The following is a 144,179-nucleotide window of genomic DNA, read 5'->3' as shown; positions in this document are numbered from 1 at the left end:
AGTCTACGCCTTCCAGTGGGTTGTCACTGATGTCAGGCCTCACAGTGAAAGTCTGATTCAGGTATTCCATACAATCATGTGTGTCAGTGTCTGCACTAAATCCTCCTTCACCATCACTCTCATCCCCCACCCTTTGTGTCTGTCTAGGCACACCTGGTAAATAAGTTGCCGGATTTGGTGAGCTGCATCTCTTAATGGTGATGTTTACCGTTATTATCAGTGATAATTCCCATTTTGTAAACCGCGCAGATGAGACATGCCTGGTTTGGGCGGAGTTCAGTAAGGCTGACACTGCATGAGGTGTATGGATGGTCAAGTCGTGTCCTAACACTACATCCTCGCTTTTACTTACTAGCAAAGCTATCGCTGCAACACTTCGCAAGCATGTGGGGAGAGACCGCGCTACGGTGTCCAACTGTGCACTGTAGTAAGCTACCGGCCTGCTGGCATCACCATGTCTCTGGGTTAGGACTCCTGTCACGCACCCAACACTTTCAGTACCGTACAATTCAAAGGGTTTCCCATAATCTGGCATACCTAATGCAGGTGCCTGTGATAGGCACTGTTTGAGTCTCTCAAACGCTAGTTCAGACTCATCTGTGTGAGAGACCCGTTCCGGTTTGTTCGAAGAGACCATTTCTTGCAAAGGTAGTGCCACTATGGAGAACCCTGGAATCCAGTTCCGACAGTACTCACACATTCCAAGGAAAGTGTTGATCTGTTGCTGAGTTTGTGGCAGAGTCATGTCGCGAATCGCCTGTATTCTATCAGCAGTCAGGTGCCTAAGTCCTTGCATCAAGCAGTGTCCCAAGTATTTAACCCTGGTCTGGCACAACTGCAGCTTATCCTTTGAAACCTTGTGTCCTGTCTGGGAGAGGTGAAACAGAAGTTGTTTAGTGTGACCCGACGATCTCGTCCCCAGTACACAGAATGGATGCTTAGGTCACACGGGACCTGGCCACATAGGGGATTCCCGCTTACCGTCAGTAACCGCCTGTTACTGACTCCACCCACTGCGCTGTGGGCGGGTTTATGCTGTCACCACCAAACTCCTAACCTGCCTTGGTGTTTGGAACCACGGTTCTGTTCTGTATGTGCCGACACACTGCCTTACCACACCTGTGTGGCATTGACGAATCCCCACTAGTCCTCTACCGGTAGCTGGCGGAAGGCGGAACTTGGAGACATTGGTTCACCCGGGACAGCCGGTGAACGGGGCTAGGTTTTGCACAGCCCTGCAGGTCACAAGATGACGCGGTTGTCTTGAGGCAAATGGTATTTATTTGCAATAGTTCTAAAGAGAACTCTTCCCTATTGCTAGGGGAAACAGCATACAGCAAGATGTTCACAGCAGAAAGTAGACGGTATAATACACTCTGGGGGCACGCAGGCCTCCTTTTTATGTCAATTTTCCACACAGTACCACAGGGGGGTAAGCCCTCCCTGTCTTCTCCAACCAATCAGGTTATCGCACAAAATATAAATAAATTACATTTTACAAGGATATACAGTAAGTGCAAAAAAGTTATATCCTTTTTGCTGCCACACACAGACAAAGTTTTGTATAATTTAAACTCCAATTCCTACCACCTGGGAGTTTACACTTCACCATTGATACATTTAACTCATAGCTTCAAGTACGGTTTGTATTTGATTTACCAAACAAATATTCTTCCTTCCTGCATCTGCCATTCAGGGTTCGTATATCAATTAAATCAGCTACATGAAACAAACAGGTTCCAAGCCCATAGACTTTATCTATGGGATAAGGAGATCCCACGTGATTAGCATATTTCTCTAAGGTACTTACACATCAAAAGGTTTTGTCATTCACACCGCTCTGCTAGGACAGGGCCATTAGCATGCCACTTCCTATTTCCAGAGGATAAGAGATGCTTATTCAGACAGATATAGTAAGTGCATTTTTCCCTTTAAAATATAGGTGACCACATCTCAAATACAAATACATTTAAACATGCAATCCTGCAATTGTGCACAGAGCACTACATATGACATGTTAAAACACATCATTAAACATATTTTTTAAAAGTCTGCGCCCAGCGCCGTAAGTACATTTAACAGTGACGCCAAGCGCCTATTGTCCGCAAAATGGCGCCGGGCATGAGGGTTAACCCCTTCAGTGCCGCAGCCGCCATTACACGTGTGGCTGGTTAGTCTCTCCGATCACATTTAGTATCTGCCAAGGACGACTTGAGTGAGTCAGAGCACATCAACAAGTCATCAACGTACTGTATTAGCACTGACCCACTTTCAGGTTGAAAGGATTGCAAACAGTCATGTAAGGCCTGGGAGAAAATTCTCGGGCTGTCAATGAAACCTTGGGGTAGGCGAGTCCAGGTGTACTGTACTCCCCTGTATGTAAAGGCAAAGTGGTATTGGCTGTCAAGGTGAAGAGGGACAGAAAAGAAAGCAGAACAGAGATCAATGACAGTGAAGAATTTTGAGGTGGAGGGAATCTGCATGAGGATGACAGCTGGATTGGGCACTACGGGGAATTGGCTCTCAACTATCTTGTTTATCCCCCTTAGATCCTGCACTAGCCTGTAACCCCTCCCCCCACTCTTTTTCACAGGGAAGATGGGACTGTTGGCTGTGCTGGACATCCTGACTAGTTTTCCTTGCTTGGACAATGCAACGGCAGTAGCGTACCTCAACCATCAGGGAGGAACTCGCAGCCAAAAAGCAACGAAGGAGGTAAGTCACATACTAAAGTAGGCAGAACTCCATCTTCCAGCATTTTCCGCAGTGTTCATTCCAGGAGTCCTAAACTGGGAAGCGGACTTGCTCAGTCGACACACCATTCGAGCAAGCGAATGGTCTCTACACCCGGAAGTGTTTCAGACTCTAGTAAACTGGGGTTTGCCAGAGACATATCTCATGGCGTCCCGTCTGAACAACAAAGTTCTGGCATACGGGTCAAGAACAAAGGACCCCGGAGCGATCCTTGTAGACGTGCTGTCAGTGAAATGGGAATTTCATCTGGCATATCTGTTTCCTTCAATCTCCCTGCTACCCAGGGTGGTGAGGAAAATAAAACAAGCAAAGGGTGCGTGATTCTAATAGCTCCGGCTTGGCCAAGAAGGCATTGGTACATAGATCTGCAGAGGATGTCGATGGATGCTCCAATTCCGCTCCCTCAACGTCCAGATCTACTGATACAGGGTCCTTGTTATCACAGGCATCTGGATCGGCTGTCTTTGACGGCGTGGCTGTTGAAACCTCTATCCTGAAGTCAAGAGGTTTTTCAGAACAGATAATTCAAAGTATGCTCAGAGCAAGGAAACCTTCCTCAGCTCGCATTTATCACCGAATATGGAAAGCTTGTATTCATTGGTGCAGTGAAAGAAGTATGGATCCACAATCTTTCAGAGTATCCAGAATCTTAGATTTCCTTCAGGCAGGAATGGATAAGGGTTTGAAGGTGACTTCCTTGAGAGTTCAAGTATCAGCATTGACTGTATGGTTCCAAAAAAAATATTGGCACTTTACAGGATGTGCGTACTTTTTTCCAGGGAATGCTGCACATTCAACCACCCTTTTTTCCTCCTGCAGTACCTTGGGATTTTAGTCTGGTCCTCAAAGCCCTTCGGGGTGCTCCATTTGAACCACTTAATAAAGTGGATCTTAAATGGTTGACAGCTAAAGTACTCTTTCTACTGAGTGACTATGGCATCAGCTAGAAGAGTGTCAGATTTAGGAGCGCTGTCATGTAAGTCTCCTTTTCTGATTTTTTATCCAGATAAAGCAGTTCTCAGAACTAAGTCTGGATATCTTCCTAAGGTGGTCTCTAAGTTTCACCTTAACGAAGAAATTGTAGTCCCGGCTTTTCAGGTATAGGGACTTTCTGCGGGAGAAGCGTCGCTGGACGTAGTCCATGCATTAAGAATCTACGTGGATCGTACCAGTGCCATCAAAAAGACAGATTCTCTCTTCATTCTCTACGGATTTCACAAGAGGGGATGCTACTAAACAGACGCTGGCTGGCAAGATGGCTTCGAGTGACGATTTCAGAAGCATACTCTCATGCTGATCTCCCTGTTCCGGCTAATGTCTCTGCTCACTCTACACGTAAGGTAGGTCCCTCATGGGCAGCACAACATGGTGCTTCAGCAGAATAGATATGAAAGGCAGCCACATGGTCTTCCATTAACACATTCATTAGACATTATGCCTTGGATACTTTTGCCTCTCATGACGTAAGGTTCTCCTGTCTAATCAGGAGCGTCCCCACCACTAAAAATTGCTTTGGTAAGTCCCACTGTTATCCTGTGAACCCTGCCTGAGAAATATACGTTATGGTAAGAACTTACCGTTGATAACGGTATTTCTCCTATGTCCACAGGTTTCCACAGACGCACCTGATTTGAGAATCTTTATGCTCACTAACCTCTTCCCTCTTGTATGGAAGGGTGTGCATGTGTTTTCTTCTCGCCTGAATAGGGTTCTACATAATGCTCCTGCCTAAATGCTTTGGAATACAACTGATTTGCCTGAGCCAGTGGGCGGGGATATATGGGCGAGCCCATTGCATCCTGGGAGGCCAGAGAGCTTGTGATTGTTTGGTGCCAATCCGCTGTCGCGCCATCATATCCCAATGTTATCCTGTGGAAACCTGTGGACATAGGAGACATAGTCTTACCATAACGTATATTTCAAACCCACTGGAAACCGCTGAGGATTGACGGCAAGGTCTATTCACAAAAGGCATTATGTACTAAAGGTCATTTCTATACAGAGCCAACTGTAGATCCTGGTTGGAATGACTCAGAGAGGTATTGCGGTATTCCTTGGTGGGCTCCACTCCCTGAGGGCCCACTCCTTCTTCTAGTGGTTAGGTCCCAGATTTTGCACTGGAAGTATACCTGGTTACTCAACTTAAAGGTCAGTTTCCTGGTGGACCAGAATCAAGGAGGAACATGGGTGCTTTGTTCGAATCCATAGAAAATACACCAAGATTCACCCTCCTGCCAATCAAAATAACCTGTAATGACACAGCCCTGTCCCCCAGGGCCGTAACTAGGGTGGTGTGGATAGTGCTCAGCACATAGCACATCTGCCATGTGGCCAGAACCGGCTGTATCCACCCGTGATCCCCTTTGTGTGTGCGCCGCCGCCAGCTATGTCATACCTCCCAACTGCCCCGATTTTTGCGGGACAGTCCCATTTTTTGGGGACTGTCCCGCTGTCCCACCCGCGGGCCGCAGTGTCCCGCGGTGAGGGGGGCAGTTGGGAGTCTCTGTGTCTTGCTGCCCTGCTTAGCAGAGCAGCGGTGAATAGATGCTGTGCGCATGGGCACAGCGTCTATTCACTGGATTCAGAGGGAGAGGGGGCATGCTAGCGGCTCACAGAGCGCTGGGCATGCCCCCATAGTATCGAAAATGGGGGCGTGGCTCGTGATCGTGGGTTCTCCCACGAAGCCACGCCACCTTTTCTTAGGTAACGCCCCTTTTTTGGGAGCGCGAGCGTGTCCCTCTTTAGGGAACTGTCAAGTTGGGAGGTATGCTATGTGCCGCCCAACTGTGCAATGTTTAATAGTAACCAGGGGTGTGGCCTGGCTGGCACAGGGAGCAGACTTGCTTCAGTTTAGCTCCTGTGGCTTGACCACTATCGGGCACTAATACAGGGCTTCCACAACCCTCTTACCTTAGTGCTCTCTCTCAGCTTTCTGTACCCAGGACTGTTACTCCCTGCAGCCGGACGCTTCTTGCCTATATTCCCTGAAGCTGCAGCCTCTAGTTACTGGTTCATGCCACAGCAGGTGACTAGATTCAGGACTGCTTTGGTCTGCTATTTTTCCTAGCTGCCCCTCCTGCTTACCCTGAACCCCGTTTCCGGCTGGAGAGATGTACCATGTGGTCGCTGATGAAGACCTGGACCCGCGGACCTCCACCATTTTGGATAAGACACTGGAGGCTTCAGAAGGTCTCTGCACTGGCTGAAGCTGTGTTGCCGGCTTTGCACTCCTCCCCACAGAGCTGACCATGGTGATCCTGCCCCTGATGTGGCCGGGCTGATCCAGTTTGAACACCATCAATGCTCCCAATGAGTGTGTGTCATAGACCAGCAGCTGCACACATTGTGGTCTCTCACCTCTGCTGTCCACTGTTCCCTGGGCATTGTGCTGGTGTTTCCTTGCTGCATGTTACCTGCCCCTGGACAAGGGCCATTCTAGGACACAGCTTATATGAAGGGGATTTCTCCTACCTTGTCTATGCTGTGCTGCTTTACTGTTGCACAATGTGTATAAGTGGCCCTACTGTTGCACAATGTGTATAAGGGGCTCTGCTGTCTGGCATTATGTGTATAAGGGGCTCTGCTGTCTGGCATTATGTGTATTAGGGGCTCTGCTGTCTGGCATTATGTGTATAAGGGGCTCTGCTGTCTGGCATTATGTGTATAAGGGGCTCTGCTGTCTGGCATTATGTGTATAAGGGGCTCTGCTGTCTGGCATTATGTGTATAAGGGGCTCTGCTATCTGGCATTATGTGTATAAGGGGCTCTGCTGTCTGGCATTATGTGTATAAGGGGCTCTGCTGTCTGGCATTACGTGTATAAGGGGCTCTGCTGTCTGGCATTATGTGTATAAGGGGCTCTGCTGTCTGGCATTATGTGTATAAGGGGCTCTGCTATCTGGCATTATGTGTATAAGGGGACCACTGTGTGGAGTACTATTCTGTGGTCCTGCCCCTTTCCCACAAAGCCACACCCCTTTATCTTTGTCTATCACTGTTTTGAATTGGGGGGGGCACTAATTCTATTTCTGGTACAGGGCACCAACATGTGTAGTTACGGCACTGATGTGATAATGAACACATTTCTTGCTAATTATTGGAATGACATGTTGCTCTGCATTCATTTACTAATCTATAATAAGTCACCCCAGTGGTAAGAGCTTACATTGCTGATTTTTACATCTGCATATATTTCACCATTACTAAACCTAATGCATGTCTCATTGAGGCTGGTTAGTGCTGAGGTCTTGTATTACATTCACAGTGCAGTTATGATATATATATATATAGTAGGTGCTTCATCGCGCCCTACGGGCGCTCTTCACACCGTCGCAAGGGGTGATAAAGCTAAATATTTATCGTATATAAAACACTTTAAGAGGTCTAAGAACACTGTACGCTATCTACGTAAGAAGTACCGTAAGGGTACGCCAGTTGCGTAACGATCGCTCAACCGTAGTCGAGACGCTCAAGCGTCACGTTCGCTTACGGCCCAGAGATCACAGGCAGGCACGCTATTGGCTGCCGACTAACGTAATGATTCGCTATAGCGTAGCGGACGCTTGGGACCACGAGGAGATCTCCAGCGGTGCAGACGCTTATCGACGTTAAACCTTTATATCTATACCATTAACAACGAAATATACAGTAAACCTTAGTGTGGTGATAGAGTGTAAATGCAACCTGGTGTAACCTGATTAACTACAAAGCTGCTTGGGCGTCACCGACGCTCAGGGAATACTTAACACTATAAGAAATACACAGATACCTGGGCTTAGGGTCCAAAACCTATTATATGTATTATGACTATTATACTTGCAAAAGAATCACAGTACAAAGCATACACTACAATATAACATAGACTAACTAACCAGATAATTACACAGGAAATACCATACAATACAATACAATACAATCAAGGGAAAATAAGGGAAAAAGAGGAGAGAGAGATGGCTCATAATAACATCAAGACAATATGACTGCGGAGAAAACTTACGCACAAGGGGAAACGATCGCATGCGCCTCGATATCCAGCTCCCGATTATCAGCAATGAGAACCGTTGAAGAGAGTGACCTGGATATGGTCGGCCTGCCTATTTATGCCCCACACACAATGCAATTCAATGGTCCCTACAATCTTATTGTTCATTGGACACAGGAATTCGGCTTCGCATTATAACAAAAGGTTATAGGTTGATTCATACAGGTGGGCTGTGACTATTTCCAACAGCTCAGGTGGGAGGGAAACTGGATTTCCCGCCGCATGGGTAATAAAGTGCAAATAAAGTAAATGTTCATAAACTTCTTATGTCCATAACTATTCGCACGAGCGATTGATCTGCTTCAAACCAACACCGGAATATTTCTAATTAAATATTCTTCCGATGGATACTAAACACCACTGTATTACTCCTGTCTGACCCTTCGTATCAAACAAAGAGGGATTTCTCTGTTCATGAACATTCTATATTAACCAAACTTGCAGAATCTATCAAAGGGACCATGATCTACAAAATACATTATTACTGAAAATATGTTACGATTGAGTCGCACGCTACGATCGCATAAACTCTACCGTAAATACGCATACCATGCGCCTGCGGGTGCCCGCGACTGTGAGTATGCGCACGTACGGGAGAGCGTACGCATGCGCAGCACGGACCTGTGTGAGGTGCAAATATGGTAGTGTGCATAGAGATATTTTTCTGACTTTGACAGTCCACCCTTTGGCAGTCAACAATAACTGCCACTTCCTGAAAACATTTCAAAAAGAGAAAAATATATGTTAGGGGTTAATACATTTACATGGTTGGGTAAGGGAGGAGAGGAGATGGTAGGAAAAGGGTATGACCTAGTGAGATAGCAGAAGCATGTGTGTATGAATCCGTGCTTGGGGGTCATGTATCATCGTGCCGTACGTGTTTTAAATCAAGCTTCGAGGTATTGCGAAGTATACATTTGAATTCCTTCTTATCCCGCGGTACGGGTCTGTGGATGGGCTGTCAAACTTTACCGAGCTCTTTTTGGCTTTGGTTGTAACAAAATGGGGGAGCACATTTTAGTTGATGATACATGAATGGGGGAGATATGTGATTGCTGATATCTGTGCCTGTATTCCCTATCGACTATGTGTGTCATTACCTGAGGGTTGTAGAAATGAAGAAAAGACATAATTACGGTAAATGCGGTGGTATTCTATGTCAGGTAAATGTACATTCGTCGATTGAGGTCTTGTTTGGTGTCTGTTGAATGCAGTCTTCTTTGTGCTTTTGCCCATAAGGTGCGAGCAAAGCTGTCAATGTCCATAGATTTACAAAAGTGTTGGGCTAGCGTAATTTTTAAATTTCTAGGGAAACTGGGGATCCATGGCATAGTTCATCAAAAATCTGTGTATCAGGTTGTCAAACTTCTTCTTTAATCCCTCTGTTGTCTGTATATCGGCTCATCAAATTCCTCGTCCAAGTGGGTCTTGTTACCTTGGAGAAAACGGAAAAACAGGTGAAAGAAACGGACCGTAGAAATCGCATTTTCATCACATCATTGTTTCTACATTTGGGTCATGTATCAAGTCCAGGTTAATTACAGTTTCCTCACTCCTTAAACTCATTACCCTTGTACGATGTTTGCACTTCATTAAAGCCTGACCGCATCTAAATATCAATCCAATCGATATGACAACACCTAAGATACATAGGAGAAACTTCCCAACATCCATTATGACTCCTTGAGCCCATTCTCCTAAACCAGAAAACCAATTTCGCGGGTTCAACCATGACACCCAACCAGTCAGCTCATTACCTACAGCAGCAAGAGTGAGATTGTGTCTCCTGCGAAATTCCCACTTCAATTGGAGAATATCGTCCATCTTTTGGTCTATGACCTCGACCGGATCCTCGGTGCTATTTGTAATATATGTGCAACATTTCACGCCGTATTGTGTTGCCAGTGTGACACAATATCCGCCTGTCACTGCTGTGAGGTAATTGAGAACCATTCTATGCTGTACCAGTTCTGTTTTGTAAGCCTGAAGTTCTCTTCCAGTATACCTAAACGTGTCATCATACATTTCAGTGATATTATCTAACAAATTTGCGAGCGCCGATATGTATTTATAATTCAGCACTCCTCTAGCGGTGCGGGTGAAATCTAACGCGATTAAGAATTGAATCCCGGTGGATTCACTTATCAGATCAGAGGCCGGATGCTCTGTCTTCTCTATCAGGTGCCTTTTAACAACGTGCTCGTAAAGGGTGTGAGTATAAGGAGCTTGGGCACCACGGTGTATGTCTTTCATTTTGTCATGTGATACAGTCATTACTTCAGGCAGTACTTTTCCAATATAACACAATCCTTCAGAGTTTGGGGCAAGCCACTTGTACGCCTTTCTCCCGCATATGAAATATGCATCATCGGGGAGAACATATGGGACGGAGTAGGACATAACCATATTACACACCATCCATGTGAAATCTCCTAACCCTAATTCTTCCATCTGCTTAGTACACGTATCAGGTTGTACGATATGTGCACAGTATCCTGGTGATACCTCTCCAACTCTAGTAATCCTATTTCCTAAGGTATACCTATACCGGAAAGATTTTCCTCTACTGGCTATGTGGCGTACAAGCTCTGTATCTGGTGGCATTCTATCTGCTCTATGCGAAAAGGTCATGGTTTGGTTACTCCATGACACTTCCCAATTTCCCGGCTTTCGGGGATTGGAGATGTTGAAACATAATAGGGACCTATCCACATGGTATTGGTGGAGCTTCAAACTAGGAGGGCTGGAGATATTAAACCTCCGGTCCACCGGTCTCCCACCATTTAACTCAAGTACCTCCCCTAACGTTAAAGGAAATGGTACTAGCCCTGATTTTCTGTGACCTTGAGGTACTTGAGAGCATACCCAACAATCTGTTTTATTAAGCACACTACCCACTAAAGAGTGATAGTCACTCAAGGGATGCCGGTCCATATGGATATTAAAACTGGATTGGCATTTCTTAATACACCCATCCTCAATGACATTATCACAGAGCCTACAGATATAGTTTTCTTCAGCTGATAATCCTTAAAAGAAAAATGTTTACAAATAACATGGCTACTAGATCGTTTCCGGTACTCGCCTTTGCTTGGTGATTGGGTTGCTATTGGAAATTTACACCTCCATCTTTATCATCAGGACCTTTCTGGATCCTTTCACGACCTCACTGATACTCTCACCGGAACAGACTGCTCTGGTCAACATCATGGTCAACAGGAAAATCCAGATCACAGTCTCTTGGGGCAAGTCCATCTTACAGGAGGAGAAAAGAAGAAATTTGTAATGGGGGTACAGAAAATCAGTTTGAGGGGGAGAGAAACTTGTTACGATAATTAGTTCTCTCGTCTTGTTGTTCTTCTTGTTCTGCTGTCTTCTCAAAGGTGCTGTCTCTCAGTCTTCCAAACGAACATTCTGGTGATGCAATATTCCCTCCAAACCAGTGATCTTTCTGTAAGGAGCAAAAATCTTGCATTACCATTTGTCTAACTGATGGGTGACATACCATCTTTAAAACATGAAAGCATGAGTGAGAAGAGAGAGAAAACAACAACAGCAAAAAAAACAAAGAGAGAGAACAATTTATGTGCATGTGTATATTACTTAAATCAACAATAGCCATCAATAGGAAAAGAGAGAAAGAAAAAAAAAAAAAAAAAAAACATTTTTCAAACATTTCAAAACACTGTCAGATCATCAGGCTGTCATATCTACATGTCCAATGGTTTCCTTGCGCAGTCCCTCCCCCCAGCACTTCCATATTCCATTGTCTGTATCTGGCCAGAATACATTGGTGCGGATAGGTCATGCTGGGGTTTGGTAGACTTCTGCAAAGACCAAGTATGTATGCAATGTTTGAATCCTACCAATAATCGTCAGAGATGGGGAGAGAGAAAACGAAACATTTCACAGATACATTTACAACGTTTCACCCGGTCATTCCTGTGTTTTCAGGGAATGACCTCCCAATTTATTAACTATAACCTCAGGCTTACCATCAGTCCTAATGATCACCTTTCCTGACTGCACATTATGGGTGTGGGCCAAAATTTTTCCTATATGATCCCTGATTATAATTTTGTGTGTTATAACTTTGCTCATTTCTTGGTCTAGGGGGTCTGACTTTATGTGGGTTATTACAGTTGCTGGCATAATGCCCTTCTCTTCTACAATTATAACAAATCCTTGGTTTCCTCCAAGTGTCAATGACCTGAGGTCTTGGTTGATTTGATGCCTCCTCAAACGCTCGGATGCTCATCGCCATCAACCGTTCTCCCTGCGCTTCCCTGGTTCTTTGGATATTGCGGTCATGCTCGATAGCGGACTCTCTTAATGCAGCCACCGAGATGCCTCTCCAGTGAGGTATGGAGGTTTGTACCCTGATTTTTAGTGTGTCTTTTAAGCTGTCCATTAATACAGACACAGCTACCTCTCTGTGGTGTACGTTAGTGTCAATGTCATCTATACCCGTGTACCTAGCCATATCCTGCAGAGCCCGGTGAAAATACTCTGATGCGGATTCACCTTCTTTTTGTTTTATTGTAAAGATTTTATTCCATTTTACTACTGTGGGAAAATATTCTTTCAACTGTAGATTGATTCTTTTTACATTATCTTGGTTATACTCGTTTGTTAGTGGCACTTCCTCATCTAGCTTACAATCAGCGATAAATTTCAATGAATCAACATCGGGGGGTAAACATGCCCTCAAAACTGTCCTCCAATCTTTGTTATTTGGCTCTGCAGTATGTCCTAGCACTCTAATGTATCTTTGACAAGCAACTAAGTCTTTCCTGGGATCAGGAAATTCAGACAGAATTGTTCTTAATTCTGTTCGGGAAAAGGGGCAGTACATGGCGATGTTCCTGACGGGGGTGACTCCTGAAGAGTCAGTTTTCCCATTTGGTACTGCAATTACCCTGACAGGATTAAGTCCAGTAACGTCATTCTGAATTGATTCTACAATATGAGGTACATTTGTTTGTGCGTAATGTATAATACCATACGTACCTGTGGACACGACCTCACCTGACCCTCCATTAGGGGGTTTGATTACAGTCTTTACCGATTGGGTCGCGTCCACCTGGATGTCTTGTGTGATGGCTTCTGGAAGAGGTGCCGACATCGTTCTGGGCTCACTTTCTTGTTGGTGTTCCTGAGGAAAGTTTGACATGGGGTGCGACTTGCATGGGTTAATAGTTGTACATTCAACAGTATTACAATTATCTTTGTTACATTTATTACACTTATTCTTATCATCTATACTACAGTTGCTAAGAGCGTTTTTATTGTTCACCCTTGTGCTTTTCTCCGCAACCATAATCCCCTCCATTGCCATGTCTCTCCTCTCAAGATGAAAGTTAGGTATGTAAGTTACATTTCTCTGCATGTCACTTTCCTGTAGCCATATCTGCAAACAATCATCATTTTTAACTCGTTGTTTCCAGGATTTTATGAGACCGATCCTCCGCCTTAAATTATGCAACACCTCTTAGTCAAAACTACCTATCCCGGGAAATGGTGCCTTATCCCCTGCAGTCATTCGTGTCCATTCATCACAAAAGGTCTCAGTGTGGGGACCATATTTCCCCCACATTACTAACCGAGCAGACCCTCGGGGTCTGCAAGCCTCTGGAGTCTGAATCCTGACCTCCGACCGTCTCTGTATTGTGCACTTGGCTGCCATTGTGGACTTTTCTAACACAGAAAAACTTCCTAAAATGCACCAAACACAGAACTTCGTTGGAAATCCTTAAAGCTCTTCCACTGAACTTCTTCTGCTCCGGGTATCTCCGGTCCGCCTTCTAGCAGACACGTGTAGCCGTTGCAGGCCCTATCTTTAGAGATTTTCCTGAGAAAATTCCCTTCCTTTTTCTCTACACAAATCACGCTTGCATGTGCTCCCTACAACACGTATGAGGGCAAGATTTACGCATGGATATACGACCTCATATCACGTTGCGTTATTGGTCACACATACAACCGTGCGGTCCAATCGTACCACTTATAGACACTTGTTGCCCATAAATGGTAGGATCATTGGCCAGAGCGTAATACAACGAAAACTTTATCACACTCTGTTGCACGTTTTCACTTCAGGCCGTGCTCATAGATCACACAGATCACAAAGTCCACAAAGCGGGATTCAATACCGTTTTATCACATAGATCACAAAGTCCACAAAGCGGGATTCAATACACTCATACCGTTTTCAACCCACTATCATTCTTATAGTTTTCTGATCAGAAAAAAATCATTTCCCGTAGTCTGATAGCTCTCCCCAGAGGTGTTGCAGTAAAGTAAGGTATTTAAACTAAGTTTTGGAAAGCTGAAATCAATTTGTGCTATTTATCGCTTTGCGTTACTTATCGCCTGTTGTTTGAGTTACGTGGGCGTACCCAGACGCTCCGTTGCGTAATATACGCTGCGTGCGTCGGCCTTTGGATTGCGTACGCAAGTCTTTGTTAGAGACACGTGTACGCAAAGCAAAGATCCACCGTAACACAATTTATACTTTTATCAATGTAGATGATCCTTGATCATCTACCACACACCACACTGACTTCGCCTTATCTCCCAGGCAAAAACTGTGTGTTTGTCTACACTTTAACTATATTACCTTTACTCAAACTATTGAAATAGCGGCAAATCTCTCTCAGCACGTTTATCAACTATAAACTGGCAAACAGGAGAGTGACATACGAAAATACACAAATGAAAAGGAAATGCAGATATATATGTGTGCGTGCAAGACAGAAAAATAAACAGTTTTAAAAGACACTAGCGTTTTGCTCTTACCTCCGGTTCCCGGATTCCTTCAGCACCCTTTACCTAAGCGAAGCAGACGCTTATCCCGTCAGCACTACGAGGGATACAACCTCCCGCCCTTTGCTGATGGATAATGTCTGCTGATATTACCTAGTGCAGATATGTGAAGGACTGGACGGCCCCCAATTGATAAAGCTAAATATTTATCGTATATAAAACACTTTAAGAGGTCTAAGAACACTGTACGCTATCTACGTAAGAAGTACCGTAAGGGTACGCCAGTTGCGTAACGATCGCTCAACCGTAGTCGAGACGCTCAAGCGTCACGTTCGCTTACGGCCCAGAGATCACAGGCAGGCACGCTATTGGCTGCCGACTAACGTAATGATTCGCTATAGCGTAGCGGACGCTTGGGACCACGAGGAGATCTCCAGCGGTGCAGACGCTTATCGACGTTAAACCTTTATATCTATACCATTAACAACGAAATATACAGTAAACCTTAGTGTGGTGATAGAGTGTAAATGCAACCTGGTGTAACCTGATTAACTACAAAGCTGCTTGGGCGTCACCGACGCTCAGGGAATACTTAACACTATAAGAAATACACAGATACCTGGGCTTAGGGTCCAAAACCTATTATATGTATTATGACTATTATACTTGCAAAAGAATCACAGTACAAAGCATACACTACAATATAACATAGACTAACTAACCAGATAATTACACAGGAAATACCATACAATACAATACAATACAATCAAGGGAAAATAAGGGAAAAAGAGGAGAGAGAGATGGCTCATAATAACATCAAGACAATATGACTGCGGAGAAAACTTACGCACAAGGGGAAACGATCGCATGCGCCTCGATATCCAGCTCCCGATTATCAGCAATGAGAACCGTTGAAGAGAGTGACCTGGATATGGTCGGCCTGCCTATTTATGCCCCACACACAATGCAATTCAATGGTCCCTACAATCTTATTGTTCATTGGACACAGGAATTCGGCTTCGCATTATAACAAAAGGTTATAGGTTGATTCATACAGGTGGGCTGTGACTATTTCCAACAGCTCAGGTGGGAGGGAAACTGGATTTCCCGCCGCATGGGTAATAAAGTGCAAATAAAGTAAATGTTCATAAACTTCTTATGTCCATAACTATTCGCACGAGCGATTGATCTGCTTCAAACCAACACCGGAATATTTCTAATTAAATATTCTTCCGATGGATACTAAACACCACTGTATTACTCCTGTCTGACCCTTCGTATCAAACAAAGAGGGATTTCTCTGTTCATGAACATTCTATATTAACCAAACTTGCAGAATCTATCAAAGGGACCATGATCTACAAAATACATTATTACTGAAAATATGTTACGATTGAGTCGCACGCTACGATCGCATAAACTCTACCGTAAATACGCATACCATGCGCCTGCGGGTGCCCGCGACTGTGAGTATGCGCACGTACGGGAGAGCGTACGCATGCGCAGCACGGACCTGTGTGAGGTGCAAATATGGTAGTGTGCATAGAGATATTTTTCTGACTTTGACAGGGGCTACGCCCCCTTAACCCTTGCATGCCTTTCTCGGGTTCAATATTTGTATTATATGGAGTATTACCTGCATTCCTTTGTTAGTGGTTAAATATTGCACAATGAAAGGGCGTGCGTTGGTGAAGGAGGCGCAGCCCCTTGCGACGGCGTGAACAGCACCTGCAGGGCATGATGTACAGAATGTAGCGGGTGCGGGGGGGACTGCGGATGGGGGATGGTGTCTGTAGATGCTGCGGGTGGAGGAGGGGGCGGATGCGTGGGGGGGCCCGGATGGGGAAGGGTCGGGAGGTGCTACGGATGGGGGAGGGGCAGAGGAGTGGGGGCTGCAGATGAGGGAGGGGTCCAGAGGCACTGCAGGTGGGGGAGGGGCAGGGGTGCCTCGGGTGGGAGAGGGGCAGGTGCGGGGATGTTGCGGATGGGTGAAGGGTTCCAGAGGTGCTGTGGGATGGGAAGGGGCGGGGGTGGCGGGGGTGGGGTAGGGGGTCTGGAGGCACCATGGGTTGGGGAGGAGCAGGTACAGGTGGTGCGGCAGATGGGGAAGGGGGTCTCGAAGCGCTGCAGGTGGTGGAGGGGCAGGTGTAGGGGTGCCGTTGGTGGGGGAGGAGTGGGGGGGGAACCACGGATTGAGGAGGGTGTCTGCAGATGCTGTGGGTGGAGGGGGGGCAGGTGTGGGGGGAGACATATATGGGGGGTGGATGGTGGAGGGGGCCTGGAGGTGCTGTGGGTGGTGGAGGGGCGGGGGAGTGGGAGCCGTGGGTGGTGTAGGGGGTCTGGAGGCACTGCGTATGGGGGAGGGGTGGGGTGCCGCATGTGGTGGAGGGGAAGGTGCGGAGGTGTGGTGCATTGGGGAGGGGTCTGGAGGCGCTGCGGGGACTGTACCTGCCAAAAAGGTAGTTGGAGGGTATGCAGTAACAGGGCCAGGACAGGGGTGACATGGTCAGAACAGGGGTGACGGGGCCAGGACAGGGGTGACGGGGCCAGTACAGGGGTGATGGGGCCAGGACAGGGGCAACGGGGCCAGGACAGAAATGACAGGGACAGGATAGGGGTGACATGGCCAGGGTAGGGGCGGCAGGACCAGGACAGGGGTGACAGGGCCATTATAGGGTTGACAGGGCAAGCACAGGGGTGACAGGGCCAGGATAGGGGTAACAGGGCCAGCATAAGGGTGACAGGGCCAGGATAAGGGTGAAATGGCCAGGATAAGGGCCAGGATAAGGGTGAAATTGCCAGGATACGGGTGAAAGGGCCAGGATAAGGGTGACAGGGCAAGGCCAGGGGTGACAGGGACATGACAGAACACAGGGCACGGGAGAGATTGGTATTAGGGACAGGACAGTGGTGACAGACAGATGTGTCTTACCGGAGTCACTGCTGCTGGCTGCTGCTGTTCCACTCCAACCTGTTGGGATCTGCTGCTGGTGGAGACTTGGCATGGCTGACTCTCTCAGGCTGGAGTCCTGCTTCCTCTGCCCGTCCGCATCCCTCCCCCCTCCTCAGTCACACACCGCAGACCTCACACAGCTGCCAGGCACTGTGGTAAGGGGAGACTGGGAGTGACTGGTTAGTCTTCGGGAGATGCTGCGGCTGGAGGGAGGAGGGCGTCATAGCATGCACGTGGTGCGGACCTCGCGGCTGCTGGGCACTGTGGTAAGTGGAGACTGGGAGTGACTGGTTAGCCCCCAGGAGACGCTGCGGCTGGAGGGAGGAGGGGGTCGGAGCCTGCAAGCAGCTCGGACTTCTGCAGCGCTGCCCGCCGGCTACAGTGTGTGAAGGACCTGGGCGCACCTCACTGCGGGTGGCAGCGCTGCAGCTAGAGGTGGGGTTGCCGGGGCTGGAGATAACAGAGGCAGTATGGAACCTGCACAGCAGCAGGTGCCCCACAAAACTGCAGCTAAGAAACGTGGAGTGTGCTAGAAAGTGACGCTCCTCCGCGCCAGAGAGACCCTGCTGAGTATGCTGATGTGAAGGGGTCAAGCACACAGTGAGCCGGTGCCCGTCTGTCTGTACGGCATACCCCCTCACACACCCCCATACCTCCCAAATATCCCGATTTTCGCGGGACAGTCCCATTTTTTTGGGTCTGTCCCGCTGTCCCACCCGTGGCCCGCAATGTCCGGCGGTGGGGGGGGGGGGCAGTTGGGAAGCTCCTGAACTCGCTGTTCTGCTTAGCAGAGCAGCGGTGAATAGTGGAGACAGAGGGAGAGGGGGCATCAGGGGGTACGGATTAAGCGGGGGTTCCGGCAGCAGAGCCGGATTAAGCGGGGAGGGCCAGGGGGTATGTACCGTGGGCCCCACAGTTTTAGGGGCCCCCCCGGCTGGAGTAGCTCTGTCCCAGCTCAGAAGCTCCCCCGTCCTGCCAGCAACAGCAGCAGCATTGTCCTACAGCCAGCACACACTGCTGCGTATTGGCAGGTCTGTGGTGTTGCAGGGAGGCAGCAGTCTCCCTGATTTCTTCTGCCTGTGCGGGTGTGTAGGGGGGAGCGACCACCCCCTCTGGATTTAGCCCTAGCTGAGGGGCCAAAATCCCATGGGAAAAAAAATCTCCAGAATTTGCATAAGGGGGCGTGGCCACGCAGACGCGATTAGGCCACGCCCCCAAACCCACAGCAATGAGATAGGGCCCCCCTGTCTCAAGTGCCCTGGGCCCCCCGGACTCATAATCCGCCCCTGGGGGCATGCCAGCAGCTCACAGAGCGCTGGGCATGCTCCCTCACTGACGTAAACGGGGGCCCTCCGGTGAAGCCATGCCCATTCTCGTTGGCCACCCCCCCTTTTTGCCGCATGTGTGTCCCTCCTGCCTGAAGAAAGCTGGTAGGTATGCACCCCTGCCTGTGCCATGCCCATACCATCTGCTTCTGCTCCTAGTCTCCTATAGATTTGCCCAGATCTGTGACTCATTTGACTAACTCCGCCCAGTGTTGTGACTCCGCCCAGCATTAGCAAATGAGTCACAAAGTCACAGATCTGGGCTATTATATAGGAGATATATATATATATATATATATATACACATATACACAGTGGGACAAAAAAGTATTTGGACAGCCACCGATGGTGCAAGTTGACCCACTTAAAAAGATGAGAGAGGTCTGTAATTTCCATCATAGACTTAACCTGTGAGAGACAGAATCTGGAAATCACATTGTATGATTTTTAAACAATTTACTTGTATATTCTTGTGGAAAATAAATATTTGGACACCTACCAAGCAGCAAGACCTGTTACTTCTTCTTTAAGAAGCTCTTCTATCCTCCGCTCGTTACCTGTATTAATGGCACCTGTTTGAGCTGGTTATCTGTATAAAAGACACCTGTCCACACCCTCAAACAGTCAGACTGCTACCTCTCCACCATGGCCAAGACCAGAGAGCTGTCTAAGGACACCAGGGACACAATTGTAGAGCTGCACAAGGCTGGGATGAGATACTCAACAATAGGCAAGCAGCTTGGTGAGAAGAGATCAACCGTTGGCGCAATTATTAAAAAATGGAAGAAATACAAGATCACTGACAATCTCCCTCGACCTGGGGCTCCATACAAGATCCATCTCGTGGGATATCAATGATCTTGAGAACGGCGAGGAATTAGCCCAGAACTACACGTGTCAATGACCTCAAGAGAGCTGGAACCACAGTCACAAAGGTTACCATTAGTAACACACTAAGGCCCTCATTCCGAGTTGTTCACTCGCTAGCTGCTTTTAGCAGCATTGCACACGCTAAGCCGCCGCCTACTGGGAGTGAATCTTAGCATAGTAGAATTGCGAACGCAAGATTAGCAGAATTGCGATTAGAAATTTCTTAGCAGTTTCTGAGTAGCTCGAGACTTACTCTGCCACTGCGATCAGTTCAGTCAGTTTCGTTCCTGGTTTGACCTCACAAACACACCCAGCGTTCACCCAGACACTCCCCCGTTCCTCCAGACACTCCCGCGTTTTTACCAGAAACGGCTGCGTTTTTTCGCACACACCCATAAAACGGCCAGTTTCCGCCCAGAAACACCCACTTCCTGTCAATCACACTCCGATCACCAGAACGAAGAAATTTCTTCATAAAGCCGTGAGTAAAATACCAAACTTATTAGCAAATTTACTTGGCACAGACGCACTGCAAACATTGCGCATGTGCATTAGCGACTAATCGCTCCGTTGCGAGAAAAAAATAACGAGCGAACAACTCGGAATGAGGACCTATGTCGTCATGGATTGAAATCCTGCAGCACCCAAAAGGTCCCCCTGCTTAAGCCAGCACATGTCTAGGCCCATCTAAAGTTTGCCAGTGACCATCTGGATGATCCAGAGGAGGATTGGGAGAATGTAATGTGGTCAGATGAGAGCAAAATCAAACTTTTTGGTATAAACTCCACTCTCCGTGTTTGGAGGGAGAAGAATGATGAATGGCATCCCAAGAACACCATACCACCTGTGAAGCATGGGGGTGGAAACATCATGCTTTGGGGCTGCTTTTCTCCAAAGGGGACAGGACGACTGATCCGTATTAAGGAGACAATGAATGGGGCCATGTATCGTGAGATTTTGGGCAAAAACCTCCTTCCCTCAGTAAGAGCATTGAAGATGGAACGTGGCTGGGTCTTCCAGCATGACAATGACCCCAAACACACCGCCCGGGCAACTAAGGAGTGGCTCCTGGAGTGGCCTTGTCAGTCTCCAGACCTCAACCCAATAGAAAATCTGTGGAGGGAGTTGAAAGTCCTTGTTACCCGGCGACAGCCCCAAAACATGACAGATCTAGAGAAGATCTGAAAGAGTGGGCCAAAATACCTGCTACAGTGTGTGCAAACCTGGTCAAGAACTACAGGAAACGTGTGACCTCTGTAATTGCCAGCCGAGGTCATATTACAAAGTATCGAGTTCAACTTTCTGATTGTACAAATATTTATATTCCACAAGAATAAACAAATAAATAGTGTAACAATCATATAATGTGATTTCCAGATTCTGTCTCTCACAGGTGAAGTCTATGATGGAAATTACACACCTCTCTCATTTTTATACTTTTTTGCCCCACTGTATGTATATATATATAGATAGATAGATGATAGATAGATAGATATATAGATAGATAGAGACAGGATTACTTTATATATGCTCTATTATTCTTGTGCTTTATTATTCTTCATGTTACATTATACTGCATTCCCAGGACTATGGTGCTTGGCTTTTTCTACATTCTTCTGATAGAAGTTGGAACTTTAGCAGGAAGGTAGATACTGCAGGCTTAGACTTTAGTGAATAATCGTTGGTGTTCTAGCAGTGACTAGCCCGGAGGTGGGAATGGAAGAGAGTAACAACTTTATTGTACAGGAACTGTACATCACTGCTTTAGAACTGGAAGTGAATGAGGACTGGAACCAAGTGGTGACTAGACTGGTAACCAGATGATAACTGGAATGCTGGCTAGACTGGAACCAGAATAGCGACTGCAATGAAACCAGAATACTGTCCGGACTGGAACCGGAATGGAGACTGGAATGGAGGCGGATTACTGGCCAGACTGGAACAGGAATGGAGACTGGAATGGAGGTGGAATACTGGCCAGACTGGAACCGGAACGGAGACTGGAATGGAGGCGGAATACTGGCCAGAATGGAACCGGAACGGAGACTGGAATGGAGGCGGAATACTGGCTAGACTGGAACCGGAACAGAGACTGGAACGGAGACTGGAATACTGGCCAGACTGGAACCGGAACAGAGACTGGAATGGAGGCGGAATACTGGCCAGACTGGAACCGGAACGGAGAGTGGAATGGAGGCGGAATACTGGCCAGACTGGAACCGGAACGGAGACTGGAATGGAGGCGGAATACTGATATGGATAAGTGAATACAAAATGGAAGCTGGATGTCAGTTTGTCTATTGCTTTAAAAGAAACTGTTGTTTTAAATGTGATTTTTATATGTTTGCAGAAACTTTGATTTTCAGACAAAACAAGAAGTTAAAGCCAGCTGCGCAGTGTATCACAAGACTGCGGTTAGCTAGTGTTTTGCAAAATAAGGAATTGTGTTTTGCAGAATAAAGAGAATTTAAATTAGGTGAAAGGTAAAATGTATTTTGATATTAAACAGTCATAATCACAAGATGTTGAGCTAATTAATTGGAAATCCCCCATAAGGGGAGTATATGAATTAATAATATATTCTGATAAATGAATTGTGATTGGTTTATGTATATGATTGGTCTGCAAATTTGATTGGATCATGTAACGCTGTAACGACAAGTATATAAGATGAAATCAATGTGTCAGTGTGGAGTTCATGATATTCTTTTATCGTGAGCCCTGTGAATTTCACAATGCAATAAATCTACCAAAGAGACTTCATTGTTCTTCAATTATTTGAACGGCTATATCATTCTGGAGGTTCCACCGAGATACTATCCAACATTGACACACGAAGAAGGAAGGTGGACTGGTGCCGGGGTACCTGGATCAACTGTGGCCACAGGTAAGAGCTGTTATCTTACTTCTGCTCCATGTGTCCCTGCCTCGGTCCGCTGCCTTTGTGTGTTATTGTTGGTTTGTAACTCTTTGAAGTCTTTTTGGAGATTGTGAGTATGGAACCAAATTGAATTTAACTGCATTTTATTACCAGTTACAGTGATTTGTATAAAGTTTTAAGATTTAAATTTCTGTGATCATAGTTACAGATCACAATGGGATCTTTTGTCTGCCATATCTTGCTAAATTCAGAGTGAAGTCTGCGAGTGATTGTGAGTGAGATTGGCCGAGGCTTCACGCCGGCAGAGTCTGGACAGGGCCCAGGTAGGAGAGAGGCTCCGGTTAAACTCTCCTATACTGGATAGTATCAGGGATACTCACCCACTGTGAAAAGCACCTTGTACACAAAAAGGCCAAGCTTAGCAGAGTGTGGAACACGTGTGCCTGTTCAGAGCCGTGGCACCTGACGAGGTGGTGAGGTTTCCTAAGTGGAGTAATATCTCTATAAACAAGGGGAGCGTCCCTGTTTACCATTGTATTGGACATTGAGGCTGGACTTTAAAATAAAGATTAGCCATTACAATGGGTCAAGAGATGTCCACACCGAAGGGCTCTTCTATGTTAGAGATCCCGCACGGCAGTCCAGCAAGTGTGATGTATCAGAGATATGGAAGTGTGGCTGTGAAATTTCTCAGGAAATGGCATACAAAACAACCTGAAATACCTGTGATAGGAACTTTTGATATGCAGAAATGGACAGATTTGAGGGGTAAAATAAGAAAAAGGGAGGAGTGGAAAGCTTACACACTATGGCTGGAGGCATCTAATGTAACCCCGCCACCAGCCTATGTTGCACAAATGTCCTGTCATGTAAATAATGAAGGAACGTTACAATTACAACCAAGGCATGCTCCCCCACAGGTAGTGCAGGCAATGCCAGTAAAGACACTAGAACAAGAAAGCCCAGACCCACTAGAACACATACTCCCGGCAATGATGGCACTGGCTAATGCCCCAAGTGCCCCTCCAGTACAGGAGAAATAAAAGGTAATAAAGGCTCTAGTAAACCCCAAGACTGGGAAGCATGACACTTACTTGGTGGGGGAAGATGGGATTTGGGTAGGGCAGATGGATTTGTTTGATGGGGATAGCGACTCTGCTGGAATTTACGTTTATGACCCCCTCAGTCAGACATACATAGCTCAGTATAATAACATAGGTGGTGAAACTGTCACACACACTTTATACAAGAACAAACAGGGAAATTTAGTTCCTTATGAAGACAAATTACCAGTAATGGGAGCACATTTTGCAGACGTACACCCATCGAACATTTTGGCTTCTGGCACTCGTAGCACATCTACCCAGGGCAAACCACTTGCAACTATGCCTCTGAGAGTGGTAACTACAGATCGGGGTGCACAGTGGTCCATACATGTTCCTTGGTCAAAGGCTGAATTACACCAAATTTGCACAGAATTAGCAGATTATAGATCTAAGCCAGCAGAAGTCAAAACCAAACTCCAGCGCTTGTACAAAGTACATCAACTAACAAATAGTGACATGGCACAATTATTTACTGCTTTGCTCACAACTGAAGAATACAAGAAGATTGCAATGGACCTAGGGTGGGATAAAGAGGACTTTAAGCCTCCCGTAGACGTTGCTAGAGAGGACCTGGACAAAGAGTGGAAACATTTAATGACAGCTTTTACAGAGCAGTTTCCTTGCCAGCCCAATTGGGGAAAAATAATGATGATTAAACAAGGTCCTACAGAAACAGTTAGAGATTATTGGGGCAGATTTAAAACTGAGGTCCAAAATTATGGAGGCATTGAAGATATATTTAAGGAGCAAGTGCTTCAGCCCATGTTATCTGGAGCCTTCGTGGAAGGTCTTAAGCCTCAGGTAAAAACCCGCTTGACCATCAATGATCCTCTATGGCGCAAAAAGGGTCCAGAAGATCTGGTCACTCTTGCAATATACCATGAGGACAATTTGGTGGTCAAGAAATTGAACACAGAAACCAAGCTCATGAACCTACAGGTCAAAGCTGCACAAGCCACCTGTGACCTAGCTAATAGACCAATTGATTATAGCATGGGTGCCAGGCGATCATCAGACAGATCGCAGCTTACTTGTTACAATTGCCAGAGGAAAGGACACTTTGCAAGGGACTGCAGACGCCCTAAGAAACGAAGGCAGTCCCAGGCAAAGAAGGGCACCACAGAAAGTGATGAGGATTTACAATGACAGGATACCGCAGCCCCCGTGAAGACCATGACTGTAATATCTTGTAACTCTCAAGAACCTACTATTGATTTAAAAATTGGAGATTCTAAACATTCTTTCCTGATTGACACGGGTGCTGCACGATCCCTAATAGCGGACAAGGTCACTTTACCTACCACAAACAAAGTTGTACATGCAGTAGGGGTGGCAAACAAAGTAATCCCCTTAAGGGAAACACAAGATGTAAAAGTAACCGTTGGACCCTTAACAAGTGACCACTCCTTCTTGTTAGCAGCTGATGCCCCCTCAAATTTATTGGGGAGGGATTTACTGTGTAAATTGGGATGCACAGTATTTTGCACTCCACATGGGGTATACCTACAGGTACCAGATTCCAACAAGGACTTGGTCACCGATGCATTGCTCAGTGACCCTCCTTCAACAGAAAGGGTGGAACTGAATACCTTAGGTGTACTTCCCCCTGAAGTGTCTGAAATGTTATCAACAATTCCAGACCAGCTGTGGACCACGGGCTCCAACAATGTGGGGAAAATCCTAAATGCCCCACCAATAAGAGTCAAGCTCAAAGCAGGAGCAGTAATTCCCAGTAGACCACAATACCCCTTAAAGCCAGAAGCTGAACAGGGGGTGTTCCCAGTAATCCAAGAATTACTACAACAGGGGGTGTTGGTTAAAACCCAGAGCCAGGCCAATACGCCCATCTTCCCTGTGACAAAGAGTAATGGGCGTGGTTATCGCTTAGTTCAGGACTTGAGGGCAATTAATGCAATCATTGAACCCTTGCACCCAGTGGTACCAAACCCAGCTACCATATTAATGCAGATCCCTGCAGACAGCACTCATTTCTCAGTGGTTGATCTGTGTTCAGCATTTTTCTCCATACCAATACATCCAGACAGTCAATACCTTTTTGCATTTACCTATAGAGGTAACCAGTACACCTGGACAAGGATGGTGCAAGGCTACCTTAATAGCCCTACAATTTTTAGCAAGTCCCTTGCTGAAAACCTTTAAAAACTCATCCTACCAGGTGGATCTACATTAATTCAGTATGTAGACGATTTGTTACTTTGTTCCCCAGATTTTGAAACATCAATTAAAGACACAGCTGAGCTCTTAAGGTTCCTTGCAACAAATGGACACAAGGTGTCCAAAGACAAATTGCAACTATGTCAAACAAAGGTGTCATATATAGGCCACTGTCTATCTGAAGGCCTCAGACACCTGTCCCCAGATAGGATTGCAGCCATCCAAAACATAAGGCTGCCCATCAACAAAAGGAAGCTAAGGGGTTTCCTAGGAATGGTGGGTTACTGTAGAAACTGGGTAACTAACTACTCACAGCTAACTGCACCCTTGTATGAGCTGACCAAAGCTTCTGTACCAGAGCCCCTCATACATACAGAACAAACAACTATGTCATTTCAACAACTTAAAGATGACCTGACAGCGGCCCCTGCCCTGGGCCTGCCTAACTATAAACAAGTATTTTCTCTCTTTTGCCATGAACACCTAGGCCATGCCACAGGTGTCCTTACACAGTTTCATGGGGAAAAGCAAAGACCTGTTGCTTATTACAGTGCACAATTAGACCCAGTAGCACGTGGCCTACCTGTTTGCCTGCGAGCCATAGCAGCAGCTGCATTACTGGTAGACAAGTCAGCAGACATTGTATTGGGCTGTGATCTAAAAGTTTATGTTCCCCATGCCGTAGCAGCCCTGCTTACCTGTCAAAAGACAAGACATGTCACTGCAGCACGCCTGACAAAGTGGGAATTAGCCCTCATTATGCCCACAAACATCACCCTCATTAAGTGCAATATTTTAAACCCTGCAACACTTTTACCGGTAAATGAAACTGATGAGTTTCAGAGAGAGGAGTGGGGGGTAGTAGAACAACATGTCCCACATGATTGCTTAAAATATGTTGATGAGCAATCCACCCCTAGAGTGGACCTGGAGGAAACACCACTCCAGAATCCTGATCTGGTTTACTATGTTGATGGTAGCTGCCACAGACAAACAGAAACGGGTGCTACTCAATCAGGATATGCTGTGGTGGATGACACACAAACTGTTTTTTCCTCCCCACTTCCACCACCACACTCAGCACAGTTGGCAGAGCTCAAAGCTTTAACTAAAGCATGTCAGCTAGCTGAAGGAAAGACTGTAAATATATATACAGACAGCAGATACGCGTTTGGTGTTACACACGATTTTGGTGAACTGTGGAAACACAGAGACTTCCTAACAGCAACAGGCAATCCAATTGCACATGCAGAGGCAGTAAAAGAATTACTAGATGCTATACAACTGCCCTCACAGATAGCAGTTATTAAATGTCAAGCTCACATGACTGGCCATGATGAAGTTACAAAAGGGAACAGAAGGGCAGATGCTGCAGCAAAAGTGGCAGCCCAACAAAAGGTCATAGTGGAAAATGTTTGTAGGGTAGCTGATGTATGTATACCAAGTGAACAAACATTAATTGATATGCAAAAAGTTTGTGATTTACAGGAAAAGACCAAGTGGGAAAGTGCAAAGTGTACCCAAGACAACAAAGGCCTGTGGCACAGCTCTGAAGGTAAGCCTGTTGCCCCTAAATTACTCTTGCCAGCATTGGCACAGATGTCCCATGGACTGACCCATGCAGGTAAGACAGCCATGATAAGTCTAATCAAGACTTATTGGTATGCACCTGGATTTGCGCCAGTGGCAACCATTACTGTGCTTCTTGCATCACGTGCTTGCAGAAGAATGCTGGAAGAGCAGTTAAAACAATGCCTTCACACATTCCCCAAACAACTGGTCTTTTCCAAATCCTACAAATTGATTACATTCAGCTTCCAAAGGTTAGGATGCTTCAGTATGTTTTGGTTTGTGTCGACACATTTAGCGGTTGGGTAGAGGGATATGCTGTGGCCAGTGCAACAGCAGCAATCACAGCAAAGAAACTGGTACAAGAATTTGTATGTAGATATGGCATACCATATGTGATATCATCAGACCAAGGTACACACTTTACTGGATTAGTGTTCAAAAAGATGTGTCAGCTTCTTGGCATTAAACAACAGCTACACACCGCATACCACCCGCAATCGAGCGGTAAGGTGGAACGCTATAACGGGACCATTAAAAATAAGCTGGCCAAAATATGTAAAGAAACCAGCTTGCAGTGGCCAGAAGCTTTGCCATTAGTGTTGCACTCGATCAGAACAACACCAAGGGGGGAGTTGAACATTTCTCCGTATGAAATACTGTTTGGAAAATTGCCCAATGTTACTATTGCACCCGCATATGAACTCAGTAAAACAAATGACTTAACTGTGAACTATCTTATTTCATTAAGCAACCAGCTAAAGAAGATCCAAAGCTACTGTGACCAGCACACAACCAATCCCTGTGGAAGGTGCTTGTCATAATCTGCAACCTGGTGATGAGGTGATGGTCAGAAATTTCCTGAGATCGGGCTCGCTGACAGACCGGTGGGAAGGACCTTACCAAGTCTTGTTGACAACCCCAACTGCTGTTAAGATAAAGGAGAAGACTTCGTGGATCCACTCCACCCACTGCAGAAAATTCACGCCTCCTGAGACAGCACATGTGGAAGATATTCTCCAAGACTCCTCTGCACTTCACCAGTAAAACCAGCAAGTGAGTGGTTCGGGCATAATAATCCCTTGAGCCACTTGCCAACACAGTATCTCTGTGGAGGGTACATAACTCCTAGAAGAGTACTGTGAAGATCAAGGACAACAAAGACAATGCTCAACAGGATGATGCTGATAGGCCAAAGGCCAGACCGTGGACTGTGGGGTTGCATTCTCTCATGGGCATGTCTGATTACAATCATACTCATTGTGCTTGAGTGTTGTATATACATTCCAGGGTCTGTTAACAATGTGACCAGTCAAACAGGTAATGTAACACTTTACAATGGAAGGTTATCCAAGACACGTGTGTGTAGGGCCTTACAAAAGAATGATTATGGAGGAGAATTTACAGGTAATTCCATGATAGCAATGCACAGTAAAATTGCAAAGGCTCTCAACACAACCAAATGTTGGATTTGTACCCACCTACCCATCAGTGTAGATGCAGGTATACCCCTCCTGGCTCATTACATAAGCACAGCAGACATGATAGACAGAGATTGGTCCTGCCATAAGCGAAAGAATGGTAGTCACATTTGTGCCAATAAGACACCTAAAGTACAGAATATAGTAGACTTCCCATATTTGGATGTTTCAAGCAGAGGTCTGCTGCATTCACCTGCTCTACAAGTAACCGCAGCCACAGGGAGGCCTGAATTTTGTTTAAGTGTCAATTCAAAGCCAGGCAAGTACAAGTTAAAAAGGAAGAAAACTGTATTCAGGGCAAAAAGACAAAGCCTGGGATATACTAACTGTACTGGAGCCACATTTTTAGTTCAAAAGTCAAACAAGTGTACACTGAAAAACCTCAAACACTGTTGGCACTCAATAGATACAAATGGAGTACTAACACCTAATGACACCCTAGACCAGTTACTGCATGATGGGTGTACTCTTGATAACAGCACGTGTAGGGATGTCAATGGCAATAACACCGGGTATTTTATGATATACATAGGACTCATTTACACTAAAATATTTGGAATGCCCCTGCCTAAGGGTATGTATTGGGTTTGTGGCAAATGGGCATATTCATGGATTCCTTTAGGTGCCAAAGGACAATGTGTGCTCTCCTATGTAGTCCCCTTAGTGAGAGCCACTACTAAGCTGGATCAATACCCAAGAAATATCCCTGTAGAACATGATTTAGTGTCAAGTGACTTTAAATATTTGAGACATCATAGCAAAATAGAAGTGAGGAAAGGGGATGTATCTTTCAGATTTTCTGATGGTGAACGTACGGCTGGAACCCTGTTTCCTCTGTCCACTATCTATCTTGTGGAAAAAGTTGTGTCCCAAACCTTAACGGTACTAGATCAGATGGTAGGGGAATTGGTAGTTTCAATCAATCAGACAGTGGAAGAGCTTGCGCAAGTAAGAAAAGTGGCTTTACAAAATAGGATGGCACTGGATCAGCTGTTGGCAGCAGAAGGGGGCACGTGTGCAGTGGTAGGACAAGAATGTTGTACTTATATTGAAGATCACAGAGCTGAAATAAGTGCTCATCTGAGCAAGGTGGGAGAGTTGCAGCAGGAAATGAGAAGGTTAGGTGCTAGTGAAGGTTGGGAGCCACTTGGATGGCTAGGAGGAAGTATTGCAAAGCTTTTCTCTGGAATATTGCAGTACATTGTGTTTGGTGCCCTGATTGTAGGAATCATATACTTTACCATCAAGTGTGGACCAGTAGTCTGTGTACAATATGGTAAAGGATTTAAAAGGTTGAAAGTGCACCATGAAATGACCATTGTGGTGGTAGATGATGAGGTTCCACTAGAACAGGTGACTCAGGGAACTAGTCAGGGACAGCAGGAAAGACAGGTGATATATGCTGATATGAGCAAGTCTTATGAAAGTTTACGACTTCAGGAACCTGAGCCCATATACCAGGCTTTAGAGGAGGATCAGGCAGGTAGGGAAAATACACAGCTTGCTAATTTTACTTATGAACTGAATAACAGGGTAGGAGTTAATCAGGATGAGTATGTTAGACATGAAATACAAGCGAGTTTCACCTAACTGTGTCAAAACCCTCTTAGCCAACACTAGAAGGTTCCTATAAAAAGAACAGGGATTCCCGTCCGGTGCGGTGAGCATTGGCGCCAGGCCCATCCCCGTGAACCCACCTTTTCCCTATGTTGTGCGTCTACCTAACCCTCATTAGAAATTGTGAAACTGAACCTTCTGATTTGTGTATTAGAATGCCAAGTATATTGGCAGAGAAAGGAATGATATGGATAAGTGAATACAAAATGGAGGCTGGATGTCAGTTTGTCTATTGCTTTAAAAGAAACTGTTGTTTTAAATGTGATTTTTATATGTTTGCAGAAACTTTGATTTTCAGACAAAACAAGAAGTTAAAGCCAGCTGCGCAGTGTATCACAAGACTGCGGTTAGCTAGTGTTTTGCAAAATAAGGAATTGTGTTTTGCAGAATAAAGAGAATTTAAATTAGGTGAAAGGTAAAATGTATTTTGATATTAAACAGTCATAATCACAAGATGTTGAGCTAATTAATTGGAAATCCCCCATAAGGGGAGTATATGAATTAATAATAGATTCTGATAAATGAATCGTGATTGGTTTATGTATATGATTGGTCTGCAGATTTGATTGGATCATGTAACGCTGTAACGACAAGTATATAAGATGAAATCAATGTGTCAATGTGGAGTTCATGATATTCTTTTATCGTAAGCCCTGTGAATTTCACAATGCAATAATGTTAGGGTCTCCTGCCCTGTGCTGCCACGTCGTCATGGCAACCGGGAGACAAGTGCTAGCGGAGTAACCTGAGCGCAGCTGATACTACGGTTCGGGTCTTTTGCTGTGCAGTGGTTACAGGCATGGGATCCGGTGCTGGTTTTTGTGCTCACAGTCTGTGAGGTCTGAGGGGGGCGTGGACAGCACCTGCTTTATAAGGCCTCTTCTCAGGTTAAGCAGATGCTGCTGAATCTTTGTTGGTTAGTCAGTTCCTGAAAGTTAGCCAGTACTGTGTAGCTTTGTATTTTGTTGTTGCTTACTGCAAATAGGCTTGGGCATTTGGTACTACACTCTGCCAATCCAGACCTAGCAGTAAGACTGGAGTCAGTCATTTAGCCTGCTGAGGTTCTTTTGCTATTCTGTGAACCCAGCAGGTTTGTGGCTGTACTTTCAGACCTGCCTGCATAATCCTCTCTCACTGTGCAGGGCGTCCATGTGTCAGTTTAGTGGCAGTAAGCTGAACCTGGGCCCTGCAAGTGAGAATTAGGATTGTGGAGACTCTCCTTGTGTCTATTATTCCATCTCTGACCAAGGAGTTTACTGCCACACCCGTTGGTAACCCTTTAGGGTTTTGCTGTTGCCCTTAGCAACAGCATTTCGGGTTCTCTACGTATTAAAACACAACATCTTGCTTTTTCCATCTGAGCATTTCTTATACTAGGGAGACACCCAGTTTCTTAGCCTCTGGGCTTCTCTGTTCACTCTGTGTTGGTTTTGTTACCCTATCACCTTCTGTGTACGTTATGTCATATTTCCCAGTCTGTCTGTGAGTTCATTTGTTTTGCATCCCTCTCTGTTCAGACACCAGTACATTCCTGCAGGCACTGGTGTGTATAACAGTTCAAACACCAGTACATTCCTGCAGGCACTGGTGTGCATAACATATTCAGCAGCCCAATACTCCTGTTGAAATTTTGTGGGAATATGGAGCATACCCCTCAAAATACGTTGCAACAGGTGGTCGATCAGGTGCAGGTCCTGACTCGTCAATTTAATGATTTGTCCATTAAAATGCACACCTCCCAGGCCGCTGGCGGAGCTCCCGCAGCAGCAGCACCTTCAGGGGTTAAGGAGCCGAAAGTAAATCTTCCGGATCGTTTTTCTGGAGATCGCTCGCAGTTCTTTTGTTTCAAGGAGAGCTGCAAGTTATATTTCCAGCTTAGGCCTCAGTCTTCTGGGTTAGAGATTCAGCGGGTGGGCATAGTGATTTCCTTGCTGCAAGGAGACCCACAGGTCTGGGCATATGGGTTGCAGCCTGACTGTCCGTCGCTTAAAAGTATTGATGCTTTTTTTACGGCACTGGGCATGTTGTATGATGACCCTGACAAGACGGCCTCAGCCGAGGCTCAGATTTCGATCCTTAAGCAAGGGCGAAGGCCAGTTGAGGTTTACTGTACGGAGTTTCGGAGGTTGGCCCATGATACCCAGTGGAATGACCCAGCCCTGAGACACCAGTACCGAAGAGGTCTTTCTAACCAGATAAAAGACCAACTGGTACAATATCCCTTGCCTGATAGCTTGGATCAGCTCATGCAGTTATCCATCCGGGTGGATAGACGGCTGAGAGAGCGTAGGCTTGAAAGGGAGACCGAGGTTTCCTTCTTTCCCAAGGGAACCTCAGACTCTGAGGAATTTTCCGAGGAGCCTATGCAGATTGGGGCTACCCGCCTCTCCTCGCGTGAGAAGACGCGGAGGAGACAGCAGGGGTTGTGTTTGTACTGTGGGAATAAGGGTCATGTGGTAGTATCATGCCCAGAAAAGCCGGAAAACTTCAGGGCCTGAGGGTGATGGGAAATATCCTGTCAGGCCAGAAGTCAGAATTTCCCAAGAAGACTTTTATCATTCCGGTGACCTTGAAGATCCTCGGTCAAACTGTCAAGACTGAGGCCTTTGTGGACAGTGGGGCCGACGGGGTTTTTATGGACCGCCAATTCGCCATGAAACACTCTGTTTCCTTAGTACCCTTGGCGTCGGAAATTGAGATTTGTGGGTTAAACAGGAACCATTATCCCAGGGTAAAATTACCTCTTGCACTAGCCAGATTTCTTTGTTTATTGGAGCCACACACTCTGAAAAATTGTCCTTTTATGTGACTGTCTGTACTTTTGCCCCATTGGTGTTGGGGTTACCCTGGTTAAGGGCCCACAATCCTCAATTTGACTGGGTCTCTGGGGAGATTCTTAGTTGGGGTACTGATTGTTTCAGGAGTTGCTTGAGCCTTCCAGTCAGGCTCTCACAGCTAAGTTTGCCAGGATTGCCAGGGTGTTATGCAGATTTTGCGGACATGTTCTCCAAAAAAGTTGCAGAGGTACTACCTCCCCATCGCACCTATGACTGTGCCATTGATTTGTTGCCGAATGCTAAGCTTCCCAAGAGCAGGTTGTACTCCCTGTCACGTCCTGAGACTCAGGCTATGGCAGAGTACATTCAGGAGAACTTGGCTAAAGGATTTATCAGACCTTCACAGTCTCCAGTTGGGTCGGGGTTCTTCTTCGTGGGTAAAAAGGACGGTTCATTGCGACCCTGCATCGACTTCAGGGAATTGAACCGTATCACGATTAAAAACTCATACCCACTGCCTCTCATTTCGGTCTTTTTCGACCAGCTTCGTACTGCCACCATTTTTTCTAAGATTGACCTACGCGGTGCGTACAATCTAATCCGAATAAGAGAGGGGGATGAATGGAAGACTGCCTTTAATACCCACTCAGGGCATTATGAATATTTGGTGATGCCTTTTGGGCTCTGTAATGCCCCGGCAGTCTTCCAGGATTTCATGAACGATGTGCTCAGGGAATATTTGGATAGATTCTTAGTTGTATACTTAGATGACATCCTAATCTTCTCCCATTCCCTGGAGGAACATCGGAAGCATGTACGCTTAGTCCTCCAGAAACTCAGAGACCACCGGCTTGGGGCGAAGCTGGAGAAGTGCGAATTTGAAGTTCAGCAAATCGCATTTCTAGGATATATTATCTCCCCAGAAGGTTTCCAAATGGAGGGTTCCAAGGTACAGGCAGTCCTGGATTGGGTGCAGCCCACTAGTTTGAAGGCGCTTCAGCGTTTCCTGGGCTTTGCTAATTTTTATAGACGATTTATCGCTGGATTTTTGTCTATAGTGGCGCCCTTGGTGGCACTCACTAAGAAAGGGGCGGATGTTGCTCACTGGTCTCGTGAGGCCAAAGCGGCTTTTGCCCGTCTCAAAAGGGCATTTGTCTCGGCCAAGGTGCTGCGACACCCAGATCCAGAGCGTCCTTTTGTGGTGGAGGTGGATGCCTCTGAGATGGGTATTGGGGCAGTGCTCTCTCAGATGGGAGTGTCTGATAATCGCCTTCATCCCTGTGCTTACTTTTCCCGTAAATTTTCGCCTGCCGAGATGAATTATGACGTGGGTAACCGGGAATTGTTGGCTATTAAGGATGCACTCGAGGAGTGGAGACACTGGCTTGAGGGGGCTAAATTTGTGGTCTCAATTCTCACCGACCATAAGAATTTGGCATATTTAGAGTCAGCGAAGCGTCTCAATGCCAGGCAGGCACGATGGGCTTTGTTTTTTGCTCGCTTTAATTTTTTGATAACATATCGCCCTGGGTCAAAAAACATCAAGGCTGATGCGCTCTCGCTGAGTTTTGCTCCAATCCAGGAGACCACCGAGGAGCCGTTGCCCATTGTGTCCCCATCATGTATTAAAGTGGGCATTACCCAGGACCTCTTGTCATTAGTCCTTAGAGCACAGGAGCAGGCTCCTCCAGACCTTCCGGTAGGTCTTTTGTTTGTGCCTCCTAGGTTAAGACAGCGAGTGTTCCTGGAATTCCATGCCAAGAAGTCGGCAGGTCACCCGGGTATTGCCAGAACTCGGGAGTTGCTATCTAGGGCGGTGTGGTGGCCCTCGGTGGCTAAGGATGTGGATCAGTGGGTTCGGGCATGTGACATCTGTGCCCGAAATAAGACTCCTAGAGGGGTTCCTGTTGGCCCATTACATCCACTCTCTATTCCATCTAAGCCATGGACCCACATTTCAATGGATTTTGTTGTGGACTTGCCCAAATCCTCTGGGATGACAGCCATCTGGGTTGTCGTTGACAGGTTTTCGAAGATGGCGCACTTCGTTCCACTGGTTGGGCTGCCATCGGCCAGACGCCTGTCTGAATTATTTATGCTGCATGTTGTGCGCCTCCACGGGTTGCCACCTGATGTGGTCTCTGACCGCGTATCCCAGTGTGTGGCCAAATTCTGGAGGGCATTTTGTTCCGATCTCCAGATTTCTGTCAGCTTGTCGTCAGGCTACCATCCGCAGTCTAATGGGCAGACTGAAAGGGTGAACCAGACCTTGGAGCAGTTCCTCAGGTGTTATGTCTCCAAGTGTCAGACTGACTGGGTTGCTCATCTGTCAATGGCGGAGTTTGCCTATAACAACGCGGCTCACTCTGCTACAGGGATCTCTCCCTTCCTTTGTGTGTATGGGCATCATCCTAAGGCCAATTCTTTTGACCCCCTGGACTCCACGCCTGGTGGTTCCTCTGTCGTTTCGGTCCTTAGAGGTATTTGGAGGAAAGTGAAGAAAGCACTTGTGTCTGTGTCATTAGTGACCAAAAGGGTTTTTGATAAGCGGAAAAGACCCTGCAGCTTCAAATTAGGAGACTTCGTCTGGTTGTCTACCAAGAATTTGAAGTTGAAACAGCCATCTCATAAGTTAGGCCCCCGGTTCATCGGCCCTTATAAGATCACCAGGGTTATCAATCCGGTGGCATTTCAGTTAGATCTGCCCCGTTCTTTGGGTATCAATAAAACATTTCATTGTTCCCTTTTAAAACGGGCGATTAGTAATCCTTCTTCCAGAGGAAGACCTTCCCCTCTTCTGATACGTGGCCAGAGGGAGTTTGTTGTTGAAAGGATTCTTGACTCCAAGATGGTTCGGGGTCGGCTGTCATTTTTGGTGCACTGGAAGGGGTATGGCCCGGAGGAGCGGTCGTGGGTGCGCAGTTGTGATCTTCATGCCCCCAGACTGATACGCTCTTTCTTCTCGCAGTTCCCCGATAAACCCGGTGGTAGGGGTTCTTTGACCCCTCGTCAGAGGGGGGGTACTGTTAGGGTCTCCTGCCCTGTGCTGCCACGTCGTCATGGCAACCGGGAGACAAGTGCTAGCGGAGTAACCTGAGCGCAGCTGATACTCCGGTTCGGGTCTTTTGCTGTGCAGTGGTTACAGGCATGGGATCCGGTGCTGGTTTTTGTGCTCACAGTCTGTGAGGTCTGAGGGGGGCGTGGACAGCACCTGCTTTATAAGGCCTCTTCTCAGGTTAAGCAGATGCTGCTGAATCTTTGTTGGTTAGTCAGTTCCTGAAAGTTAGCCAGTACTGTGTAGCTTTGTATTTTGTTGTTGCTTACTGCAAATAGGCCTGGGCATTTGGTACTACACTCTGCCAATCCAGACCTAGCAGTAAGACTGGAGTCAGTCGTTTAGCCTGCTGAGGTTCTTTTGCTATTCTGTGAACCCAGCAGGTTTGTGGCTGTACTTTCAGACCTGCCTGCATAACCCTCTCTCACTGTGCAGGGCGTCCATGTGTCAGTTTAGTGGCAGTAAGCTGAACCTGGGCCCTGCAAGTGAGAATTAGGATTGTGGAGACTCTCCTTGTGTCTATTATTCCATCTCTGACCAAGGAGTTTACTGCCACACCCGTTGGTAACCCTTTAGGGTTTTGCTGTTGCCCTTAGCAACAGCATTTCGGGTTCTCTACGTATTAAAACACAACATCTTGCTTTTTCCATCTGAGCATTTCTAATACTAGGGAGACACCCAGTTTCTTAGCCTCTGGGCTTCTCTGTTCACTCTGTGTTGGTTTTGTTACCCTATCACCTTCTGTGTACGTTATGTCATATTTCCCAGTCTGTCTGTGAGTTCATTTGTTTTGCATCCCTCTCTGTTCAGACACCAGTACATTCCTGCAGGCACTGGTGTGTATAACAGTTCAAACACCAGTACATTCCTGCAGGCACTGGTGTGCATAACAAATAAATCTACCAAAGAGACTTCATTGTTCTTCAATTATTTGAACGGCTATATCAAATACTGGCCAGACTGGAACCGGAACGGAGACTGGAATGGAGGCGGAATACTTGCTAGACTGGAACCGGAACAGAGACTGGAACGGAAACTGGAATACTGGCCAGACTGGAACCAGAACAGAGACTGGAATGGAGGCGGAATACTGGCCAGACTGGAACTGGAACGGAGACTGGAATGGAGGCGGAATACTGGCCAGACTGGAACCGGAACGGAGACTGGAATGGAGGCGGAATACTTGCTAGACTGGAACCGGAACAGAGACTGGAACGGAGACTGGAATACTGGCCAGACTGGAACCGGAACAGAGACTGGAATGGAGGCGGAATACTGGCCAGACTGGAACCGGAACGGAGACTGGAATGGAGGCGGAATACTGGCCAGACTGGAACCGGAATGGAGACTGGAATGGAGGTGGAATACTGGCCAGACTGGAACCGGAATGGAGACTGGAATGGGGCGGAATACTGGCCAGACTGGAACCGGAACGGAGACTGGAATGAAGGCGGAATACTGGCCAGACTGGAACCAGAACGGTGACTGGAATGAGATCGGAATGAATCTATACTAGATGCAGATGATATTGCAGAGATTACCAGAGACTTGATATTTACCAGACTGAAACTGGATCAGAGCGGTTAGGAACTGGGTAGAAACAGTACGAAGTATCCTATAGTTCAGCACAGAGCTGTTACTTCATAAGAGACTTTTTACTGGCGATTTGGTAGTCATCCAGGAAGTCCTTTTTATAGCACAGAGTGCTCAGTGATTGGTAGCTGTGATCAGCTGGATGGAAGAAGCTCCTGGATTGGACAGTGGAGAGTCAGCTGACTGAAACCAAGATGGTGGCGCCCATGGCCGGCTTTGGAGTGAACTTTGGTTTAGACCCAAACACCAGGAAGCAGAGCACTATGGAAGATCAACAGCAGCAAGTGTTGTATGGCATTTCACATTGAGACAGCGGCGAGTCACTAGAAGCATCACGTGGGCATAGCGCCAATTGACTGCTGTACGTACTGGGAGCGATGTGTGAAAGCAGTGCGCCCGGACCTCAGCGCCAGTCAGGACAGACACTGCAGTGGTAAGAAACCAGTTAAAACACTCTGAAGCAAAACTGAAATCCCCCTATTCACGGGTGGCCCCAGGAAACCTTTTCGGGTTATGTGGAAACTTGGCATGAAAGGCCCAGATCAACTTCGGTGCATGAACGTCAGTAGCATCTGTCCAATAATATTCTTTGGACTGTAGAACTTCCATATTCTCATATTCAACCCCACATTGGGTTTGGACTTCAGATGCTTTTGGTATCTTGGAGTGATACCAGTTTGAGAATGGGTAATGAAATGGTTAAAGAGTGAGAAATGTTTAAAACCGGAGATAATTTGAGCTTGTACGTGACTAGGTTGATAACTCGTTAAAAGGTAAAAGGGACGATATAACGAGGTGCAAATTTCATCGAAGGAACTTTAAGCCTTAAATTCCGGGAAGAGAGCCATACTCGATCAACAGGATTGAGATTAGGAATTGCTCATCTCTTCCTGACAGCAATTTTTTTTTATCTGACAGAACTTTAAGGAGAGAAGCACAAACCCCTTTCCAGATTCTTATGATCTGCTGTAATGCTTGGTCAGCCACTGGAAACTTGAGAAGCTGGAAGTTGTTGAAATTCTGGAACTCTGGGATGAAGTCCATAATTGGCGAAGAAGGGTGTTGTTCCTGAAGATGAATGGTATTGATTATTATGGCATAATTCTGCCCAGGGAAGCAATTCAGCTTAGTTGTCCAGACCCGGGTAGCCTCTTTCCATCTGGCAATTGGTCTGAGGATGATATACATAAGAAAATTTGAACTGGATCTGTAGAACAGAACATAGAGAGCACCAGAACAGGGTAGCAAAGTGGACTTCATGGTCAGAGATTATTTCCACCATGATGGTGAAAGATTTCCTGAATAGCGAGTTGAGTAATTTTAGATGCAGAGGGAAGAGCAGTGAGAGGAAAGAAGTGGGCCATCTTGGTGAACCGGTCAACAATCACCCAGATAGTGTTGAATTTATTTGAAAGAGGCAAGTCTGTAATAAAATCCATTGATAAATGGGACCATGGTTGATGTGGTACTGATAATGGCATTAGCTGCCCAGAGGAGCTTGATGATTGTACATCTATCTTTTAAGAGGGCCCCCAGTAGTATCTGGTAATGAACTCTGAGGTTTTCTGAACTCCTGCATGACCCTCAAATCGGGAGGAGTGAGCCCAATGTAGCAATATCTTGCGCAGCACAGTCTTGTTCCATGCAGCAAGATAGAGCATCAGCTTTCCGATTCTACACCCCTGGATGAAAAGACAACTTGAAATTAAAATGAGAGAAGAAGAGAGCCCATCTGGCTTGCCTCAGATTCAATCAGTGGGCTGTCTTTAGATAGAATACATTGTTTATGATCAGTCAGACTGGTATCAGGGTGTATAGCCCCTTCCAATACGTAACGCCATTCTTCCAGAGCCAATTTTATGGCGAACAACTCTTGATCTTGAGGAAGATAGATGTATTTAGCTTAAGCAGTATCAGCCATTTTGTTAAGCAGCAGCCATGATGTAGAGAAGCAGAAGTATGCTCTGAGTAAATCATAATAATGCTGACATTTCACTGTTAGTATGTTCTGTGCGAAGCAAGGTCATATCTATAAGTCTTGAAAACATGTTATTAGACAGTCTCTTTGTGTTTAGACTTCTGTGAAGGACACGTAGGAGGGTGTCAGCCTGAGAAGAGTTATGAGAAGAGATGCATAATTGTTTTTAAATGTGACGTGTATCAAGTATTCATGCAAGTACCTCTTTCTATATAACGCGCTACTGAATAAAGTGGAGCCAGTCTCATTTTGCTGGACATAACTGGCGTGTGGTGTCTGCTTTCTGGGATTCCCAATCGATTGGTAAACAAAGGGTAACGAACAGACAATTGAAGGGGATTGATAGAAGGAGGTTTATTTCCAACAATCTACAATAGAATAGTTACACTCTTCTGGTAGGAATTTACAGAAGAAGAGAGTACTGCTCCAACACTTACAGAGGAGGTGTCTACTTCCAGAATAAATGGTTGGGAGACATCCCTTTTGCATAGTACAGGACCACAGATTAATTTTTGCTTGAGAACTTGGAAAGCTCTTTTGGCCTCCTCTGACCAGCAAGATGGGTTGGCATCCTTTCAAGTGAGAGCAGTAATGGGTGTGTCATGATATGGGTGTCTGGTCACCATTTTCTACCAGTTAGGTGTCTCCTGAGATTGGCTCAGCGTGCCGGGCCCGGGTCATAACTATGTTTGGTTTCACATTTCATTTTTGTGTTACTCGCAGCGTCGGCTCAGTGGCCATCTTAGTATTTTCAATTAGCTTAGTATGGCGCTCTCGGCCCCATCGCGGCCGTCACCGCCGCACCCGTCATCCTGCTGCATGGAGTCTGGGTGTGGCGTCCTCTATGAACCGCGGCCGCCGCTGTCATCCCTGTGACCGCTGCGCGTGTGGCGTGGAGTCTTCTGCTGCCACGGCCTCCGCCGCCATTGTTGTTTGGCACATGGTTCTTTCCCCTTCAAACTCTGTCAATGGGCGCAGCCATGTTGGATAAGTCACATGTCATTCTTTTTACCAATCCGCAGCGCTGCTGGTGCCTGTGTCAAGTTGTCAGCCAATGCCTGTTCACCAGCGGGTATAAATATCCTGTCCCAACACCCAGTAAATTGTCAGTGCTTCAATTGTCTTCCCAGTGATTCCAGACTTCAGCTTCACTAGAGACTCCCCTGTGTTATACTCTGCTGTGCAGTCTGCTTCTCCTGTGATAACTCTCTGCGGTGCAGCCTGCTTCTCCTGTGATAAATCTCTGCGGTGCAGCCTGCTTCTCCTGTGATAAATCTCTGCGGTGCAGGCTGCTTCTCCTGTGATAGCTCTCTGCGGTACAGTCTGCTTTTCTTGTGATAGCTCTCTGCGGTGCAGTCTGCTTCTCCTGTGATATCTCTCTGCGGTGCAGTCTGCTTCTCCTGTGATAACTCTCTGCGGTGCAGCCTGCTTCTCCTGTGATAACTCTCTGCGGTGCAGCCTGCTTCTCCTGTGATTAATCTCTGCTGTGCAGTCTGCTTCTCCTGTGATAACTCTCTGCGGTGCAGTCTGCTTCTCCTGTGATAACTCTCTGCAGTGCAGCCTGCTTCTCCTGTGATAAATCTCTGCGGTGCAGCCTGCTTCTCCTGTGATAACTCTCTGCGGTGCAGGCTGCTTCTCCTGTGATAGCTCTCTGCGGTACAGTCTGCTTCTCTTGTGATGACTCTCTGCAGTGCAGTCTGCTTCTCCTGTGATAACTCTCTGCGGTGCAGTCTGCTTCTCCTGTGATAACTCTCTGCGGTGCAGCCTGCTTCTCCTGTGATAACTCTCTGCGGTGCAGCCTGCTTCTCCTGTGATAACTCTCTGCGGTGCAGTCTGCTTCTCCTGTGATAACTCTCTGCTGTGCAGTCTGCTTCTCCTGTGATAACTCTCTGCTGTGCTGTCTGCTTCTCCTGTGATAACTCTCTGCGGTGCAGCCTGCTTCTCCTGTGATAACTCTCTGCGGTGCAGTCTGCTTCTCCTGTGATAACTCTCTGCGGTGCAGTCTGCTTCTCCTGTGATAACTCTCTGCTGTGCAGTCTGCTTCTCCTGTGATAACTCTCTGCGGTGCAGTCTGCTTCTCCTGTGATAACTCTCTGCGGTGCAGTCTGCTTCTCCTGTGATAGCTCTCTGCGGTACAGTCTGCTTCTCTTGTGATAACTCTCTGCAGTGCAGTCTGCTTCTCCTGTGATAACTCTCTGCGGTGCAGTCTGCTTCTCCTGTGATAACTCTCTGCGGTGCAGCCTGCTTCTCCTGTGATAACTCTCTGCGGTGCAGCCTGCTTCTCCTGTGATAACTCTCTGCGGTGCAGTCTGCTTCTCCTGTGATAACTCTCTGCTGTGCAGTCTGCTTCTCCTGTGATAACTCTCTGCTGTGCAGTCTGCTTCTCCTGTGATAACTCTCTGCGGTGCAGCCTGCTTCTCCTGTGATAACTCTCTGCGGTGCAGTCTGCTTCTCCTGTGATAACTCTCTGCGGTGCAGTCTGCTTCTCCTGTGATAACTCTCTGCTGTGCAGTCTGCTTCTCCTGTGATAACTCTCTGCGGTGCAGTCTGCTTCTCCTGTGATAACTCTCTGCAGTGCAGTCTGCTTCTCCTGTGATAACTCTCTGCGGTGCAGTCTGCTTCTCCTGTGATAACTCTCTGCTGTGCAGTCTGCTTCTCCTGTGATAACTCTCTGCTGTGCAGTCTGCTTCTCCTGTGATAACTCTCTGCGGTGCAGCCTGCTTCTCCTGTGATAACTCTCTGCGGTGCAGTCTGCTTCTCCTGTGATAACTCTCTGCTGTGCAGTCTGCTTCTCCTGTGATAACTCTCTGCGGTGCAGTCTGCTTCTCCTGTGATAACTCTCTGCAGTGCAGTCTGCTTCTCCTGTGATAACTCTCTGCTGTGCAGCCTGCTTCTCCTGTTATAACTCTCTGCGGTGCAGCCTGCTTCTCCTGTGATAACGCTCTGCGGTGCAGCCTGCTTCTCCTGTGATAACTCTCTGCGGTGCAGTCTGCTTCTCCTGTGATAACTCTCTGCGGTGCAGTCTGCTTCTCCTGTGATAACTCTCTCTGCGGTACAGTCTGCTTCTCTTGTGATAACTCTCTGCAGTGCAGTCTGCTTCTCCTGTGATAACTCTCTGCGGTGCAGTCTGCTTCTCCTGTGATAACTCTCTGCGGTGCAGCCTGCTTCTCCTGTGATAACTCTCTGCGGTGCAGTCTGCTTCTCCTGTGATAACTCTCTGCGGTGCAGTCTGCTTCTCCTGTGATAACTCTCTGCGGTGCAGCCTGCTTCTCCTGTGATAACTCTCTGCGGTGCAGTCTGCTTCTCCTGTGATAACTCTCTGCGGTGCAGTCTGCTTCTCCTGTGATAACTCTCTGCAGTGCAGTCTGCTTCTCCTGTGATAACTCTCTGCTGTGCAGTCTGCTTCTCCTGTGATAACTCTCTGCGGTGCAGTCTGCTTCTCCTGTGATAACTCTCTGCTGTGCAGTCTGCTTCTCCTGTGATAACTCTCTGTGGTGCAGTCTGCTTCTCCTGTGATAACTCTCTGCGGTGCAGTCTGCTTCTCCTGTGATAACTCTCTGCAGTGCAGTCTGCTTCTCCTGTGATAACTCTCTGCGGTGCAGTCTGCTTCTCCTGTGATAACTCTCTGCTGTGCAGTCTGCTTCTCCTGTGATAACTCTCTGCGGTGCAGTCTGCTTCTCCTGTGATAACTCTCTGCGGTGCAGTCCGCTTCTCCTGTGACAACCCTCAGTGGTGCAGCCTGCTTCTCCTGTGATAACTCTCTGCGGTACAGCCTGCTTCTCCTGTGATAACTCTCTGCGGTGCAGCCTGCTTCTCCTGTGATAACTCTCTGCGGTGCAGCCTGCTTCTCCTGTGATAACTCTCTGCGGTGCAGCCTGCTTCTCCTGTGATAACTCTCTGCGGTGCAGTCTGCTTCTCCTGTGATAACTCTCTGCGGTGCAGCCTGCTTCTCCTGTGATAACTCTCTGTGGTGCAGTCTGCTTCTCCTGTGATAACTCTCTGCGGTGCAGTCTGCTTCTCCTGTGATAACTCTTTGCGGTGCAGCCTGCTTCTCCTGTGATAACTCTCTGCGGTGCAGCCTGCTTCTCCTGTGATAACTCTCTGCTGTGCAGTCTGCTTCTCCTGTGATAACTCTCTGCGGTGCAGTCTGCTTCTCCTGTGATAACTCTCTGCTGTGCAGTCTGCTTCTCCTGTGATAACTCTCTGCGGTGCAGACTGCTTCTCCTGTGATAACTCTCTGCGGTGCAGCCTGCTTCTCCTGTGATAACGCTCTGCGGTGCAGCCTGCTTCTCCTGTGATAACTTTCTGCGGTGCAGTCTGCTTCTCCTGTGATAACTCTCTGCGGTGCAGCCTGCTTCTCCTGTGATGACTCTCTGCTGTGCAGTCTGCTTCTCCTGTGATAACTCTCTGCGGTGCAGCCTGCTTCTCCTGTGATAGCTCTCTGCGGTACAGTCTGCTTCTCTTGTGATAACTCTCTGCGGTGCAGCCTGCTTCTCCTGTGATAACTCTCTGAGGTGCAGCCTGCTTCTCCTGTGATAACTCTCTGAGGTGCAGCCTGCTTCTCCTGTGATAACTCTCTGAGGTGCAGCCTGCTTCTCCTGTGATAACTCTCTGCGGTGCAGTCTGCTTCTCCTGTGATAACTCTCTGCGGTGCAGTCTGCTTCTCCTGTGATAACTCTTTGCGGTGCAGCCTGCTTCTCCTGTGATAACTCTCTGCGGTGCAGCCTGCTTCTCCTGTGATAACTCTCTGCTGTGCAGTCTGCTTCTCCTGTGATAACTCTCTGCGGTGCAGTCTGCTTCTCCTGTGATAACTCTCTGCTGTGCAGTCTGCTTCTCCTGTGATAACTCTCTGCGGTGCAGACTGCTTCTCCTGTGATAACTCTCTGCGGTGCAGCCTGCTTCTCCTGTGATAACGCTCTACGGTGCAGCCTGCTTCTCCTGTGATAACTCTCTGCGGTGCAGTCTGCTTCTCCTGTGATAACTCTCTGCGGTGCAGCCTGCTTCTCCTGTGATAACTCTCAGTGGTGCAGCCTGCTTCTCCTGTGATAACTCTCTGCGGTGCAGCCTGCTTCTCCTGTGATAGCTCTCTGCGGTAAAGTCTGCTTCTCTTGTGATAACTCTCTGCGGTGCAGCCTGCTTCTCCTGTGATAACTCTCTGAGGTGCAGCCTGCTTCTCCTGTGATAACTCTCTGCGGTGCAGCCTGCTTCTCCTGTGATAACTCTCTGAGGTGCAGCCTGCTTCTCCTGTGATAACTCTCTGCGGTGCAGTCTGCTTCTCCTGTGATAACTCTCTGCGGTGCAGTCTGCTTCTCCTGTGATAACTCTCTGCGGTGCAGCCTGCTTCTCCTGTGATAACTATCTGCGGAGCAGCCTGCTTCTCCTGTGATAACTCTCTGCGGTGCAGCCTGCTTCTCCTGTGATAGCTCTCTGCGGTGCAGTCTGCTTCTCCTGTGATAACTCTCTGCGGTGCAGTCTGCTTCTCCTGTGATAACTCTCTGCGGTGCAGCCTGCTTCTCCTGTGATAACTCTCTGCGGTGCAGTCTGCTTCTCCTGTGATAACTCTCTGCGGTGCTGTCTGCTTCTCCTGTGATAACTCTCTGCGGTGCAGCCTGTTTCTCCTGTGATAACTCTCTGCGGTGCAGTCTGCTTCTCCTGTGATAACGCTCTGCGGTGCAGCCCGCTTCTCCTGTGACAACCCTCGGTGGTGCAGTCTGACTTTTCTGCTATTTCCCTCTGAGTTGACAAGAGCATATGCTTTGGGTAACAGTAACTTTTCTCCATTGGAACTCTGTACATATTGTTCTCAGTGTTCAACATTACAGCTAAGTGATAATCCTGTGGTCTCTAGCATCATTCTAATTCTTCAATGTTCTCAAGCATTATTAAATACCTTCTACTTCTTTCCAAGTTACTGGTCTCAAACCAGTAGGAACCCAGAGACTCTCTTGATAGTTATTGTTTTGTTGCACTTTTCATGACTTTTATTTAATAAAAACCCTTAAAGTCACCTCCAGTTGTCGTGGTCACGCCTTCGGGCTTTGGTGCTGCAGCTCCTGCACATGTCTAGGAGTCCCACCTCACCTCCTAACTTTAAGTACCCATCAGCCCCTACTGAGGCTTCCTGCTACTGTCAGGGTAATTTAACCTCTTTTGGTCTGGTCTATAAACTCTCTGCAGTCATCAGTCAGAATTCTGTTCCTTTAGCAACCGGTTGGAGGTCAGTGAATGAAAAGATGACACAGGATTATGTGTAACCTAAGCAGACCATAGCTGACCTGCTAGGGGCCGTCACAGGTTTATTTTTATAGCTTAAAGACAAAAAGGAATCATGCTTGCCAATACATTTAGCCAATCAGAATACACCATGTATGTCTCAGAACCTGAAATACATCAATTGTCATACAAGATTCTAATTAGCAATTAGAACATTCTTGAAAATGGTTATTGTTTTGTGATTATCAGTCTTTCGGACATAAACTCAAAACATTCTTCAACATTCTTCCCAATTAGCCTTGGATACATCTGGTGTTGCCTTGTCCTTGAACAATTCATGCTTTAAACAAGATATTCGGAGTATATAGTTTTCAGAATATCTGTGCAATATATTTAAGGATACATGAACACATTATGTGATTAACAGTAAATATCTTAATCAATGCGAAAAAGCGTGAATCAATATTTTTGCTATACTACGGAAGCTCCTACACCATCATTTCCCCTCTTTTTGATTCCACTTTTTCTCCCTATTCTACTTACACTAGGCCTGAACTATCCCCTTTCAGTAAACCAGTCCCCTGGACTTATAGCCCAAACCTTGGGGATTACCCCTAACAACAACCAAGGGATAAGCAACTTCATTCTTCTGGCTGGAGAGTCACTGTCAACTTCTTCGAGTGGGAGGCGTGTAATCAGGTATCACGACCTTTCACCTTAATTTGAGGTAGGCATGGTTAGCAGCACTTGATATGGACCATCATATCTTGGTTCAAAGGTCTTTCTCACATGTCTCTTTAAATAGACCCAATCTCCTGGATTTAGCTCATGCGTAGCTGATCCTTCTGGGTCTGTAATGGAAGAAAACACTCGCCCATGGAGGTTAGTCAATGTTTTACAGACCTCCTGTACATAACCTGTTAAATCACCATGATTATGTTGTAACTGTTGTGGATAATAACAACCTGTTCTTGGAGCTGACCCTAACAATATTTTATATGGAGTCAGCTTACTAGGTCTCATAGGTGTGGTCCTAATATTGAACAAGACTATAGGTAGGCATTCTTGCCAAGTTCTTTTGGTTTCTGTCATCATTTTCTGTAGTTTTAGCTTAAGGTCAAAGTTCAGATGTTCCCCCCTCCCACTCGCCTGGGGACGGTAAGGCACGTGGAAGGCCTGCTGTACCCCCAAATCTTTCATTATATGCTGCATGACTTCTCCTGTGAAATGTGTACCTCTATCTGATTCTATAACCTCAGGTACCCCAAATCTACATACTACTTCTGCTATCAGTTTCTTTGCAGTGGTTTTTGCTGTGGCTTTGCTTACTGGCCAGGCTTCGGCCCAGTGACTAAACATGTCCATTGCTACTAGTACATATTCATATGGACCGCTTTGTGGCAACTGTATATAGTCAATTTGTAGTCTTTGAAATGGATAAGAGGCTTTGGGTATAGTTCCTAGAGGTGTCTTGGTTCTTTGTCCTGGATTGCTAATTCCACAGATCCAGCATCCTGCTACAAAGTGTGTTGCAGCTTTATTGAAGCCTGGAGCTATTCAATGCTCTTATACTCTATTCACCATGGCTTCATTTGAATGATGTACTTGTCCATGAGCTACTTGTAACATAGGTGGAAATAGAGCTGCTGGTAGACAGTACTTTAATTCTCTTGACTTCCAAAGTCCATGTTCATCTTCTTCTGCCCCCGATCGTGTCCATTTTTCATTTTCTCCTTGTGATGCTTGTTGTTGAATTTTGATCAGCTCCTCTTCATTGGGCATTTGCTTCACATCTTGAGCTACTAAGACTTGCTCAGGTTCTTTTGATTGTAAGGCAATTCTCTTGGCTTCTGCATCTGCAAATGCATTTCCTTTAGCTTCCATGGTTTGGCTCTTAGTATGTGCTTGTACCTTGATTATGCCAATCCTTTTAGGTAGTTCCAATGCTCTGAAGAGTTCCATAATCAAACTGGCATGTTTGATGGGTTTTCCGTTTGCACCTTTGAAGTCCCTACTTTTCCAAATAACAGCGTAATCCTGGGACACCCCCCAAGCATAGCGTGAATCCATGTAGATGTTAGCTGTCATGTTTTCAGCATGTATGCAGGCTTTGGTCATTGCTATGAGTTCTGCTTCTTGTGCTGACATGCTTGGTGGCAATGGTCCAGAATCTATGACTTCAGTTTCAGTTGTTACTGCATATCCTGTCCTTGGGGATCCATTATCATAATATCTTGATCCATCGACGAACAGGTTCATGTCTGGATTGTCCAGTGGTGTATCTTGGACATTAGGGAGAGGTAAAGTCTCTAATTCCATGAGGGCTAGGCAATCATGTGGAGATGTTTGTGTTGTATTTTCTGCGTCTGTAGCAGCATTTTCCTCCTCATCTGACGATTTACCATCATTACCATTTCCCCCTCTCCTCCCCTCTTTTGAATCGTTGATGGGAAGGAGTGTAGCTGGGTTTAGTACAGTGCATCTTGTGATGGTGACATGGGAGGCGCTTAATAGTGCTACTTCATATTTGGTAAGTCTGGCTGCAGAAAGATGCTTGGTTTTTGCTTGACTTAGTATTTCTGTTACAGCGTGAGGTACTTGTATACATAGTGGATGATCAAGCACAATGTCTGTCACCTTTTCCTTAAGTATTGCTGCTGCTGCCACTGCTCGGACACAGGATGGTGCTCCTCTGATAATCGGATCCAGCTGGGCTGAATAGTATGCCACTGGTCTTTGTTTTGGTCCGTATTTCTGGGTGAGCACCCCTAAAGAATGCCCTCTGTTTTCATGGCAGAATAGGTTAAAAGGCTTTTTGTAATCAGGCAATCCCAATGCTGGGGCTGTTATTATGGCTTGCTTTAGTTTTCTTACTGCTTCTTCAATGGTGTCCCTGTTTTCTGCTGACGCCTCCTTTTTTGTTAATTCATATAGGGGTTGCATCAGTAATGAGGCTGAGGGTATCCATTCTCTGCAATAACCAATAAGGCCCAGGAAAGCTCTGATTTCTTTTAATGTTCTTGGGGTTTTTGCTTGAGTTATTGCTTTTGTTCTTTCATCAGTAAGATGCCTTGTTCCTTGGGATATGCAGTGTCCTAAAAAGATAACTTTTTTCTGTACTAGCTGTAGTTTGTCTTTTGACACTCTGCAATCTTCTTCTGCCAAAAAGATGAGTAGTGATGCTGTTTCCTTTTTTCACTTCTCTTCTGTCTGTGCAGCAATAAGCAGATCATCGACATATTGAACTAACTGGGTGTCTGTAAAGTGCGGTGTTATGGCTTTTGATTGTGCTTCTGTAAGAGGATATTGTCTGATTGATACTGGTTGCGTTCCTGGTTTCAGCTGTAGCTGTACTGGCTGAACCCGCATGTGTCCAACATCATTCTTTCCTTTGGACCAGAGTTTTTCTGGTACTGCCTTTAACCAGTCAGGTACATCAGCCAGATCTTGTTTTGGTGCTGGGTTGGAATCTTGTCTTATATGATATATCTGTATGGCTGCTTCCATCTGTTGATGAACCTTCTCTGGTAATTTTACTGGAAAATTTAATTCCTTTTGGTGTGTACTGTATGCAGGCTTGAATCAACTTTAGAACATCTGCTCCTAATAAGTTTACTGGACAAGTACTAGAGGTGAGGAATTGGACCGGAATGGGAGTTTCAAGTCTTCAATGGTTAATACCATAGGTTTACTTTCCTTTAATTTCACTGTAGTTCCTTCTAAACCAGTTGCTTGAGTGTCTTAGTGGTCATTAATTCACTTGGTACCTCCTGTTGCTGTAAAATAGTTCGGCTTGCTCCAGAGTCTATAATGCATTGATATTGGTGACCTGTTGGCAGTACAAGGGTCACTTGATCATTTTCTTGTTCAGATGGTGTTTTGGCAGGGAGGTACCTCGGGAAGCCACTTTTTCATGCTTTAGGTTTTTCTTGCTGGTTTTCACACCATTCTTTGTATTTCCTGCAATTCTTTTTGAAATGTCCTTCTTGCTTGCAGAAATAACACTTTCTGTCACCTTGCTTGGTTCCTTCTTTTGAGTTCCTTCCGGTGACCCCTTATGATGGGCTTCTGGTCTTCCACTTGCTTTGTTTCTATACAACGTGTACTGTTACCTTCGGTATTGCATTCTTTTCTTTGGCTTTTCTTATTTTTTTCATTCTCCCTTTCCTCCATTTCTTCTAGCACCTGAACTATTGCGTTAAGTTCCATATAGAAGTTTCTGGCCTAACCTGGAACAACTGAGTTCTATAGGCTTCTGACAACCCATTTAGGAATTTAGTCATTAACAGTCTTTTGTGTTGAGGGTTATCTGTTGCATATCCTTCATCAGTGTGTCGTATAGTGACTTTATCATAGTAAGTTCTGATGGACTCAGTCTTCTCCTGTTTCAAGTCTGGGGCTGCTGGTGCCCTGAGTGTCTGTGCATGACACCATCTCTTAAGTCTTGTCATGTACATCTTTCCACTTTCTAACGTTGTTCTATTTTCCTCTGCCGGGGCGGCCTCTATGGCTGGGCAATCGTTTGCTGCAATTGCTACTGCCATGGTGCTCACTGCTTGAGCTGTTCCTGGTCCTAGTATAGCCTCACACAACTGGTGATAGTCGACCGATGCTGGTGTCCATATGGCTTGAATTCTTTCCATATAGGCATAAAATGCTGCTGGGTTTTTTTCTAGGATCTGGGGACTCTGCAACTATATTTGCGAGGTCATTGCCATACCATGGTTTGTGGTGTTGGCTCTGTACGATGTATGGTTCGTTCGTCCTGGCTACATCATCTGGGTTGCATATTCTCTGTACTTGCACTGGATACAGAGAAACAGGCAATGATGACCGTCTTTCAGCATTTCTAGTTGCATAGATCTTGGCATGGCAGTTCATGGGGTGAAATCCAGTTTCCACAATTTGGGCAATGTTCATATCCTTCTGGAACGCAAAACTGACATACCGGACACAATCTTTCTGGAAAATATGTCACTTTATTCTGTACATTATGTACCTGGGCATGAAAAGCTGTCGAGGCTGTGTCTTGACCCCTTGCTTCTCCTCTTCACCTGATTTGCACCCTTTCGCCTATAGTTCCTGATTGTGGACAATTGTTTACTGGACTCATAGCTTGATTCCAGATGTCCACCACTCGTTTAGACATGAGGGGAGCTTTAGGTGGCCAGTTTCTTTGGTTTGATCTTGTTGGGGTTTCTTGTGATAAAGTATCAGGACACTGGGGCATATTCTGTACACATAGCTCAGGTAAATCATTCGGGTTTTAAACCACAGATCCTTTCAAGATAGGGCTGATTATTCGCCACTCTTTTCCTGGTTCATCTCTTTTCAATTTCACTGTTAGTGAGCTTGTAGATGATTCCATTCTGTTCATACTAGGGGTACCTGGGTGTGCATGCATGTCTGGGTATAGGGGTGGGGTATAGTGTGGAGGTGCTGTTGCTGGAATCACAGGCAGTGAGTTTAACGCTGGTTGTGGTGCTATTGGGTACTCTGGTACAATGGGGAAATCATTTTCCTCATCTCTTCTTATATTTTCTGCTTCTAATTCTTTTGCTACAGTGATCCAGATGGATGCTTGATCTCTACAATTATGCTTAATTATCCAACTCTTGTTACAGGAGGCAAATTTTTCCCATTTCTCTAAGTCTGGTGTCCCTTCTGACGGAAAACCTGCTCTTTTGAAAATTTTACTTATTCCTTTCAGAGCTTTCCTCCCCTCCCTGTTACTAACAATATCCACGGGTTTGTCAGGCCCTGACATCTTTACAGACTGCGCTCCCATGCCTGGGTGTGTGTGCGCAGAACCCCTCCTGATGTGGTATTTTAGTAACCCCTTATGAGGGACTTAAAATCTCCTTTCAGAGCTTTCCTCCCCTCCCTGTTACTAACAATATCCACGGGTTTGTCGGGCCCTGACATCTTTACAGACTGCGCTCCCATGCCTGGGTGTGTGTGCACAGAACCCCTCCTGATGTGGTATTTTAGTAACTCCTTATGAGGGACTTAAAATCTCCTTTCAGAGCTTTCCTCCCCTCCCTGTTACTAACAATATCCACGGGTTTGTCGGGCCCTGACATCTTTACAGACCGCGCTCCCATGCCTGGGTGTGTGTGCGCGGAACCCCTCCTGATGTGGTATTTTAGTAACTCCTTATGAGGGACTTAAAATCTCCTTGTGAGACGCTGACTCTGAAGAATTTTTTCTATCCTTGTACCTAAAGAGTTCCTTAAATCCGTCTGTGGACAAATGACTGGGGTTGTAGTGTTGCCCCTTCCTCCCTGTATTGGTGGAAAATCTATTAGTACTGCTCCCCAAGTGAGACCTGCATAATAGATTATTTCTTCTGGATCACTGAGATGCGTCCCTAATATTATTGTTAAGTCACTCCAAGGGTCTATCCCCCTGCCTATATAGACTCCTGCTTGTACCAGTACCCCTGTTGTTCCTTGTGTTCTTGGTAAACTCCCCACTATTCTTGGAATACGTTCACCTTGTGTGTGGAGAATTATGTGTCCTGTGCACCTTGGGCAATCATACCTGAGTCTCCTTGCTATTGGGTCCACCATTTAAGTTTATCCCTTGTTTCCTTTCAGACAGTAGCTGTTCTTTGTTACTGACCCAATCCTACCCCTTAACTGTCTTGCATAGGGACATACAATATATACAGTACAATGTGTGCAGGAGAATCTAGTTACTGGCACTGGTTTTACTGTTTAGCAGACACCCGACTCCCCCCACCTTTTCAAAAGCATATTGGCAGAGTACATACAACAGTGCAAGGATCCAAAAACAAGGATGACAATAAGTGCTATCTTCTGACAGACGACCACTTCTTATATCTGGTTTCTCTGTCTTCTGGATACCCTCTCACTGCTATGTTTGTTATCTGTGTGCACGGCAGCTGTTTGAGGCTGTACGGGCAAATGCGTCTTAGACCTGGGATTATGTGGTTTCTAGGCCAATAGGTTATGATGTTAGACCAATCATTCTCAATGTAATGTTCCAACAATTCCCCATTTTTTTTTTTTAAATGAAAACCTATTGTACAATAAAATTCATCATCATTTTCCACATTACCAAATGAGACTTCAGTGCTTGTAATTGCCACCAATCTCGGTGCTACAGATCCTTTGTATTTTCTTAACACAACAACACAGGTACAAGATTTGCATACACCTCTTTGGTTATTTATCAATTCAAACTGTTTATCAGCATTAGAATACACCTTGGCCATACGCCACCTTTTTTTTTTAAATGTAAAAGTTTCCTGGATATTTGATGAATTCCCCCTGTACACTTGTGACAAATTAGCTGAAGATATTTACCCACAATTCAACAATATAATATACATGTATGGTACCTTAAAAAAAAATTCTTCTGACTGACACTGGGCTCTTTAAGATATTCTCTGATCTTCCCAACTGGACTTCCCCAGATCCATTCAAGAAGCGCTCAGTCAAGTGAGCAGGTAGAAATCTACACATTAAATCTCACTTACCGTTTTTTTTTTATCAGCGGTTCCTGAAAGATCAGAGGATTTGTTGCCAGTGGAGGAGATGCTGGAATATCCCGGACGATGCTCCCAAAATGTTAGATATTTTAACCTCTTCTGGTCTGGTCTATAAACTCTCTGCAGTCATCAGTCAGAATTCTGTTCCTTTAGCAACCGGTTGGAGGTCAGTGAATGAAAAGATGACACAGGATTATGTGTAACCTAAGCAGACCATAAGCTGACCTGCTAGGGGCCGTCACAGGTTTATTTTTATAGCTTAAAGACAAAAAGGAATCATGCTTGCCAATACATTTAACCAATCAGAATACACCATGTATGTCTCAGAACCTGAAATACGTCAATTGTCATACAATGTTCCAATTGGCAACTAGAACATCCTTGAAAATGGTTATTGTTTTGTTATTATCAGTCTTTCGGACATAAACTCAAAACATTCTTCAACATTCTTCCCAATTAGCCTTGGATACATCTGGTGTTGTATGTCCTTGAACAATTCATGCTTTAAACAAGGTATTCGGAGTATATAGTTTTCAGAATATCTGTGCAATATATTTAAGGATACATGAACACATTTTGTGATTAACAGTAAATATCTTAATCAATGCGAAAAAGCGTGAATCAATATTTTTGCTATACTGCGGAAGCTCCTACACCATCACTACCAACACCAGCCCTCAGTTGTGACAGGGTGCAATGATGGTAGAAAAGTCTCTGATGAGCTTGTGGTAACCCGAGGAAGTGCTGAACCACTTTAATGGTTATTGGAAGTGGCCACTCTTGAATTGCTGGGATCCATTCTGAGTCATAAACCCAAGATGATATATCCCTGGAAGGGAATTGACTTCATTTCTAAGAGTCGATTGGCTCAGAGACGTGTAAGCACCTCCTTAACTTGCTGACGATGGTCCACCAGATTGCTGCCAATATCAGGATGTCGTCTAGGTATTGTCACAAAACAGAGGTATTCAGCACTCCCCAGCCGTGCTCTCCCTTACCTGCACCACACTCTGAGGCTCTGTCCATCATCTGTTGGTTCATCTAACGTCCTGCACTGTTTGTCACTGCGGTGTGTTTCCATTACTGGCACACCCAGGCCTGGTGGCCATTGTCGGTCTCTACTGCCCACTCCACGCTGGCAGCTCCCTCCAAAACCAGTCATGGACGACGCCATGGCAGTTCTGATCAGCTGACCGCACCAATCAGGAACCATTTCACAGTCATGTGATTATCACTACCAATCAGCAGAATGCCAGTGGCATAAATCCTGAATCCCGGAACAGGCAAATTGCCAGTGCTTTGTTGTCTATCAACCTTCTGTGAGCTCCTGTTTCTCCTGCTGGATTCTAGATAAGTGCAGTTTCCATCTCTAGCACTCCCTGGCTTCCTGAGCTAACCTGTATAGCTGCTCAGCTTCTTCATCGCAGCATATCCAGATTCACCGGTACAGCCAATCCCAGTGATCCTGAAGGGCTGCTCAGTTCATCATGGCAGCATATCCAGATTCACCAGCACAGCCAATCCCAGTGATCCTGAAGGACTGCTCAGTTCATCATTGCAGCATATCCAGATTCACCAGTACAGCCAATCCCAGTGATCCTGAAGGACTGCTCAGTTCATCATTGCAGCATATCCAGATTCACCAGTACAGCCAATCCCAGTGATCCTGAAGGGCTGCTCAGTTCATGATTGCAGCATTTCCCAATTCGCTGGTACAGCCTATCCTAGCATTCCTGAAAAGCTGCTCCTGCAAATCCGTTGCAGCATTTCCAGATTCACTGGTTAATCTCATCCCAGTGGCAAGTGAACCCTCAGTGTTATGAACTTTGCAGCTATTCTACTACACTGGTAATCCAATACCCCAGTGTTCCAGTTCCCCATACAGCTGGTACCACATCACCAGCTCTACTCACCCGAAAACAGCCTCCAGTCAGGTGTTCCTGAATAGCCAAACTGCTACGTCAATGAGTAGATCCTATATTAAGCCTGCTCAGTTCTGTCCTTGCACAAACAGAAATGTAGCGCTGGTAGGTCGTTAATGAGAGAGGTCGGTCACAATAACAACATGATTTAATATTAATAAAAGCAGAAATGATAAAACATAGTGCACAATTGATGTAGAATATGAATATAAAAATGATTAGAAAAAGAGAGAGAGTTTGTATATGTGGAGATCGAATAAAAAGTTCAATAGACCTTTTTCATTTATAACAGTCCCTCTGGGTCCCGCAGGGGCCAAAGTCAATCACAACCGTCAATGTATAGTTACCACCAGTGTCTTTGAAAGGCGTTTAAGTGGATCAGTGTCCGCAAAAGGCAGTCCCTTATTCGGTGATAATAGTCCAATTTTCCACGGTGTGAATGGGGTCCAGTTGATGAAACAAACAATCGGGGACTTGGTCCAGGTCTTGATCTTCCAGGTTGTCAAATGGTAGGAGTAAGCACACAGCAACAGGTCTCACCAACACGTTTTGTTGCGCTCACGCAACTTTTTCAAGGTGCTGCTGGTCCTGCTGGAGGGGGTTTATATACCCCTTTCAATATGGCTGCTCATTTGCATGTGTAGTAAGTTAAGACCTTCCCATCTCATTAAATGACCAAATAATGACAGACAAAAAACTAAATAGTAATCCTTATTCCAATATATAATTAATAATAGATATTTTAAAACACAGTGACGCGATGTTTATCTACTTTTGCCGCGTCACCAATTGTGCGCGCCCGGGCACAACGCGGTATGATCCGCTACACCCAGGTGTTCAGCTGTGTCCTCCCCATGATAATAGGGGTTGGGGATCTATTTACATAATCAAGAAGTTTGAAAACATGGATACGTTTATCACTCCTGTTTTTAATATGTATAGTGAGTTCCAGCTAGAGTCGACTCCGGTTTTTTCCTACTATATACATATATGTATTGGAATTAACGGTCATGTGACCGGACTTGAAAACATGTTTTTTGATATGAATTATACATTTTAAAATATCTAAAATATTTTAAGGTAAATATATATATCTATATAGATCTCTATATATATACATAAATATATATATATATATATATATATAAACACTAGTGGTAATGGATGGATGGATGTATTGTAGAATATTTATACAGAATTTATAAGCCACAGCGCTGTCTGTCTCTCACCGTCCTCAGCTCACAGTGCCGCAGCCTAACAGACTAGCTCCCGACGAGGTGACAGCCCTGCTACTGATTCTTACCGCTGAGCTGCGCCACTTCTTACACCTATGGGCCACGCCCAGCCAGCTGCGTGCCTGCCCCTCCCAGTCCCTGCCCACCTCCCGGAGATGCCATCCAGAGCCGGCTGCAGATATTGACTTGCAAGATGATGATATCATCTAGCGACATCCTAGCAGCGGTGCTGCGGCTGGAAGTGGCTGTGAGGGACATCCATGACAAGGGACAAACAGCCAGGTGACACACACATACATCCCCCTCCTGGCAGTCTAACCCACCGCTCGCCCGCCCGCCCACTGATTTATAATTAAAAAAAATTATCCCACCAATGGCTATTGCTGTGCTTTGGCCCAGGCCCCCTGGCAGGGCCGTTTCTTGGGGCAGGCGAGCAGTGCAACAGCACTGGGCGCCTGCCGCGGCACTAACTGTGGCTCCCTGCTTCCCCCTCCTATTTCTCCCCGAGTAACCGGCGGAGTTTCACGGAATGACGCAGTTGCGTCCTTACGTCTCGACGCAACCCCATCACTCCGCGAAACTCCCCCCCCCCCGAGCGGAGTACAGAGGGGGATCCAAGTTAGGAAGAGGGAAAGGCCGGCGCGAAGAGCGACTGGTGAGGCGGGCCGAAGAGCGGTAATCGCCTATGTAAGTATTCTCTTTCTCTCTCAATGTGTAAAATGGGGACACCTGCCGTAATGTGTGAAATGGGGACTCTTGCCTGCCATAGTGTGGGGATTTAATGTATCAAGGGCATTGCGGTGTGTGGCATAATATGGTGCAGGGGGCATTACTGTGTTGGGCTTAATATGGTAGAATTTTTTTTTCCTGTGGCGGTCGTGATCTGTTGGAGCAGGGTCAAAAACTGGATTGTGAGGTAGTCTTTTCAGACGAGGCCACACCCATTTAGATTAGGCCACGCCCCCCTGCCGGGTGCACACGCAAGTTTTTTTTTTTATCTAGGTGTGTGTGGGGGGCACATTTTTTTATGTCATGGGGGGGCGCATTTTTAAATCTCGCACTGGGAGCCAAATTGGCTAGAAACAGCCCTGCCCCCTGGCATGCCTGGGCCCGGGTAATCTGTACCCCCTCCCCCCTCTCTCAACACCACTGGTTGGAGCTACCTCTGTTTAGCACCAGAGACATCAGAAGACACAGCACCCAGTCTTTTTCCTGCATTCTGTGAGTGAGGTTATAGTTTGTGCAGTGAGGAGGGCCCTGTAGCCTCCCTGATAGCAGTGACCATTTCTCTGTATGTCACTGGAGCGTCTAAGTGTTGGAGGTCCGCAGCTGTAGGTGAAAGGGGAGAAGTGTGCCCAGCAGGGGTATGGGGAGCCCGCTCACCTCCAGCAGGCAAGCCTGCATGAGACCTGGAGGAATCAGACGCTGATAGTTCTCCACTGCCAGCTCCGGGCGCCATCTTGGATTGCTCCTCCTTGACGTTTCTTTTCTTATTGCGGAGCTTAGCCAGCAGGACAAAGCGGTCCATAATGGGGTCCAGGGGGGTCGCGGGTGCGGGTCACGGTGGTGTGGAGGGTGAACGAGCAGCCGTGAAAGCAGGAGCGTCTCACATCGGCGTGGCCGGAAGCGGAAGTCTTATTTTATTTTTTGGGAATTTGTAAAAGACATGGACTTTTGGGATGAATTTGAAGTAAATCAGAAGGTGTGCCTTATAAATGTAGAGAAAATGAATTCAGCGCTCCATTGTAGCCAATGGTGGGAACTTTGCGGTCAGAGGTTGACCGAAAGTAACCTCACCGCTGACCGCAAAGTTCCCACCATTGGCTACAATGGAGCGCATAGGCGCTACATTGTATCTGTGCCGTGTGCTGCCTGACAGACACTACAGGAGCACACAGCCAATCAGGAGAGTGCCACGACATGGCGCTCCATGATTGGCTGAAGGGACCCTCTTTGACAGGAGTCATGGGGGGTCCTGGCAGTCGGGGAAAGGGGTCCCATGTGTAAACATGGGACCCCTTTCAGTGCGTGGTCGGGTTTCCGTTTTATTATTTTGCCAAGTACGTGGATTATTCAAAGGTCGGATTCTACCCTGGATTATGTGAGTATAATTTTTAACACAGGTCCCCCAAGGATTCTACATGGAGAAGAGGACCGAGCCTCGTGGGAACATAGGTAAGTATGTATGTATGGAGGTGTGCATGTATGTAATAAACTTATACTGTCACGGTGTGTGTGTCCTGTTTTTTTGGGGGTATTTTTTTAGTAGTAGTACTACAGGTACCAGCGGGCCCGGTTTTCCACCGCATGCTGGTATTTGTGGTTCTCCAAGTACCAGCTTGCGGGGGAGGCTTGCTGGGACTTGTAGTACTGCTACTAAAAACAATATTCACAATTTTTCACAAGGCTATCAGCCCCCCATCCGCCGCCCTTGGATGGGGGGAACAGCCTCGGGCTTCACTCCTGGCCCTTGGGTGGCTGGAGGGGGGGACCCCTTGATTGAAGTGGTCCCCACTCCTCCAGGGTACGCAGGCCAAGGGTGACTAGTTGGGTATGTAATGCCAGGGCCGCAGGGACCAGTATAAAAGTGTCCCCCGGCTGTGGCATTATGTACCTGGCTAGTGGAGCCCGGTGCTGGTTTCAAAAATACGGGGGACCCCTACGCTTTTTGTCCCCCGTATTTTTGGAACCAGGACCAGCGCAGAGCCCAGTGCTGGTTGATTAAATATGGGGGAACCCCTGTCATTTTTCCCCCCATATTTTTTCAACCAGGACCGGCTCAAAGAGCCCGAGGCTGGTTATGCTTAGGAGGGAGGACCCCACGCAATTTTTTTTTTCCGATTTTACACTAAACAGACCCTTTCCCATAGATAACCATGCACAGATCTCACTGATCCGTGCATGGTTATCCAAACTCGACTGGAAAAAGCAGGTCTATTTTTTTGCTGCTTTTTTTAACGAATCGAAAAAAAACAGACCCGCACTTGAGCACTCAGAGACTAACACCCAAATACGAATGAATAGTGAATGCCCGTATTCTATGAAATAACAGCCGCGTTTGACCGATGGTCTATTCATTCGTATTTCGGAATGTTGTCATTCAAACCATTACGAATAGACCAGACACTGCCGAGATTGGTGCTTAGTGAATTCCCGGATTGGGATTTAGAAAAAAAAACACAAATCGGCTAAACTCGGATTTTTAGTAAATACTGGCCCAAGTTAGGAGTAAAGAGAAGGTCAAGATCTGTCATAAGTTCAAAGTGGCGCCCATGCTTCACAGCAGGCTGAGGGCATGGAGGAGACGGGCAGGCTGAGGGCATGGAGGGGATTGGCAGGCTTGCTGGCCCATCCTCGTGTCCTGGCCAGAGGTGGGATAAGGTTGGCCAGGGTATGGGGATGGTTGGTCAATGGTGGAGGGTCTATTTGCTAGGAGGTCAATAAGCTCCCCCAGTCTCTGGGTTTGGGAGAGAGGTCTCATTCATCCTGGTTTCAGAATCTCCATTAAATGATCCATTCTTCTGTTGGTTCCTTCCACTGCCACCCTGATGGCTGAGATGTTTTCTTCCAGGGTGGCAGTGGAGGGGGCCTGAGAGACATGATGGCATTCATCCCTTAGCCCTCCTGTTGAGTCCCTGGAAAGGGTCAGCTGATTCTCTAAATGGAGAATAAGACACTAAATTAATATTACATATTATCAAATGTAAAAATATATTTATTTAAATTTTTTACGGAGACAACATACATATATATGAGAATACACATAATAACAAATTCCCACATACATTTCTATTTTATTTCTTTAATTAGGACCTGAATCAGATGTTCAAGGAAAAACACATTCCTTTGCAAATTAATCAAACCATGTAGCAGTGAAAGGAGAGACAATAAATGTATTATTTGTCATTACATTTTTATGTCTTCTGTATTCATAATAGTAATAATAATTATATTGTCTTTATATTCTGATTATCTGATTCAAAATGTGGGGCTTCCATGGTAGGTGGAGCCAATGCCAGTGGTGGAGTGACCGCACCCGCTGGTTCCCGCACTTCCAGCTGGCCAACACTCCCCATGAACCTCTCTCCTAGCTAAACCATTCGTAGTTGGTCTTGTGGGATTAACGACAGAGATAAACCATTGGCCGTTGCAAGTTCTGCCTGACAACCTTAATTTCTCCCTCGTTCCATCTGAAATTATAATTAATATAAATATGAATTAATAAGATTGATTGGCTTGCAAAGTAAAAAAAAAAACAAATTCCATGTTTGTTATTAAGGTGCATTTGTTTGTACAAAAATGTTGGTTTCCGGGTTCCGGCGCCACTTTGTTGATTTTTCGTGTAATCATTTACCAGATCTTGATCCTCTCATTTCTACTCCTGATCTCTGTATCACCATAGAATCTTGCTGTTGCCTCTCATAGCAGGATGGCATTGTCCTTGCTTGTGATGCGTGGCATTCGTGTAACGGCAGGGTCATCTTCTGTTGGATCAGAGGTATCTTCTGACTGTTGTTAAGCATCATTGGCAGTGTGTGTTTGAGGAGCTTCATCTGCACCAGGCTGCAGCCCACTTGGCTCCCCAGTCTCCTGAAGAGCAGATTGTGGACACTCTACAACAGGTGATGTGAAAGCAGCTGAAGCCACTTCCTCCGTTTCCTCCAGATTTGCAGGTTCAAGACCCTGATTTGCCAAAAACTCATCCAGAAAGTCCATTGAGTCTGAGCACTCCGCCATTTTGAGTGTGAATGTGACACCCCAGAGGGCCTTTTTATGTATGTGTACACATGCAGCGTGCGTCCATACCCACAAGGCCCTTCCAGGGCCATCCCTATATAGAGATTACTCAGAGGCATTCCCAACCCTTTGCCATTGTTGTTATGTTATGTATAAAGTAGAGATGAGCGGGTTCGGTTTCTCTGAATCCGAACCCGCCCGAACTTCATGTTTTTTTTCATGGGTCCGAGCGACTCGGATCTTCCCGCCTTGCTCGGTTAACCCGAGCGCGCCCGAACGTCATCATGACGCTGTCGGATTCTCGCGAGGCTCGGATTCTATCGCGAGACTCGGATTCTATATAAGGAGCCGCGCGTTGCCGCCATTTTCACACGTGCATTGAGATTGATAGGGAGAGGACGTGGCTGGCGTCCTCTCCATTTAGATTAGGGTTGAGAGAGAGAGAGAGAGATTGACCTGAGGCTGTGATACTGTAGAAGAGAGTGCAGAGTTTAGTGACTGACGACCACAGTGACCACCAGACAGTGCAGTTGTTTGTTTTATTTAATATATCCGTTCTCTGCCTGAAAAAAACGATACACACAGTGACTCAGTCACATACCATATCTGTGTGCACTGCTCAGCCCAGTGTGCTGCATCAATGTATATATATATATCTGACTGTGCTCAGCTCACACAGCTTATAATTGTGGGGGAGACTGGGGAGCACTGCAGTGCCAGTTATAGGTTATAGCAGGAGCCAGGAGTACATAATATTATATTAAAATTAAACAGTGCACACTTTTGCTGCAGGAGTGCCACTGCCAGTGTGACTAGTGACCAGTGACCTGACCACCAGTATATATAATATTAGTAGTATACTATCTCTTTATCAACCAGTCTATATTAGCAGCAGACACAGTACAGTGCGGTAGTTCACGGCTGTGGCTACCTCTGTGTCGGCACTCGGCAGCCCGTCCATAATTGTATATACCACCTAACCGTGGTTTTTTTTTCTTTCTTTATAGTCATACTAGTTACGAGTATACTATCTCTTTATCAACCAGTCTATATTAGCAGCAGACACAGTACAGTGCGGTAGTTCACGGCTGTGGCTACCTCTGTGTCGGCACTCGGCAGCCCGTCCATAATTGTATATACCACCTAACCGTGGTTTTTCTTTCTTTCTTTATACATACATACTAGTTACGAGTATACTATCTCTTTATCAACCAGTCTATATTAGCAGCAGACACAGTACAGTGCGGTAGTTCACGGCTGTGGCTACCTCTGTGTCGGCACTCGGCAGCCCGTCCATAATTGTATATACCACCTAACCGTGGTTTTTTTTTCTTTCTTTATACATACATACTAGTTACGAGTATACTATCTCTTTATCAACCAGTCTATATATTAGCAGCAGACACAGTACAGTGCGGTAGTTCACGGCTGTGGCTACCTCTGTGTCGGCACTCGGCAGCCCGTCCATAATTGTATATACCACCTAACCGTGGTTTTTTTTTCTTTCTTTATACATACATACTAGTTACGAGTATACTATCTCTTTATCAACCAGTCTATATATTAGCAGCAGACACAGTACAGTGCGGTAGTTCACGGCTGTGGCTACCTCTGTGTCGGCACTCGGCAGCCCGTCCATAATTGTATATACCACCTAACCGTGGTTTTTTTTTCTTTCTTTATACATACATACTAGTTACGAGTATACTATCTCTTTATCAACCAGTCTATATATTAGCAGCAGACACAGTACAGTGCGGTAGTTCACGGCTGTGGCTACCTCTGTGTCGGCACTCCGCAGCCCGTCCATAATTGTATATACCACCTAACCGTGGTTTTTTTTTCTTTCTTTATACATACATACTAGTTACGAGTATACTATCTCTTTATCAACCAGTCTATATATTAGCAGCAGACACAGTACAGTGCGGTAGTTCACGGCTGTGGCTACCTCTGTGTCGGCACTCGGCAGCCCGTCCATAATTGTATATACCACCTAACCGTGGTTTTTTTTTCTTTCTTTATACATACATACTAGTTACGAGTATACTATCTCTTTATCAACCAGTCTATATATTAGCAGCAGACACAGTACAGTGCGGTAGTTCACGGCTGTGGCTACCTCTGTGTCGGCACTCGGCAGCCCGTCCATAATTGTATATACCACCTAACCGTGGTTTTTTTTTCTTTCTTTATACATACATACTAGTTACGAGTATACTATCTCTTTATCAACCAGTCTATATATTAGCAGCAGACACAGTACAGTGCGGTAGTTCACGGCTGTGGCTACCTCTGTGTCGGCACTCGGCAGCCCGTCCATAATTGTATATACCACCTAACCTTGGTTTTTTTTTCTTTCTTTATACATACATACTAGTTACGAGTATACTATCTCTTTATCAACCAGTCTATATATTAGCAGCAGACACAGTACAGTGCGGTAGTTCACGGCTGTGGCTACCTCTGTGTCGGCACTCGGCAGCCCATCCATAATTGTATATACCACCTAACCGTGGTTTTTTTTTCTTTCTTTATACATACATACTAGTTACGAGTATACTATCTCTTTATCAACCAGTCTATATATTAGCAGCAGACACAGTACAGTGCGGTAGTTCACGGCTGTGGCTACCTCTGTGTCGGCACTCGGCAGCCCGTCCATAATTGTATATACCACCTAACCGTGGTTTTTTTTTCTTTCTTTATACATACATACTAGTTACGAGTATACTATCTCTTTATCAACCAGTCTATATATTAGCAGCAGACACAGTACAGTGCGGTAGTTCACGGCTGTGGCTACCTCTGTGTCGGCACTCCGCAGCCCGTCCATAATTGTATATACCACCTAACCGTGGTTTTTTTTTCTTTCTTTATACATACATACTAGTTACGAGTATACTATCTCTTTATCAACCAGTCTATATATTAGCAGCAGACACAGTACAGTGCGGTAGTTCACGGCTGTGGCTACCTCTGTGTCGGCACTCGGCAGCCCGTCCATAATTGTATATACCACCTAACCGTGGTTTTTTTTTCTTTCTTTATAGATACATACTAGTTACGAGTATACTATCTCTTTATCAACCAGTCTATATATTAGCAGCAGACACAGTACAGTGCGGTAGTTCACGGCTGTGGCTACCTCTGTGTCGGCACTCGGCAGCCCGTCCATAATTGTATATACCACCTAACCGTGGTTTTTTTTTCTTTCTTTATACATACATACTAGTTACGAGTATACTATCTCTTTATCAACCAGTCTATATATTAGCAGCAGACACAGTACAGTGCGGTAGTTCACGGCTGTGGCTACCTCTGTGTCGGCACTCGGCAGCCCGTCCATAATTGTATATACCACCTAACCGTGGTTTTTTTTTCTTTCTTTATACATACATACTAGTTACGAGTATACTATCTCTTTATCAACCAGTCTATATATTAGCAGCAGACACAGTACAGTGCGGTAGTTCACGGCTGTGGCTACCTCTGTGTCGGCACTCGGCAGCCCGTCCATAATTGTATACTAGTATCCAATCCATCCATCTCCATTGTTTACCTGAGGTGCCTTTTAGTTGTGCCTATTATAATATGGAGAACAAAAATGTTGAGGTTCCAAAATTAGGGAAAGATCAAGATCCACTTCCACCTCGTGCTGAAGCTGCTGCCACTAGTCATGGCCGAGACGATGAAATGCCAGCAACGTCGTCTGCCAAGGCCGATGCCCAATGTCATAGTACAGAGCATGTCAAATCCAAAACACCAAATATCAGTAAAAAAAGGACTCCAAAACCTAAAATAAAATTGTCGGAGGAGAAGCGTAAACTTGCCAATATGCCATTTACCACACGGAGTGGCAAGGAACGGCTGAGGCCCTGGCCTATGTTCATGGCTAGTGGTTCAGCTTCACATGAGGATGGAAGCACTCAGCCTCTCGCTAGAAAAATGAAAAGACTAAAGCTGGCAAAAGCAGTAGCACCGCAAAGAACTGTGCGTTCTTCGAAATCCCAAATCCACAAGGAGAGTCCGACTCCAATTGTGTCGGTTGCGATGCCTGACCTTCCCAACACTGGACGTGAAGAGCATGCGCCTTCCACCATTTGCACGCCCCCTGCAAGTGATGGAAGGAGCACCCGCAGTCCAGTTCCTGATAGTCAGATTGAAGATGTCAGTGTTGAAGTACACCAGGATGAGGAGGATATGGGTGTTGCTGGCGCTGGGGAGGAAATTGACCAGGAGGATTCTGATGGTGAGGTGGTTTGTTTAAGTCAGGCACCCGGGGAGACACCTGTTGTCCGTGGTAGGAATATGGCCGTTGACATGCCTGGTGAAAATACCAAAAAAATCAGCTCTTCGGTGTGGAAGTATTTCACCAGAAATGCGGACAACAGGTGTCAAGCCGTGTGTTCCCTTTGTCAAGCTGTAATAAGTAGGGGTAAGGACGTTAACCACCTCGGAACATCCTCCCTTATACGTCACCTGCAGCGCATTCATAATAAGTCAGTGACAAGTTCAAAAACTTTGGGTGACAGCGGAAGCAGTCCACTGACCAGTAAATCCCTTCCTCTTGTAACCAAGCTCACGCAAACCACCCCACCAACTCCCTCAGTGTCAATTTCCTCCTTCCCCAGGAATGCCAATAGTCCTGCAGGCAATGTCACTGGCAATTCTGACGAGTCCTCTCCTGCCTGGGATTCCTCCGATGCATCCTTGCGTGTAACGCCTACTGCTGCTGGCGCTGCTGTTGTTGCTGCTGGGAGTCGATGGTCATCCCAGAGGGGAAGTCGTAAGCCCACTTGTACTACTTCCAGTAAGCAATTGACTGTTCAACAGTCCTTTGCGAGGAAGATGAAATATCACAGCAGTCATCCTGCTGCAAAGCGGATAACTGAGGCCTTGACAACTATGTTGGTGTTAGACGTGCGTCCGGTATCCGCCGTTAGTTCACAGGGAACTAGACAATTTATTGAGGCAGTGTGCCCCCGTTACCAAATACCATCTAGGTTCCACTTCTCTAGGCAGGCGATACCGAGAATGTACACGGACGTCAGAAAAAGACTCACCAGTGTCCTAAAAAATGCAGTTGTACCCAATGTCCACTTAACCACGGACATGTGGACAAGTGGAGCAGGGCAGGGTCAGGACTATATGACTGTGACAGCCCACTGGGTAGATGTATGGACTCCCGCCGCAAGAACAGCAGCGGCGGCACCAGTAGCAGCATCTCGCAAACGCCAACTCTTTCCTAGGCAGGCTACGCTTTGTATCACCGCTTTCCAGAATACGCACACAGCTGAAAACCTCTTACGGCAACTGAGGAAGATCATCGCGGAATGGCTTACCCCAATTGGACTCTCCTGTGGATTTGTGGCATCGGACAACGCCAGCAATATTGTGTGTGCATTAAATATGGGCAAATTCCAGCACGTCCCATGTTTTGCACATACCTTGAATTTGGTGGTGCAGAATTTTTTAAAAAACGACAGGGGCGTGCAAGAGATGCTGTCGGTGGCCAGAAGAATTGCGGGACACTTTCGGCGTACAGGCACCACGTACAGAAGACTGGAGCACCACCAAAAACTACTGAACCTGCCCTGCCATCATCTGAAGCAAGAAGTGGTAACGAGGTGGAATTCAACCCTCTATATGCTTCAGAGGTTGGAGGAGCAGCAAAAGGCCATTCAAGCCTATACAATTGAGCACGATATAGTAGGTGGAATGCACCTGTCTCAAGCGCAGTGGAGAATGATTTCAACGTTGTGCAAGGTTCTGATGCCCTTTGAACTTGCCACACGTGAAGTCAGTTCAGACACTGCCAGCCTGAGTCAGGTCATTCCCCTCATCAGGCTTTTGCAGAAGAAGCTGGAGACATTGAAGGAGGAGCTAACACGGAGCGATTCCGCTAGGCATGTGGGACTTGTGGATGGAGCCCTTAATTCGCTTAACAAGGATTCACGGGTGGTCAATCTGTTGAAATCAGAGCACTACATTTTAGCCACCGTGCTCGATCCTAGATTTAAAGCCTTCCTTGGATCTCTCTTTCCGGCAGACACAAGTCTGCTGGGGTTGAAAGACCTGCTGGTGACAAAATTGTCAAGTCAAGCGGAACGCGACCTGTCAACATCTCCTCCTTCACATTCTCCCGCAACTGGGGGTGCGAGGAAAAGGCTCAGAATTCCGAGCCCACCCGCTGGCGGTGATGCAGGGCAGTCTGGAGCGACTGCTGATGCTGACATCTGGTCCGGACTGAAGGACCTGACAACGATTACGGACATGTCGTCTACTGTCACTGCATATGATTCTCTCAACATTGATAGAATGGTGGAGGATTATATGAGTGACCGCATCCAAGTAGGCACGTCACACAGTCCGTACTTATACTGGCAGGAAAAAGAGGCAATTTGGAGGCCCTTGCACAAACTGGCTTTATTCTACCTAAGTTGCCCTCCCACAAGTGTGTACTCCGAAAGAGTGTTTAGTGCCGCCGCTCACCTTGTCAGCAATCGGCGTACGAGGTTACATCCAGAAAATGTGGAGAAGATGATGTTCATTAAAATGAATTATAATCAATTCCTCCGCGGAGACATTGACCAGCAGCAATTGCCTCCACAAAGTACACAGGGAGCTGAGATGGTGGATTCCAGTGGGGACGAATTGATAATCTGTGAGGAGGGGGATGTACACGGTGATGAATCGGACGATGATGATGAGGTGGACATCTTGCCTCTGTAGAGCCAGTTTGTGCAAGGAGAGATTAATTGCTTCTTTTTTGGGGGGGGTCCAAACCAACCCGTCATATCAGTCACAGTCGTGTGGCAGACCCTGTCACTGAAATGATGGGTTGGTTAAAGTGTGCATGTCCTGTTTTGTTTATACAACATAAGGGTGGGTGGGAGGGCCCAAGGACAATTCCATCTTGCACCTCTTTTTTCTTTTCTTTTTCTTTGCGTCATGTGCTGTTTGGGGAGGGTTTTTTGGAAGGGACATCCTGCGTGACACTGCAGTGCCACTCCTAGATGGGCCCGGTGTTTGTGTCGGCCACTAGGGTCGCTTATCTTACTCACACAGCTACCTCATTGCGCCTCTTTTTTTCTTTGCGTCATGTGCTGTTTGGGGAGGGTTTTTTGGAAGGGACATCCTGCGTGACACTGCAGTGACACTCCTAGATGGGCCCGGTGTTTGTGTCTGCCACTAGGGTCGCTTATCTTACTCACACAGCTACCTCATTGCGCCTCTTTTTTTCTTTGCGTCATGTGCTGTTTGGGGAGGGTTTTTTGGAAGGGACATCCTGCGTGACACTGCAGTGCCACTCCTAGATGGGCCCGGTGTTTGTGTTGGCCACTAGGGTCGCTAATCTTACTCACACAGCTACCTCATTGCGCCTCTTTTTTTCTTTGCGTCATGTGCTGTTTGGGGAGGGTTTTTTGGAAGGGCCATCCTGCGTGACACTGCAGTGCCACTCCTAGATGGGCCCGGTGTTTGTGTCGGCCACTAGGGTCGCTTATCTTACTCACACAGCGACCTCGGTGCAAATTTTAGGACTAAAAATAATATTGTGAGGTGTGAGGTATTCAGAATAGACTGAAAATGAGTGGAAATTATGGTTTTTGAGGTTAATAATACTTTGGGATCAAAATGACCGCCAAATTCTATGATTTAAGCTGTTTTTTAGGTTTTTTGGAAAAAAACACCCAAATCCAAAACACACCCGAATCCGACAAAAAAAATTCGGTGAGGTTTTGCCAAAACGCGGTCGAACCCAAAACACGGCCGCGGAACCGAACCCAAAACCAAAACACAAAACCCGAAAAATTTCCGGCGCTCATCTCTAGTATAAAGCTACTTCACTCATGTATAGAGGAAGGATTATAACAATAATGATTGGTGGACACTGTCAGCCATTTTAATGAAGGCAGCCAATCACAACATAACAAAGTCTATAAATAGCACTTAAAAATAGAAAGAGGCCATTTCCATCATGAGAGCCGCAGCCGTCACAACAGCAGTGATGGTGCAATTGAGGGCATGTATTCGCCAGCGTGAGCACTTATTCTGCATACCTTCACATGTTATGTCATGTGTACTGTATGTTCTGTGTATTGTGTGTATGTGTAATGTAGAGGTTCCCAAATGTGGTCCTCATGGCACTCCAATGGTCCAGGTTTTATGTCTATCCATGCTTGGCCACAGGTGACTTAATTAGCACCTCAGCCAATTTGATATAACCATCTGTGCTGAGCAATGGATATACCTATAACCTGGACCGTTGGGTGCCGTGAGGACCGCATTTGAGAACCTCTGGTGTAATATATTTGGAGCAGACATTTTTTATGTTATTTTCTGGTTTGTTTGTGTATTGTTGTAGGCTTGCAAGTTTAAGCGCCATTTTGTGTGGGATATTCTGCCATATGTAGTACTTAGAATACATATAAAGGCTGAGCTGTAGTCAGCTAAGATATTATGCATTTTTTTTCAATTATGAATTAAACGTAATTTTAAAAAACAATATATATTTTATCTTGTGTTTTTTAGGAAATGCAAGAAGACAATGGAGACACCACAGAAGAAGGCAACCACCTCCACCTTCAAACCCCCATCCCAATCCAACCCCCCATTACCCTCCACTCCCCAAGCCCTGACTTCACCCCACCCTCTTCTACCACCCCTCCAACCTTCCATCCCCTTCTACCCCCAACCTCTTTCCACCCCCCAACCCTCTCAAACCCTCCATTTCCTTCCACCCCCACATCCCCAGGCCGGGATAATATAATATCCAGCAGCGAGGGGGAAGAGGCAGCAGATGCTGGGCCTTTACCACAACGTAAGTATACACAACTGCAATTTAATGTTATAACATTATCTTTGTGGGTGGCCATTTCTCATTGGCAGATGTAGTGGATGGTAAAAACCGAGTCCCTCAATGTGGCGAGATTGTTGTCCTGCACGCTGCACACACATTCCTGATTTATACAGGTGGCAGCATTGCATAGAAACCTACGGGGAACGCAGCTGCGGACACCATTGGAGATACCTGATACAGTTCTCTATCATCCATAGGGGACGCTGGAGTATAATATCATGGGGCATAGATGGGGTGATCAGGCGAGCTGAACGTTACATTGTTAATGTGTGTGACTGGCTCCTCCCCCTCTATGCCCCTCCCCAGACCAGTGTTAGAAATGTGCCCGGGAGAGCCGGTCGCGTCCTCTGGAGCTCCAGAGTTATATATATATTTATTATTTTCTAGATTAAAACTTAAAAGGTCCGGCAGTTTGTCCGTGCCAGGCTACTATGTGGGAGCTGCCGGGGGAGCTCAGTCCTACCCTGGGGGGTTTGGAGCCCGAGTCTCTGGCTGCAGGGACATCAGTCCCTGGGTGTCTCACATCCAGCTCACTGCTGACATGGAGCCCCAGAAGCCCGCAGCCCGCTGCCACCATGGCTGCAGATGCAGCTTGGTAATGTACAGCATGGGGTCCCATTAGCGGGGTTCACGGGTGAAATGGCGGCTACGGAACACTATCAGTACCCCATTTCTCCCCCTCACTCCTTCAGTAGCTGTTCCCGGATAGCACACTAAGGGGGTATGCAATTAGCTCAGTTTTTTTGCCTATGTGAAAAAACAGAGCTTTTCGCTATTTTTAGGGTAAAGGGAGATTCACCCTATACAATAGCAGGGCCGGATTTTCGCCTAGATGAAAAATGCCGGCACTGGCGAAAAACACGTGGATCGGCGAATTCACTCCCGATCCACATGTTTTGGCGAATCTGCAAGTGGTTTTCGCCAGTTTTTGGGACCATTTTCGCCAATGCCAATTCGCCTACAAAACAAAGATGAAATGGCATGGGCGAAAATTTATTTAAAAATGTGCGAAATTACCCTCAAATGAATACGGTGGGTCGAATTAGTTCAGTTTTTTCCGGCTAGGCGAAAAAACGGAGCTACAGTATTTGCATACCCCCTTATGCGTCACAGAAGGTGGGCTACACACTATGCCCAGCACATGACAGCCTGGCGGGAGCTCCTCTGAGGAAGCGGGTGTGGGGCACACTGCTATATTAGTCCTTCCCGCGGTACAGACTATTGATGGCTAGGCACCGGGTGCGTGCTGTTGCCACACTCCGCTGCGGTATTATAGCGCTTACAAACAGCCGGATGTGCACGGGCGACGCTGCCACAGCACAAGGGAGTGGCTGGTAAAGGAGCCACCGGGATGCTGATCCCGCGCACCAGGGGGTAAATTTACTAAGATGGGAGTTCTATTTAAGATGGGATGTTGCCCATAGCAAACAATCAGATTCCAGGTATTATCTTCTAAAAGGTGCTAGATAAATGAGAAGTAGAATCTGATTGGTTGCTATGGGCAACATCCCATCTTAAATAGACACTGTTTGTAATTGAGTTCCTGGAAGTATCACCTTTGAATGTGTAAAAGAACGATTTGCTATTTTGTGTGTGCACGGTAACTTGCCGTTGTAGAGTGTACAGACTATGTGTAAATTATGCCCTATATAGATAAAATATTGAATATGGCTTTGTGGCTTTTCTATGCGAATGCGTATGTTACCGTATTTACTCATACCACGTGCTAATATGCAGGCTTCACGAGCCAATGTACGCAGCGTCCAGGCATGCGCACGCACGGCGGGTACGCACCCGCACAGAGGGCCTAATTCTGAGTTGATCGCAGCATCAAATTTGTTAGCAATTGGGCAAAACCATGTGCACTGCAGGGGGGACAGATATAACATGTGCAGAGAGAGTTATATGTGGGTGTGGCGTGTTCAAACTTAAATCTAAATTGCAGTGTAAAAATAAAGCAGCCAGTATTTACCCTGCACAGAAACAAAATAACCCAACCAAATCTAACTCTCTCTGCAAATGTTATATCTGCCCCCTCTGCAGTGCACACTGTTTTGCCCAATTGCTAACAAACTTGCTGCTGCGATCAACTCAGAATTACCCCCAGAGGCCACTCTGTGTGGTGTTTGCACGTGATGCATGTAGGCATAATATTTTCGACTTCGATAGTCCACCATTTGGCAGTAAACAATAACTGCCACGCATAACTAATAACACTGAAAATATTACATTTAAAATATGTACAACGTTCGGGTAACAGGGGAAGAGTTGTAGGTGGGAAATATATAGCCTAGTGGGATAGGAAAAAGCGTGAATGTATAAGTAAATGTCTGAGGGGGATGTATCATTGTGCAGTATAAGTTCTAAAGAAAGCTTTGAGGTACTGCAAAGTATACATTTAATCCTTCTCATCCCGTATTAAGGGTCTGAACATGGGCAAACAAACAAACCGAACTCTTTCTAGGCAAGGGCCATTAGCCCTCACCTTGTCCGGCTTCTTATAATAACAAATAGGGAGCACATTTATCTGATGATACATGTGGGGGATGTATGTGTATGCCATTATGTGTGGATAAAGTTTATCGACTATGTGTGTTATTAACTGAAGTTTGCAGAGATGAGAGTAAGACATACAAAGATACATTCACATAAATTAGGGTACACTGAAGTCTTTTCCGGTTGTAGGTCTCTGGGTAGAGGGGAAAACAGAAAAATGGATAAAGAAACAGGCCATGAAATTCATTTGCATTCCTTATCACAACACTGTTTCTACGGTTGGGTCATATATCAAAGCTGCCGCTGTTATAACGCCCTCACTCCTTAGACTTATCAAATTTGTCTTATGTCAAAATTCGAACACATCGGAATATCAGACCGATAATTATGACGACACCCAGGATACAGAGGAGAAACTTTCCCACACTTGCAATTACACTTTGTGCCCACTCTCCTAACCCAGAGAACCATTTGCGTGGGTTCAACCATGAGGCCCAGCCGGTCAATTCATTACCCACAGCCGCTAAAGTAAGGTTGTGTTTCCTTCTGAACTCCCACTTCAAATGCAAGATCTCGTCCATCTTTTGATCGATGATCTCCGTTGGGTCTTCAGTACTGTTTGTAATATAACTACAGCACTTCACACCATATTGAGTTGCCAGAATAACACAATACCCACCTGTCACAGCCGTGATGTAATTTAAGACCATCCTGTGCTGGACCAGCTCCTTCTTGTAGGCCTGTAGCTCCCTACCGGTATACCTGAAGGTGTCATCATACATTGCAGTGATATTATCTATCAAGTTCGCTAGCGCATGGATATACCTATAATTTATAACTCCCCTGGCAGTATGGGTGATATCTAATGCGAGAAGAATTTGAATCCCGGTAGATTCATGGATCAAATCAGAGGCTGCGGGCTCTGTCCTATCTATGAGGTGTCTCTTGACAATGTGTTCATAGTGTGTATGAGTATAAGGAGTCTGAGCGTTGCGGTGAATATCTTTCATTTTATCATGTGTGATGGTCATGACCTCTGGTAGTACTCTGCCTATGTAACACAACCCTTCAGAGCTCGGAGTAAGCCACTTTTACGCCTTCCTTCCACATATGAAATATGCATCATATATGCAGTTTTCATCAGACAACAACCCCTCACATTGTCTCCGAGCTCCGTGACTACCAGATCTCTTACTGATACCAGCTTTGATCAAAGTGATGGACTGATCCTGGGGTCCTACGAATCCATCCTCTCCATCAGAACCCATTCCAGATCCTTGCTCAACTTCTCGGGGGCCCTCACAAAAACAAATTGTCCTGATCAAAAACAGAGCCAAGGAAAAAGCCGGAACACAGTCTCTTGATGCGGATCCATTTAGGTGAGGAGAAAAATTGGAAGAGAGAAAAATAAGAAAAATTCAGTGGGGGGGGGGAGGGGGGGGGAGGGGGTGATTGGAGGAGAGAAAAAATGATGACAACCGTCCTTGATTTTTGCTGTTCACCACGCTCAGGTGCCGTTCAACAGTCCTGCCTCTCAGCTTTCCCAGAACAGATTCTCTAGTGATATGAGGTTCTCTTCACCTTTCTCTTTCTCACGAGTTTTCTACGGGTCAGCGACCTTCTTGCAGTGGGACGAATGGACCCAAGTCTCTCTCTCTCTGCAACCTTCAGTGCTGTCGTGCTGGTCAACAAAACTTGATACGGTCCTTCCCACCTGTCAATGACGCAACCTGAGCGTAGAAAATTTAGAATCATCACATAGTCCCCAGGTACAATGTCATGACAATTACTGTTTGGTAGGTCAGGAATCACCAGTTTCAGATTTCTTTGCTGGTTTCTCAGTTGCTGGCTCATCCTAACCAAATATTGCACTTCAAATCATCCTGAGGGTCTATCATTACATGGGGCTGTCATCCAAAAAGAACTTTGAAGGGTGATAGGTTAAGCGGTGACCTGGGAGTGGTTCTGATGCTGTACAACACGAGTGGCAGTGCTTCTGGCCACAACGGTCCAGTTTTAGCCATCACTTTGCTCAGCTTGTTCTTAATAGTGCTATTCATTTTCTCCACCTTCGCACTTGCCTGTAGACGGTACAGAGTATGCAGCTTACTATTAATACCCATCAGTTTGCACATGACCTGAAAGACTTCACCTGTAACATGGGTACCCCAATCACTTTCAATCATTTTAGGGATACCATATCTACACACAAATTCTTGCACAATTTTCTTTGCATTGAATATGGCAGTATTTGTGGCAGCAGGGAATGCTTCTACCCAGTTTGAAAAGACATCGGTACATACTAAAACATACTTTAAATTCCTACAGGGTGGTAGCTGTATGAAGTCGATTTGTATTACCTGGAAAGGTCCGTCTGTAGGGGGGATATGGGATGGCTCCATTGGTATTGTCTTACCAATATTCTTCCTAAAGCAAGTAAGACATGTCATTGCTTTCTTACCTGCATGAGAAGAGAACCCTGGCGCACTCCAGTAGGCTCTTACCAATTTGCACATACCTTCCATGCCCAGGTGAGTCAGACCATGTGCAGCCTCAGCTAGGCTTGGGAGATATGCCCTGGAGGGACTGGCTTACCTTGTCCATCTCTCCAAAGTCCTGAGGACTCCTGACTATATCCCTTCGCCTTCTCCTGTAGGGAACACAAATCTTGCATTTTGATTAATTGCTGAGTATTTATCGTGTTGAATGTCATCAGTTATGTGGTGGTGTTTTGCGTGAGGGTGCTTGCTAGAGTAAAAACGTCTCTTGAGGAGGGGGAAAAAAAGAAAATATTAGAAAAACAAAGAGTATATGAGGTCTGCGTTCACCAACGGGCCGTCACTGATGTCAGGTCTTGTAGTAAAGGCCTGATTCAGCTATCCCATACCATCATGCCTATCGGTGTCTATACAAAATCTTCCTTCACCAGTATTCTCATCCTCCACCCTTTGTGCATGACAAGGCACACTGCAGTAATATTGGTGTCACCATGCTGATGAGACATACCGGGTTAGGGCATAACTTTGAAGGACCGATACGGCATGTGGTTTATGAATTGTCGAACCATGTACCAGTACTACGTCCCAGGTATTTGACCCCTGTCCCACACAACCGTAGTTTATCCCTTGAGAACTGGTGTCCTGTTTGGAAGAGATGAAACAAACTATTTCGGATCTGCCAGGGACGATTCAAATGAATCAGCGCACAACAAGTCATCAACATATTGTATCAGTGCCGACCCATTCTCAGGCTGAAAGGACTATAAACAGTCATGTAGGGCTTGGGAGAAAATACCCAGGCTGTCACTTGACCTTGGGAGAATCGGGTAGGTGAACGCAAAGATGAAGAGGACACTGTGGAGAAAACAGGATGAAGGTTGGTGACAGATAAGTTTGTAGAGGTGAATAAGGCATAACTATGGTGGGAGGTAGTTTCCCTAGAAAGGTATTGTACAGATAGATTAATACCTAGAGGTTTGAGAATCAATAAACTCCCCTCTTTCCAGAGGGAATCAGGAGAGTTTATTGAGGCATGGCACAAGATTATTGAGTCTTTCTCTTTCTCTCTGATGGAATTAACTATTTGTGAGAAGAAAAGAGAATTACAAGAAGTTGAGGGAGAAATAGAGACTTTTAAATCATTAGCAGAACCATATGCAGGGTCAAAAGAATACAAGGAAATGGAAGATGTTATTACTACTAGAGTTTTAAGGAATGAGAAGGAAATAAGAAACAAAAAATAGAAAAAATACAATAGAGATAGAAATGATAAAAATGAGGAAGCTAAAGAACCCTCAAGACAGGTTGATCAGGATACTGCTGACACACACCAAGGAGGTCTACCTAGGAGATCTCCCCAGAAAAATCTTGGTGAATTTACGGGGAGAAAAGATGTTCCCCCATATTATAGGAGAAGGAGGGAAGATATGTATTCAATACAAAATATCTATAGGAACAACTACAGGGACGTACCTAGGGGTTTAACAACTAGGAGTTATGACAAAGAGGAAAGAATGTATAGAAGGAGTAGAATTGACTCTGGGAGGGAGAAAGAGGAGAATAACTTTAGAAGAAGACAGGAAAGAACTACGGACCTTGGGAGGCATAGGGAGGAGGAAATAGGGGCAACATATGGAGATCGGAGACTTGGAATCAGGGATAGGAATTATGTGGAATCCCTCAAGTCACAGGATCCTACCCCTCCACCTCTTTTTCTTTTTTAGAGAGAGGGATTTACAAGCCCCCAAGAAGAAGATAAGTATTAAGAAACGTGGAAGTAGAGGAGGGAAAAAGTGACCCCTCAATAAGAGGAGAAGGATAGGGAAGGAAAATAATAAGAACAGCATTGAAGAGAGTCAGATTATTGACAGTACAACGGGACAGGAGGATCCTAAGGAAAGTAAGATGGGGACCACTAAGATTATGAACTCACCCACATGAGAAATCTATCCTTGAAAAGGGATTCAAATTTGCCCCTACAAAAAGGTGCGATAAGTTTGAAGTCCTTGTAGACATTGAAAAATGTGTCAGAAAACTCACCCTAAAAAGTTTTTTCAGTGATATCCCTGATGGAAATACTGTGGTAAATATGAAATTTAAAAGACATAAAAAGGGTAGCTTTATTGAATCTTTCGAAAAAGCAGTAAAGATGGATCTAGAAAGTGTTATATTTAAACCCAATAGGAAAACCAATCTAACAAAGGAAGAAAGGAAAGCGATTATAAGTTTGAGGAACAATAAAGAGATAGTGATCAAACCCGCCGATGAGGGAGGAAGTATCATTATTAGGAATTTAGAGGACTACAATAAGGAGGTTATGAGGAAACTGATGGATGGAACTACTTACCAAAAATTAACGGGGAACCCTAGTGATAGCATTAGTAAAAAACTGGAAGTCTTTTTGGGATTGTATCTTGCGCAGGTCATTATTACATAAGAAGAGTATAAATATATGATTATAGAGAACTCTTCCATACCGGTTCTGTATGTCCTGCCCAAGATACATAAGAGTAGAGAGGCACCGCCAGAACGCCCTATTGTGGCGGGTACTAATTCAAGCTTGTCAAACCTATCTTGTTATCGACCATATTTTGCAACCTATGGTTAAGAACACACGCTCTTATTTAAAAGATACAATAGCCACCATTAATCAACTCATGACGGTGAATTGGAAACCAAGGTTTTTGCTTGTCACCGTGGACGTCCATATATACCTTGATTAATCACCAATTGGGTTTAGAGGCTTTGGCTTACTTTATGGGTAAAGAGGGAACATCTGTGGATAGGAGTAATTTTGTTTTAGAGGGAACATCACTATTTTACATAATAATTTTTTTTGGTTTGATGGTTAATTTTATTTACAATTGACGGGAACAGCAAATGGGCACCAGACTGGCACCAAGCTATGCAAATTTATTTATGGCACATTGGGAGGATCAGCATGTGTGGAGTGGCCATGAGTTTGGTGCCAGTCTGGTGTCGTGGAATCGTTATATTGATGATATACTCTTTATGTGGAGTCGGGATCGTCACTCATTGGATACCTTCTGTGGACATTTGAATACCAACCAATACAATATGCATTTAACATTTAATGTTAGTGAGGCGGAAGTAAATTTTCTGGACCTACGGGTCTATGTGGAAGATGACATGGTTAAAACTAGTAACTATACTAAATCCACTGATTGTAACTCATACATAGATTATACCAGTAACCACCATCAGAATTGGTTGAGGAGTATTACAGTCAGCCAGTTTCAAAGAATTAGGAGAAACTGTACTGATATAGATGTCGATTGGAAACAGGCGCAGACTCTACAGGAACAGTTTAAGGTAAAAGGATATGATCAGGAGAGTATCCGGTCCGTTATGGAGGTTACTGGTGGATATAATCGTATGGATATGTTAACTAAGATTCCCACTACAGGAGATAAAATGTCAGGGGACGTATCATTTATTACATCATATAACAGCCAACATAAAAAGGTGGAACAAATAAGAAGTAGACACTGGTCTATTTTGGGAAAAGACCCGTGCCTTAAGGAAGTGGTTACCAGGGTTCCTAGATTCATTTATAGGAATGCTAAGAACCTTAAGGAGAGCATAGTAAGTAGTGTGGTAGCGGCCCCCAAAAATACTCACTAGAAATAGATCTAAAGGTTTTTTTTAGGTGTTGTCTCTGTATTATGTGTAGGGCATGTAAAAATAAGGAAGATAAGGTGACACAATATAGATCCACACAGACTAAGAAGGTCTATAATACCAAGGACTTCAAAACATGTAACACCAAGAACTGTGTGTATCTCTTGGAATGTTCCTGTGGGTCACAATATGTGGGCAGGACCACCTGAATGCTTAAGATAAGAATGGCAGAACATGCCCGTTATATTAGAAAAGGGTTGAAGTCCCACAACGTGTCTCTTCATTTCAGTAAGGTCCATGAATGTAACATCAACCATTTAGTCAGCTTTTGTGGAATCAAAGTGGTTACCCCAAATTGGAGGACTAATGATGGGGTAGTACAGCTGGCAAAAATGGAAATGAGAACCATTTATGAGCTGGGAAGTTTGGTTCCTAAAAGGTTTAATGTAGAATTGGAAATGAAGTGGTTCCTGTGAGAGAAGAAAATCGAAGTATTCCTGGTTTAGTATGTGGAGAGATAAGATCAGGTCTAGGATTATACTTAACTTTGCCCCTATTTACATATACGGGTAGACTAACATCAGCTGTACTGGTGTTTGGGGTAATGCTCTATACACTGTCCATATACAGGTAATCGGGGCTGTTTTACTGATTAAGATGAGAAATTTATTGATGTGAAAGTTAATTTATATATGCTGTTGTCTAATGAACACTTTTTAATGCTTATTTCATCCCCTATATTGGACTATGTGTGCTAGCGCTGAAAGTATGTGTACATCGCTAGCGCTAAGAAAAGCCGCTGCGTTCCAGCTCGACTTCCTGGTTGTGGTTCACGAAACAGGAAGTACGTCACCTTCGGGTCCAGCAAAGGCTGCGGCATTATGAACATGTACCAGGAACCTTGTAACCCTACGGGGGGACTTAGATCAATGCAGGACAGTGGTGCATTTTGGGATATAGCGACCGGAAGTTACTGGCCGTTATATTAACTATAGTTAATTTATGGGCTATTAATCCGGATCAGATGTGATACTTCTGGAAGAAGGCTATAGGGGACAGTGTAATTAGCGACTCCAGGACAGAGATTGGATTTTACCAATTAACATCTAGACTGTTTTTATTCATTTGTTTTGGCTCATTCTTAATTACTGTATGGAGTATAATGTATGCTATTACAAGAAAAACGATTTACATGTAACTTGTGGAACGTAGCTATGTTCCTTGTGATATAAAATTGCTGCTATTGTATGATTGGCTTAGGAAATGAAGGGAAGTGCTCAGTGGGGTTTAAAAGGCCGACTGGGTTAGTTCTGCAATATGCCCTGAGGAAGGATTTTTATCCGAAACGCGTTGGTACTAGTTTCTTTTAGCCCCTGGTGGTAAGGTTTTTCCATGTTTGTCACCCTTTATTAGGGACCGGAATTGGGAGAGATTTTAAATCTATAATTTTCTCTTTTATATTGGGAGTAATTTTTCCCATCGGTTTCCTAGGGGGGTATAAGAGGACAACCCCAGGCTGCCTATTTGGGGTGTTTTTAGTGTTTTGTATGTTTTTGTTTTAATATTTTATGCCCGTCTTGGAATAAATTTTTGATACCTTCTTTAGACTTCTGATATCCGCCTCTTAATATATGGGAACCTATCACTGTGACAAAAGACGTGACGAGTGTACAGAAGGGGTCTGAGGAAGGATATGGCGAAAGAAACCTTTCAAGGAATATAGGGCCCCGCCCTAAGGTGAGCGTCTTAATTAAGGGAGAGGGCGATTTCCAATTGTTATATGAAGATTAAAGAAAAGAAACCTTTCAAGGCACATAGGGCTCTTCACTGAGGTGAGCATCTCCACAGAGGGAGAGAGTGATCTCAGGGTGTGAAAGAAACCTTTATGTGCATATTCTCCACTAAGAGGAGGTTATTCTAGAGGTGCGAACCCCATGGAGGAAATTCCATATTGAACATGGAAGAAGTCCTGTTTGAGGCTGTGTTTTATTAATAGTAGCGCTTGTGGACTACTCTGTATTTTTGTGGTATATGTGAATTTAGGAGTGGTGGTCCTAAGGGTTTTTAGTAGAGATGAGCGGGTTCGGTTCCTCGGAATCCGAACCCGCCCGAACTTCAGCTTTTTTTACACGGATCCGAGCGACTCGGATCTTCCCGCCTTGCTCGGTTAACCCGAGCGCGCCCGAACGTCATCATGACGCTGTCGGATTCTCGCGAGGCTCGGATTCTATCGCGAGACTCGGATTCTATATAAGGAGCCGCGCGTCGCCGCCATTTTCACACGTGCATTGAGATTGATAGGGAGAGGACGTGGCTGGCGTCCTCTCCATTTAGATTAGAAGAGAGAGAGTGAGATTGAGACAGAGACACTTGATTTACTGGAGCTTAGGAGTACTAGAGAGTGCAGAGTTTACTAGTGACTGACCACTGACCAGTGACCACCAGTGCAGTTTTATTTAATATAATCCGTTCTCTGCCTGAAAAAAACGATACACAGTGACTCAGTCACATACCATATCTGTGCTCAGCCCAGTGTGCTGCATCATCTATGTATAATATCTGACTGTGCTCACACAGCTTAATTGTGGGGGAGACTGGGGAGCAGTTATAGGTTATAGCAGGAGCCAGGAGTACATACATATTATTAAAATTAAACAGTGCACACTTTTGCTGCAGGAGTGCCACTGCCAGTGTGACTGACCAGTGACCTGACCACACTGACCACCAGTATAGTATACTATATTGTGATTGCCTGAAAAAGTTAAACACTCGTCGTGTGACTTGTGTGGTGTTTTTTTATTCTATAAAAAACTCATTCTGCTGACAGACAGTGTCCAGCAGGTCCGTCATTATATAATATATACCTGTCCGGCTGCAGTAGTGATATATATATATTTTTTATATCATTATTTATCATCCAGTCGCAGCAGACACAGTACGGTAATTCACGGCTGTAGCTACCTCTGTGTCGGCACTCGGCAGTCCATCCATAATTGTATACCACCTCCCCGTGGTTTTTTTTTCTTTCTTCTTTATACATACTACATCTCATTATCATCCAGTCTATATTAGCAGCAGACACAGTACAGTACGGTAGTCCACGGCTGTAGCTACCTCTGTGTCGGCACTCGGCAGTCCATCCATAATTGTATACCACCTACCCGTGTTTTTTTTTTTCTTCTTTATACATACTACATCTCATTATCATCCAGTCTATATTAGCAGCAGACACAGTACAGTACGGTAGTCCACGGCTGTAGCTACCTCTGTGTCGGCACTCGGCAGTCCATCCATAATTGTATACCACCTACCCGTGGTTTTTTTTTTCTTTCTTTTTTATACATACTACATCTCATTATCAACCAGTCTATATTAGCAGCAGACACAGTACAGTACGGTAGTCCACGGCTGTAGCTACCTCTGTGTCGGCACTCGGCAGTCCGTCCATAATTGTATACCACCTACCCGTGGTTTTTTTTTCTTTCTTCTTTATACATACTACATCTCATTATCATCCAGTCTATATTAGCAGCAGACACAGTACAGTACGGTAGTCCACGGCTGTAGCTACCTCTGTGTCGGCACTCGGCAGTCCGTCCATAATTGTATACCACCTACCCGTGGTTTTTTTTTCTTTCTTCTTTATACATACTACATCTCATTATCATCCAGTCTATATTAGCAGCAGACACAGTACAGTACGGTAGTCCACAGCTGTAGCTACCTCTGTGTCGGCACTCGGCAGTCCATCCATAATTGTATACCACCTACCCGTGGTTTTTTTTTCTTTCTTCTTTATACATAATACATCTCATTATCAACCAGTCTATATTAGCAGCAGACACAGTACAGTACGGTAGTCCACGGCTGTAGCTACCTCTGTGTTGGCACTCGGCAGTCCGTCCATAATTGTATACTACCTACCCGTGGTTTTTTTTTCTTTCTTCTTTATACATACTACATCTCATTATCAACCAGTCTATATTAGCAGCAGACACAGTACAGTACGGTAGTCCACGGCTGTAGCTACCTCTGTGTCGGCACTCGGCAGTCCGTCCATAATTGTATACCACCTACCCGTGGTTTTTTTTTCTTTCTTCTTTATACATACTACATCTCATTATCATCCAGTCTATATTAGCAGCAGACACAGTACAGTACGGTAGTCCACGGCTGTAGCTACCTCTGTGTCGGCACTCGGCAGTCCATCCATAATTGTATACCACCTACCCGTGGTTTTTTTTTCTTTCTTCTTTATACATACTACATCTCATTATCATCCAGTCTATATTAGCAGCAGACACAGTACAGTACGGTAGTCCACGGCTGTAGCTACCTCTGTGTCGGCACTCGGCAGTCCATCCATAATTGTATACTAGTATCCATCCATCTCCATTGTTTACCTGAGGTGCCTTTTAGTTGTGCCTATTAAAATATGGAGAACAAAAATGTTGAGGTTCCAAAATTAGGGAAAGATCAAGATCCACTTCCACCTTGTGCTGAAGCTGCTGCCACTAGTCATGGCCGAGACGATGAAATGCCAGCAACGTCGTCTGCCAAGGCCGATGCCCAATGTCATAGTACAGAGCATGTCAAATCCAAAACACCAAATATCAGTAAAAAAAGGACTCCAAAACCTAAAATAAAATTGTCGGAGGAGAAGCGTAAACTTGCCAATATGCCATTTACCACACGGAGTGGCAAGGAACGGCTGAGGCCCTGGCCTATGTTCATGGCTAGTGGTTCAGCTTCACATGAGGATGGAAGCACTCAGCCTCTCGCTAGAAAACTGAAAAGACTCAAGCTGGCAAAAGCACCGCAAAGAACTGTGCGTTCTTCGAAATCCCAAATCCACAAGGAGAGTCCAATTGTGTCGGTTGCGATGCCTGACCTTCCCAACACTGGACGTGAAGAGCATGCGCCTTCCACCATTTGCACGCCCCCTGCAAGTGCTGGAAGGAGCACCCGCAGTCCAGTTCCTGATAGTCAGATTGAAGATGTCAGTGTTGAAGTACACCAGGATGAGGAGGATATGGGTGTTGCTGGCGCTGGGGAGGAAATTGACAAGGAGGATTCTGATGGTGAGGTGGTTTGTTTAAGTCAGGCACCCGGGGAGACACCTGTTGTCCGTGGGAGGAATATGGCCGTTGACATGCCTGGTGAAAATACCAAAAAAATCAGCTCTTCGGTGTGGAAGTATTTCACCAGAAATGCGGACAACATTTGTCAAGCCGTGTGTTCCCTTTGTCAAGCTGTAATAAGTAGGGGTAAGGACGTTAACCACCTCGGAACATCCTCCCTTATACGTCACCTGCAGCGCATTCATAATAAGTCAGTGACAAGTTCAAAAACTTTGGCCGACAGCGGAAGAAGTCCACTGACCAGTAAATCCCTTCCTCTTGTAACCAAGCTCACGCAAACCACCCCACCAACTCCCTCAGTGTCAATTTCCTCCTTCCCCAGGAATGCCAATAGTCCTGCAGGCCATGTCACTGGCAATTCTGACGAGTCCTCTCCTGCCTGGGATTCCTCCGATGCATCCTTGCGTGTAACGCCTACTGCTGCTGGCGCTGCTGTTGTTGCTGCTGGGAGTCGATGGTCATCCCAGAGGGGAAGTCGTAAGCCCACTTGTACTACTTCCAGTAAGCAATTGACTGTCCAACAGTCCTTTGCGAGGAAGATGAAATATCACAGCAGTCATCCTGCTGCAAAGCGGATAACTGAGGCCTTGACAACTATGTTGGTGTTAGACGTGCGTCCGGTATCCGCCGTTAGTTCACAGGGAACTAGACAATTTATTGAGGCAGTGTGCCCCCGTTACCAAATACCATCTAGGTTCCACTTCTCTAGGCAGGCGATACCGAGAATGTACACGGACGTCAGAAAAAGACTCACCAGTGTCCTAAAAAATGCAGTTGTACCCAATGTCCACTTAACCACGGACATGTGGACAAGTGGAGCAGGGCAGGGTCAGGACTATATGACTGTGACAGCCCACTGGGTAGATGTATGGACTCCCGCCGCAAGAACAGCAGCGGAGGCACCAGTAGCAGCATCTCGCAAACGCCAACTCTTTCCTAGGCAGGCTACGCTTTGTATCACCGCTTTCCAGAATACGCACACAGCTGAAAACCTCTTACGTCAACTGAGGAAGATCATCGCGGAATGGCTTACCCCAATTGGACTCTCCTGTGGATTTGTGGCATCGGACAACGCCAGCAATATTGTGTGTGCATTAAATATGGGCAAATTCCAGCACGTCCCATGTTTTGCACATACCTTGAATTTGGTGGTGCAGAATTTTTTAAAAAACGACAGGGGCGTGCAAGAGATGCTGTCGGTGGCCAGAAGAATTGCGGGACACTTTCGGCGTACAGGCACCACGTACAGAAGACTGGAGCACCACCAAAAACTACTGAACCTGCCCTGCCATCATCTGAAGCAAGAAGTGGTAACGAGGTGGAATTCAACCCTCTATATGCTTCAGAGGTTGGAGGAGCAGCAAAAGGCCATTCAAGCCTATACAATTGAGCACGATATAGGAGGTGGAATGCACCTGTCTCAAGTGCAGTGGAGAATGATTTCAACGTTGTGCAAGGTTCTGATGCCCTTTGAACTTGCCACACGTGAAGTCAGTTCAGACACTGCCAGCCTGAGTCAGGTCATTCCCCTCATCAGGCTTTTGCAGAAGAAGCTGGAGACATTGAAGGAGGAGCTAACACGGAGCGATTCCGCTAGGCATGTGGGACTTGTGGATGGAGCCCTTAATTCGCTTAACAAGGATTCACGGGTGGTCAATCTGTTGAAATCAGAGCACTACATTTTGGCCACCGTGCTCGATCCTAGATTTAAAACCTACCTTGGATCTCTCTTTCCGGCAGACACAAGTCTGCTGGGGTTGAAAGACCTGCTGGTGAGAAAATTGTCAAGTCAAGCGGAACGCGACCTGTCAACATCTCCTCCTTCACATTCTCCCGCAACTAGGGGTGCGAGGAAAAGGCTCAGAATTCCGAGCCCACCCGCTGGCGGTGATGCAGGGCAGTCTGGAGCGACTGCTGATGCTGACATCTGGTCCGGACTGAAGGACCTGACAACGATTACGGACATGTCGTCTACTGTCACTGCATATGATTCTCTCAACATTGAAAGAATGGTGGAGGATTATATGAGTGACCGCATCCAAGTAGGCACGTCACACAGTCCGTACTTATACTGGCAGGAAAAAGAGGCAATTTGGAGGCCCTTGCACAAACTGGCTTTATTCTACCTAAGTTGCCCTCCCACAAGTGTGTACTCCGAAAGAGTGTTTAGTGCCGCCGCTCACCTTGTCAGCAATCGGCGTACGAGGTTACATCCAGAAAATGTGGAGAAGATGATGTTCATTAAAATGAATTATAATCAATTCCTCCGCGGAGACATTGACCAGCAGCAATTGCCTCCACAAAGTACACAGGGAGCTGAGATGGTGGATTCCAGTGGGGACGAATTGATAATCTGTGAGGAGGGGGATGTACACTGTGATATATCGGAGGATGATGATGAGGTGGACATCTTGCCTCTGTAGAGCCAGTTTGTGCAAGGAGAGATTAATTGCTTCTTTTTTGGGGGGGGTCCAAACCAACCCGTCATATCAGTCACAGTCGTGTGGCAGACCCTGTCACTGAAATGATGGGTTGGTTAAAGTGTGCATGTCCTGTTTTGTTTATACAACATAAGGGTGGGTGGGAGGGCCCAAGGACAATTCCATCTTGCACCTCTTTTTTCTTTTATTTTTCTTTGCGTCATGTGCTGTTTGGGGAGGGTTTTTTGGAAGGGACATCCTGCGTGACACTGCAGTGCCACTCCTAGATGGGCCCGGTGTTTGTGTCGGCCACTAGGGTCGCTTATCTTACTCACACAGTCAGCTACCTCATTGCACCTCTTTTTTTCTTTGCGTCATGTGCTGTTTGGGGAGGGTTTTTTGGAAGGGACATCCTGCGTGACACTGCAGTGCCACTCCTAGATGGGCCCGGTGTTTGTGTCGGCCACTAGGGTCGCTTATCTTACTCACACAGTCAGCTACCTCATTGCGTCTCTTTTTTTCTTTGCGTCATGTGCTGTTTGGGGAGGGTTTTTTGGAAGGGACATCCTGCGTGACACTGCAGTGCCACTCCTAGATGGGCCCGGTGTTTGTGTCGGCCACTAGGGTCGCTTATCTTTCTCACACAGCTACCTCATTGCGCCTCTTTTTTTCTTTGCATCATGTGCTGTTTGGGGAGGGTTTTTTGGAAGGGACATCCTGCGTGACACTGCAGTGCCACTCCTAGATGGGCCCGGTGTTTGTGTCGGCCACTAGGGTCGCTTATCTTACTCACACAGCGACCTCGGTGCAAATTTTAGGACTAAAAATAATATTGTGAGGTGTGAGGTATTCAGAATAGACTGAAAATGAGTGGAAATTATGGTTTTTGAGGTTAATAATACTTTGGGATCAAAATGACCCCCAAATTCTATGATTTAAGCTGTTTTTTAGGGTTTTTTGAAAAAAACACCCGAATCCAAAACACACCCGAATCCGACAAAAAAAATTCGGTGAGGTTTTGCCAAAACGCGGTCGAACCCAAAACACGGCCGCGGAACCGAACCCAAAACCAAAACACAAAACCCGAAAAATTTCCGGCGCTCATCTCTAGTTTTTAGTACAAAGCGGCTACAGGGCGCAAGTTACATCTCTCTTGTTTTATTATGTTATTGACCTTCTCCCATCTTCAGGGGTCTGGGGTTTAGGTTGGTTGGACATCCCTTCAAGTGCCTGCATACTTACCAGCATCAACCTATCCCCTCGCTGTTCTTTATGTTTGGAGATATTCTTGTCATGCTCAGTGGCAGACTCTCTCAGAGCCTGTACAGTTACCCCTCTCCAATTAGGTAAAGATGTCTGTACCCTGACTTTCAATGCCTTCTTGAGTCCGACCATTAGCACAGAGACAGCCACCCTCCTGTGGTTCGCATCATTCCTTATATCCGTTACCCCAGTGTACTTCGCCATAGCTTGTAAAGCTCTATGAAAATATTCAGATGTCAGTTCATTTTCTCTCTGTTTGATTGAGAAAATTTTACATTTGTGGGGAAATTCAATCCTAGCTGTACATTGATCTGTTTTACGCTCTCCTGATGGTATTCGTCAGTCAGAGGACTGTCTGCCTCTATCTTACAATCAGTTATGAATTTCTGGGTGTCAATATTAGGGGGTAGGCACGCTCTTAACACTGTCCGCCAATCTTTGTTTGTGGGTTCATGGGCATTACCCAGATCTTTAATGAACTTCTGGCATCTGGCTAAATCTCTCCTGGGATCAGGGAATTCTGAAATGATTGACCGCAGCTCCGATCTGGTCCATGGACAATACATTGCAGTATGTCTGATGGGGGTTACTCCATGGCTATCGGTTCTCCCATTGGGAGTTGCTATTACCCAGACAGGGTGTAACCCAACCACTCCATTCCTGTTTGCCTCTATAATACGGGGGGCTACTGTCTCTGCATAATGAACAGTCTCATACTTACTGGTGGCTATGATCTCACCCGTCCTTCCAGTGGAAGACACTGCTACTACTCTTACTGGTTGGGCGGTGTCCACCTGTGTTTCCTGTAAGGTGGCTGCTGGATAGAGGGCTGAGGTTAGGCTGGATCCATCGTCTACCTCTGACCTATGATCTTTGAAAAAACTTAAAACGGTACAATTTGCATGTGTTAAGGTTAATACAATTCATAAGTACTTTCCTTATAGTGATGAGCGGGTTCGGTTTCTCGGAAACCGAACCCCCCCGAACTTCACGCTTTTTACACGGGTCCGAGGCAGACTCGGATCTTCCCGCCTTACTCGGCTAACCCGAGCGCGCCCGAACGTCATCATCCCGCTGTCGGATTCTCGCGAGGCTCGTATTCTATCGCGAGACTCGGATTCTATATAAGGAGCCGCGCGTCGCCGCCATTTTCACACGTGCATTGAGATTGATAGGGAGAGGACGTGGCTGGCGTCCTCTTCGTTTAGAATAGAAATAGATAGTGAGAGTGAGACACTTGATTTACTGGAGCTTAGGAGTACTCAGAGAGTGCAGAGTTTACTAGTGACTGACCAGTGACCACCAGTGCAGTTTTATTATTATTTAATATAATCCGTTCTCTGCCTGAAAAAAAACGATACACAGTGACACAGTATACCATATCTGTGCTCAGCCTCAGTGTGCTGCATCATCTATGTATATCTGACTGTGCTGAGTGCTCACTGCTCACACAGCTTAATTGTGGGGGAGACTGGGGAGCAGTTATAGCAGGAGTACATATTATTTAACAGTGCACACTTTTGCTGCCAGAGTGCCACTGCCAGTGTGACTGACCAGTGACCAGTGACCACCAGAATATTGTGATTGTCTGCCTGAAAAAGTTAAACACTCGTCGTGTGGTGTTTTTATTCTATAAACGCATTCTGCTGACAGTGTCCAGCAGGTCCGTCATTATATAATATATACCTGTCCTCCAGTAGTGATATATATATATTTTTTATATCATTATCATCCAGTCTATACTAGCAGCAGACGCAGTACGGTAGTCCACGGCTGTAGCTACCTCTGTGTCGGCAGTCGCTCGTCCATAATTGTATAGCTACCTGTGGTGGTTTTTTTTTTTCTATCTTCTTCATACTAGTAGTTAACTTTAGGAGTCTGCAGTGCTGACAGTGTCCAGCAGGTCCGTCATTATATAATATATACCTGTCCGGCTGCAGTAGTGATATATATATATTTTTTATATCATTATCATCCAGTCTATATTAGCAGCAGACGCAGTACGGTAGTCCACGGCTGTAGCTACCTCTGTGTCGGCAGTCGCTCGTCCATCCATAATTGTATACCACCTACCTGTTGTGTTTTTTTTTTCTATCTTCTTGATACTAGTAGCTTACTTTAGGAGTCTGCAGTGCTGACAGTGTCCAGCAGGTCCGTCATTATATAATATATACCTATCCGGCTGCAGTAGTGATATATATATATTTTTTATATCATTATCATCCAGTCTATATTAGCAGCAGACGCAGTACGGTAGTCCACGGCTGTAGCTACCTCTGTGTCGGCAGTCGCTCGTCCATCCATAATTGTATACCACCTACCTGTTGTGTTTTTTTTTCTATCTTCTTGATACTAGTAGCTTACTTTAGGAGTCTGCAGTGCTGACAGTGTCCAGCAGGTCCGTCATTATATAATATATACCTGTCCGGCTGCAGTAGTGATATATATATATTTTTTATATCATTATCATCCAGTCTATATTAGCAGCAGACGCAGTACGGTAGTCCACGGCTGTAGCTACCTCTGTGTCGGCAGTCGCTCGTCCATCCATAATTGTATACCACCTACCTGTGGTGTTTTTTTTTTCTATCTTCTTGATACTAGTAGCTTACTTTAGGAGTCTGCAGTGCTGACAGTGTCCAGCAGGTCCGTCATTATATAATATATACCTGTCCGGCTGCAGTAGTGATATATATATATTTTTTATATCATTATCATCCAGTCTATATTAGCAGCAGACGCAGTACGGTAGTCCACGGCTGTAGCTACCTCTGTGTCGGCAGTCGCTCGTCCATCCATAATTGTATACCACCTACCTGTGGTGTTTTTTTTTTCTATCTTCTTGATACTAGTAGCTTACTTTAGGAGTCTGCAGTGCTGACAGTGTCCAGCAGGTCCGTCATTATATAATATATACCTGTCTGGCTGCAGTAGTGATATATATATATATTTTTTATATCATTATCATCCAGTCTATATTAGCAGCAGACGCAGTACGGTAGTCCACGGCTGTAGCTACCTCTGTGTTGGCAGTCGCTCGTCCATCCATAAGTATACCAGTATCCATCCATCTCCATTGTTTACCTGAGGTGCCTTTTAGTTGTGCCTATTAAAATATGGAAAACAAAAATGTTGAGGTTCCAAAAATAGGGAAAGATCAAGATCGACTTCCACCTCGTGCTGAAGCTGCTGCCACTAGTCATGGCCGAGACGATGAAATGCCATCAAAGTCGTCTGCCAAGGCCGATGCCCAATGTCATAGTACAGAGCATGTAAAATCCAAAACACCAAATATCAGTAAAAAAAGGACTCAAAAATCTAAAATAAAATTGTCGGAGGAGAAGCGTAAACTTGCCAATATGCCATTTACCACACGGAGTGGCAAGGAACGGCTGAGGCCCTGGCCTATGTTCATGGCTAGTGGTTCAGCTTCACATGAGGATGGAAGCACTCAGCCTCTCGCTAGAAAAATGAAAAGACTCAAGCTGGCAAAAGCACAGCAAAGAACTGTGCGTTTTTCGAAATCACAAATCCACAAGGAGAGTCCAATTGTGTCGTTTGCGATGCCTGACCTTCCCAACACTGGACGTGAAGAGCATGCGCCTTCCACCATTTGCACGCCCCCTGCAAGTGCTGGAAGGAGCACCCGCAGTCCAGTTCCCGATAGTCAGATTGAAGATGTCAGTGTTGAAGTACACCAGGATGAGGAGGATATGGGTGTTGCTGGCGCTGGGGAGGAAATTGACAAGGAGGATTCTGATGGTGAGGTGGTTTGTTTAAGTCAGGCACCCGGGGAGACACCTGTTGTCCGTGGGAGGAATAGGGCCATTGACATGCCTGGTCAAAATACCAAAAAAATCAGCTCTTCGGTGTGGAAGTATTTCAACAGAAATGCGGACAACATTTGTCAAGCCGTGTGTTGCCTTTGTCAAGCTGTAATAAGTAGGGGTAAGGACGTTAACCACCTCGGAACATCCTCCCTTATACGTCACCTGCAGCGCATTCATCATAAGTCAGTGACAAGTTCAAAAACTTTGGGCGACAGCGGAAGCAGTCCACTGACCAGTAAATCCCTTCCTCTTGTAACCAAGCTCACGCAAACCACCCCACCAACTCCCTCAGTGTCAATTTCCTCCTTCCCCAGGAATGCCAATAGTCCTGCAGGCCATGTCACTGGCAAGTCTGACGAGTCCTCTCCTGCCTGGGATTCCTCCGATGCATCCTTGCGTGTAACGCCTACTGCTGCTGGCGCTGCTGTTGTTGCTGCTGGGAGTCGATGGTCATCCCAGAGGGGAAGTCGTACTCGTAAGACCACTTTTACTACTTCCACCAAGCAATTGACTGTCCAACAGTCCTTTGCGAGGAAGATGAAATATCACAGCAGTCATCCTGCTGCAAAGCTGATAACTGATGCCTTGGCATCCTGGGCGGTGAGAAACGTGGTTCCGGTATCCATCATTACTGCAGAGCCAACTAGAGACTTGTTGGAGGTACTGTGTCCCCGGTACCAAATACCATCTAGGTTCCATTTCTCTAGGCAGGCGATACCGAAAATGTACACAGACCTCAGAAAAAGACTCACCAGTGTCCTAAAAAATGCAGTTGTACCCAATGTCCACTTAACCACGGACATGTGGACAAGTGGAGCAGGGCAGGCTCAGGACTATATGACTGTGACAGCCCACTGGGTAGATGTATGGACTCCCGCCGCAAGAACAGCAGCGGCGGCACCAGTAGCAGCATCTCGCAAACGCCAACTCTTTCCTAGGCAGGCTACGCTTTGTATCACCGCTTTCCAGAATACGCACACAGCTAAAAACCTCTTACGGCAACTGAGGAAGATCATCGCAGAATGGCTTACCCCAATTGGACTCTCCTGTGGATTTGTGGCATCGGACAACGCCAGCAATATTGTGTGTGCATTAAATCTGGGCAAATTCCAGCACGTCCCATGTTTTGCACATACCTTGAATTTGGTGGTGCAGAATTATTTAAAAAACGAGAGGGGCGTGCAAGAGATGCTGTCGGTGGCCAGAAGAATTGCGGGACACTTTCGGCGTACAGGCACCACGTACAGAAGACTGGAGCACCACCAAAAACGCCTGAACCTGCCTGCCATCATCTCAAGCAAGAAGTGGTAACGAGGTGGAATTCAACTCTCTATATGCTTCAGAGGTTGGAGGAGCAGCAAAAGGCCATTCAAGCCTATACAACTGAGCACGATATAGGAGGTGGAATGCACCTGTCTCAAGCGCAGTGGAGAATGATTTCAACGTTGTGCAAGGTTCTGCAACCTTTTGAACTTGCCACACGTGAAGTCAGTTCAGACACTGCCAGCCTGAGTCAGGTCATTCCCCTTATCAGGCTTTTGCAGAAGAAGCTGGAGACATTGAAGGAGGAGCTAACACAGAGCGATTCCGCTAGGCATGTGGGACTTGTGGATGGAGCCCTTAATTCGCTTAACAAGGATTCACGGGTGGTCAATCTGTTGAAATCAGAGCACTACATTTTGTCCACCGTGCTTGATCCTAGATTTAAAACCTACCTTGGATCTCTCTTTCCGGCAGACACAAGTCTGCTGGGGTTCAAAGAACTGCTGGTGACAAAATTGTCAAGTCAAGCGGAACGCGACCTGTCAACATCTCCTCCTTCACATTCTCCCGCAACTGGGGGTGCGAGGAAAAGGCTCAGAATTCCGAGCCCACCCGCTGGCGGTGATGCAGGGCAGTCTGGAGCGACTGCTGATGCTGACATCTGGTCCGGACTGAAGGACCTGACAATGATTACGGACATGTCGTCTACTGTCACTGCATATGATTCTCTCCCCATTGAAAGAATGGTGGAGGATTATATGAGTGACCGCATCCAAGTAGGCACGTCAGACAGTCCGTACTTATACTGGCAGGAAAAAGAGGCAATTTGGAGGCCCTTGCACAAACTGGCTTTATTCTACCTAAGTTGCCCTCCCACAAGTGTGTACTCCGAAAGAGTGTTTAGTTCCGCCGCTCACCTTGTCAGCAATCGGCGTACGAGGTTACATCCAGAAAATGTGGAGAAGATGATGTTCATTAAAATGAATTATAATCAATTCCTCCGTGGAGACATTGACCAGCAGCAATTGCCTCCACAAAGTACACAGGGAGCTGAGATGGTGGATTCCAGTGGGGACGAATTGATAATCTGTGAGGAGGGGGATGTACACGGTGATATATCGGAGGATGATGATGAGGTGGACATCTTGCCTCTGTAGAGCCAGTTTGTGCTAGGAGAGATTAATTGCTTCTTTTTTGGTGGGGGTCCAAACCAACCCGTCATTTCAGTCACAGTCATGTGGCAGACCCTGTCACTGAAATGATGGGTTGGTTAAAGTGTGCATGTCCTGTTTATACAACATAAGGGTGGGTGGGAGGGCCCAAGGACAATTCCATCTTGCACCTCTTTTTTCTTTCATTTTTCTTTGCGTCATGTGCTGTTTGGGGAGTAGTTTTTGGAAGGGCCATCCTGCGTGACACTGCAGTGCCACTCCTAGATGGGCCAGGTGTTTGTGTCGGCCACTAGGGTCGCTTAGCTTACTCACACAGCTACCTCATTGCGCCTCTTTTTTTCTTTGCGTCATGTGCTGTTTGGGGAGTGTTTTTTGGAAGGGCCATCCTGCGTGACACTGCAGTGCCACTCCTAGATGGGCCAGGTGTTTGTGTCGGCCACTTGGGTCGCTTATCTTAGTCACACAGCTACCTCATTGCACCTCTTTTTTTCTTTGCGTCATGTGCTGTTTGGGGGGTGTTTTTTGGAAGGGCCATCCTGCGTGACACTGCAGTGCCACTCCTAGATGGGCCAGGTGTTTGTGTCGGCCACTTGGGTCGCTTATCTTAGTCACACAGCTACCTCATTGCGCCTCTTTTCTTTCTTCTTTGCATCATGTGCTGTTTGGGGAGTAGTTTTTTGAAGGGCCATCCTGCGTGACACTACAGTGCCACTCCTAGATGGGCCAGGTGTTTGTGTCGGCCACTTGGGTCGCTGAGCTTAGTCATCCAGCGACCTCGGTGCAAATTTTAGGACTAAAAATAATATTGTGAGGTGTGAGGTGTTCAGAATAGACTGAAAATGAGTGGAAATTATGGTTATTGAGGTTAATAATACTTTGGGATCAAAATGACCCCCAAATTCTATGATTTAAGCTGTTTTTTAGGGTTTTTTGAAAAAAACACCCGAATCCAAAACACACCCGAATCCGACAAAAAAAATTCGGTGAGGTTTTGCCAAAACGCGTTCGAACCCAAAACACGGCCGCGGAACCGAACCCAAAACCAAAACACAAAACCCGAAAAATTTCCGGTGCTCATCACTACTTTCCTATCATTTCTGATGTACCATTGGTTGTAGCATCTCTCTGTTCATCGACATGTGTCGGTGATGGTGTATTTGCATTCACATTCCTGTTTGGTTTGGAACTTGCTGTGTGAGCCAGCTCCCTTGGCACATCTCCCTCTTGTTGCCATATGTTCAAACAATCGTTATGTCTGATCCTTTGTTTCTTAGATTTGATCAGACATATTCTACTTCTTACATTCTGTAGCACCTCTGGTTCAAAACTACCAACCCTAGGAAATGATGCCCTATCATCAGCAGTCATACATACCCATTCGTCACAAAAAGCATTTTCGTGTGGACCATACTTCCCACATATTATCAATCTAGCGGACCCTCTTGGCCTCAACTCTCCAGCCTGAACGTTTCTTGCTTGTACATCTGGCTCCCATTGTGGACTTTTAAAACACAAACACAAAATGCACAAATCGAAATCGGTGAAAAGTCCTTCCCGAGCGCTTTTCACTCGCTCCTGCCTCTGCTGGCCAGTACTACGACCCACTCCTGTAAGGATACCGGGTGACCTAGCTATCCTGGGGTTCAGGGATCACTCTGTGGAGCGGGTTATAATGAAAACAAGGTGATCTTTATTCAGGGAGACCCAGAAATCCAGTGAACAGCAAGCAGGGTTATAATAATAAAGTCCACTCAGAGTTAATAATAATAATAATAATAATAATAATAATATTTATATAGCGCTCTCTTTCTCCAATATGACTCAAGGCGCTTAACAGATACATAGCATAATATAGTACATAAAATAATGAAGTACATTTTCATAAAATACAGAAGCATGAAGATACTAAAAGGGACACTATGGAAATGCTGAGTAAACAGGAAAGTCTTGAGTCTACTTTTGAAGGATTCTGTAGTTGGGGCCTATCGCACTGTGCGGGGAAGTGAGTTCCATAGAGTCGGAGCCGCATGACTAAAAGCTTGACCCCCAGATGAATTACGGTAGATTCTAGGTACTGCTAAAAGTCCTTCATCTACAGATCGCAGTAATCGAGTGGGGCAGTATGGGGTCAGAAGCCGTTTCAGGTACCTTGGGCCTTGGTCATGTAATGCTTTGAAACTCAGTAAGCCAATCTTGAAGATGATTCGCCATCTTACAGGCAGCCAGTGAAGGGAGTAGAGGATGGGTGTTATGTAGCTAGAACGGGGCTGGTCGGTTAACAGCCTGGCACCAGCTGTAAGCGTTGCAATTCTTTTGCTGGGAGACCAAGGTAGAGGGCATTACAGTAGTCTAATCGAGATGATACAAATGCATGCATGACTTTTGGCATATCATCTGAGGGAATTAAGTGCTTGATTCTGGCTATGTTCCTCAGGTGAAAGAATGAGGATTTGATTGTGGCTGATATCTGATGTTTAAGTGTCAAGCCACCATCCAGGACAACGCCAAGATTCCGCACACGATCACTGGTCTGTAATTCTGAATCCCCGAGTGTAAGTCCAGTTGGTTGGCTATGCTGCAGTCTTGTCCTTTGATGTTGCGGTCATATCATAAGGACCTCTGTTTTATCCGGGTTCAGTCGCAGCCAACTGGCGCTCATCCACTCCTGTAGTTCAGCTAGACAGCCATTTAGGGTTGTTATTGGGTTATCAGTGCCCGGAGCAAAGGACAAGTACAGTTGTGTATCATCTGCATAGCAGTGGTAGACCAGGCCATGGCGCCTGATTATTTCGCCCAATGGGAGCATGTATACTGCAAAAAACATGGGGGATAATATAGAACCTTGTGGGACACCACATGGCAATGGCACTGGTGGTGATGAGTATAATCCAGACGATACTCTATGTGACCTGCCTGTGAGAAATGATTTGAACCAGCTTAGGACTGTGCCATCCAGACCACAGAAATGTATCAGTCGCTCAATCAGAAGCCCATGGTCCACGGTATCAAATGCTGCCGAGAGATCCAGAAGGATTAATATTGAACAGTCACCTCTGTCTTTTGCCATCAGAAGATCATTTAACACACACACCAGGGCTGTTTCAGTGCTATGTCTTCTCCTGAATCCTGATTGAAATGGATCAAAAATATCATGGGTTGTCAGGTGGGTTTCCAGTTGATTTGCAACCACTTTCTCAATAACCTTTCCTAGGAAAGGAAGGTTTGATACCGGTCTGTAGTTGGTAATGCAGTCGGGATCTAAATTAGGTTTTTTAAGAAGCGGTCTAACAATTGCTTCCTTTAGGGGTCCAGGAAAAATTCCTGTCTGCAAAGAGCATTGAACAATTTTTGCAAAGACAGGACCAATTATATCCATACAACCTATTAGAAGCTTGGTTGAGGCTGGGTCCAGATCACAGGTGGTGGGATGCAAAATCCAAGCAATTTCAGCAGTATCCTTTACATCCACTGGGTCAAAGCTGGTCCATGAAGGCAGGTAGCTTATATTGGCAGGCTTTGTAGTTTGGCACTCCTTTGATGGCACTGTGGAGATTCCAGCCCGGATGGTGGATATTTTATCTGCAAAGAAGTTTGCAAACTCGTTGCATCTTGCCTGGGAGAGGGTCTCATCAGTCTGCAGGCATGCTGGCTTGCAAAGCATCTCCACTGTGCGGAAAAGTTGAGCTGGCCTATTGTTTGCTGCTATGATCTCATTTGACAGGAACTGTGCTTTCTTACGAGTGATTGTCGATTGATATTCTTCGTTATGCTTTATTAGTTTTATTCTGTCATCCACTAGGTTAGTCTTCCTCCATCGTCTTTCCAGGCTACGCCCCCTTTTCTTGAGCTCACTAACACTGTTGTCGAACCATGGCGCTTGACGTTGTGGTTTACGAGGTCTTATACGCACAGGGGCGATAATATCCATTGCAGCCATAACATCCCTATTATAATAACGGACTAGGGAACAGGGATCTTCACAGGCACCCAGTATAGCAGAGAGATCCAGATTTGCTGCAAGAGCCTGGGGAGTCATACCCCTCCTTGGACGATACCTGGTCAACTCCACTGGCAGAGATCTTATTTGAGGGGTTGCAACTGAGAACCAGAGGGAGTAGTGGTCTGACCAGATGACTGGGTTTATTTTTAGGTCAGTGACTTCTAATCCAATCTGGAAGACAAGGTCGAGAGTGTGACCACTTTTATGTGTGGCAGAGGGAATGACCTGTGTGAAGCCCAGACCATTCATTGTGCACAGGAGGTCTTGGCCAAGGTGTGAGAGCTCATCATCCACCCATGCATTGAAATCCCCGAGGATGAGCCATCTTTGATGTTCCAGAACCAGGCCAGCAACAGTGTCTGCAATTTCTTGTAGAAATATCTTTCCATCTCCAGGTGGCCGGTAAATGAGAAGTACTCTGAAACCTAATCCCGTCGAACTCCGGGCAGCAATGCACTCGAATGAGCGAGTAGTTTCAATAGGGTGGACCCTAAGTTTAAGTTCTTTTTTGAAGCAGATAGCCACCCCGCCACCCCTGCGGTCCAGTCTTGGGTTGTGGATGACAGAGTAGTTTGTTGGTACTGCAGCCTCCAATATAGGTGCTGCATTTTCATCTAGCCAGGTCTCTGTAATACAGGCTAGATCTGCAGATTCAATAAGGTCAGCAATTGTTGCAGTCTTGTTTCTTATAGATCTGGCATTACAAAGGACTGACCTGATTGGGCATACCAGAGGGCCTTCAGTTTTCTTTATGTTAAGTGCAGGAGCTCTGGGTATGGGGGTCACAAAGTGAGAGTTGACAGTTCTGTCCTTCCAACCACAGGGCCGTCTTTTGGGTATCACTTCTATTTGATTGTTCTTTGAGTATGGGGGTAAGCAGGTGGGCAAAGGACTTAGATGGTTACCGGGGGAAATACATTTCCGGCCTGCTCGCTTCCCACGAATGCGCCTGTGTTTTCTTTTTAAAATGCCAAAGGATTGGAGAATAAAAGCCTGTGATGGTGTGATAGGAACTGCAGAACGTGGTGGGCGGAGTGAAAGAATGAAGTTGGAGCAATACGTATACATTTGGTCATCAATGACAGAGTACTATAAGTTTGAGCTGCATATGATGATGAGAGAGGGAGAGAAAGCAGTGTTTTTGTTTTTTGTTTTTCCTTTTTGTGTTTTGTTTTCCCCCAATTCGGTATGTGATCCAAAATTATAATGGGTTTATGAACAAAGTTATTGCTATAACCGATTGGGTATATTTGAAGCAAGTGATAAATAAAATAACTGCTGATTTAGTCAATTATCCTAGGATAGGTAATATATACTGGGCGCTAGATTTGTACTGTCAATTTAAATATTTAGTTGCAGCTCACACAAGGAGGATCTGGGAGTCCTCCTGAACAAAGGGACCTGTCCCTAAACACCAATTTTAAACGTATGAGCGCACATATATTCAGAAGTGGTTAATTAGGCTGCTGGTTTGGTAAATAAAATATATTTATTAAAAAAGAACAACAGACTAAATAAACATTTACAGATTAAAAAAAATCATACTGGAAATCGCAGAATAAATTATATCATACTTAAAATCACTGAATGAAATTATATGGATACCCCCGCTCTAGCCAATTGGACTTATGTGATTATTTTAGAGCATGCATGCTTATATGATTAGCTGGTTAGTTGGACCAGTATTCAGTCCTCAAATACAGTCCTGATTATTAGTAGCTGTTAATCCCTCCAGGGATTTTTTGTGACGATGTTAGTAATTAGTTGGTTAAACAGAAATGAAATAGAGATTGTCCCTGGGTATATGATAACGACACAGTCCTTTTGAATAAAGAAACTTTCCTCAGATGATGTTAATGTGCCAATTTACACTATTTAGTGTGATGTTGAAAGATTACATAACCAATTGGTGACCCGTCGTGGCACTCATAAGGGCAATGCTTACCCTCCACTCTGCGGCGGTACTGGTGTCCACGGCTGGGTTAAGGCACTCTGAGGCTGAGAAGTTTCTTGTCCAGCCGAAGCGGTAACACGCTGCACGCGTGTAGTGTATCTGGGAGCGCTTGGCCGCGCGTCGCGGCTTCCGGGTTGCACAGAGCTTCCGGCTTGCGATGCGCTCCACCTGCGTTCCACTTGACGTCGTTAGGTCACCTGACGCGTTTCTCCGCCTTTTGTGGGTGGCGGTTTCTTCAGAGGTTTAAAGGTCTTGGTGTACGTTCTCTATTTATCCCCCTCAGGGATGTTCCCCATTGGTCACACAATTAATGATCATTATTGATGGCATCTGTATCGTCCTTTTACCAGCCATTTCCAGTTATTTATACCACTATTATGCATACATAAAAGTACAAATATATTTCCTTTTTTCAAAAGACAGAATTAATATAAATGAACATAGACATGAACATAAACATAAAAATTATCCCTCATGACCACAATGAGGTGTTCTAATGTGCAAATAGCATTCATTTATATATATATACCTAATTAAAATTCAATGAAGAGCAGATGTTTTTTTGTGTATATATGAAACACTACTTAGTATTAGAGAGAGATATATATAATATTTAGACCCTATTGGTTGATGGAATATATATCTCTTTTCAACCAATTTCATGTCTGAGGTATAGCCCCATATATAGAGGGAAGGAAACGTATGATGTACATATATTAATATGAGAAGATATACAAAAATAGTCAAAAAAATGAAAATACATAATAAAATACAGATGTTTCTGATGTAAAATTCTTCTTAGAAGATAATATGCATATGAAAAAAAGGAAGAGGGAAAAAAGGAAGAGGAAGAGAGGAAAAAATTATCCTAGGATAGGCAGTCTTTTGGAAAGGTGTTAGAAGCCAATTCCTACTGTGTAGGTGTGAAAAGTCTCAGTGTGAGAGGCCTTTGAAGTAGATTTCTTGTGGGGGTAGTGATAACATGTCCTGTGAAATGGATCCTGATTTGAACCAGTGAGCCTTCAGCAATTCAGAGTCTGAATATACTAATATTAGTAGATTAATGCAATAAGTCAGTTATTTGTTGCTCAGAGAACAGAGGTGGATGATGTCTAAGTGAGGGGATGTAGCCAAAGATAGGTTGTAATCCACAGTACCTTATCTGGGTAATGTCCAATGCAGGGTACAGCAGCTGCTAAACTGAAGGATTTCTCAGTGGAGGCATGCAGAGGATTCAGTCCAGGATTCAATCCAGTGTGTATCTCAGCGCAGGAATGCAATCCGTTGGTTTTGATGAAATGTCCGCGTAGAGTGGTACAAGTTAAAGGTAAGTCCTTGGATATTTATGATGATTCATAGGTCAGTTGTGGTGAATTTAATCTGTTTTATGGAGATGATCAGGAGCATGCAAAAGGTCAGGCAGCCATCTTGGGCGCCAATAAGTAGAAAAAAAGTTCAGCAAAGTCCTTACCAGTTGCTCTATATCTCCTCCAGGCCTGGGCAGCAATGACAGCTGTAGCAGGGCACACAGAGTGGCTAGTCACTGATGACACTGAGAGGCCATGACACCCCAACCTCCAGTGAGTCTAGCTGTGTCCCATCACCTCCACACACACGCAGTCTCTTTCTCCCAGCAACTTCCTCACTCCCACAATTCTCCCTTGCTGGTTCCTTCCCTCTCCTCCTTTCTAATTGGTGGATCATGCTGTCAGTCTTTCCAGAGGGGAAGGAGGAGGGCTTTTCTAAAAGGAACAATCCCTTGCTGCCTGCTTCTGAGATACTTCCTGTTTGTGACTTCTGCAGACTGAGCGTTTCAATTTAAGAACTCAGAACTTGGGCCATAGGATTAACTCTCTTTTTTTAACATAAAAGCAAGTCCTAGACATCCCTTTCCCTGGTCTCCTCACATACCTCCCCCTTCTTAAATCGAGGAGACAGGCATGATCCCAATGTTGGAGTCCTGACTGTTGTCTCGGCCCGAAGGTCTGCGAAGTTTGCCATTTGTTCCCTCACATCTGGACAACCCGTCAGCGTTGTGATGGTCTCGTCCCTTTTTGTGAGAAATAGAAAAGTTGAAACCTTGTAACGCCAAACTCCACCTCAACAACCTCCCATTTTCCCCTGAGGTTCTATTTAGCCAATTTAATAGGTTGTGGTCAGTAATAATAGTGAATTCTTTACCATAGAGATAAGGTTGTAGTTTCTTTAAGGCCCAGACTATGGCTAGACACTCCTTCTCAATAGTGGCATAGGCTATCTCTCGGTCAGATAGCTTACGAGATAGATACACAATTGGGTATTCCCTACCATCTTCTCCCACCTGGCACAACACTGCCCCAAGTCCACACCCCGAAGCGTCTGTCTGCACAATAAACTTTTTATCGTAGTCAGGGGCAGCCAACACTGGGGCTCGAGTCAGCGTGTCTTTTAAGATTGTGATGGCTTGTTCACACTCGACAGTCCATTCGATCTTCCGAGCATATCTCTTTTTGGTCAAGTCCGTTAGGGCCTTGGCCACGGTGCTGTAATGTGGTATGAATTTTCTGTAATAGCCAGCAACCCCAAGGAAGGCCCGCACTTGCTTCTGGTTGACAGGTTGGGGCCTCCACCTTTGCCGGGACTGGTCTAATAGATCCTCCTCCAACCCGATGTCCTAGGTACTGAACCTCAGCCATCCCCATCTGACATTTATCTGGGCGTATGGTGAGCCCGGCCTGTCTGATCCTTTTGAGCACTTCTGCCACATGAGTTAAATGGTCTGCCCAGGTATGGCTGAAGATGGCGATATCATTGAGGTAGGCTTGTGCAAACTCTTGACATCCCTCCAGTAGGTCATTCACCATTTGCTGGAATGTGGCAGGGGCGTTCTCATCCCGAAAGGCATGGTAGTACACTCAAAGAGTCCAATGGGCGTGATGAAGGCAGAACGCTCCTGGGCTTCTTTGGTAAGTGGGATTTGCCAGTAACCCTTGCTTAATCCAGCGTTGAGACGAACTTGGCCCCTCCAGTCAGGTCCAGTAGCTCGTCGATACGGGGCATAGGGTAAGCATCAGTTATAGTTACTTTATTCAATTTGCGATAGTCCACGCAAAACCGTGTAGTCCCATCTTTCTTGGGAACCAACACGACCCCAGCGGCCCATAGGCATTTAGATGGCACAATGACCCCCAAAGCTAGCATCTCTTTGATCTCAGTCTTTACCTGTCTCATAACATCTTGGGTCATTCGATAAGCGACTTGTCGGATGGGCTTACTGTTCCCAGTGTCCACATGGTGAGTAGTCAGATGAGTTTGACCAGGTTGACATGAAAACTGGGCTTGTTCAGCCTCTAAGATCCTCTGCATCTCTTGCTGCTGTGCCGTATTCAATTGTGGTCCCACCTGGACTGATTCCACTCCCTTATTCTATTTAGCAGCTCCCAAAAGGTCAGGCAATGGATCAGTTTCTGGTGTCTCCATCGGAGGGCAACATACCATCATGGCCGCTACTTGACGATCTCTATAAGCTTTGATTCTATTTATATGGAAGGTGCGTAGGCGCTTCCCTCCCTTATCCAGGGCGATCACATAATTGACCGGTCCGGTGCGCCTTACCACTGTATACGGTCCATCCCAGGTGGCTTGCAGTTTCTTCTCCGCACTTGGATAAGCACCATGACCTTTTGCCCTGGATTCAACTCACGGTCTTGAGCGCGGGCATCGTACCATTCCCTTTGTTTCTCTTGTGATTCCCGGAGATGCTCTTGGGTTAACTGTAGCAATCTTCTCATCCGATTCCGCATGTTCTCTACATATTGTAAAATGGGCTGCTGGTGTTCTTGAAAAGTTCCCTCCCAACTCTCTTTGACCAGATCTAGGGGCCCCCGCACTTTCCGGCCGTACAAAAGTTCAAATGGGGAATATCTGGTAGATGCTTGTGGTACTTCCCGATAAGCAAATAGAAGCTGTTGCAGGGCTCTCTCCCAGTCCCTCCCCTCGGACTGTACGTAAGCTTGTAGGAGTCTTTTCAGCGTTCCATTGAATCGTTCACATAGTCCATTGGTCTGAGGATGATAGGGGTGGTCCGAAGAGGCCGAACCCCCCACTTTTCCCACAGGGTTTGCATTAGTTCACCTTGGAATTGAGGCCCTTGATCTGTGACGACTTCCTGTGGATATCCGACTCGACTGAATATGTCCGTCAGTGCTTGCGCAACATGTTCCGTGTCAATGGATGACAAGGCCACGGCTTCAGGGTAACGTGTAGCAAAGTCCACCAGTGTTAAGATGTACCTCTAGCCCGTATGACTGGGAAAAGCTAATGGTCCAACTAGGTCTATGGCAACACGGGCAAAGGGCTCCCCTATAATAGGTAATGGGTGCAGACAAGCTTTCTGTTGGGGCTTTCTCAGTCTCTGACAGGTATCACAGGTGTCCCGATACTGCTTAACGTCTCTAGAAATCCGTGGCCAAAAGAAATTCCGCATCAGTCGGGCCAATGTTTTATGGGTGCCAAAATGGCCAGCTGCAGGGATGTCGTGGGCAAGAGCTAGTAATTGTTCTCTGAATTGTGTAGGTACCACCAACTGTTTAGTAGGCATGACTGCTTCTTGTCTGGGCCGAGGAATGACCACTCGGTACAGTAATTCCTCTTCCCACGCTATCTTGCTTCCATCAGCTGTTTCCAACCCCAGTTCGGCTGCGCTCCTCAATTTGCTCAGAGAGGGGTCAGTCCGTTGGGCCTGTCGGAACTCACTCCGGTCCACCTCCCCCAAGTCTACCTCTAAAGTACTGGACAATGAACTGGAGTCACTCACCATTGTCTGGGTAGGCTGGTTCTGGTCCATATCTTTAGCCTGGGTCACCTCTCTTCGTGTTTTGCTTCTGGTAACCACCTGGACGAAGTGTGTCACTAGTCCTTGTCCCAGATCATTCCCAAGGATTACCTTGGCTGGTAGCCCCTTGAGTACTCCGACTTCAACGATTCCTTGATCAGCTACCCAGTCCAGATGTATCTTGGCAACAGGGATATCGGCCTGTTGTCCCCCAGCAGTGGCAATTCGCACATACTGTCCAGGAATCACCTGGGAGGTGGGAATCAGGTCTGGCTCAATCAACGTGAGTGAGGCCCCAGAATCTCATAGGCCCTGTACCTGCTGGTTCTCCACTATCACAGTCTGTAGGAGCCCTCGCATATTCCAGGGAGTCGCCTTCTCCTCCCCCAGAACCAAGTCCACAATATACACCCCACCCATCATCCCATCCATATCATACTGGACGACCTCCTCACCATAATCCTCCGTGGGGTAACATACCACAGAGACTGGAGCCGGTCTAGCCACAGGGAATGGCCCTCTTGTGCGTGGACAGTCCCTAAGCAAGTGCCCTGGTTGATTGCAGCGATAACACTTCCGAGGTTCTGGGTTAGCCACTCTGAATCTGGGTGGCTGATAAGTGATGTTTTTGATAGGGCCTCCTTTATTACTCTCTTTGACTTGTGGTTCTTTGTCAGAGAGCTTCTCCACTCGTGGGGTTCTTGTACCGCCTGCTGCACTGAAGACTCTCCATTGCGGACGATTGGCTATATATTCATCAGCCCATTCCGTAGCTTGTTCAGGTATACTGGGCTTCCTGTCTGCGACCCACTCCCGTACCTCTGGTGCCATCTTAATCATTAGCTGCTCTTCCACAATTAAGTTGACAATCTGCTCCACAGTTGAGGCCTGTCTTCCTTCAAGCCATTTACCACAGGCTTGCCGTAGCTGACTAACAAACTCTTGGTAGGAATCAGTTCCACCTTTATTCAGTGTCCTGAATTTGAGACGATAAGATTCTGCAGTTATCTGGAACTTAGCAAGCAATGCCTTCTTTATACAGGCGTAGACTCCACATTCCTGGGGGTTAGGGCCCGATAGGCTTCCAGAGCCCTGCTAGTGAGACTTGGCCCCCAGTACTTTGGCCAGTCAGCTGGCTCTATCCCATGCACCCCCATGAGATTTTCAAAGATCTGGAGGTGAGTGTCAATGTCTGTTTCATTTTCCCGAAATGTGGGAACATCCTTAAATCCCAAGTGTCGCTTCTCTTGTTCAAAACTTCGGGGTGACTCCGGAATTCCACTGCCAGCAGGAATTTGTACTCCTAGTATAGCTTGGATCACTCCAGCTCTCTCCTGTGGGGTCGCACCTTCGCCTAGCGCCCCCAGCCAGCTCTGCAGTACGGCGGGAGTGGCATTGTTCGACTCACTGCCTGTTGGGACCTTTTTATCAGCACTCAGGTGGTCAGGATCCTCTGGGTGCCCCTGATCCCACTCCAACAACCGCAGTACCAGAGTTTCCCTGGTCTCAGTCCCATCATAAGTAATTCCCTTCATCCTGCAAAATCCTTGTAGGTGAGGTTTCCGAGCTGTACGGTAAAACTTCTCCTACTCTCTCATTGCATTCTCCCCTTGACTGCTGGCCACAACTGCTGGCTGACTCTCCATGCTGATACTTTGTGTATTAGCTCCCTGGAAACTCTACAGGAACTGTGTGATATCCCACCGCTGCCACCAAATGTGAGGATACCGGGTGACCTGGGTATCCTGGGGTTCAGAGATCACACTGTGGAGCCGGTTATAATGAAAATCAAGGTGATCTTTATTCAGGGAGACCCAGAAATCCAGTGAACAGCAAGCAGGATTATACTAATAATGTCCATTCAGAGTTCAGCAAAGTCCTTACCAGCTGCTCTATATCTCCTCCAGGCCTGGGCAGCAATGACAGCTGTAGCAGGGCACACAGAGTGGCTAATCACTGATGACACTGAGAGGGGACGACACCCCAACCTCCAGTGAGTCTAGCTTTGTCCCATCACCTCCACACACACACAGTCTCTTTCTCCCAGCAACTTCCTCACTCCCACAATTCTCCCTTGCTGGTTCCTTCCCTCTCCTCCTTTCTAATTGGTGGATCATGCTGTCAGTCTTTCCAGAGGGGAAGGAGGAGGGCTTTTCTAAAAGTAACACTCCCTTGCTGTCTGCTTCTGATATACTTCCTGTTTGTGACTTCTGCAGACTGAGGGCTTCAATTTAAGAACTCAGAACTTGGGCCATAGGATTAACTCTTTCCTTTTTAACATAAAAGCAAGTCCTAGACATCTCTTTCCCTGGTCTCCTCACAACTCCGAATAGTGGAAAACCCGTTGTACCCAGACTAGGCACCTACCAGACCCCTCATCACTGAAATTTTTGTCTGTCCAGTGGAGGTTAAAAGTCTGTTGGAATATTTTCCTGGGAAAGAGTCAGCTAAAACTTCCTCTACTTTACACAAATCACGTCTGCGTATTCTCCACACAGTGCTTATGATGACGCAATTGCAAAAAGAACGCAAATGGTATCACGTTGCGCCGCGTGTTGCACCCGCAGAGGTGCAGTCCAATCGCACAGCCTATAGATACTTGTTATCTATATGCCTTATGATCACTGGAGTCGATTTCACAAGCCGTGCTCCACACAGCCAGAGCGTAACACCAAAATCTTTACTTCAATACTTCACAATCTATACTCTGTCACGCTCCTCCACACGTTGTAGTATGTGTCTACTTCACTAAATACATAAGGTTGCGACCCTTTTCACGCCACCAAGCCTATTCCAACTCGGCGTCTTCCAAGGGATTCCCGGTTTTTCTGGGGTTCAATACATCCACACATACTTTCATCTCACGCTAACACACGAGGTTTTCTGTACAGAAAAATATCACTCCCTTTGATCGATAGCCTATCCCAGAGGTAGTACACTTTAAACAAAATATTATAATAATCTGCTTTTAAAATAGGATAGTTATTTGCTATTGTATAACTACAAATCCTTTACCCCGCCTTAACTTAAACTGCTATCGTGTGGTTATAACTTGCGCTCGCTGCTTCGCGTAACCCTGCGTATGCACGCAACCATGCGTTCCCACGCCACGTGTGCGTTCCCGTACGCTTACCACACACAACGTGTTCACCGTGCGTTTGTGCCTAAATATACCACACTTATCACGATAAATGTGAGCAACAAAATGCTACTGCCCACTTACACAATACACAATTGTTCCTTACACTCGCCGGAAGTTACCCCCAAAGGTAATCCTCTTTTGGGTGTTTACCTAAACGTTTAGGCCGGAACTGCGTTTTGTGTTTTTATAATTACTCCCTTAACAAACTATATCAAATATATAACAAATAAACGTATCCAACTTTATACAGATCTAAAATGACTATTACAACCTATGGCAACAATATGTGAGAATGTATGCAAACTATCGGTATGCTTTGTGCACGCTTTTGCGCTAAAAGTTACACACACACAATAATAAATGGCTTTTTTCCTGTTGTCCCTCGGTTCGCCCCTGAACCTCTAAGACTATACAGGACAGACATGGTATAACAACATTAGTTTTAAACACAATACAAAATTACTTAAGATGCGTCTCCACCCTTTGTTGGTAGACCAAAGTCCGTTAGGCCCTGCAAGTCCGTGAGTATGTGGTGAACCGGATGAGCCCGCAACTGTTAAGTTCGCTTAACTTACAGGAAAAAGCTGTACCTTATTACACAGTGGTTTAGGCCGCTAAGTATGTGCGTTAAACCTCTATGAAATGTATGCACGTTGCGTAAGCACGCTGACATGCTGTTAGCACAATGCAGCTACACATGTGGGTGAATACACCTTAAACCCTTAACAGAAATGGAATGCGACACCAGTAGTTATATGTTATGGTGTGGTCCAACGCAGCAACAAATATTTACTAAAAAAAGGGTATACACAGAAATACAACAATATCACAGAGAAGAGGCTACAACCAATGGATACATACGTTTGTTCGCCTGCGCCACCTGGATCCGGTCCTCAGTCAATCTAGCAAGATGACCTTCAGAGAATTAGACTGGGACCGGCCAGGAGGCCTTGTTTTTATACAATTGTCCAAAACATAATACAAAGGGAACTGTATGCTCTTCTTTCATTGGTCCAGGGATGGGACACATCCTGTGCACTGGGGATAATTGGTCAGCTCAACCGGTGGGCGATGACTAAGTCCTGAGATGTGATTACTGTTGTTTACATTTGAGTTCCCGCCCCAAGACCAGTTAAACCCACCACATTATCATACATGAATCCGGTAATGCTAATAACTTATTGCCGCAATATGAGACAATATCCTCACACCTACCAGATTACTGCTTATGTGACCCTGAACAATATGTTCCCACACATGTTATGATTATCCATCCCCATCCTCGTGATGTGTGTGTGTGTGTGTGTGTGTGTGTGTGTGTGTGTGTGTGTGTGTGTGTGTGTGTATATATATATATATATATATATGTGGAGGAAAGAATGGCACTCCCAAAGTAATTAAAGGCAAAGCAACCGGTGTCCTCACGGTAAATGCATGTAGTAGAATGGATATATAAAAAATTCAATGTACAAAGCAGAAAATGACCCACTTTGCACCATGAATTTCCTGACAGCATGAAGACCAAAACAATGCGGAATAGAAGTGTATAAATTGACAACATCAACACTTCTCAGCCAACAATTATCAAAACTAATAGAACTATTAGTTTTGATAATTGTTGATGTTGTCAATTTATACACTTCTATTCCGCATTGTTTTGGTCTTCATGCTGTCAGGAAATTCATGGTGCATAGTGGGTCATTTTCTGCTATGTACATTGAATTTTTTCTGACACTCCTTGAACTGATTTTAACAAAAAAATTCTTTCTATATGATAATCAGTTTTTCTTGCAGGTTAAAGGTTGCTCAATGGGCTCTAGCGCAGCCCCTTCTTATGCAAATACAGTAATGTTTGCCGTTGAGCAAGATTTATTCTTTATGGATCCTTTAATTTCTAGCAGATTGGAGTTCTTTACACGCTTTATTGACGATCTACTGATTGTCTGGCATGGGGATATCGGTGATTTTATTGAGATCATTGATACTCATAATGCAGGGTTATCCCCCATCAAATTCCCTTATAACTATGGTAGAGAACAGATTTATTTTCTTGATGTTATGATTTTCTTGAAAGATGGCCAAATTAATACATCATTATTCACGAAACCAACTGACCGCAACATGCTTTTACAAGCTAGTAGTTGCCATCCTAAAAGCCTTATACGCGGTTTGCCTTATTCGCAAATGATTCGTTTGCACAGAATTAATTCTAATATCGAGGTAGCTGCTAAACAAATTGACACATTGATTACTAAATTTGTCCAAAGGGGTCATTCTTTCAGTGATTTGTTAGACACCAAGGCTAGTGTATTGAAAATTGACCGTAATACACTTTTGGTATCCAGTTCAAGAAGTTCTAACAACTCCAACAGACTCCCTTGGGTTAACAGATATAACGTTTCTTCCCCTTTAATTAATAACATTACTAAAAAACATTGGCCCATGATTGAGTCGGATCATAATTTGCCATTAAGTCACACTCGTCTTATGCCCTGTTACTCCCGTGGTCGCAATTTACGTGATTTCCTTGTGAAATCTGATATTGCTAAAAACCCCTCTACCTCTCAACAGACAGGGTGTATACGCTGTACTTGTGTTACCTGTCAATTTCTTTTGACGGGTAACAAGTTTGCACACCCTCATACTGGAAAAATGATTTTTATTAATCATTTGTTAACATGCAATTCCACTTTCGTTGTCTACCAGCTCATTTGCCCATGTGACCTCAGCTACGTGGGCAAGACTGAACGTAAATTTAAAGAACGGATGTCCGCGCATCGGTCTGTAATTAGGAATGCACTGAAATCAGGTAGCTCCGATCAACCTGTTGCTCGTCATTTCGTTGAGCTCCACCATCCCCTTAATAGTTTGCGTTATCGTATGATCGATCATATCCCTCCCTCCTTTAGAGGGGGTGATAAATCACGCAAACCATTACAGTGTGAGACCCGTTGGATTATGCGTTTGGGTGTATTAGCACCTAAAGGTCTCAATGATGTTATCTCATATGCCTGTTTTTACTGAGTGATTTATTTGGTCTGGTTCCATATGCTGCCTTATTTGTGAGTTTGTTTTGTTAAGCATGTGGCACTATAATTCATTGATTGGTATCTATGGATTTTTAATGACGCTATTTCTTATGCCAGCTTATATTATTGATTCTGCATAGCTCCGTTTATGGTATTATATCTATGATGCTCGTTTCTTATCATTTACTATGCTGCTGTATTTTTTTCGTTTACTTCCTGTTTATAGTATCACCATGGTGATGTGGGGTTAATGATACTCGTTTACTGGTGCTCAGTATTATGATGTCATCATTTGCTGTCTCTGGGCGGGTGCTTCGTCCCGGTCCCGGCGTTCAGCGTGGTTTCACTTCTTGTGTTCACTTGCTATAAAGGTATGTGTATTCTGTTTTTATCCTTTAATAAAGTCTGACGACAGTGCTGGGGCACTGAAACGTTACTACAAGTACGTGACCGCTGCTAGTCCGTTATTGAATGCTGTGAGTGCCGCACCTCCATTCTACTATATATATATATATATATATATATATATATACACACACACACACAGTATATATATATATATATATATATATATATTCCTGCTATTACAATTAGTTATGATATATATATATATATATATATATTACCATGGGTTAGATGTGTTTAAACTATGTGTATGAGAATATAAATGTTATACATTTCATATATCATACATCAAATGTCTGGTCTGTTAATGTCAGCTTTTTTGTGGTTTTGCAAGTTATTAAGGGTCTGGCTTGTGTTTGTGTAGGATATATTGTTCTCTTGTTTGTTCTGACTTCCAGTGCAACAATGACAGTCCAGTATCTGTTGACTCAATATGCAAATCTAAAACAATTGGGGCAAACAACGGTATTTGCACATTCCCTCAGCCCAAGGTCCATTTTCCATGATCACAATGCATGCGTAAACAAGACAGTCTGATACATTCAAGACACTGTTTGTAATTGAGTTCCTGGAAGTATCACCTTTGAATGTGTATACGAGCGATTTGCTATTTTGTGTGCGCACAGTAACTTGCCGTTGAAGAGTGTACAGACTATGTGTAAATTATGCACTATATAGATAAAATATTGAATATGACTGTGGCTTTTCTATGCAAATGTGTATGTTACCGTATTTACTCATACCACGTGCTAATACGCAGGGCTTCACGAGCCAATGTATGCAGCGTCCGGGTAAGCGCCCGCACGTCAGGTATGCACCCGCACAGAGGCAACTCTGTGTGGTGTTTGCACGTGATGCATGTGGGTATAATATTTTCGACTTTGACACCTGTGTCAAAGTCGAAAAATATCCTGATACATATGCCTTGTACTAACCCCTCATGCACATGCCCGCTGCACGTGCACACGCTCTGCGGTGCGTGTGCATATCCGCAATTTGCGTAAAGATCGCTCCGGCGATCACGCGCGTGGTATGCGCATTTACGGTAGAGTTTGTAAGCATCTAGCGTGCGACTCGATCGTAGCATATTTAACCCATATAGTGTGTTTTGTAGTAAATATTCCCCTAGACAATGTCAGCAAGTATGTTTAGTTTAAACTGTTCCTGGACAGAGAGATTCCTCTTTGCATGATAGGAAGGGTCAGACAAAGGTTGAAAGGTGGTGTTTAGTATCCAGCTGTAGGGTATTTTAAGAGTAACATTCCAATGCTAGTTAGGAAAGGATCGCTCGCTCCTGCGTATAGTTATGTGCAAAAGTAATTTATGAACATTTACTGTATTTGCTGTAAATTACACATGCGGCGGGAATCCTGAGGATACCTCCCACCAGAGCAGTTGGAGAAAGACACAGCCCACCTGTTCAAACCCACCTATGACCTTTGCTATAATGTGGAGACACATTCCTGTGTCCAATGAACAATGAGATTGTTGGGACCATTGTATTGTGAATGTATGTTGTGTATATAAAGACTACCATTGCCTGTCCAGTCACTCACTCTCTCTGAAGGCTTTCTCTCTGAATGCTGAGGGCTGGATCCAGGATGCGCTTGCGAATCATCCCCATGTATATATTATTCTCTGTAGCGATTTTGTTATCCATTTTGTTCGCCATTTGTTCTCAGTGTGTTCTCATTCTGTTCGCTCTTGTTTGCGATTGTTCGCTACTGTTCATGTATATTCTGTTATTCTGTTTAGATTTCCCTGTTAGTTTGTAGTGTATTAATTGTACTGTGTTTCCCCTTTTTCTCTAAACAATCCACGGCAGTGTTAGAACTGCTGCGGTTTTAAATCCAAACCAGGTCTTGTGTTTTCACTGTTTATTGCAAAGGGCTTTTCTTAGTGACTCAATTGCTTTTCGGTACTTGGTTATTAAGGTTTAAAGTATAAGTATCTTCTCACTTTGTCTTATTAGCAAGGTTTAAAAGGTTATCCACTGTGTGTGTGCCCGCTGTGTGTAATCCGTACACTCAGCGCAGCGTGTTTACGCCAAGTGCGTACCACGTGCAGGACTCTGTACGCAAATAGCGTACAAAGTGCCTAGCACGTGCACGTGGTCTAGCGGCCATAACGGCTCCACGGTATTAGTATATAGCTTCATGTTTAAAGGTAATATTTGACATTATCAATTGAGGGCTCGTCCGGTCCTCCTCATATCCGCAACCTAGCAGGACAAGGCAGACTTTTATCTATCAGCAAAGGGCGGGAAGGTAGTATCCCTGTTAGCCGTTTGGTGGTCGGGGATACAGTAGTGCTGATTAGATAAGCGTCTACTCCGCTTGGTTTGTAGGGATGCTGGTGGGATCCGGAACCGAAAGGTAAGAACGCAAAGCTATTATTTCTTATTGTCTTTTAAATCTGTTTAAATTTCTGTTTGGTTTCAACTGCGCACGCAACACACGCACGCATTTGTATTTTATCTGTGTATTTTCGCATATCTACCTTTCTGTTTGCCAGTAGCATTGATCACGTGCTGAGAAATTTGTTGCTATTTCGTTAAAAGTGAAAAGTAATATTTAAGGGAGTAATTGTAAGGCACACACGCAGCCTGACCCAGTTATAAAGGTTTATACAGGAGATACTGTGTGGTGCTTGGTAAGCAATTATAGTTACATATCGTTTACATTTATAGAAGCGTTTTATTTGTGTTACTGCGGACGTATCCGGCCTTTGTATACGTGTCTCGGACCACGTGCGAGATTGCGTACGCAACGCACAGGCCTACACACGTGGCGTATATTACGCAACGTGCGTACGGATACGCCCACTAAATACAAATCACACGATAGCATTGTTTTAGTCTAGTAGATACGGAAGCCACGAGATAATAGCACAAATTCGTTCAGTTTCCAAAATTTTAGTTTAAAAGATCCTTCTCTTATTGCATCACCTCTGGGATTAGCCTGTTTTACCTGAATGAAAGTAATTTTCTGTACAGAAAAATCAAAGTGTATATGAGTGAGCAGGAGTGAGTGTGAAAATAAAGGTTTTTTTTGTGAACCCATAATTCGGGATCCCGTCGGAGACCACATCAGGTGAGTGGACACTTGGTGGCGTGGGAGTGGCTTTCTCACGTTAACATTGTATAAGGTATAAAGGAGCAATTAGTATTACAGCAGACCAAAAGGTCTGCGAAAGTCAGAAATCCGTTTAAGGTAAGTAATGAAGTTCTGAAAACCCTGACTTGAGAAAGGTCAGAGGTAGTGAGCGCAGCCCCGGGGGTTTGCGTAGTACCCATATAGGCCCGTTTTGAGAATACGCTCCGGCTGAGGTTTCGCAGCCCAAACAATCGATTCCGTTGGTCGTGCAGCGGATAAGTAATAGTTACTTATACGCAGTGCGACTGGACCGCACGCTACTGTGTACATTAGTTAGTTCACCTTGATACCCACTAAATTTGCTGCGGGATCATAGACGCTAATTGTACAAGTAAACGTGATTTGTGTAGGTTTTTTTATTTTAAGGGAGTTTCGCTGTTCACTCAGGAAATCTCCAACAACTGATATTTACTGGGAGGGGTAGCATACTCCCACACGCTCTCAGTAAATAGAGGTTATAAAAGATCCCGAGGTTGGGTACTACTGGCACTGGAAACAGGTTACGGACACAGGGCTGGTGTATAGGCCAACAGGGGCGTGAGTGGGTGAAAACGCTCGGAGAACTTTCACCGTCGCCTTACCACTGAGTAAGTTGGTTTTTGTAAGTGTTCGCTGAAAAGGCAATACCTGCAAAGAATGGGGGCCACTTGCTCAAGTAGGGGACGATCAACAAGGGTTCACGTTGATATTTGTCGGCCCAAAGGGTCGGCGAGGTACATAATGTGTGGAAATATGGATCACATATGGTCTTGTGCAATGAGTGGGAATGTATGACTGTGAACGATGGGGAACAGTTCCCTAGGGTAGGCAGTTTTAATCCTGAGGTTTTGCAAAATTTAAGGAGAAGGATATGTCTGATTAAATCCGGAAAGCAACGGATTAGACATTATGATTATTTACAGTTATGGCAACAGGAAGGTGAGATACAAAGGGGATTAGCTCAAGCAGCTGGTTCCGACCCTATCAGAAAACTGATAGCCGCAGCACCACCACCACCATACAAAACAGGAGAGAAAATGGCTACAGAGAATGGCATACTGGTATATGATAAAAGTGCACTTAATAAATGTATTAATGATAAGAGTAAAGTAGATAAGTGTATTGATGCTAATGCTAACCCATGCAAGTTATATCCCATCCTAAACTTCTCTCAGGACTGCGACCAGGAAGATGAGCCCACAACGATATCAGCACTCTCTTTAGCAGCCACCAAACAAGAGACTACAGTGGGCACGGCCCAACCAGTAAGAGCAGTAGCGAAGGCCCCTAGTGGAGGGATAGGTGAGGTCGTGTCCACAGGTAAGTACGGATCTGACTGAGGAAGCCGCCGAGCGTTGTAGGCGGAGAAACGCGTCTTATTTGTTCCTATTTACCTACGAGGACTACACCACAGACCTGCCTCATTGCGCTGGGTAACATCCAAGGACCTCCGGATAAGGCTCTCATACAGGCATTTGGGCACCAGAGCCGGGAGCGAAAAGGATCTGAACCCAGGAGGTTATGTGGTAATTATTCTCACACAACATGGCCATGTTATGATACCAGCTGAGGTGCAGAAAAAATCTCTATTACCGTTTGGAGTAAAAAGACCACATGTTCATTTGCTAATTTAAAAGCTATCAAGTGGCTGATGCTATACATCTAATCAGCTTAAAACCACCAGCTGAGCTGTAAAAACCCTTTTGCTTTTAATGAAGGTTACATCCCGGCTTATACACGCTAAATCACAAGTATTCAATTTATTGCTGCTGTATATTAAATCATCTATACCTTCTAAATGAAAAGGAACAGCTACTGAAATCACTATATGGTTCAATCCATTTGAAAGTTAACATCATTGAATCCATAAGTGCGTGGACTTGTGTTTATTATTCTACATTCTGCATGAGAAACTGTGTCAAAATTGTTTCTAAACACAGCTGCAAAACCTGAAAAGCTTTAAACTTAATCTGAATAAGGAAATATATATCAATCAGGAGCATGGTTACCTTGTAACATCGAAAGGAAACAGTGGAATCCATTTGTATCTAATTGTTTATTTTATTGCACTGAGCAAAGTATCTAATTATGAATGTGTTATTGTTTTTAAGCTGGCCAGATTTTTTAGAATATCGTATAAAGTGAAATTCTGTAATGTGTATTCTGATATATAGGTAATATAAGGAGCAATATATTATTAACTAAAAAAGCAAAATACAAATAAAAATAAAAGTTTTTAATAAGGAATCTATTAGCGCTTTCTGTTCTTTTTTCTTTTTTTCTAAGAGTAATGTGGGAAGGGGGGAGAGAAGCTCCCATACTTACAGTGAGCTGCTTTTAGATTATCCATTAAAAAAACGAAATAAAAAAACGAATTGGAAAGAGTTAAAAAACACTATAAGACATATATATGCATTAATTGTAAATTACCAATCAGCGCCAGGGGGTCACTTTGTTGTGCCCTTCTTTCTTTGCTGTTCTATAAGTACGGAACTGTACATTATGCGGAAACAATTACACCTCACATTGTAGAAGAAACACAGAGTGATGTAATTGAACTTAATCCTGTCAGGGTGATCGCAGTCCCAAATGGAAAGACTGATGCTCAGGGAGTCACTCCCATCAGGAACATTGCGATGCACTGCCCCTGGTCCCGGACAGAATTAAGGACAATTATGTCTGAATTTCCTGATCCCAGGAAAGATCTAGCCGCATGCCAAAGGTTCATTAAAGAACTAGGTAACGCCGCCGAACCCACTAACAAGGATTGGCGGACAGTACTGCGGGCATGTTTGCCCTCTACCATTGATCCTTTGAAATTCATTACTGATTGTAAGTTAGATGAAGAGAAACCTCTCACTGATGCATACAATCAGGAAAATGTTAATCAGATCAATCTGCAGTTAGGAGTATATTTCCCAACTGTTGTCAAGTGGAACAAAATTTTCTCCATAAGACAAAAAGAAGGGGAAACTGCTTCTGACTATTTCCATAGGGCATTAGAGGAAATGGCTAGGTACACTGGAGTTGTAGACATTGAAGAAAATGTGCACCATAGAGAGGTAGCGGTGTCCGTATTAATGGACGGTTTAAAGGAAGTGTTGAGAACTAGGACACAAACCACTCAACCTAACTGGAGAGGTATGTCGGTGGCTGCTTTGAGAGAGACTGCTGTCGGGCATGATCGGAACATCATTAGACACAGGGAGTCACAGGGCGATAAGCTGATGGCAGTCAGTATACAGGCCCTTACAACAAGGCCACCTCAGCCTAAGCCCCAGACCCCTGACGGTAAGTCGTATGTGGTAAAATGTTATAACTGTCAGAGAGAAGGACATTTTTCACGAAATTGCACCTATAGAAACCCACATAAGGTATATCAACCCCCTAGACAACAACATGAGACACGTAATTGGGATCAGGGACCGCAGAGGAGGAGTTATGAGCCACATGCAGGGGAAACCAAAAGGTACCCACCAAGGAGAGACTGGCAGGTCTCTGAAAATTCTCTGTTACCCCCTCACATATTGTAGCTGCCAACGCGCTGCGGGAGGGCCACAACTTACAATAGGGGTCAGGCCACACCTGTAGTCTGCAGCCAGTGAAATTAATTGCGAGCCTTGGAAGTGAACCCGAGGTCACAATTGATGTAGCTGGTAGATCACTACCTTTCCTTGTAGATACGGGGGCGGCCAAGTCAGTGTTAAATTCAACAGTGGGTATGAAAACCACTGGTAAAACAATTCCAGCCATGGGAGTAACAGGAGTAGTACAACACTACCCTTTAAGCAAACCAGCAGAGATTACGATAGGGCCTTTGCAGACCAAGCATTCCTTTTTGCTAGCTGCATCGGCTCCGACTAATCTACTTGGGAGAGATTTACTGTGTAAGATGGGGTGTGTCATATATTGTACTCCTGGAGGTGTGTTCTTAGATATACCCGAGAATCACGTTCAGGAAGTGCAGGATATGTTAGACACCCCACAAAGGTTGATGTCACACTCTGCTGTTACAGACAAGTGTCCATCCAAGGTAGAGGAAATTATCTCCCAGATACCGGAGTCACTTTGGACCAAGGATGGACAAGACACTGGATTGATGGCAAATGTAGCGCCTGTTGTAGTTCAAGTAAAAGATGGTAGGATAGCTCCAAAAATCCCACAGTATCCTCTGAAGCCAGAGGTGGAGTTAGGAGTTTACCCAGTAATAGAGCGCTTGCTACAACAGGGCATTCTTGTTAGGACGTCCAGCACTGCCAATAGTCCTATCTTCCCTGTGAAAAAGAGTGGGGGGAGGGGTTACAGACTAGTGAAGGATTTAAGGGGGATCAACAAAATAGTTGAGAGCCAATTCCCCGTAGTGCCAAATCCAGCTGTCATTCTTATGCAAATCCCTCCCACTGCAAAATTTTTCACTGTTATTGACCTCTGCTCCGCCTTCTTCTCGGTACCCCTGCACCCTGACAGCCAATACTTGTTTGCATTTACATACAGAGGAGTTCAATACACCTGGACTCGCTTACCACAAGGTTTCATTGACAGCCCAAGTATTTTCTCACAGGCTTTGCATGATTGTTTACAATCCTTTCAACCTGAGAGCGGATCAGTATTAATACAGTATGTCGATGACTTACTGCTGTGTTCTGATTCACTCGAAGCGTCCTTGAGAGACACGAAACAGCTTCTGTTTCATCTTTCTAATACGGGACACAAGGTTTCAAAGGATAAGTTAGTTATGCCAGACCAAGGTAAAATATTTGGGACATTGCTTGACACAAGGACTGAGACACCTCACCGCTGATAGAATACAGGCAATTCGCGACATGACTCTGCCACAAACCCAGCAACAGATCCGCACTTTCCTAGGAATGTGTGGGTATTGCCGAAACTGGATCCCAGGGTTTTCCATACTAGCCTTACCTTTACAAGAGATGGTCTCATCAAACAAACCAGATCGGATTTCGCACACAGATGAGTCCGAACTGGCATTTGAGAGACTCAAACAGTGCCTATCGCAGGCACCAGCATTAGGTATGCCAGATTATGGGAAACCCTTTGAACTGTACGGAACGGAAAGTGCTGGGTGTGCGGCAGGTGTTTTAACCCAGAAACATGGTGATGCCAGCAGGCCGGTAGCCTACTACAGCGCTCAGCTAGACACCGTAGCACGATCCCTCCCCACATGCTTGCGAAGTGTTGCAGCGATAGCATTGCTAGTGAGTAAAAGCGAAGATGTAGTGTTAGGACACAACCTGACCATCCATACACCTCATGCAGTGTCAGCCTTACTGAATTCTGCCCAAACCAGACACGTCTCATCTGCACGGTTTACAAGGTGGGAATTAGCACTAATAGCCCCTGTAAACATCACCATAAAAAGATGCAGCGCACGAAATCCTGCAACGTATCTCCCAGGTGTGCCTGGACAGGCACAAAGGGTGGGGGATGAGAGTGATGGTGAAGGAGGATTTAGTACAGACACTGACACACATGATTGTATGGAATATTTGACCCAAAATTTCACTGCAAGGCCCGACATCAGTGACAACCCACTGGAAGGTGTAGATTTTACTTTTTACACTGACGGTAGTTGCCACAGACAGACGGACTCGGGAGACTTGTGTACTGGATATGCAGTCATAGATGACAAAGGTACCATAGAAGCGTAACCCCTGGGCCCACCTCACTCAGCACAAGTTGCTGAGCTGGTCGCCCTAACCAGAGCGTGTGAATTGGCTAAGAGTAAGTCAGCCAATATCTACACGGATTCTAGGTATGCCTTTGGAGTAGTACATGATTTCGGGGCCCTATGGCGCCTCAGAAATTTCATGACGGCAGCTAGCACACCCGTGGCGCATGCGACCCACATGAAAAGACTTCTAGCAGCGATACAGGAACCTGACAGAGTGGCTGTTATCAAGTGTAAAGCCCACACATACAGCCAAGACCCAGTGTCACTTGGTAACAGCCGGGCAGACGAAGCTGCTAAATTAGCAGCCAGTACCCCCATACAGACAGACATCACACAACTGATGGTATTCAATACCGTCAACACACAGAAATTGAGTGAAATGCAAAATTTGTGTTCCCCACAGGAAAAGGCAGTCTGGAGGTCAAAAGTATATGGCCAGGAGTCCTCAGGACTCTGGACAGATGGACAGGGTAAGCCAGTGGCACCCAAAGCATACCTTCCAAGTTTAGCTGAGGCGGCACATGGTCTGACTCATCTAGGCAAAGAAGGTATGTGCAAGTTGGTAAGAGCCTACTGGTGCGCGCCAGGATTTTCTTCTCATGCGGGTAAGAGGGCAAAGACATGCCTCACTTGCTTGAGGAAGAATATTGGAAAGGCAATACCAACTGAACCATCCCATATCCCGCCAACGGATGGCCCTTTTCAGGTAATACAAATTTATTTCATACAATTGCCACCTTGTAGAAATTTTAAGTATGTATTGGTCTGTATTGATGTGTTTTCAAATTGGGTTGAAGCGTTCCCCGCTGCCACAAATACTGCTGTGTTTACTGCAAAGAAAATTGTGCAGGATTTTGTGTGCAGGTATGGTATCCCTAGGATAATTGAAAGTGATAGGGGTACCCATTTTACAGGTGAAGTCTTTCAGGTAATGTGCAAATTAATGGGAATTAATAGTAAGCTGCATACTCCGTACCGCCCACAGGCGAATGCGAAAGTGGAAAGAGTAAACAGCACTATTAAGAACAAGTTGAGCAAAGTGATGGCTGAAACTGGATTGTTGTGGCCAGAAGCTTTGCCACTTGTACTGTACAGCATCAGAACCACTCCCAGGTCCCCTCTTAACTTGTCACCCTTTGAGATTCTTTTTGGTCGACAACCCCATGTAATGATTGACCCCCAGGATGATTTGAAATGTAACAATGAAGTCACTGTAAAGTATTTGGTTAAGATGAGCAAGCAGTTGAGGAATCAAAACAGCAATCTAAAGCTAGTGATTCCTGATCTGCCAGACAGTAATTGTCATGACATTGAACCTGGGGATTGTCACACCTCGCGGGCAGCGGCGGCTGCGCTTGCCTCTGCGGGTGTCCTGGATGACCTGGCGCCTCTCTCCCTCGGCGGTCTCGGGGTTCCGGCGTCGGGTCAGTGGGTCTCCCCGGCAGCTTCCCGGCGCGAAGGCGCCGCCATATTGAGTGAGGTCAGCTAGGCGGAGCGGGGCTGATGTCACCTGCCCGCTCCGCCAATCAGGCAAAGGCGGGAGGTTCAAAGCCAGACGCCGGGCAGAGATCCGGCGCCTGTGTATCATCAATTCTGCCTGTCAGAAACTGTGATCTCCAGAGCTCCCTCGTTCCTGCTACTTCCGTGTTTCCAAGCATATCCGTGTTTCCAAGCATCTCTGTGTTTCCAAGCATATCCGTGTTTCGAAGCATCTCTGTGTTTCCAAGCATATCCGTGCCTCCAAGCGCCCGAGCGCCACCACGCACCTCAGTGCCTACGAGCGCCCGAGCGCCTCCACGCACCTCCGTGCCTCCAAGCACCTCCGTGCCTCCAAGCGCCCGAGCGCCTCCACGCACCTCCGTGCCTCCAAGCACATCAGTGCCTCCAAGCGCCCGAGCGCAACCACGCACCTCAGTGCCTACGAGCGCCCGAGCGCCTCCACGCACCTCCGTGCCTCCTAGCACCTCCGTGCCTCCAAGCACCTCAGTGCCTCCAAGCACATCTGTACCTCTAAGACTCCTCAGTATCTCCAAGCACCCTGTGCACTTCAGCACAGTTTGACCCTCCTGCACCGGGTATTCTTCTCAGATTTCTCAGCCTCTTTCAAGCTTTGTCTTTCAGGTAACCTTCAGCGTCCACACGTGCCACCTGATTACCGATCTAGTCCTGCATGAGGAAAACTTACATTCGACCATCCCTGCTGCGGCCCAGTTGCGGTTCCTCTTCCCGATCACCGGAAGAAAACCCGAGTCCACAACACTCTCAACCCAGGTCAGTGATAGTATACACAGGCCCCATGGACTCGGGGGATCGGAACCCAGAGGCGAGTGCCATCCAGGATCTGGTTTCCCGTGTTCAGAGTCAAGAGGCGGCGCAAAGCCAGGTGATGCGGTATCTCGAAGAACTATCCGGCAGGCTGGATCAAATTCAGGTTTCCCTGGCTTCAGTAGTTCCGGTTCCAGCTCCGGTGCCCGCTCCGGTAGTCGCTCCCGATAATGCTCACGCTGTGTCCGGAACCAGGTCACGCCTTCAGCTTCCCACTCCCTCTCGCTACAACGGCAATCCGAAGAATTGCCGTGGTTTTCTTAACCAGTGCGAGGTACAGTTTGAACTCCTCGCACACAACTTCCCCACGGATCGGTCCAAAGTAGCATACATTATTTCCTTGCTTGAGGGCTCAGCGCTGGAATGGGTGTCTCCGTTATGGGAGCGATCTGATCCTTTGGTTTCCAGCTACACCAATTTCATCTCATCTTTCCGCAGGATCTTTGATGAGCCTGGCAGAACGACCGCTGCCTCTTCAGATCTACTCCGAGTTCGACAAGGCTCTCGTTCAGTAGGTCAGTATGTGATTCATTTTCAGACCATAGCCTCCGAATTGCGCTGGAATAATGATGCCTTACGGGCCGCTTTCTGGAACGGGCTGTCCGACCATCTTAAGGACGAACTGATTACAAGGGATTTGCCAGATTCTTTGGAACAGTTGATCTCGCTCTGTGTGAAAGTGGATCTCCGCATGCAGGAACGAGTCGGCGAATGTACTCGGTCTGATCGATGCAGATTCCGGGCTCTTCCGTCTAAACAATCGGTTACGACAGATCCAGATGAACCCATGCAGATTAATCGGTCTCGGCTGTCTCCAGAGGAACGGCAGCGTCGGCGTGAGAATAGACTTTGCCTCTACTGTGGAGCCGCGGATCACTTTCTCAAGTTTTGCAAGTCTCGCCCGGGAAATGGGCAGTCCTAGCCTGTTCCGGGGAAGTCAAGCTAGGTGTGGTTTCTCAATCTTCTCCAGTAGTGGACTGTTTACTCTCAGTGTCTTTGTCTACTGAAACAGAAGTCAAAACTGTTATGGCTCTATTGGATTCGGGAGCTGCGGGGAATTTTATTTCTCTCTCCTGCGCCCAGAGTTTGGGCTTGAAGTTACAGTTGGTCGAGTGACCTATTACGATCACAGCTATTAACGGTGTCCAAATTCCTAACGCCTTGATTACGAGTCAGTCTGAGTCAATTCAGCTACAAGTGGGAGCTTTGCACCGAGAACAATTGGAGTTTCTGGTTATTCAGGAGATGTCTCATGATCTCGTTTTGGGTCTTCCCTGGCTCAGGCTTCACAACCCTCATGTCGACTGGGGGTCGACACAAATAATTTCTTGGAGTCCCTTCTGTCAATTAAATTGTCTTACTCCTGTCGTTCCACTCCGTGCATCGGCCAAGTTGGACGTGGAGTCTATTCCAGAGGCTTATCGAGAATTTTTAGATGTCTTCTCGGAACAGGCGGCTGATAAATTACCTCCGCATAGGCCCTGGGACTGTCCTATTGAGCTTATTCCTGGAAAAATGCCGCCCCGAGGTCGCACTTATCCTTTGTCGGTTCCAGAGACACAAGCAATGTCAGAGTACATTAAGTCTAATTTGCAGAAGGGGTTCATCCGTCCCTCCACTTCCCCAGCGGGAGCTGGCTTCTTCTTTGTAAAGAAAAAAGATGGAGGCCTGAGACCATGTATTGACTATCGTGGTTTAAATGAAGTCACCATTAAGAACAAGTATCCTCTGCCGCTCATCACAGAGCTTTTTGATAGAGTGCGTGGAGCTCGAGTATTTACTAAGCTTGACTTAAGGGGAGCCTACAACCTGATACGTATCCGACAAGGGGATGAGTGGAAGACGGCTTTCAATACTAGAGATGGGCATTACGAGTACCTGGTAATGCCATTTGGCCTCAGCAACGCCCCCGCCGTCTTTCAGGGATTCATTAATGAAGTCTTTCGGGACATGTTGTATCTGAATGTAGTAGTCTATTTGGATGACATTCTGATATTTTCGAAGAATCTTTCTGAGCACCGACTACAAGTTAAGGAAGTACTCCTTCGGTTGCACGAGAACCATCTTTATGGCAAAATCTCCAAGTGCACCTTTGAGGTTCCTTCTATTCCATTTTTGGGCTACATTATTTCTGGAACTGAGTTGCGTATGGATCCGGAGAAACTCTCAGCCATCCGAGATTGGACTCAACCTCTTTCTTTGAAAGCGGTGCAACGATTTCTAGGATTCGCAAATTATTATCGAAAATTTATAAGAGGTTTCTCTACTATTGTGGCACCTATTACTGCTCTGACTAAGAAAGGGGCTGACCCAAGCAATTGGCCTTCTGAAGCAGTAGCAGCGTTCAAACAGCTGAAGACAGCCTTTATGTCCGCTCCCGTACTTCAGCAGCCAGATTTCCTAAAACTATTCTTTCTGGAGGTTGATGCTTCCACGGTAGGCATAGGTGCCGTACTTTCGCAGTACGCCTCAGACGGGAAGTTGCATCCATGTGGTTTCCATTCTCGCAAGTTCTCCCCTGCTGAATTAAATTACACCATTGGAGACAAAGAGCTGCTGGCAATTAAATCTGCTTTGGAAGAATGGAGATATCTTCTGGAAGGTGCTAAACACAATTACAATTTTTACGGATCACAAGAATTTACTGTACCTTAAGATGGCCCAATGTTTGAATCCCCGTCAGGCAAGATGGGCGCTATTCTTTGCCAGATTTTCCTTTATCATCAAGTATCGGGCTGGAACTCTTAATACCAAGGCGGATGCCCTATCCCGTTCAGTGATGGCTTCGGATGAGGAGAATACAGTAGAGAAGGCATTAATCCTTAGTCCCATCTCTATTTCTGCAGCCCCCACTGGGTTGGGCCCTCCTCCTGGAAGAATGTCGGTGCCAGTTAAATTTCGACCAAGACTGTTGCAGTGGGCTCACACTTCTAAGTTTTCTGGTCATCCGGGAGTTCAGAAAATGTGGGAATTCCTGCGAAGATCGTACTGGTGGGACACTATGAAAAAGGATGTTCAAGAGTATGTAAATTCGTGTCCCCAATGTGCTCAGCACAAAACTCCACGTCTGCCGCCTGCGGGCATGTTGCATCCTTTATCCATTCCTAAAAGGCCTTGGACTCATATCTCGATGGACTTTGTTACTGAACTACCTCTCTCTAAGGGTCATAACACCATTTGGGTGATTATTGACTGATTCTCTAAGATGGCACATTTTGTTCCGTTGACCGGATTACCATCCGCTTCCAAGCTGGCCCTGTTATTTATCCAGGAACATTTCCGCCTGCACGGGTTACCTCTAGAAATAGTCTCAGATCGAGGGGTACAGTTTACAGCAAGATTCTGGAGAGCCCTCTGTTCAGCTCTACAAATTAAACTCAAGTTTTCTTCTGCTTACCATCCACAGACTAATGGGCAAACTGAACGCGTCAATCAAGATCTAGAGACTTTTCTCCGTGTTTACCTTTCCCCTTCTCAAGATAACTGGGTGGAGTTGTTGCCTTGGGCCGAGTTTGCCCACAACCATCTATATCACTCTTCAACTGGTGAGTCTCCATACTTTATTAATTACGGATTTCATCCCCAAGTTCCGGAGTTGCCCATTTGTCCTCCAGAAGAAGTTCCTGCTGCAGCCTCTACTCTCCGACACTTTAACCAAATCTGGAGTCGAGTTCATGCCAATCTCAAGAGAGTTTCCGGTCGCTATAAATTCTTTGCGGATTGGAAGCGACGAGCAGCTCCTCAATATAAGGTTGGCGACAAGGTATGGCTCTCTACCCGCAATCTTCGTTTAAAAGTGCCTACTATGAAATTTGCCCCAAGGTTCATTGGTCCTTTCCCAGTGTTGCAAGTCTTGAACCCGGTCGTCTGCAAACTAGGGTTGCCTTCTCATCTTCGAATTCCAAACTCCTTTCACGTCTCTCTCCTCCGTTCCCTCATTCTGAATCGGTTCCACTCAGCATCCCCTAGGCCAACTTCCATAGTGACTGAAGCTGGGACAGAATTTGAAATCAAAGCTATTCTTGACTCTCGTTATCTTCATAAAAAACTACAGTACTTGGTAGAGTGGAAAGGTTATGGTCCTGAAGAGAGAAGTTGGATCAATGCTACTGAGGTAACGGCTCCCTGACTGGTTCGGATCTTCCACTCCAGACATCCAACTAAGCCCGGAAAGTGTCCAGGGGCCACTCCTGGAGGAGGGGGTACTGTCACACCTCGCGGGCAGCGGCGGCCACGCTTGCCTCTGCGGGTGTCCTGGATGACCTGGCGCCTCTCTCCCTCGGCGGTCTCGGGGTTCCGGCGTCGGGTCAGTGGGTCTCCCCGGCGGCTTCCCGGAGCGAGGGCGCCGCCATATTGAGTGAGGTCAGGTAGGCGGAGCGGGGCTGACGTCACCTGCCCGCTCCGCCAATCAGGCAAAGGCGGGAGGTTCAAAGCCAGACGCCGGGCAGAGATCCGGCGCCTGTGTATCATCAATTCTGCCTGTCAGAAACTGTGATCTCCAGAGCTCCCTCGTTCCTGCTACTTCCGTGTTTCCAAGCATATCCGTGTTTCCAAGCATCTCTGTGTTTCCAAGCATATCCGTGTTTCCAAGCAACTCTGTGTTTCCAAGCATATCCGTGCCTCCAAGCGCCCGAGCGCCACCACGCACCTCAGTGCCTATGAGCGGCCGAGCGCCTCCACGCACCTCCGTGCCTCCACGCACCTCCGTGCCTCCAAGCACCTCAGTGCCTCCAAGCGCCCGAGCGCCTCCACGCACCTCCGTGCCTCCAAGCACATCAGTGCCTCCAAGCGCCCGAGCGCCACCGCGCACCTCAGTGCCTACGAGTGCCCGAGCGCCTCCACGCACCTCCGTGCCTTCAAGCGCCTCCGCGCCTTCAAGCACCTCTGTACCTCTAAGACTCCTCAGTATCTCCAAGCACCCAGTGCACTTCAGCACAGTTTGATCCTCCTGCACCGGGTATTCTTCTCAGATTTCTCAGCCTCTTTCAAGCTTTGTCTTTCAGGTAACCTTCAGCGTCCACACGTGCCACCTGATTACCGATCTAGTCCTGCATGAGGAAAACTTACATTCGACCATCCCTGCTGCGGCCCAGTTGCGGTTCCTCTTCCCGATCACCGGAAGAAAACCCGAGTCCACAACACTCTCAACCCAGGTCAGTGATAGGGATTATGTAATGATTCGCAATTTTCTACGCTCAGGTTGTCTGGTTGACCGGTGGGAAGGACCGTACCAAGTCTTACTGACCAGCACGACAGCATTGAAGGTTGCCGAGAGGGAGACTTGGGTCCACTCGTTCCACTGTAAGAAGGTCGCTGACCCAGAGAAAGCCCGTGACAAAGAGCAGAGTGTGGAGGAAACCATATCACTGGAGTGTCTGTTTCGGGAAGGTTGAGAGGCAGGACTGTTGTCACGGCACCTGAGCACAGAGAACTACAGGATCAGAGGCGGTTGTCGCGCCAAGTTTTCTTTCCCTCCTAATTATTTTCTTTCCCCCATTACAACTGTTTCTTTCTCCTCCTGCAAGATGGACTTGCCTCAAGAGACTGCATTCCGTGTTTTCCTGTTGACCCTGTTGTTGACCAGAGCAGTCTGTTTCGGTGAGAGTACCAGAGAGGTCGAGAAAGGATCTGGAATGGGTTCTGATGACCAGGATGGATTCGTAGAATTCCGAGAGCAACACAATCACCGAGCAAAGGCGAGTATCAGAAAACGATCTGGTAGCCATGACACTAAGAGGCATTGTGAAGGATTGTTAGCTGAAGAGAATTGTATCTGTAGGAATTGTGAAAATATAGTTGAGGACGGGTGCATCCAGAGATGTCAGTCCAGCATTAATATCAACATGGACCGTCATCCATTAAGTGACTATCACTCATTAGTGGGTAAGGTTTTAAACCAAACGGAATGCTGGATGTGCTAACAAGTATCTCAAGGTCATAGAAAGTCAGGACTAGTGCCATACGCTTTAACGATAGATGAGGTACTTGAATTAAGGGATGGGAGACCGGTGGACAAGAAATTTAATATTTCTAAGCCTCCTAGTTTGAAGCTCCACCAATATCATGTGGATAGGTCCTTAATATGTTTTAACATTTCCAATCCCCGAAAGCCGGGAAATTGGGAAGTGACATGGAACAACCAAACCATGACATTCTCACACAGAGCCGATAGAATGCCCATAGACTCAGAGCTTATACGCCAAATAGCCAACGGTGGGAGATATTTTCAGTATAGGTACACTCTAGGAAGTAGGACCATGCGAGTTGGAGAAGTATCACCAGGATACTGTGCGCATATCATACAGCCTGATACGTGTACTAGACAAATGAGAGAGTTAGGGATAGGATTTTTCACCTGGAAGGTTTGTAATATGGTGATATCATATTCTGTCCCATATGTCCTCCCCGATTATGCATATTTCATATGTGGGAGGAAGGCGTATAAGTGGCTTGCCCCAAACTCAGAGGGATTGTGTTACATTGGAAGAGTGTTGCCAGAAGTAATGACCATTACCCATGAGAAAATGAAAGCCGTTCACCGCAATGCTCAAGCTCCTTACACTCACACCCATTACGAAAACATTGTAAAGAGACACCTTATAGATAGGACAGAGCACGCAGCCTCTGATTTGATCCACGAATCCACCGGGATTCAACTCCTACTCGCGCTAGATATCACCCGTACCGCCAGAGGAGTAATAAATTTTAGGTATATAACTGCGCTAGCGAACCTGATAGACAATATCACCGAGATGTATGACGACACCTTTAGCTATACTGGGAGAGAATTGCAAGCTTACAAAACGGAACTGATCCAGCACAGGATGGTTCTAAATTACATCACAGCGGTGACAGGCGGGTGTTGTGTCACCCTAGCAACTCAGTATGGTGTGAAGTGTTGTACATATATCACAAACAGCACTGAGGACCCAACCGAGGTCATAGATCAAAAGATGGACGATATCTAGCAATTGAAGTGGGAGTTCCGAAGGAGGCACAACCTTACCCTTACTTCTGTGAGTAATGAACTGACCGGTTGGGTATCATGGTTGGACCCACGCAATTGGTTCTCAGGTTTAGGAGAATGGGCCCAAAATGTTATCGTTACTGTAGGGAAATTCCTCTTATGTATCCTAGGAGTTGTCATAATGATTGGATTGATATTCAGATGTGTTCGGATTTTAATGAATTGCAAGCTTAGTACCAAATTAATGAGTTTGAGGAGCGAGGGCATTGTATCAACAACTGGTTTAATTTATGACCCATCAATCGAGACAATGCTGTAATAAAATGTGATTCCACGGTCCGTTTCTTTCACCATTTTCTCCTTTGTTTTTCTCCAAGGTAAAAAGACATCTACTCGGAAGAAGATTTTGATGACCTTTTATACAGACCATTGATTAACTTTTTCACAGACATTTGATGAACTTTTAGAGACTTTAACTTTATGGACACTTGAAAAACTTTGCTTGCCACTTACAGCAAAGATACAGCAATCCGGACAAGACATCAACAAGACTTCAACAGACATCCAAGGACAATCACATACAATATCATATGAATGCATTTATAACGCATGTTTCTTATCTTCACCTCTACGATCTTCAGGTAGTGACACACAGTCGACAGGTAATATAGGCACATATATTAGCACTCACATATTTTCCCCCATCATGTATCCTCAACTAATGTGCACCCCATTTGTTGGAACTAAAAGCTGAAAAGAGCTCGGTAGAGTTTGTTAGCCCACTTACCGACCCTTAATACGGGATAAGAAGGATTCAATGTATACTTCGCAATACCTCGAAGCTTATTTTAGAACATGTACGGCACGATGATACATGACCCCTCAGACATGAATTTCATACATACATGCTTTTACTATCCCACTAGGTCATACATTTCCCACCTTCTCCTCTCCTCCCCACACCCAATCATAAAGAGGTATTTCACGGTATTATATATTTTTCTGCTTAAATTGTTTAGATAGTGTCAGTTATTGTTGACTGCCAAAGAGTGGACTGTAAAGTCGAAAAATATCCTGATACATATGCCTTGTACTAACCCCTCATGCACATGCCCGCTGCATGTGCACACGCTCTGCCGTGCGTGTGCATATCCGCAATTTGCGTAAAGATCGCTCCGGCGATCACGCGTGTGGTATGCGCATTTACGGTAGCGTTTGTAAGCGTCTAGCGTGCGACTCGATCGTAGCATATTTAACCCATATAGTGTGTTTTGTAGTAAATATTCCCCTAGACAATGTCAGCAAGTATGTTTAGTTTAAACTGTTCCTGGACAGAGAGATTCCTCTTTACATGATAGGAAGGGTCAGATAAAGGTTGGTAGGTGATGTCTAGTATCCAGCTGTAGGGTATTTTAAGAGTAACATTCTGATGCTAGTTAGGAAAGTATCGCTCGCTCCTGCATATAGTTATGTGCAAAAGTAATTTATGAACATTTACTGTATTTGCTGTAAATTACACATGCGGCGGGAATCCTGAGGATACCTCCCACCAGAGCAGTTGGAGAAAGACACAGCCCACCTGTTCAAACCCACCTATGACCTTTGCTATAATGTGGAGACATTCCTGTGTCCAATGAACAATGAGATTGTAGGGACCATTGTGTGGTGAATGTATGTTGTGTATATAAAGACCACCATTGCCTGTCCAGTCACTCACTCTCTCTGAAGGCTTTCTCTCTGAATGCTGAGGGCTGGATCCAGGACGCGCTTGCGAATCATCCCCACGTATGTATATTTCTCTGTAGCCATTTTGTTATCCATTTTGTTCGCCATTTGTTCTCAGTGTGTTCTCATTCTGTTCGCTCTTGTTTGCGATTGTTCGCTATTGTTCATGTATATTCTGTTATTCTGTTTAGATTTCCCTGTTAGTTTGTAGTGTATAACTTGTATTGTGTTTCCCCTTTTTCTCTAAACAATCCACGGCGGTGTTAGAACTGCTGCGGTTTTAAATCTAAACCAGGTCTTGTGTTTTCACTGTTTATTGCAAAGGGCTTTTCTTAGTGACTCAATTGCTTTTCGGTACTTGGTTATTAAGGTTTAAAGTATAAGTATCTTCTCACTGTGTCTTATTAGCAAGGTTTAAAAGGTTATCCACTGTGTGTGCGCCCGCTGTGTGTAATCCGTACACTCAGCGCAGCATGTGTATGCCAAGTGCGTACCACGTGCAGGACTCTGTATGCAAATAGCGTACAAAGTGCGTAGCACGTGCATGTGGTCTAGCGGCCATAACGGCTCCACGGTATTAGTATATAGCTTCATGTTTAAAGGTAATATTTGACATTATCACCTGTTAACTTCGGTGTCTACTGCCCTTTCTGCTCCTTCCCTGTTTACTCCTGCAGTGTAAACAAGCTATGTTTGTTTCGTCCTCAAACTGTTTTTGCTCTAACCTCTCCAGATCTGCTGATCTTCTCACGGGCGTCCCTGATATGTGGCCTCTGCTTTTGGGCTTGTTCTGGTACCTACTTTTGACAGATTGGCTGTTCAGGGTGTAGTGCTAGAATGTGGGGAACCCCGGTGGCTCAGCATGTTGGCTCTCTCAATTAGAAGACATACGGAGTACTTTCCCAGGATGGGATTATGGCATTCCATGGTGGTTGCTCTACTGTGTCTGTGGACACATGCCGCGTTTAGTACAGCCACTCCTAGACTGGTGTATATGTTACCTGGGGGGGCATACTCTTGGTGGTGGCCCCTTTCCCGTTCCGGTTCTGTTAGTGACAGGTATCTGACTCTGGTTCTTTAAGGAAAGACTCACTTGTCGGTGTTCTCTACCATAAGCTGTTTGCTAGGGGCGTTGTTGGCCTTCAACGTTCTGTTTTACTCCTTTGGAGTTTGGTTGATCTTGCAGTGTTGCAATGCTTCTGGCTAGCCTCGGCAGTCTATACGCTAGTCAGGGCACGATTGTGGTTTCTGTCTTTGCATGACATCATGGCTCCACCTTTTGTTTCAATACCCTCCTGGCCAGTCTTGACATGATATCTGGCAGTTATCCTGGTGGTTTTCTGTATCGGTTGCCTCTGGGTCATACTGTATATTGGTTGCCTGACATCCTTTTGTCACGCTCCACAGTTCTCTCGGTTGTGGCCTTGAGTTTCGGTTTGATTGTGCAGTTTCCGGAATTCTCAGCGCTTTGGTGTGGTTAAACCACTGGTTGTACTGGTGGTTCCGGGTGGCTGGGTGTCCTTCAGACCTGGTGGCAAGGTTTGCTTGCGTTATTGTCATTTCGTCTTTTTTTTTACTGGTTCTTCTGCAAGTGGAAATAGCTGTCTGTAAGGTGTCTGCCTTCAGGGCAACAGGTCACGGGTTCTAATCCTGGGTGTGGCTGCTAAAACCTGTGTGATCTACGGTCTATGACAATCCTCGTTATACACACGCACACACCAGGGATGTGCAGTGTGGTCAATTTCTTAGAAGGCACTGGCTAGTACCAGAGCCAAATTTACACACAATATATGAGCCAAATGGTTCATCTGGACATTATACACAGGTGCAGCAGTATATACATGTTGGCATTATACACAGGTGCAGTAGTATATACATGTGGGCATTATACACAGGTGCAGCGGTATATACATGTGGGCATTATACACAGGTGTAGTGGTATATACATCTGGGCATTATACATAAGTGCAGCAGTATATACATGTGGGCATTATACACAGGTGCAGCAGTATATACATGTGGGCATTATACACAGGTGCAGCGGTATATACATCTGGGCATTATACACAGGTGCAGCGGTATATACATGTGGGCATTATACACAGGTGCAGCGTTATATACATCTGGGCATTATACACAGGTGCAGCGTTATACACATCTGGGCCTTACACACAGGTGCAGTAGTATATACATGTGGGCATTATACACAGGTGCAGCGGTATATACATGTGGGCATTATACACAGGTGTAGTGGTATATACATCTGGGCATTATACATAAGTGCAGCAGTATATACATGTGGGCATTATACACAGGTGCAGCAGTATATACATGTGGGCATTATACACAGGTGCAGCGGTATATACATCTGGGCATTATACACAGGTGCAGCGGTATATACATGTGGGCATTATACACAGGTGCAGCGTTATATACATCTGGGCATTATACACAGGTGCAGCGTTATATACATGTGGATATTATACACAGGTGCAGCGGTATATACATGTGGGCATTATACACAGGTGCAGCGTTATATACATGTGGGTATTATACACAGGTGCAGAGGTATATACATCTGGGCATTATACATAGGTGCAGCAGTATATACATGTGGGCATTATACACAGGTGCAGCGGTATATACACCTGGGCATTATACACAGGTGCAGCGTTATATACATGTGGGTATTATACACAGGGGCAGAGGTATATACATCTGGGCATTATACATAGGTGCAGCAGTATATACATGTGGGCATTATACACAGGTGCACAGTGTATAGCTCCTAGGCCCTGGTTCTTCTTAAAAGCCTGCAGTGTTTCCCCTGGGAGCCTCCCAGGGGAGGATGGATCCTCCTGGGGAGGAGGATGACGGAGAGTCCCAGGCTGCAAGGCCTGAGGGAGGCCCTGGGAATTCTGACCTACCGATTGCAGTGGAAGCCTCAGTGCTGGAGGATTTGGACAGTACAGCGTTTCCAGTGATTGTGGGTTCGGTGATGAAACAGGATCCCCAACTGGAGACCCCCAAACCGCAGGATGCCGGCTCTCTGGGTGAGGTAACCCAGGGAGGTGATAAGGTGAATGAACTTGCCTGTGGTGGGGCGGGGGTTAGTGCTGCAGGTGGAGATGCTGAGGTTTCTGATTGCAGCCTGGAGGATTCATCATCCTCTAGTGATAAATACATGAATATGAGTCTAGAGGAATTAAGAATGGAGCAGAACCGTATAAACTCCCGTATTACTTATAAAAAAAGAAGGCGTAACTGTAGCAGCAGATGGGAGAGAGTTGCCCTGAAAGATGAACTTTGGGAGCTGAATGACACTTTGGCTGCAGTTAAAAAGAGGATTAAAATGTTGCAGGATCAGGCTCTATTGCAAAAGGAAAAAGCACTGCTAGAGTCCATACCAGGACAAGATGGCGGATGTGATGGCGGCCTGGTCCCGGCGGGTTCTGTGGCGGCATCTGGGCTCATAGTTCCAGTGGAAGACATGGAAGTGGGCAGCCAGACTGCGGAAGAAGTGGTGGATATCGTGGGCCATGATGGAGGTGAAACCTCTGGGATTGCGTCTGGTGCCGTGGATACCGAGGGGAACCCTGCGATGACGTCATCCTGTGCTTTCCATGAGGGGTAGGCGTCTCTCCCAGAGAGAGTGTTGGGTGGTGGCAGTGCAGGGGGCATGGTGGCTGCCGGGGTGACGGCGGGTGCCGGAGCTCTGGTGGCTGCTACTGCTTCCTGTGGACTTGCTCCCGATGCACTTGTCTCTGAAGCTGCGGATATGGGGACGGCGCGGGCCGTGGTAGATGCTGAGGCTGGCTCTCCCTGTAAGCCAGCAGCGACTGGCTCTGGCTTAGTCGCTGTGGTGGCTGAGGGGGGGGGGGGGCCAAAGACGCATCATGTGTGACATCACGAGTGACATCATTAACTGCATCAATGGGAATTCCGGAGTATGAAGCCATATTAAAAACTGGGCAAAGATTGGCCCAAGAATTGCCGGCAGTTGATAAAAGCAGCTTAACCCCTGAGGAGACTACACTAGTAGAAACAGTTTACGGAGATATGGATATGCCTGTGAGGGCTTTAGCAGCCGTAGGCTTGATCCAGGCAAACCAAACTAGGATGGCTGGTGGGGCTGGTAGTGCGGGTATAGAGGTCAGTAAGAAGGTAAATGTTCAAGCACCCAAGGGTCTCCCTGTAATCTCTCCTGTGGTTAGACCAGGATCTGGTTCATATGCCAAAACTTTGGAGGGTTCTGGTTGGGCTAGTACTGGTCCTCAGCTTGGGGTAAGTGGGGGTCAGCCTATAAAAAGGCGTAATGTGGTTCATTTTAGATGGGTAGGGGAAGGGGAGGCTCCTTCAAAGTCGGAGTTCTTGGATATAGTATTCTCGCTGGGTTTTAAGGCCGCAGACCTTTTTGCGTGCATCCATCCGGTGAGAACTCCTGACTTTGATCTGAGCTTCCTCTCCCTGAATGGCTTGCAAGCTTTTGGCTCCCAATGGGAGAAGAACAAGACCAAGGAGCCGTACTGCCATTTTAAAACCAACACCATCACCAGGCAGGATAGGGTAAAGATTACTGTACTGGTGCGCCAAGAGTCACTACCGTCTGCAGATATCGTATATTGGTTGTCCAGGTCCTGCACAGTGTTGTCCCCACTTGAGAAATTTGATTACACTAAGGGGGTCTGGGGTGGTGCCTATTCGACCTTTGTGAGGTTGCACCAGGTAGGGGCTGAGACTAAGCACATACCATCTGCTGCTTATATTGGCCGTGACCGGCTTCAGTGCTTCTATCCTGGGCAGCCCAGAACTTGTCACAAGTGTGGTGACTTTCGCCACCTTAGTAATGATTGTACGGTTGTTAAATGTGCTTTGTGTGGCCAGATGGGGCACGGGTCCCGTGAGTGTAATAAGGTGAGGTGCAATCTCTGCGGAGCGGATGGCCATCCCTATAGTCGGTGCCCTAAAGCATTGCATAATCATGATGCAGGGGTGGTTGAGGAGGCACTAGAAATCAGGCCCAGTCATGAGGAGAACATGGTGGTTGCTTTACAGCATCAGGATATGTTGAGGAAACTAGAAGCTGGTGGGGTAGGGAAAGTCCAGGTCGAAAGGGGGGAAGCATCTTTTCAGGCAGTGAGTAAAGGCAGGAGGAAAAAGCTGAAAAAGAAGGGGGTGGACGTTGTATGCTCTAATAGGTTTGACGTTTTGTCCTCTGCTGATGATGAGGATGAAGGGGAGGTAGTCATGGTTGGGGGAAAAGAGCTAGTGTTTGTTCCAAATACTTCTAAAAGTAAAAAGCCAAAACAGGCCTCTAATCTGTCTGTTGATGGGGTGGCAGTTACGGTCAAAGCTAAACAGGAAAAGGGGGGATGTGGTAAAGTTCAGAGCAAAACCAAGCACTTATATAGTTCTCAGGGGGATCTAGAGTGGGATCCTACAGGGACAGAGTTAAGCCAGGCCTTGGTACCGTTATTAAATAAGGTTGAGGTAGTGCAGAGTTCAGAGGGGAAGGCCCCTCAATCTCCGGGAGAGGTGATGGTGGTGGAGGAGACTCCTAGCCTTGAGGCGGGGAGCCTTACCTATTCTCCTTTGGCGTCCTCTGGTGGGGATGATCCTAGGGGCGGTTCTTGTATTATTGCCCCAAAAGTCCCTGATCCGGATCCTCCCCCAGACAGGGTTGCAAATGGGGAGGGGTGTGATATTAGGGAGGGTGTTGTTGTACAGGGATATAAGGGTCTGTTCTGTGAGACTGCGGTCTCAGTTGTTGGTGGGGTGGAGGAGGGGGAGGTGGAAGAAATCTCTTTGTCTGATGAGGATGTTCTTCCCTTCTGGGTTACGTGTAAAAGAGTAGGATCCTCGGATGAGGATTCTAAAAGACAAGCAAAGAAAAAGTGAATGGGGTCCTACCTCTATAATCCAAGAAACATGGATCCCCAACCTATACGATGTGCCACCATTAATGTGGCTTCCGTGTTTTCTGAACGTGCTTGTTTCTTGGCCTTCGATTTTTTTCAACACGGTTGATGTTGACTTTTTATTTTTGCAGGAGACCAGGGTAGGTGACTTGGCCACACTCCATCGGGCCAAGTGTCAGTGGAAGCGGGGGCCTTCCTTCTGGTCTCTTGCGGCCGAGGCGTCCAGTGGGTTGGCAGTGCTTTTTACTGATATGGTAAACGTGCACAGGATTATAGATTTACAGGTAGGTAGGTGCATGGTTTTAGATGTCAACCTGAGAGGACATGACCTGAGGCTAATAAACATCTATGGGCCCCATTCAAAGTGGGACAGGAAATGTCTTTTCAGGGAGATAAAACCGTTTCTTTTTACGGCCCGGCAGATTGTCTTTGGAGGTGATTTTAACACCGTCATTAGGCCAAAAGACAGAGGGGACACAAAGGCGACCCTGGGCTATGATTCCAATTTTCTAGTTAGCATGGTTAGAGAGGCTGGTCTGGTGGATGTGCACGTTCGCCATTTCCCAGACCTCACAGGTTTCACCTATCATTGTGGTAGTCGTAGGTCTAGGATAGATAGGTTTTTTGTTAAGGAGTCCTCGAAAACTTTGCCTCCTGAGACAAAGCCAGTAGAGTTCTCCGATCACGTTTTTCTGTGTGTTGCTTTGAACGTCTCAGAAACCCCTCAGAAAGGGCGGGGCCTTTGGCGTTTGAATTCCGAGCTCCTAAAGGAGGAGGGAGTTAGACAGTCCTTTAGAGACTTTCTTCAACTACAGGAAACACTTCTGGAGGCTGGTTGGAGTAGGTCTGAGTGGTGGGAGGAGTGTAAAAAGAGGACTCGAAGGCTTTTTCAAAGGCTGGTAGCCAGGAAAAACTTGACAAAAAGATGTATCTACCAGAGCCTGAGAAAGAAACTGGATTTCTTGATCTCTGAGCGTGGAGATAGTGGGGAAATCTCCCGGGTGAAGGCTCAGATGAAGGAATATCAGTACGATCGCCTGGCTTCTTTGATTCTGTAGAGGGATTATGGAAAGTACCACTCGCCTGATCCCTACCAGAGTTGCAGAAAATCAGTTGATTTGAGGGAGGTCCGGGGCCTGTTTGATGACCAGGGTACTCTTCATGAAGACAGGGAGGGTATTTTGGGAGTCATCAGGTCCTATTACTCCAGCCTTTTGTCTGAGCAGCCACTCATCAGAGAGAGGATGGATCAGTTTCTGAGGGAGACACCTGGACTTGAGCAACTTGATCCTTCTTTTGACTCTTTGGGCAGTGATGTGACAGTGGAGGAGGTCAAGAGAGCCATAGACGGTTTGTCTATAAAAAAATCTCCGGGCCCAGATGGGTTAACATCTGAATTTTTTAAAGCTTTTTCAGACATATTGGCTCCTCATCTCATGGAGGTATTTAATGAAAGCCTGGGTAAGGGATCACTCCCTCCCTCTATGAGATCCTCTCCTCTCATATTATTGTCTAAAGGTAGGGACCCGGTGCGTGTTGAGAACTGGCGCCCCATCGCTCTTCTCAATACGGACAGAAAGATTCTGGCAAAGGTACTTTTTAATCGGCTGATGGAAGTTTCCGGGCTGTTACTTTCTCCGTCTCAGCATTGCACTGTAAAAGGCCGAAGCACCTTTAGTGCTGTCCTTGGCATCCGGGAGGCTGTGGAGCAATGTCGTGCTGAAAAATGGGGCAAGTATTTGCTGGCATTGGATCAGTCCAAGGCTTTTGACCGAGTTAATCATCAGTACCTGTGGGTTGTGCTGGAGAGGTATGGTCTTCCAGCGAGGGTGGCAGATTGGCTACGTGTCATTTACAATCAGGCTGAGAGCTTCCCACTTGTCAATGGCTGGGTAGGCCCTGCTTTTGCGGTCGACTCGGGTGTCCATCAGGGGTGTCCCCTGAGCCCCCTTCTATATGTATTTGCAATTGATCCTTTTGTGCGGAGGATTGAGAGCGGTGCTGTGGCAGAGGTTCAGCTGGGCCCTGGGTTGCCGCTGAGGGTGGTGGCCTACGCAGACGATGTTACTGTGGTCCTGTCGTCTGTGGCAGAGGCACGTGCCATGGAACATCTTATCTGTGAGTACTCTGAGGCTTCGTGCTCCCGAATCAATCAGGATAAGTGTGAAGCTTTCTGGATGGGGGAGGAAGGTGATAAATTTACCCTTTCAGATAGCCTCCCCCGCGCCAGTCCAGAGATAAAAATTCTAGGTATCAAATTTGGCCGTGGTGATTATGCCACTCAGAATTGGGAGAAGAGGCTGGAAGATGCTACCAGGAAGGTGCAGTCCTGGAGAAGGTGGCAACTTTCTCTCAGGGAGAGGGTTGACTTATGCAAAACCTATCTGATTCCGCTTTTTCTGTATGTCTGTTATGTGTGCTTCTTGCCACAGTTTTTGTGGACCAAGATGAATTCTTTATTCTTCCTGATGTTATGGGGGAATAGAATGAATCTGGTCAAGAGAGGGATCACCTACAGATCGAGGGAACAGGGGGGGCTGAGTATGGTCAACCCTGTGGTGCTTTTTGCTACAACGTTTTTAAAACTGAATCTAGGGAGTTTGTTTCTAAGAACTCCCCCTCGATGGGTAGAGAGTTTTAGGGCCTGTGTGTTTCCCTTCCTCAGGTTATGGATGGATGGTGGCCAAGTAAAAACCTTTCGAGTCCGGCATGGCTACCTCCCGATCTACGTTATACTGTGCTTGAAGATGACGAGGCTTTGGGGGCTGGAGGTGGGTGAAGTCAAAAACTTCTCTAGAAGGGAGATGGAGAGAAGAATTTTGCGGACTCACTTTTATGCTCCGCTGTCGTTAAGGGACTGCCCAGGCAGTGTCTGCTCAGATGGGTTGTCTTTGATTAATTCTCATAGAATCCCACTGAAGTTCAGAGATATTGCCTGGCTTTCTTTCCAAGGGAGGCTTTATGTGCGGGGTAACCTCAAGTGTCGAAGTGCCAATGATCGTGGCTGCCCACGTGAGGAATGTCCAGGGGAGGTGGAGACAATGGACCATTTCCTCCTTGAGTGTCCCTTCAATATAAAGGTTTACAGAGCGGTATCAAGGGCCTTACGCATCCCGTGCCTTTCGGGGCTTAGTTACCCTGAGTGGGTTTATGGGGCGTTCAAAGGGTATAGAAGGTTTGATTTAACCACAATTTTTATAGTTAGTTTAGCAGTTAGGTTTCACACATGGGGTGTACGGTGTCAGGTTTCCCTCAGATCAAAGGTCCTCCCCTGTGAGGAGGTGGTGGGAAATATTCTGCACAAGGTTAAGAGGATGATGGATATGGATAGGAAGAGGTTGGATGCTGTTGGGTGGTCCAGGCTCTGGCGCCACCTGAAACCCCCTTGAGTGGGTAGCAGAAGCCCTTTTCTTGTTCATCTTATGGCTTCCTATCCTTCACCTTCCCGTAGATTTTCTTTTTTCTGTTTTTTTAATTAAAGCGGTTTGCATATGACTAAAAGACTTCATTCATCTTTTCATTGCTTATGGTTATGATATGTATTGTTCGAATACAGTAGGTTGTTTTTTGCTTAGATGTTAAGCAATATTGACATTGCGTATAGTTATACAAGCTTTGTTGCTTTTTGGTTTGGATTATTGGGCAACAATTCAATGTATATTGTATGTCCTATTTTTATGAGTTTTACCATATTTATGTAATGTATGTTGCAATTTTTCTTAATAAAAGATAGCAGTATATACATGTGGGCATTATACACAGGTGCAGTGGTATATACATCTGGGCATTATACACAGGTGCTGCGTTATATACATCTGGGCCTTACACACGGGTGCAGCGGTATATACATGTGGGCATTATACACAGATGCAGCGGTATATACATGTGGGTATTATACACAGGTGCTGCAGTATATACATGTGGGCATTATACACAGGTGCAGCGGTATATACATGTGGGCATTATGCACAGGTGCAGCGGTATATACATCTGGGCATTATACACAGGTGCAGCGTTATATACATGTGGGCATTACACACAGGTGCAGCGGTATATACATGTGGGCATTATACACAGGTGCAGTGGTATGTACATGTGGGCATTATACACAGGTGCAGCGTTATATACATCTGGGCATTATACACAGGTGCAGCGTTATATACATGTGGGTATTATACACAGGTGCAGCGGTATATACATGTGGGCATTATACACAGGTGCAGCGTTATACACATGTGGGTATTATACACAGGTGCAGAGGTATATACATCTGGGCATTATACATAGGTGCAGCAGTATATACATGTGGGCATTATACACAGGTGCAGCGGTATATACATGTGGGCATAATACACAGGTGCAGCGGTATATACATGTGGGCATTATACACAGGTGCAGCGGTATATACACCTGGGCATTATACACAGGTGCAGCGTTATATACATGTGGGTATTATACACATGGGCAGAGGTATATACATCTGGGCATTATACATAGGTGCAGCAGTATATACATGTGGGCATTATACACAGATGCAGCAGTATATACATGTGGGCATTATACACAGGTGCAGTGGTATATACATCTGGGCATTATACACAGGTGCAGCGTTATACACATCTGGGCCTTACACACGGGTGCAGCGGTATATACATGTGGGCATTATACACAGATGCAGCGGTATATACATGTGGGCATTATACACAGGTGCAGCAGTATATACATGTGGGCATTATACACAGGTGCAGCTATATATACATGTGGGCATTATACACAGGTGCAGCGTTATATACATCTGGGCATTATACACAGGTGCAGCGTTATATACATGTGGGTATTATACACAGGTGCAGCGGTATATACATGTGGGCATTATACACAGGTGCAGCGTTATACACATGTGGGCATTATACACAGGTGCAGAGGTATATACATCTGGGCATTATACATAGGTGCAGCAGTATATACATGTGGGCATTATACACAGGTGCAGCAGTATATACATGTGGGCATAATACACAGGTGCAGCGGTATATACATGTGGGCATTATACACAGGTGCAGCGGTATATACACCTGGGCATTATACACAGGTGCAGCGTTATATACATGTGGGTATTATACACATGGGCAGAGGTATATACAACTGGGCATTATACATAGGTGCAGCAGTATATACATGTGGGTATTATACACAGGTGCAGCAGTATATACATGTGGGCATTATACACAGGTGCAGTGGTATATACATGTGGACATTATACACAGGTGCAGCGTTATACACATCTGGGCCTTACACACGGGTGCAGCGGTATATACATGTGGGCATTATACATAGATGCAGCGGTATATACATGTGGGCATTATACACAGGTGCAGCAGTATATACATGTGGGCATTATACACAGGTGCAGCTATATATACATGTGGGCATTATACACAGGTGCAGCGTTATATACATCTGGGCATTATACACAGGTGCAGAGTTATATACATGTGGGCATTATACACAGGTGTAACGTTATATACATCTGGGCATTATACACAGGTGCAGCAGTATAAACTCCTGGAGATTTGGTGGGTTTTGATCAGGGATGGGTGGAAAAGATAGCCAGGTGATAGGCGCATTGCCTCACCTGCCATAGACTTATTACTCCAGAGATGTGACTATAAAAATGATTAGAATGATACAAAGAAGATATTTTGAACATATTCTTTGTATTTTTTATTTACTTTATACAGTCAAAACTCTGACACAAACGTTAGTATGACAGGAAAGGCTCTGCCTCACCCGCCTCACCCCACCGCACGTCACTGGCACACACATGTTCACTGTATTTCTGTGTGTTTTTTTGTGGTTCCTGTTTTACGGAGATCTTTCTGGTTGTCTTACTTACCTCCTATTCTGTTGGTCGTATTGCGTCTCTACTCGGGCACAGTTTCTTATCTGGTCTGGGGAGGGGTATAGAGGGGGAGGAGCCAGTCACACACATTAAAAAAAATTAAAGCGCCGGCTCGCCTGGTCACCCCAGCTATACCCCATGGTATTATACTCCAGCGTCCTCTATGGACTCAGAGAAAGGGATTTATCGGTAAGTACCAAAATCCTGTTTTCCTCCTACTAAAATTGAAGTAATGTTTAATGTTTGTGGCTTGCCCCCCAAAAAATACATTTTGGGGAACATCACCACAAATATAATTTGATAAATGGCCACCATAGTATGTATATTGGTAAAGTTCTTCAAATGCATCCCCCCCCCCCCCACCCCCCACCCCCCAATATCTGCAGATGCTGAATGTGGAGGAAGAAATCTGCAATTACTGTAGGAGCAGCAACACTTGGTGTCTACGTGTCTTATCATATGATACATTTATTTCATTATTATTATTTTTATCACATTTATCATATTTTATTCTGTAAATTAGTGATGAGCGGGTTCAGTTTCTCGGAAACCGAACCCCCCCCGAACTTCACCCTTTTTACACGGGTCCGAGCCATACTCGGATTCTCCCGTATGGCTCAGTTAACCCGAGCACGCCCGAACGTCATCATCCCGCTGTCGGATTCTCACGAGATTCGGATTCTATATAAGCAGCCGCGCTTCGTCGCTATTTTCACTCGTGCATTGGAAATGTTAGGGAGAGGACGTGGCTGGCATCCTCTCCGTTATTGTTGAACTTGATTGCTTTATTGCTTAATTGTGGGGAGGGCTGGGGAGCAGCTGTATAATATAGGAGGAGTACAGTGCAGAGCTTTGCTGACCAGTGACCACCAGTATCATCCGTTCTCTGCCTGAAAAACGCTCCATATCTGTGCTCAGTGTGCTGCATATATCTGTGCTCACACTGCTTAATTGTGGGGACTGGGGAGCAGCTGTATTATATAGGAGGAGTACAGTGCAGAGTTTTGCTGACCAGTGACCACC

This window comes from Pseudophryne corroboree, chromosome 7 (genome assembly GCF_028390025.1).
Source record: "Pseudophryne corroboree isolate aPseCor3 chromosome 7, aPseCor3.hap2, whole genome shotgun sequence".
In the NCBI taxonomy this organism is placed as follows: Eukaryota; Metazoa; Chordata; class Amphibia; order Anura; family Myobatrachidae; genus Pseudophryne; species Pseudophryne corroboree.
Note: the sequence above shows the minus strand (reverse complement) of the source record.